A 111,756-nucleotide genomic window follows, 5' to 3' on the forward strand; every position below is an offset into this window, starting at 1 on the left:
ATTTTTCTAGATCGGTTAGCCTTCAGTATTAGGATTGATGGCTTTATTTTTCCATAGTAATATTGTTGGTGCTTAGCTCTCCAAATCCAAAAACAGTTTAGTGTGATAAGTACCCAATATAAAATCGTTCTCTTCTGATGGACTACAGAGTGACTTTCAATTAGTTTTATTTACATATTATTTTTGTATCAGTTGGTGAATATAAATAAACCTTCAATGAGGCTCAGTAGAAATGTTCAAATTTCTGATCTACTCAGTGGTTTTACAAAACTCCAGTCCAGGTTTGTTTGGCTTTAAGTTATTATTAAATTATTATTAGCAGTTTTACTCTGTCAGCAAGCTCACCAACGAGATTGGTAGATAAGGAAAATATCCAAATTGGAGTATAAGAGAGTTGGTACTTTTCCCCTCATGTTAAATTGACCCTGTGTGTTATCTTATATTTGAAACTCGCCACACACCAGACCAGACTGAACCTTTATTTATTTTATTTTTGGTTTTTAGCTTTTTGGGGAGGTGATGGTGAGGGTAATTATCTTATATCGCTCCAAAAAAAGTAAGTTGACTTAAATGTTTAAGGATATTTAGAGCAGAGCTACTCTTATTGTGAAAAAAAAAGTATCATTCAGAAATTAACATTTCTCAAAATGTATTCCTTATTATTCTGAAATGTAAATTCCCTCAAATTGTTTAAAACTTTGAGATGCGTGGAAGAAGCATCGAGACAAGCGGTTGTTGAGCGCCCACTAAGCTTGACTCCACCGGAGTTGCTCCGCTGGGATTCTAGGTGCTGGCCAGGCACACTTTTATCGAGAGGAGCTGTGGAGCTCCATTCAGACTCCGATCCATTTTTCTCCGTGGTAATCCAGTTCGTATTTTACAGCTTCCGTCTGGGAGCCAGTCATATAATGAATTGCCTAGACTCTCGCTTCAATCCACTTTCCTCGCTTAATATGCAGCCCAAAGTTTTGCAGCTCGCTGTCAGATGGCAGTGCTCGACTTTCACACTGCTCCCAAGCCTCCGCCGGAGCTGTTTCTGAACACGGAGTTGCAAACTTTAAGAAACAGACAGCTCCAGACGGAAATCCACGCCAGGCTTTGAGCTCGGCTTCTGGCTTCCGTCAACTGACACAGTTGCCCTTTTGCTCAAACTCGCAGCACCAGTTCGCACTGGAGAAAGCTCCGCTGGGTGTCTGTTGCTTTTGCCGCGGCGGGGACACGTGTGGGGGCCACAACCCGAAGCTCCACTGATTTCCCGCGCCCTAGTTCAGAATCGAGGCAAATCCTTAGTGGTTCCCTTGGGCTTAAAACTTGTGTCCCTCCCCCCCCCCCCCCGGAGTGAGAAAAGGAGGGAGCCAAACCCGAGCTTTTGTTTGTTGAGTTTTGTATTTCTAACACTTAGGGGAAACACTGCGTTTGCCTCCCTGGAAACGTTTCCCTCTCTTGGTAAACTCTCCAGGCCTCGGTTCCACATTTTGCAGTTGACTGCGTGGATTTTAATAGGTTGTTCCCTTGCTCTCGGACCCAATCCATGCAGCCGGATACAATGAGAGCACACCCTCTGCCATTTTCAGTCGGTTTGTCCTGGCAGCCCTGCCTCCCATCTTGGCTGCCGCAGCCGCGGGAGTTAATGCTGCGAGTAGGAAATCCTCCTGATCCTCTAGGTTGGAAATCCAGTCCACGTTTGCCAAGTGCCGTGCGGCCGGGGATGGTGATAAGAACTCTCCTGTGAGGGAGCGAGCGAGACTTTAGTCCGGTTTCCATGTCAACGATTCAGTCCATATTTGCCATCAGGCTGTTGGTGGCAGAGGCGCTTTCGCGAGGGTACGCACTGTCCTAGTCCTAGTTCTCTAATCTGCGCCGGGATTCTGGAGCCGCCTGGTGAGGGGTTAAAAGGCAGCGGCCGCGGGGGAGAAAACTCCACCGGGGAAGACCCACGGCCCCAAACGCGGAGCTCGCAGCCCGGCCAGCCACGTGCCCGGCTCCGCCCCTCCCCCTTCCCCGCTGCCATCGCCCCGAGGGAAAGCTGGTGGGCCAGTTTCTAAGAAAGTTCCTTTCAACTCGGCAGCCCCTGGGATGGTGGTGTGGGGCTCTAAAGATAGGGGTGGAAGAGGGCCCTAAACGTTTGAGATTAAAAAAAAAAAAAAAAAAAAGTGGAAAAGGAGAAATCCCACGTGACCTCCTCCAACCTGGGTGGATAGATTTTTGTGCACTTTTATCTTATTGCTAGATTTAAAAAAATGGTGGTTGTTTTCTAAACAACTTGACCACGAGTAGAAAAGGGATTTTGTCGTTTACTGAATTTTACAGCCATTGAAGAAAGGGGATGAGGGCTTCCTCTGGAGACAAATCCATTCTGGCTTTCAGATTTCCACTGGGCTCCAGGTTTCCCATGACACTCCAGCTCTGAGGAAAATGGCAGGGTAATTGCATGTAAAAAATTCCTCATTTGTGTGCAGGACTTAGGACTGTTTGCCAGCTCAGAGGCAGTTGATTAAATAGCCAAGCACCAAGTATGAGGCAGCTTGTAATTTGGTTTCTAGGACCGAATGCACCAGGAGAATTGTTGTCCCAGAGTACTGTGCGTGGAAAGAGGCCACTGGCCCATTCCCATCCGTCAGGTCCTGGAAGGCTGGTTTGGTTCTTGGCTTGGGGGGCAGGGGAGGGGGAACACACCGCTTCCAGATGAACAGTAAGGTTTGCCTTTTTAGTGTAAGATGCTCTTAAGATTTCTTGAGGGGGTAGGGATGAGTTCAGGGCTTGGGAACTATTCACAGTGACCAGTAAGTGGCACAGCCGGAACTCCAGGGGCTGCAGAACCTGGAAGTTCTAAGATAATGGTTCTGTGGCCTAGAAATCTCCATTTATAAAATCCGAGGGGAGAAGAGACTCTGGTGTTTAGTGACTACCAAGGCCTGGGCTTCTTTCTCCCAAGGCAGCCTTGGGCCTGGTGAGGAACTGGAAACCCCTCTGGCTTTTGTACACTGTCATGTCGGAGCATTCCAAATCCGCCGCCGGCGGAGGAAGAGGCTGCCTATAGATCTGGAGTTTTCTATGTAAGATGTTACTATTACATCTTGGGATGTAATAGTAAAACTTTGAATAATCTTTTCAATGGAGGCTAGAAAACAAATTTGGGTGGCATCATTTTCTAAGCGACCTGTTAGACTGTCCCTTTTCTCTTTTTAAGGAGAAAATGGTTTCCTTCTGGCCATCCCTCTTCTGCAGTGGTTCCTCCACCCCAGGAGCTTCTGTGGTCCGTTTATGGTCTTACAGGCACTGTCTTTGGAGACTGGGGCTATTGGTCATTCTGGGCTCAGTCCTTTTAAGCGGCAAAGATGGGGCTTGGGTTATCCTGCTAGAAGGCTATCATATGCCCCTAGAGTAGCTTCAGTGACCATTTTAAGTCAACGTTGAGATGACCAGCTTTGATCTCAAACCTATTCTGGTATATTCTGATCCCATTGTTATATGACACGACTTCTGCCCTCTAACTTTAATGGGACAGCCCCCTCTCCTCTCTTTCAATTCTGTAAAGTGGGGATAACATGATCTCATGCCCCCAAAGCCTTGTGAGGACCAGCTACTGAGGTCAGGGGAGAGGGAACTCGGGGAGTCCTAACGCTGATCTGCCATTCCATTCGGCTTGAAAAGGGGGTAAAAAGTAAGTCGCCCCTTCCCCCCTCCTCAAGCTGGGTCTTTAGAGTGAGTTTGTAAAGGCTTTGAAGGAAAAAAGTGCCGTAGAGGTGCTAAGTAGCAGCCAAGAGACCAGGCCCGCTGCCAGGGGCTCAGGCCCGGGCCGAGGCGGCCGCGGTCTCGGTCTCAGGCCAGTTCTGCAGCCGCGAGTAAGTTCCCGCTGCCCGCTCCGCTCGGCGCGGCCGGGAGGGGACCAGCCGGGATCGGAGCGCCCGAGAGAGGCGGCGTGGGCTCCGGAGAGGCGCCAGCTCCGGGCCGGGTTTTCCCCGAAGCCTTCGGCGCTGGGGCTGCCGAGCGAAAGCGGCAGAGCGCCTGCCGCCGCGGCCGGTTCCCTCCCCTCCTCCTTTGTGAGGGGAAGGGAGCGAGTCCGTTCCACGGCCTGCGCCCGCTCCGCGCTCCGTTCCGGGTTTGCCAGGCGGCCGCGACGGCGCTGGGTAAAATGGCAGTGCTGAGCCTCGTGTCGGAGTGAGGGGGACTCGGAGGAGAGTGGGGCGCTCCAGCCGCTCAGCCCGGCCGCCCGCCCGCCCGCTCGCCCGCTGCCGCGCAGCAGCCTCGGCCCGCATCGCGGCCGGGGAGGGGAGGCAGGGCGCCGGCTCGCACTCCGACTCTGCCTCCCGGCGCCCGGGCGGCCGCCGCGCGCCCTCCAGCCCGCCCGTCCCGGGTCCCCCTCCCCCCGCTCCCTCCCCGCCCCCTCCCCCTCGCTTCCCTCCTCCCTCCCTCCCTCCTCCTTTCTCCGGCAGCAGAAAGCGGAGAGTCACAGCGGGGCCAGGCCCTGGGGAGCGGAGCCTCCACCGCCCCCCTCATTCCCAGGCAAGGGCTTGGGGGGAATGAGCCGGGTGAGCCGGGTCCCGAGCCGACAGAGCCGGGAGCAGCTGAGCCGCCGGCGCCTCAGCCGCCGCCGCCTCCTCCTCCTCCGCCGCCGCCGCCAGCCCGGAGCCTGAGCCGGCGGGGCGGGGGGGAGAGGAGCGAGCGAGCGAGAGCAGCTCAGCCGCGGAGCCCCGCGAGGCCCGCCCGGCGGGTGGGGAGGGCAGCCCGGGGGACTCGGCCCCGGGGCGGGGTGGGTGGGGGGGAGACGACGAAGACAGGGCCGGTCTCTCCGCGGACGAGACAGCGGGGATCATGGCCGCGCAGGTCGCCCCCGCCGCCGCCAGCAGCCTGGGCAACCCGCCGCCGCCGCCCTCGGAGCTGAAGAAAGCGGAGCAGCAGCAGCGGGAGGAGGCGGGGGGCGAGGCGGCGGCGGCAGCGGCCGAGCGCGGGGAAATGAAGGCAGCCGCCGGCCCGGAGAGCGAAGGCCCCGCCGTGGGGCCGCCGCCGCCGCTGGGAAAGGAGCTGCAGGACGGGGCCGAGAGCAACGGGGGCAGCGGCGGAGCCGGCGGCGGAGGGCCCGGCGCGGAGCCGGACCTGAAGAACTCGAACGGGAACGCGGGCCCGAGGCCCGCCCTGAACAATAACCTCCCGGAGCCGCCCGGCGGCGGCGGCGGCGGCAGCAGCAGCGACGGGGTGGGGGCGCCTCCTCACTCAGCCGCGGCCGCCCTGCCGCCCCCCGCCTACGGCTTCGGGCAGCCCTACGGCCGGAGCCCGTCTGCCGTCGCCGCCGCGGCGGCCGCCGTCTTCCACCAACAACATGGCGGACAACAAAGCCCTGCCCTGGCAGCGCTGCAGAGCGGCGGCGGCGGGGGCCTGGAGCCCTACGCGGGGCCCCAGCAGAACTCGCACGACCACGGCTTCCCCAACCACCAGTACAACTCCTACTACCCCAACCGCAGCGCCTACCCCCCGCCCCCCCAGGCCTACGCGCTGAGCTCCCCGAGAGGTGGCACTCCGGGCTCCGGCGCGGCGGCCGCCGGCTCCAAGCCGCCTCCCTCCTCCAGCGCCTCCGCCTCCTCGTCGTCTTCGTCCTTCGCTCAGCAGCGCTTCGGGGCCATGGGGGGAGGCGGTTCCTCCGCGGCCGGCGGGGGAACCCCCCAGCCCACCGCCACCCCCACCCTCAACCAACTGCTCACGTCGCCCAGCTCGGCCCGGGGCTACCAGGGCTACCCCGGGGGCGACTACGGCGGCGGGCCCCCGGACGGCGGCGCCGGCAAGGGCCCGGCGGACATGGCCTCGCAGTGCTGGGGGGCTGCGGCGGCGGCGGCGGCGGCGGCCGCCTCGGGAGGGGCCCAACAAAGGAGCCACCACGCGCCCATGAGCCCTGGCAGCAGCGGCGGCGGGGGTCAGCCGCTCGCCCGGACCCCGCAGGTACACAGCTGAGTGGGGAGGGGGCTGGCGAGGGGGATCCGGGGGTGGGTGGGTGGGTGGCGGCTGCGGGACCAGGCCTCCGCCGTCGGCTACCCCCAGTCCGGGGCCCCCACTGCTGGGGAGCTGCCATTGTCTGGCTCTTCTCTCTTAAAATGGCTGCCTGTCTGCCTTCCTTTCCTTCCCTCCTTTAGCCTTTGTGTGGGGCTCCCCCTGAGGTGTCTGCTCCCCTTCTCCCCCTCCCCTGGTCCCTTCGAATTCCGGGGGCCTCCAGGGGGGTGCGGGGCAGAATGTGCGGGGAAGGGCCCGGTCGGGGTGAGAGGGCGCTGGGGGCTCAGGTTAGGGTGCCGGCAGTGTGAGGAGCTCGGGAGCTGAGTGAATAGCTCTTGGCTCACCTGCCGCTCCTCTCCGCCACCCCCTGCCTTCCTCCAGGCCGGCCCCCGTCTGTGCTTCCAAGGAGGGGCCCCTCGGGCCGGGGGGACCTCGAGGGAGGGCAGGGGCCTGCTTGATGGCAGCTTGAGGCCGGCGGCGACTCCCCCAGAGCAGCCCGGGCCATGTCCTGTCTGAGCCTCTGTCGGCCCAGCGGCCTGGGCTTCTCCCTGGAAGTGCTGGTAAACAGCTGAGTGATTGGAGTAGTAAGTGCAGATTGCTTTGGTTTGGGATTTGAATTATGGAGGTAAAATCCTTCTGTCAAAGCCAGGAGACAGTTGGTCTTAGGTTGACATCCTATCTGTGATCTGATTGGCTCCCCATCTCCTGCTCTTGGCCATTTATAATTGCCTCTGATGTAATGGTACAACAATCCTGATGAGCTCATAAACTTTTACACTCTGCTTTTCTGCCAGTGATAACCCAAACCATCGCTGCCACTATCTGCCTTTTATTCCACAGCTGAAATTGGCTGTGACCTTGAGGAGGGAGGTTTAAGCGGCAATACTGTATCAGCAGGAGCAGAGCCCCAGACAGGCTGCCCTTGTTACATTGTGCCCGAAACAAAAGAGGAGCCAGTGGCATTTTGCTTGTACCTTGGATTTATTTTGCTTGTTATGTTTTATGCAGCCTGAAATAGTTTCTGTGTTGTTAGAACAGTAGCTGGGTTTTTTCTCTACAATGGGTTTGCTGTTTGTTTTGGTTTTGTGACTTTCCTGATGTTGCATAAATGACTTCTTTGATAGCTCTGAAGATGCATTTGTCTTGAGTAATTTTGACCCCGTTCACTTCAGAATTGAAATTATTTTATTGGCTTTTTATTATGTGACAACTGTGGGGTCTTATGGGAGTGGGTAAGAGAAAACATTTTTTTATTTTTTGAGAACGACGCTTTCTGAGAAAGAATTTCATATTCAAATGTTTTGTTTTAAGACAGGCTGGCCTCATTCTTTGTTTACATGTTGAATTTTGTTAACATTTTTCTTTTGTTGAACTTTAGGAAAGCAGCTCAATTTAAAGGGAAGCTGACATCTTTCATCATCTTGAGAGGGACTTTTTCTAAAGGCCTAGCTTGGTGAAATTTATCATTTGTTCTTGGAATATCAAAAAAGCCAGTTTTTATTTTGTCATCAATCATCTTAGAGCTTTAAGTAGAGATTGACCAGTTTTTTTCTTTGCATTATAAGATATGTTCCACTTTTTGTCTGCCTTCCTAAGGTAATCAATGTAGCAACCTATAATGATACTTAAGATTTGCTTAGAAATGAGAACTTCTAGGTACTTTTTAAAGCATTTTATTTTGCTCTTCTCTCTTCATCATGTTCTGTTTTCAATACTTTGGTCAGAAATATTGGGTATTTTATGGAATCAAGTATCTTTTCAGAGGAATAAAAGCTCCTTCATATCTCCCCCTCTCCCAGCAGTACTCAGTTATACTTTTGTGGTATGAGATTTTGTTCACTTAAGCGACCTTATTAGCCGTATTCCCCTCCCCATTTAGAACTGCTTTTCTACTCTTCCATTGAGCTGGGAATTTTGAAAATAGTTGTGTTCCACGGCCAGTTTAGAGCTTTGACTCCCTGTCTTCCATGATGTTGTACATCTGGGCAAGAAATAGGGGAATTTTCAATTGGAATTCTAGTGTATGGAGGATAAGTTGTTTTTTGTCTTAGAAAAAAGAACATCCTGTTGTTTCTGGGTCATTCTATAGTCTACACTTCTTCCCCTCATTCCTTTCTTTCTTTTTTTTTTTTTTTTTTTGGTAGGGGGTGGTGAGAAATTTACCTTTCTTAAACTATTAGAGGAAATAATTTAGGGTAAGTCAGGGTCATTTAAAAGCAAAAATTAATTCGAATTCTCTTGGTTTGGCAAACATGTTTGTTTTTGGATAAAATCAGGTTTTGTGATTTCTGTTTTTCAGTCAAACAGATATTTGGACATTTTCTATGTACTAAATGCTATGCTCTGTGCTGGGTAAAAAGGTAGGAAAATAGATATAGTCTTTGGTTGGAAGCTTGTCTGTGCTGCCTTTACGTGAATTTTCTGATTCCCCTTTAATATCACCAGACCTGGCACTTCACACAACACAGATTCCTGTTCGATTTTAGTTCAAGTGTCTACTACCCTGAGACCTAAAGAGTGGGCTGGTGACATTCACTTTGTGGGAGATAGTGAAACTTCCAGTTTTGTGGGCTGCTTCAGTTCAGGTGTGTAGTCTAGATGAGGGCTGTAGGTGGATTTTGTTCAGAATTTCTCTTTGATGCTTAAGGATAAACCTCTTGGAGGATCACGATAGGGTCTTGCTCTCTCTTTCTTTCCCTAACTCAGTGTTGGGTTGTAAGTATTTTGCAGAGACTTGATTAATACAGCTAAGGTGGTACTGTTCTCATTTGACTCTGCCTTTTTGAAGTAAAGATTAGGTAAGTGTATGTTGTGGCTATGTCTTTTTTAAATATATTTTTATTGATTTCAGAGAAGAAGGTAGGAGAGAGAGGTAGAAACATCAATGATGAAAAACAATCATTGATTGGCTGCCTCCTGCATGCCCCCCACTGGGGATCCAGCCCACAACCCAGGCATATACCCTTGACCAGAATGGAACCCTGGACCCTTTGGTCTGCAGGCCGATGTTCTATCCACTGAGCCAAACCAGCTAGGGCTGTGGCTATGTCTTTTTCACAGGAGCTGGGGAGATCTCAGCAAACTTTTTCTTTATCCCTTTTTGTAAGTACTGTGTCTCAACCTGTTGAGATACTTTTTAGTCATCCATGTGATTGAACCTGATATAAAGCTTTTATTTTTATTCTTTATTGATTTCAGAGAGGAAAGGAGAGGGGGAGAGAGAGATAGAAACATCAAAGATGAGAGAGAATCATTGATCAGCTACCTTCTACATCAGCCATGGGCAAACTACGGCCCGCGGGCCGGATCCGGCCCGTTTGAAATGAATAAAACTAAAAAAAAAAAGACCGTACCCTTTTATGTAATGATGTTTACTTTGAATTTATATTAGTTCACACAAACACTCCGTCCATGCTTTTGTTCCGGCCCTCCGGTCCAGTTTAAGAACCCATTGTGGCCCTCGAGTCAAAAAGTTTGCCCACCCCTGATCTACATGGTCCCTATTGGGGATTGAGTCCACAACCCTGGGCATGTGCCCTGACTGGGAATGGAACCGTGACCTCCTGATTCATAGGTCGAAGCTCAACCATTGAGCCACACCAGCTGGGCTAAAGCTTTTTACTTGGGATGCTCTTAGCTGTAGTACCTTGAGAATAGTACCAGCTTATCAAACTAAAAAGGGATATAGAATATGTAGTCCAGAATCAAGCTGGACTTGATTGTAGGAGTTTGGCTGTTAGTTCCTGCTACAGAAATACCAAATGATATTTCCGACTACTAGGAAACAAATACAGGAATTCTGGGCATACTATGGGAATGCCTACTGGCAGAAACTCTGGCTGGCTGAAATACAGGACTCTTGGCCTCTCTCAAGTAGGAGGGACCAGGATAACCACACTGAGATGGCGCTTAGTTATGGAGGCTTCATGTTTCTGTACTGTCCACGAGAGAACTGGGGGTGGTGGAGGTTGGAATGGTGGTGAGAGAAAAGAGAAAGCAGCTAGGACCAAGGTTGGTGGCTTTGTATTGGGTCCTGCAAGGACTTTTCTTAGGTTCCTTCATGTATGACACAGAGTAACCATAATAAGTGACACCTACTGTAACAAGATGTCTTGGATTGCATTAAATATTCATATGTTGGATTGACTCCTGTAAGGTGTGATGCCTACAGTAGGGCTTTAGCAAAGAGGTTAATGAAATTTTTTTAAAATATGAAAATAGGAACAATGTTCAGGGCCCCTTCTCATTCCCACCTCCCAAAAGGTTATATTGGTTGGCTTCACATCCCCAATTCTAGAAGCAACTGAAACATGCAGATATGGTTAAAATATGGTATTCAAAATAAATTGGCAGCAAATACTTTTTTCCTGCCAGTGAGCTGAGATACCTTAGTCTTTGATATGGAATCCTGATTTCCATGGCTTTATCTCTGGGTTTTACCTTGTTTAGATTGGTTATTATCATTGCTGATACACATTGAGTTGTGTGGCACAGCAGTGAGGGATAAAGAGCACAGGACTCAGGAGGGAGAGGAGGCTTTGGTTCCACATACAGTTCTGGCTTAAGCTGTGTGACTTTGGGCAAGTCATTTGCCTTTTCTGTTTCATTTTTTCTTTATCAGTAAGGTGAAGTTGGAGAACTGCATGACCTTCTCTCTATACATCTGTCTGTGCCTCTGTATTTGACTCGTTATAAGGTTGTGGCATCTTCCTGTACATTTAGAAGTAGGGCGTCTTGAGACCATCTTTTTTACTCTGGGCTTAAGGAACTCATGGCTGTTTTCTCCTGGGAATTTATAGAAACAAGCTCTGAACAGCTAGCTTGGTGCAATCAATGGTGGTCTGGGGTCCTTTATAGAAAAAACCCTACCAGACTGCCTTGACACTTAACCTAATTGTCATTAGTACCTGACTGTTGGTTTTTAAATAGTAATTGAAAAATTAGGCAGACTTCATTAAAGGAAGACTTGAAAAATAGTTGCTTCAAAATCTCCCAAGAGGGGATTTTGGGGGTATGTTAGGGGTGGGGAATGGATATTCATAAATTCAACATTAACACTGCTTACTTTAGGGGGATAGGAAGGTGGGGATAGGTGGTAATTAAGCTCCAGACTTTCAGGTGTTTGGGCAGGTCTAGGTCTGGTTTGGGCAGTTGGTTGTAATCTGAGTGCCTGAACTTGCCCTGTAAATTTTGCTGAGAGAGGAGCAAAAGTTCCTTAGATTGGAACAGGAAAAGCTAAGAGTCTCAGGGTCAATTTCATAGGTGTATTTCCTTTTTTCATGCCCCTGGTTTTTGAAATTATGTTGATAATGTTTGCAAGTGGTCCTGGAAATGCTGTTATTTCTCTTATTTAGCACATCTGAATTTCCTTTTTTTTTTTTTATCCTCCTCCTGGCTTAGAAGTTTTGAAGTGTAATTTAGGCATATTAGAAGTGTGCTAGAAGGAAGTTTCCCTTTATAAAAGAGGGGAAAAGGTAGCAGGAAAGGTGTTTGATAATTCTCTGCTTGATGCAGCAGCTTCTTCCCCTCTGGAGGAGCCAAATGTTTCAGAGCTTTGTGTAAATACTTGCTGAGCTGTCAATATGTACCCAGGAGGTTTCTATAGTTAGGTGTAAACGACTCTATAGAATGTTTGACAGGCAAATTAATAAACAGTTTTCAAGCAAAGATAATGCTAGTCTCTTCTCATGTGGTGGAATAAAATAACATTGGAGAGAAAGACGAGAATAGGAAAGAGGGTAGGTGGTGCTGGGGGTTGAGGAGAGCATGGAGATGAGAAGAGATGATCTAAAAGAGATCTGAAATTAAGCCTAGCTGGCATGGCTCAATGGTTGAGTGTTGACTTAAGAACCAGGAGGTCACCCAGGAGGTCACCGTTCAATTCCCGGTCAGGATCAGGGTACACACCCGGGTTGCTGGTTTGATCCCCTCAGCATGCAGGTTGCAGCTGATCAATGACTCTCTTGTCATTGATGTTTCTATCCACCTTTCCATTCCTCTCTGAAGTCAATTAAAAATCTATTTTAAAAAATAAAAGAGATTTGAAATGAAAAGATGCAGCCCTGGAAGAGAAGTTCCATAACCCTGGCTCCATGCCCAGTTTCATGGCATGTGGAGCTCTGCTCAAAAACAATTGCAATTTCAGAGTGAAAACAAATAGAGTTTGGAAGGAAGGTCCTAAGTTTCAATAGTGAAGTAAGTGTGTTCCAAAACCTTGGTTTATGAGACTTTGAGTTTTAAAGTCTTGTTCTTTCAGAAAGGTTTTGTAGTTTGGTGAGATGTTTTTAGGGTTGGGTTTGCATTTTTGAAATACCAGAAAATAGAAAAAAGATATTGTAATTTCAGCGTTATCTTCAGCCTCTGTTCTGCTGTGGCTGTCAGGATTATAAGCCCATTCCAAGGGCTGGGTTTATTTATATAGTTTTTACTGGACTCCTGTGTATCACTTATATGTATATTAAAATTAATGCCCCTGGGTTTCTGGGTCAGTGCAAAGTCCAAATGTTTGAGGACTAAGTCCTTCCAGAAGGGTTATGTGGGTAGATTGAATCTGTTTTTTTTGTTTTTGTTTTCAAATTGCCATTTCAGGATTAAAAACATTTCTGGGCCCTAGCCTGTTTGGCTCGCTGGATGGAGCATCAACCTGCGGACTAAAGGGTCCCAGGTTCGATTCTGGTCAAGGGCAGGTTGTGGGCTCGATCCCCATTGGGGAGAGTGCAGGAGGCAGCCGATCAATGACTCTCTCATCATTGAGGTTTCTATCTCTCTCCCCCTCTTCCTTCCTCTCTGAAATTAATAAAATATATTTTTTAAAAAATTTCTGGGTTCCTTCAGTCAAACACTTTTTATGGAGGTATTTTAAAAGTATAGTATCTAAGTTGCCTGCCTGTGGTATACTCAGCTTTGGTAGTCTTTTTTTTTTTTTTAATATATTTTTATCGAGAAGGAGAGAAAGATAGAAACATCAGTGATGAGAGAGAATCATTGATTGGCTGCCTCCTGCACACCCCCTATTGAGCCTACAACCAGGGCATGTGCCCTTCCTTGATCAGAATCGAACTCAGCACCCTTCAGTCCGCAGTCTGACGCTCTATCCACTGAACCAAAGTGGCTAGGGCTGGTAGTGTTTTTTAAATATATTTTTATTGATTTCAAGAGAGGAAAGGAGAGGGAGAGAGAGATGAAAACATTGATGATGAGAGAGAATCATTGATTGGCTGCCTCCTGCATGCCCCCTACTGGGGATCAAGCCTGCAACCCCGGCATGTGCCCTGACCTGAAATGGGAAATCAAACCATGACCTCCTGATTCATAGGTCTACGCTCAACCACTGAGCCATGCCAGCCAGACAGCTTTGGTAGTCTTGTGAGATGACCAGATATACCTCTCAAAGTTTCTTTTTAAACTAATCCCCTGACTCTTGACACCAGTTTTCTTCATATGAAGTGTTTTCTAACCACGGTCCTGGAAGTACCTTTTTTACCTACTGTAGTAGTAGGGAATACTAGTATGAACACAATTATGGCCCTGATAATAATTTTTAGGTTCAGCTAATTTACTAAAAGCTATCAGCTTGTTTAAAACAGCGGTTCTCAACCTGCGGGTCGTGACCCCTTTGGGGGTCGAACGACCCTTTCACAGGGGTCACCTAAGACCATCAGAAAACACATATATAATTACATATTGTTTTTGTGATTAATCACTGTGCTTTAATTATGTTCAATTTGTAGCAATGAAATTGGGGGTCACCACAACATGAGGAACTGTATTAAAGGGTCGTGGCATTAGGAAGGTTGAGAACCACTGTTTAAAAACAAAATGCAAAAACTTGGGTTGAGACTGACATTCGTGACCCAGGCCTTTCCCAGTGTGTTGGTGGTGAGGATATTAGAATGTCAGACTTATTGTTAAGAGCGTGATTTCTAACTCAGGGAGATAAGGAGATTTAAATGGGAAATTGCTCTATGAGAACAATCCAATTAGATACTAAGGAAGAACTTAAAAGATAGAAGCAATCTCTGCTTTGGAGGAGTTTAGTTTTCTTGGGGAAGCTTGCTTATGTGCACACACCTGGAAAACTTGCAAAGTAAGGCTTTATAAATGGATATACCTGGTAGAACAAACTAAGTCTGTTGGCTGAAGGAATCCAAAAATAAGGAGCAATCAGAGTTAGACATATTACCTTAGGACAGTTTTTCAGAGACAATGATTTGCGAAGCTAAATGTTTAAGATGGGGGGAGTTACATTAATTTGCTTTTTCATAACACTACTCTGAGTTCCAAGGGCTCTATAAAATCCAAATTTCACATCCACCCACAGATGGTAGTTGTCTTATTCCAGTGACTTTGAGAATTTGGACTCTATAAAATTCCATGAAAGAGAGTGGTTCCAGGGTCTTAGTGGTTCCTGTGGTTATGTGCAGCCTTTAGTACAAACTGCCAAGTTCTTGGCCAGTTCAGTAATTTGGCCAGTTCAGTTGTAGTAATTTTGGCTTTGGAAGGTCATGTCACCTTCAGAGTTGTGTGCCCTGGACAAGTCTGCATTGACTAGTTCAATTTTTGTTGGAGAGCCAGGGTTTTTTATTTTTTTGGCAGAGTTAATTGACCTTTCTTAAAATGAGCCTTGAAGTACCTGTTCAGACTGCTACTAATTTTGGAGGGCTGGGAGCTGAGCTTGAACTGAGTTGCTTAGGTTAAGCCTTACATTGAGAGTTGATGGGTAGGTAAGCCTGCACAAATGCAGTTTGCCCATCTGTTCACAGAAGTGGCCTTTTAAATGTTTTTTTTATTAGGTTGGCTATGGCCAAGAAGCTCATAAATGCTGCAAATACATGCTTATTCCTTATAGGAGCCTCTGAAATGTAGTGGTTTTGGTTTCTCCTTACTTGCTAATCCATGTATGATTGGACCATACATGGCTTCTGGCACTTTTCAAGGGTTGTAAGTGGATGCTTAACAGCTGAGGATGAATGGAGTGTCCCGTGCCAGCTACAGTGCTTCCACCTGGATGAGAAGGATGAGTTACTCTGTTCCAGAAAAGAAATAGGAGGTCGTGAATACAGATTTTAGTTTAGAAATATTTCTTCTAACTTCTGCCTTATCATTCAGGCATTTTGCAGAAACGAGTTTCCAGTAACTCAGAATTGGGCACCATGATTCATCTGCCATAGACAGGGTGTGTAGGGGCTTGAGATAAATTTTTTTTTTTAATGTATCTTTATTGATTTCAGAGAGGAAGGGAGAGGGAAAGAGAGATGGAAACATCAATGAGAGAGAATCACCGATGGCTGCCTCCTGCATGTCCCCTAATGGGGAACAAGCCCGCAACCTAGGCATGTGCCCTTGACCGGAATCGAACCTTCAGTCCGCAGGCTGACGCTCTATCCAGCCAGGGCGAGATAAACTTCTTCGTCAATCCCAGGTTTTAGAGGAATCCAGGTTAGAGTGAATGTTGACTTAGTGGCCTTGACTATTCTCTGCAGTTGTTCCCCAACCCCCCATTTAAATGGATAGAATTAGTTTTTATTTAATGTGAAGGGACATCTGAGTGAACTTTTATTTGTTTTTGTTAGTCGTTTGTGCATACTGGAAGATGGTCTTGGGACAGATTGAGTCTTTATTTCCCAGTGGCTTCTGCCTTTTCTAAGGGTGTACTGCACTGGGAAGAAGTCTGATGCCAAGAATTCATTCCAACATGCTGCAGAGTAGGAAATTTGATCCCTAAAATGTTGACTTAGTGTTGGTTATGGTACATATTAGAAATCACTCAGTAATCCAGGACAGATTTTTGTCGCCCTCCAGGAAGTTAATGTTGATATGAAATATTAAAGGGCTTTGGGCACTGGGGCTATGTGCTCTGCAGGCCAAGAGTGCTGCTTGAATTGCCACCCATATGAAGAGGAAATGTGCCATGTGCTTTTTTCCCCTCTTGCATTTGGGCTTCCTTATAGCTTCATTCCTTCTGGGTCCCCGAGGCTTCAGTGTTAGATACTAGACTTCCTCCTCCCTTGGCACTGGTACATTCATGATTTTCTGTGGCTCATCACCAGCAGCCAAAATTTTTGTATGCTTTTCCCTCTTAAACTTGTTAGCTTTCAGCTTGCTTATTTATAGACAGCTCTGTTAGAAGGAACTCCCCCCTCAAGATCTGGCCACCAGCATAATGGTGGCAGCAGAGTTTAGGGATTGATGTGATACCTGTTATTTAAAAACCCATTTACTCTGTGCTTGGTGTTTTTTATTTTGCCTCTTGTTTTCCTTGAGGTCTTAACTTGCTTGCCAGGCCTGAGTGCATCTGGGTCCAGCTGTTTACTCTGAACTGACTTGTGCCTGGTGTACTTTGACTTTTAAGAAAAGTGAATTCAGGTGGAGAATTAAAGGCTATGTCATGCTGGGTGTTTCCTTTTAGAGGAAGCAGATATGTCTTTGCGCTCTTCTTGCCCAGTGATTTCCCCTCTCGGGTAGACCTTAGTATGGCTTGCTGTTGTCCACAGAGGGCAAGTCATTTGAGCAGAAATACTGGGATTGTTACTGTTTGTCTTCTCTGGCAAATACGGTAGATGGCTTTCTCTCTTCTCTTTGGACAATACCTGTTCTGCTCCTAAGGTGGTAGAGTTCATGAGTTGGTCCAATATTAGCTTAGGAGTGTGAATCTCTCTCTCTCTCTTTTAAACACACACACACACACACACACACACACACACACACTATCTATCTATCTATCTATCTATCTATATTATTATTTATTTCAGAGAAGAAGGGAGAAGGAGGGATAGAAACATCAGTGATGAGAGAGAATCATTGATTGGCTGCCTCCTGCAGGCAGGCCCCATTCTGGAGTTCTGGCCTGTAACCTGGGCACTCTGACTGGGAAATGAATTGTGAACTCCTGGTTCATAGGTCGATGTTCAACCATTGAGCCACACAGCCGGACACTCTATCTTTTTTAAAGTATTTTTTTTAAAAATTGATTTTGATGCCCTAGCCGGCTTGGCTCAGTGGATCAAAGCATCAGCCTGCGGACGGAAGGGTCCTGGGTTCGATTCCGGCCAGGGGCACATGTCCGGGTTTCGGGCTCAATCCCCAGTGGGAGGCAAGCAGGAGGCAGCCGATCAATGATTCTCTCTCATCATTGATGTTTCTATCTCTCTCTCTTTCTCCCTTTCTCTCTGAAATCAATAAAGAAATATATTTTTAAAAAAATTGATTTTGAGAGAGAGGGAGAGTAACATCGATGTGAGAGTGAAATATCAGTCTTCTGCCCCCTGCATGTCCCCTACTGGGGATTGAGCCCACAACCCAGGCATGTGCCCTGACCAGGAGTCAAACCAGCAACCTTTCAGTGCACAGGATGACACTCAAACAACTGAACCACTCGGCCAGGGCAGGAGTGTGAAACCCTTGATAATTCAGATTTGGATAACCCGTCTTTCACTTTCAGACTTGTAACTTTTTACCTTTTAGGAGTCTGGGCTGCCAAAGATAACTATACTGTAAAGGACTTTGTGAACAATTCTTACTGTAGTTCATCCACGACTTTGTCCTAGGTCAGGGATAGATCAAGAAATTTGCCCTGGGGCAAGTAGCTAGCTAGTAAAAGGTAGAGTTTGGATTCGAATCAGGTTGGTCTGATTTTTTTCAGAACTGTACACTATAGATTACTAAAATTGTTTCTCCAAAATGAAATATTTGAGCACTAAGGCTTATTGGCACATTAGTTTTGCAATACCCTGGAATTCTTAAATGTGGTGAAAGACTGAAAAGCCCTTAGTTTTACAACTTGACATTAAGCCTAGATTTCTGTCCTGCATGCCCCTTTCATTTAGGATTTTATTTAGGTTTCTGATGAATGGCCATGTGATTCCAATGGTGAGAATTGGGAGGGATGTTGGAGAGTGTGGTTGGGGATGAGATTCAGGTTCAAAATAGAGTCCTTCACTTTGCTCTAAGTGAGAGTAACTTGCATTATGAAAACATTTGCAGGGTGATTTTACTTTCTGTAACTTGGAGCGCTCACTGGGGAGGCAGAGATTATTGTCTCAATTTTTCACTTGGGGAAAGTGAATACATAAAGGTTAAGTGCCTGTACATACAAAGTTTCATAGCACAGTCAGCTCTAAAACCAAGGTTTAAAGTTCCCTTAGGTTGTGTGACTTTAGGCAAGTCACTTTTCTGAATCTGTATCCTCAGTTAAATAGTGAGAAACAATTATCTACCTTGTAGGCTGTAGTAAATATCAAACGAGATATGTGAAAATACTATTATCAGATAAAATTAAAACGGCCCAGCTGGTATGGCTTAATCATTGAGCATCAATCTGTGAACCAGGAGGTCACAGTTTGGTTCCGGGTTGCGGGCTCAATCCACAATAGGGAGCATGCAGGAGGCAGTGGATCAATGATTCTCTCTAATCATTGATGTTTCTATTTCTCTCTCCCTCTTCCCTTCCTCTCTGACATCAATAAAAAAATATATTTTCAAATATAGTGTAAAAACAAATAACTTTCTAAAAAAAAAAATAAATCAAACATGACTCATGTTTGGTAGAGGCTCCTGCTTGAGAGTGGGATAGAATTGAGCAGTTAAAGACATTGTTGGTCTTCACTAAATTAAAAGCTCTCCTATAGTTCATTATATTAATGCTTTAAAAAAAACTTTTATTAAGCACCTGTTATAGTTTGAGAGCTAGCGTAGTATAGGGGTTCTCAGTGTAGTCCCTAATCATCAGCATCACCTGGGCCCTGCTTAGAACTGCAAATACTCAGACTTACCAAATCCAGAACTGTTGAAAACTCTGGCCAGTGTTTTATCTATCTATCTAAAGGAACATTTATTTTTATTTTTTAAAACCTCATCCAAGGACATGCTTAGAGAGAGTAAGGGGGAGAGAGAAACATCCACTGGTCAGGCAATGTGTATCCTAACCGGGGACTGAATGGGCAACCTTTCAGTGCACAGGATAACACTCAAACAACTGAGCCACTCTGGCTGGGCACTAGTGTGTTTTAACAAGCCACCTAAACAGTTGTGATGCATGCTCAAGTTTGTGACTGCAGGTTTATACATTTGTGTTAATAACTAGGCTACACAGAGTATATCCACATTACCTCAGGGGCTTCTTTGAAATTATATCATAGGCTAATGTTTCATATGTACCTTCCCCTTCCATGATGTCAAAGTATTATTGAATGGAGGAAAAGTTAAAAGTGCTTGAAGTTGGAAGAGAAAGAAAATATTTTTTTTTTAAAGTGTATTTTTATTGATTTCAGAGAGGAAGGGAGAGGAAGAGAGAGAGAGAGAGAGAGAGAGAGAGAGAGAGAGAGAGAGAGAGAGAGAGAGAGAAACATCAATGATGAGAGAGAATCATTGATCAGCTGCCTCATGCATGCTCCACACTGGGAATCGAGCCTGTAACCTGGGCATGTGCCCTTGACTGGAATTGAGCCCGGGACCCTTCAGTCCGTAGGCTGACATTCTATCCACTGAGCCAAACCAGTTAGGGCAAGAAAATACTTTTGAGATGGATCTTCTACTATGCAATAATGACCAACTAATGACAAAACGTGTCTGTTTATTTATTGGACTTGGGGACTCCCTGCCTTCCATTTTATCTTTTTCTCTTAGCTCTTTGGTGATAGCATGAAGATAATCTGGATCTGTGTTCCTGGTTGTTTGATGAAGATGGAGATCATTTTAGGGTGATTACTTAGGGTATTCTCCATGTATGATCAGTTGCCAAAGAAAGTGATTCTTGAAAAATGCTATTCAAAGGCCAGTATTGTAGCATTAGTTAGATGCTACAATAACCCTTCTGCTTGTGATAATGGCTAACTGATCTGAGAACAGGGCCTTTGGGGATTTGGGAATCTATCAGTAGGCCTCTCTCACCCCTCAATCTCTAGTGGTCACCCTGAGTTTTGCTGTGATTCCTCTCTTTGAGTCCATTGTGAAAGCCTAGCAAATAAATCCTCTAAGTCAGCGGATCTCAACCTGTGGGTTGTGACCCCTTTGGCGGTTGACGACCCTTTCACAGGGGTCGCCTAAGACCATCCTGCATATCAGATATTTACATTACGATTCATAACAGTAGCAACATTACAGTTATGAAGTAGCAATGAATATAATTTTATGGTTGGGTCACAACATGAGGAACTGTATTTAAAGGGCCAGAAGGTTGAGAACCACTGCTCTAAGTAGATTCCTGATAAGTCATCCCATCTCTGAAGTGGATGAGGTGTCTCTGAGGAGTGAACATTTGAGCCATGACCTGTCTCCAGTTTGTGACTTAAATAAGGATTGTGCTTGGCACAGAAATGGAAGTTACAGAAATGGTGAGACAATAAGCATTAACAATACAAAGATCAAGAGGAGAACCAGTATTCCAGTTCACCTGAGTTTTCTGAAAACCCGATGTGGTTTCTGTATCCTTCCCATTAAAAACATATTTCCTTGTACCAGACCTCTTTTCCCTCCTGCCTGAGAAGTGAAGCTGTGATCACTCTGTCCTAGCTATGAGGAAGATAGAGGCTTCTAGGAGACAGTATGCTGACAGTTTGATTGTGATTTGGTACTTGTATGTACAGGCAATTTATACCACTATAGATCAACATCATTCAGTGAAGATTCCTGGTTCTGCTGACCTCTGTTGGACTGGCCTGGCTAACCAGAGGCAGAAAGAAGTGCCTTTGTCTAATTCAGTATTAAACAGAAGTTTCCTAATGATCTCTACTTTTCTCTTTTCCTACTTTATTGTCTTTGATCTGAAGACCGTTTCTTAGTCCCCCCCTTAATTTGTTTTGAGGGTTCTGTTGGCTCAGGACAGATTTGTAACATTCTTGTTTTTCTAATCTGTGATTTGAATCCTTTGCTTTCCTAGTGTAGCTTTGAATTGGCATCTTTAAAACCCCTACATAAAACTTCAAGTGACCAATATGTGGTCTCATTATGGTATTTTGGGTTAAAATAAAATGAGATTGAGATAGCTGGGTTCACCCACCCAGACACATTCACCAAAGAGAACTTCTGTGTGTCTTGCATAGGACAAGCTCAAACGAGTATATGAGCCAAAACAGACGTGAGGGTGGAGTGGGTGGGGGTAGGAGTACATTTTAGCTAGATTTCCATAGGTTAGCATGCCAAGTATCCATCCCAATTTGATTATATTGGCCAGAGATAGCAAATAAAGAGGAGAGACAAAAAATCTTCAGAAAAGACAGCTGGTAACTTTGGTCTGGTCCCATGTGTTTCTGGTATAATGATGAAGCCAGGGTCTCCTATATACACTTGTGTGGACAGTGGTACAGAGAAGGTTGGTACCAATGTACTTTTGGAGCTTTAAAAAGAACTGGAAAATTTTACAGGACTCTAGCTTTTCAGGGTATTGTTAACCTTAAAAAATCCTGAGGATATAAGGGTACCTATAATCTTAATAAGGTTGGCTGTGCCCTGGGCCATTCTTTAACTTATGTAATAGTGCCTGCTATAGTTCAGAGTCAACATTGGGGGATCAGGTGAAAGATTGGCATTTTTGGAAAGTGGTCCAAGGCAGCCCTAGGAATTAATGAAATAAACACAGTGGCAGCATTGCTGCTTCTCAGTGTTTTTATCAAAAGACAGGACTAATGATTGGATTGATGCAATCAATCAAAGCATGATAAATGGAATACCTAACTGCATATAAATTAAGTTCCTACAGCTCATTGATGTGTCATAGATACTTTTTAATATAGAAGAAAAACTGTCATATGTAGAACTGCACTTAAGAGAAATTTAGGACCTTTTACATAACCACTGCAAGACCAGTCCAAGTTTGGAGTTATAGATAAAATAAAAGGAATGGGGAAATGAGAGCTTTTTAAAGAGAAAGCAGATGAGGCTTAAAGTTTTGTGGTGTTATGAGCAGTGTTTGCCTAGCGTTTTTTTGTTTTTGTGCTGTGTCTACAAAGCAGTTTAATAGGGAAGAGAGAGAAGAATATTTTAGAAACTAGATTAGAAGAATTAGGTATGATTTAGAAGTATTGTCTTTATTGAAAAGTTGGTATTGCACTCTGCTGGGTGAAGCTCTGTAAGGTTACATGGACCCTTGCCTCTACATGTATTCCTTAAGGCAGAAAATGTCTTTAAAAATTGTCCTCCTCATTTGGGCTTGTGGTCTATTCGCAGTAAGGTCCTCTCCCTAGTTGAAGCACCCAAGGATGGTTTGTAGGAGGAAGTAGCTTTTTCTGATGTCAACTCATACCACTTCATGTAGTAACAAGGTCTATACATTATTTTTTTAATGAGCATGTACTACTAGATGCAGTATACAAACCTTTCTTTCTTGCATACCATCAAGATTTCCTAGACTTAGGTCAATTCTCAATTGCCTAATCCTGTTGCTCAAATGTCTGATTTAAAGTATACCATACTTGGAACTTGTTAATGTCAGAAGTCTTACTGCAGAACTTTTTAAAAATATATATATTTTATTGATTTTTTACAGAGAGGAAGGGAGAGGGATAGAGAGTTAAAAACATCGATGAGAGAGAAACATCGATCAGCTGCCTCCTGCACACCCCCTACTGGGGATGTGCCTGCAACCAAGGTACATGCCCTTGACCTGAATCGAACCTGGGACCCTTTAGTCCCCAGGCCGACACTCTATCCAGTGAGCCAAACTGGCTAGGGCTACAGCAGAACTCTTTAAAAAAACCTGTGGGTACCTATCAACTATGTGCCAGTTGCTGGTAGTAATGCAACAAATACATATTGAATTTCTATAATATATCAGGCAGGCACTGTGCTGTGAACACTGTAGGCTTCATAATTCCTGTCTCCAATAGAGTACTTTCTAGTGGAGAGAAATGTAAGCAAATAAACACAAATAACTATAATTGTAATAAATGCACTGGAGAAGTATCACCTTCAATAAATTATCTTCCACCCTGGACGGGTAGCTCACTCCTGTGCGCCAAGGTTGTGGGTTTGATCCCTGGTCAGGGCACATACATATAAGAAGCAGCCAATGAATACATCAATAAGTGGAACAACAAATCAATGTTTTTTTCTCTCTCTGAAAAAATTCTATAAAAAATAAATTCTAATTTTTTTAAGTAAATTTTTATTTATGATTACTTTGGTTAGTGGGTGGCTTTGTACTGCTAGACTCTTAGGATGGGTACTGGTCATTTATTTCCTTTAACTGCTCCAAGGTAAAATGTTATGGGAAATTCTCCATCTGAGACTGGTCTTGAGTCCATTAAGTTGGGGGAGAGATAAGCTAGATAGCATCCATTGTTTCTTAGCAAGGTTCTTCTTTGTGTGGCAGTGCATTGCAGGACATTTGACATCCTGCTCCCCAGGTAATAAATGCTAGTAACACCACAATGTGTGTATGATAACCAAAAGAGGAACCTTTCTTATTTCCGAACACTTCCTGAGGGGTTAGTATTGCCTTGGTTGAAAACTATTGGGATTTACTGCCAGAATTCTTAGAAGGAACTATCGAACAAATTCCTTTGGGAGAACAGACTGAAAAGTAGGTAGAGCTTGAGAATTGGGTTGGTCAACCCTTTTGGTATCTTACTTGTGTGTTCTTGTTTTTTAAGTAGGCATTTTGAAACTGCTTTCAATCCCATTCTGCTTTTTCTCCTATTGAGGGTGGAGAGAGGGAAATAATGTCTATTATAAATTGATACTGTAAAAAGCATTTTGCATACTTATCATTTGAACTGCCTCATATCTTACTTAGACTATTTTTAAATTCCCATTTTACAGATGTTCTGGTGCCAAGGGATGAAGTGACTTGCTCAGAGTTGTCGAAGCTTGTGCTTTCTCTCTTAAAGAGCATAACTTTAACTTACTTGATTGGTAATCAACCTCTTATTGACCCCTCTTGAGTTTCTGATTTTGAGTATATGGGACTGGACTTTAACTGTTATGGTTTCTGAGTTTTATTGCTAGAAATTTGGGACTTGTGTAGGATAATAATAGCTAACATTTGGGGTGCTGGAAGATAAAGTAGTCAAACACACACAGACACATACCTACCTCTTGAGGCTTATATATTCTAGACTAGGATATTGACATTAAACAAGATAAATGAATAAACCATATAGTATGCTAGTGATACATGCTCAGGGACCAGGTATAAGAAGTGTGCAGGACCGAAATTTTAAATGGGTTCACCAGGGAAGGCCAAATTGAAGTGCTTGATACGAAAGGGTGAGCTGTATTAAAAACTGGGAAAAGAAAGTATTCCAGGTGGGAGGATCAGTGAATACAAAAGTTCTGAAGCCAGAGCATGTCCAGCTGGATTGAGGAAACAGTGTTTTGTTTTACTGTATGAAAACATTTCATTCAACCCTGACGGTACTACAGCTATTGTCTTTTCTATTGATGTGGAAACTGAGGGACAGAGAAGTTGAAGGCATTGCTAGGGCAGAGCTCTTAACCACTGCCTAGGGACTGGGCATGTAGTCCTGGCCATTTTTTCAGGACTTGTAAGGTCTCTAGAATTACACCATCTCTTCCATAGTCCCTTTTCCTTTTCTACTTTTAAGGTAGGAAAGTTTGTTTTACACACAATTTTCTACTTTCCTGGAGCTTATATTCTAGTCTAGGAGACAGATAGTGAACAAGATAAGTAAATACAGCATATAATATGTCAGTGATATGTTCTCAGGTGAACAAGATTATCAGGTACTAGGTATAGGAATTTGGGAAAGCTTGGCTTTGACTGAGAATGCTGTTTATTTGGGAATCTGAGGTGCATTCCTGGTTTTTCTCTTGGCCATGCACTACCCTCTTCAGACATATCATTGTTTGGCTAAGGAAACTGAATGTTCATCTGTGTTCTAGAATCACTCTGTGCTGGAGATGTGAGGAGCTTTGGAGGGAAGGCCATGTAGCCCAAATGTTCTCAGACTGAACATGAGAATTGCCTGAGTAAATTCCTTGCCCCATTCTAGAGTTGTTGATTCAGAATCGGTAGGGCAGGGTTCAATTATATAGCTGGGAAAGTTAAGGTAAAACCTGGTTAGTTCCTCCTGTGGAGGTGGGGGTGGGGGGTGGTCAGAGAACTGGAATTGGAATTCAGGTGTTCTCTCAGTCTAGTACTCTTTCCACCATGATGTACTTCTGCCTTATTATTGAGATTAAAAAGTTGTACAGAAGAAGACGTTTAATTATATCAAATGGTATTTCAGTTCCTGTTTGATTATCTTTCTTGGAGCCTTACTATTTTTATAACCCTGGATTTAAGAAGTACCTAAAGGAATTTTTTTCTCTAGTTGTGTGATTTCCTTAGAGGCTGTTGTAATTTGTTGGAAATTGGGAGAGATTTGTTAGCTAAGTTTGGTCTTTAAAAAAGTTATCTTTATTTTTGAAAGAGCATTTTCACTGTTGAAAGGTGGCTAATGAAAGTGTTCTGGTTGAGGAGAAGGACTCTATCATTTGTTGGGGAATTCATTAGTTTGGTGCTCTGTTTTATTTGAAGGGTTCTCTTTGGAAAGGGGGGGGGGGGGGGGCGGGGCAACTAGCCACCTGGTTGTGGTTTTTCTCACATGCCTCTTTTGGGTGGACAGCTGTGAAGTAGTTATTACAGTTGGCTCTCATAATCTGAGTTTTGCTAGGTGATTCAATTACTCTTCCCCCTTTGGTTTCTCTTTTCTACCCTTGGTGAGTTTTCTCAGATCTTCTGATCTGTAAGGATGGAGCACAGTGACTTAAATATCTCTGAGCCTGGGAGAGAGCCAGGCTTCTTGTCTTGTTCTCTATTACTTTAGAGGCAGAGTCGGGGTTGAAAGGTCCTGAGTCTGATGTCTGGTTACATACAGCCCCCCCTAAGGTGTTTGGTCAGTTTGGCTGGTGCTTTGGGTGATGTCTTTGAAATTGGCTCTTACTTAGTCTATAAAGGGAAGAATGTGCTCTAACCTTGTAGAATCATTTTTGTAAGCAGAATGGGGTAGCTAGAACTTTTCATTAACTTTGAAGTTTTTAATTATTAGTCAACTTGGACACTTACGAAGCTTTATTATTTTTATTTATTTATAAAAAATATTTTTATTGATTTCAGAGAGGAAGGGAGAGGGAGAGAGAGATGGAAACATCAATGATGAGAGAGAATCGTGGATCGGCTGCCTCCTGCACGTCCCCTACTGGGGATCAAGCCTGCAACCCAGGCATGTGCCCTTGACCGGAATCAGACCTGGGACCCCTCAGTCCACAGGCCGACGCTCCATCCACGGAGCCAAACTAGCTAGGGCAGAAGTTTTTTTATTTTTAAAAATATTTTAGAGAGAGAGGAAGGGAGGGAGAGAGAGAGAGAGAGAGAGAGAAAGAGAGAGAAACATCGATGTGGTTGATTGGCTGCCTCCTGCAGGACCCCAATTAGGGATCAAGCCTACAACCTGGGCATATGCCAGAATCAAACAGCAACCTTTCGGTGCATGGGACATCACCTAACCAACTGAGCCACACTGGCCAGGGCTGAAAGAATTTCTAAAAAATCTGTCTCTTTGATCTGGTAGTTGCAAACTAGTTGGTGATATCTCCCTCACCGTAAGCAGATGACCAGTTTATTTAGACAGGGAATGTCTAGCCTGCGATCCTTATAAGGCCCAAGAAATCATTTGGTCTGATCCTGTCAAGGTAACCACAGGCAGGACTCGGAAGTCAATAAATCTAGGAGCTTTTTTCATAGTAACATAAATGTATATTAAGTGAATGGTGTTATAAATATCCAGATGGTCCTTGGCAGAATAAAGGTTTCCCAACTAGAATGAAATAATTGTTTTTTATCTCTTGTGAAGGAGAAAACTTGAGGGGGGGGGTGGTGATTCTCCTGTTATGAATAAGAATCATAGTCTGAGTGGGTTTGATTTCTTGGGTCTGGTGTTGTATATCTGATGAGAGATTTTTATTTTAATAATCAATTTAATTTCAGGAAATCTTTAATGATATCTCTAGTGAGTCCAAAATAGAAGGTTAAGAATCTCTTATTGTTCTAGGTGGGGAAACATGTCAGCTTAAATGCAAAGCAAAAGGAAGGGAGTCTCCTTATTTTAGGAAGCTGGGTCTGGGGCTAGACTCGCTAGAACTAAACAAGCGGTTTATCCTCAATTGTGGTAGGAGTCCTAGATCAGTCTTCAGAGCCATTAAATACTGGAGGAATGAAAAAAGACAGGATGAGGAGACATTGACTACAGATTTTGGGGGGGTGGGGGGACACTGAGAATGATTTACACTGGTCAGCTCATGTGTTCAGGTATAAAGAGTGGTTCTTTATGGAATTCTCTTCTGTCCATCCTAAGATCTGAGTAGAGCCACGTGGAACTGGCACGTTAATTGGGTGAGGCCTTAACTTTTACATTTGTCCCTGCCTGGAATGCACCTCCACATGGGAGGGTCCAGTAAGGGCACTGAATCAGCAGCTGCTGCCTGTCCCTGTCATCACAGGAAGCTGAGGCCGAGCGTCTTTGTATGGGAGCTCCCCAGCCAGACAATAGTTTGTGCTGGCAGGGCCATGTGGCGAGTCACGTGACCCGGGGCTGTTTTCTGCCGGGGTCCTCACCCATCTGTTCTCTCGGCTTTTTCTGGGTTATCAGGCGCCAGTCCAAGTCCTCCCCGGCAGCCAGCTTCATGGCCAGAGATTACGAGCACTAACCTTCCTGGCAGGGGCGGTGTGGCTTCGCGTTTATGCAGATTAGCCATGTGTTTCTCACTTCAAGGCGTTCCACAGGAAAAGCCTTTTCCTGTGTTTGGCTCTCAGTGGGCGGTTCCCAGCTTACTGTACTGGGACTCGGCAAGCTGCAGGCCTGCACGAGAGGGATCACAGTACACTGGCCCCCTCCCATTCCACCTCCAGTGCTACGTCACCACAACACAACCGCTCGTGCTCTCATACTGTTGGTGTCATTCATTCGGTGCCAAGATTGCTTTAAAAAATTCCCTTGGCCCCAGTTCAAACAGGAGTACAGCTGGGATGTGTTAGATTTTAGGCAGTCTGCCCTCAATTTGAGATGAGTTATAAATAGCAGTGCCGACTTCCTTAACTACCGCTCTCTGAGGTAAAATGCAGGTTAATTACTGTGGGAATCAATTAGGGGGTTCTTTCGATTAAAGAGCCAGGGATGCTTTTTAAAATTGTTATTATTAAAAGTCATACAACAAATCTAGCCAGGAATAAATTGAAAGCACAAGGAGTAAGAAGTAATATATAATTGTCCCAAATCCAAGATTAGGGCTCTTGGTTTATACTGGCCCCAACTAATTGGCATTTAGGGAGACAGAACAAATGGTAGTCAAGACTTCTTTCTGATGGACACCTTTTGGCGACCCCGGCCCATTCCTCTCTTCAGTCAGTATTCTTGCCAGTCCAAATCTGGCTCCATAGGGTTACTGCTGTTCACTTCCTTTCTGCATCTTTGGATTGGAACTTAGGTCTGGAGCTTTCCTTAGTTGGACGTTTATTTCAAGAAAATTAAGAAGTTTCTCTTTTCCTAACGCACTGCCACTTGGTGTGGTGCATTTTGGTGGTTTCTGCTACTGTCTTCTTGGCTCTCTTCTCAGTCATTCAGGGGCAGAGGTTGGAAAATTTGAAGTCCTAGTCTGTTACATCTCACCAACTCCTGTGGGTCAATAGGCTTTCCTTGGGGCAATAAGAAGTAAGGGATTCCATTAGCCCACTGGTCTGGAGGGGTTGTAATTCCATTTACTTGGAACTGGGGAACTCTCTACGCAAGTGGTTAGTCTGCAAGCTGTTTGTTCTGAATATATTCAGAGGGACCAGCCTGCTAAGCATCCTTGCTTTTGATGCCCCTAAACTGCATCTTTTGATGCATTTTATTTGGCAGGCAGTTTGTAACACAGCCAGTGATCTGGAAAGAGATAAGTGGTAGATGGAGATGGGCGGGGGGTTCTTATGGCTCTTTTCCCCCCTTTTATTTTTTATGAATGCAGTGGGGTATATAGCAGGGGGCCTGACTTCGCTGACCTAGGGGGCAGCATTTTCTTCTCAATTATGTGTCTTTATGGCAGAGCTTTTGCTTTTGAAGTGTAATCACAGTAATCTACTCCTGTGGTTTCCCATTGAAAGGATTTCCTCTCTGTCTTTCCCAGAGAGCAATCTCTTGCTCTTTGCAGCCAGGGTTTGGTGTTTCCCTTCCATTGCCTTTTCCTTGGTGCCTGCGGACTGCTGATACTGGCTTTTCTAGCTTGCATGTAGTAGGGATTTTTCTGGTCTGAAATTGCTACTTATGGGATAAATGATTAGTGAAGATGTAAGCCCCCATCTCTGTTTTGAGAGACTGAAAGATGGCATTTCATCTATAACTACAAATCACACCTCTTTCACAGTGGTTTTAAATATCAGAAGTGTGAGTTAGGTCCCTGCCCACCTCCCCTTCTGATATGAGCAGATGTTTAACTTTGACTTGAGAACAGAGTTATCTGATGGTTAGAGCTGGATATATTTTAGTTTGCTAAGCGGCATATTCTTTTATTTTATTTTATTTTAAGAGAGAGAGAGAGAGAGAGAGAGAGAGATATCAATTTGTTATTCTACTTATTTATGCATTCATTGGTTGATTCTTGTATGTGCCCTGACTGGGGATCATCCTTGGCTTATCAGGACAAAGCACAAATCAATTGATCTACCCAGCCAGGACGCTAAGCTGCATATTCTGTTGATTATAACGCTTTGGTGAAGGGAGGGGGTCAGAAATCTGATGTCCAGGAAAGGGAAATGTCTAAATTTTACTTTTAGAATAAGAATTTTTTTGATTTGTATTTATTTTTAGTCTGCAAAGATTTCCTAAAAATGATGAAAGAATCCTTAAACCTTTTATTAACGAAACCCCAGGTAAGTAGCTGTCCTCTGTAGGGGAGTACAGTGCCCCTGTGAGAGAAGAAAAGGTAACTTGCCTTTAGCCTTTTGTTTTCAAGCAGGATATTGGGGAATGCCTGTATAGTTTGAGACCTTTCTGGTATATGATGGCACATAAGATTCTTCTCAAAAGTGTGCTTGTTCTCCCTTGGCTGTTTATTCCATCCTCACCTATTTCAGTGCTATTCACTTTTTTTCTACTCTCAAAGTCATATCCTGGTTTAGGGAGTGCCCCTGGCCCTATGGATAGATGGTTTGATCTGGGCTTTCTCACCATAGTATCACCTACCCACTTCTTGCAGTGGGGCAGCCTGGCATTGAAGTTACTGAGCCCTAGCTCTGCAGGTGGGGTCTTTGAAAAGAAAATGTCTGATTTCTGGCTTTCTAGAACTTAGTCTTGAGAGATTCAGTCAGTTAGCTGGACAACTAAAAGATAAACCTTACAATTCTAACTGAATCTACAATAGGAGATTGAGAAATGTGAGAGATCAGAGTGTGTTGAAGAAGTAGGAAGGACCTTCCTGTTGAAGGGTTGGGTTTCTGCTAGTGGAAGCCATCATGGAAAGGAGTGCAGGGCAAGAGGGTACCATTGCATAGAGCTGGGCATGCTCCATTATGTGGGGGACTTTGGTGTGAGACTAAAAAAAATGTGTAGAATTGGGGCTTTAGAGTCACACAGAAGTGCACTATTTACCATCATAATTTTTAATCTTTATCCGAGAATGTGGCTTCTTTATTTTTTTTTAATTGATTTAAGAGAGAAAAACATTGTTATGAAAAACACCAATTGTTTAATCAGTGCCTCCTGTACACACTCTGACCAGGGATTGAACCCGAAACCTAGGTGTGTGCCCTGACTGGGAATCGAACCTGCAACCTTTTTGGTGTACCGGACAATGCTCCAACTAACTGAGCTACTAGCCAGGATAATTAGATGAAAGACTGATGTGTTCAAGGTCAGACAGTGATAGAGTTAGAATCTGAACTCATGTCTATGGATTTATTACACTCTTTGCTCTTACCATGCGATACTGAACAGGATGTAGATAGGAAGAATGGAGCTGTTGTGAATCAAGGAGAGATAAAAATGATTTGTGAGCATTGCTCTAGGTCCAGTATGATAGCCACTAGCTACATATATGATTATTTGAATGTAATTAAAAGTAAATAAAATAAGTTAGTTTCTCAGTTGCACTAGCTATATTTTAAGTACTTAATAGTCACACATCCCAGAAAAATTTATTGAGTAGTGTTTCTCTAATTCACTAGTTCTCAGCTAGTATACAGTCATCCAAGGATCTTTAGGGGTGGGGTGGGGGGAGCCCAAGCCCTTTTGACCCACTAAATTGGAATCTCTATGGAGAGGCCCAGGCATTTGTAAAAATTCCCCCATCTGTAGCCCTGGTTAATAGCTACTGCTCTAGAAGCTCCATAGTAACCATGATAATGACTGCCCCTCAAGTGTTGTGGGGAGACCTGGACTGGCAGAGATACCCGGAGTGGGCTTGTCTCTGTTCAGTAAATATAGTCTTCCCTGGGGCCACAAGGACAGCAGCTGCAGTGAGGGATGAGAAGAGGATCTCCTTGGTATGTGTGTATGATGTGGCTGTGTAAGCCCCTGAGCTTACACAGGAGAGAATGATGATGTTTTGGCTCCAGGTGTACCGGTGAAGACCACATGCTGTTCATTACTTATTAGTCCAGTTGTAGTTAAGTTTGAACTTCCTAAAGAATCCAAAAAAAACATGTGTAGCTCCAAAATTATGATAGGGAACATTATTAGAGCTTCTGATACAGAGGCAGGACTTGGCAAAATTGTTTTAGTTATATTGGAAACAACACTTTAATATTGACATGTAGTAATGATTTGGGACATGGTTTTACTTTGATTGTAGTTTAGATGAGGCTACATCATCACTGTTACCTTTTTAGCTGAGATTTCAGCTGCAGCTTAAGAGAGAACTTCACTTTTTTCCTCTTGGTATTTAGAATAGTCCCTGTGGCTTTTTGTCTTATCTATTTTCCTCATGACAGCTTGACTTAAACACTTAGATGTACTCTGTCCCCACCCCCAAAGACATGTACAGAGAACCAATTATTTAAATGCCCCTTTTCCTTTTTTATGTGTATGTGTTAATTCCTACCAAGGATATTCTTTCCATTGATTTTTTGAGATAGTGCAGGAGAGGGAGAGGGAGAGGGAGGGAGAGAGAGAGAGAGAGAGAGAGAAGGAGAGAGAGAACATGGATGTGAGAGGGACACATCAATTGGTTGCCCCCCGCACTTACCCCAACAGGGGCCAGGAATCAAACCTGCAATCCAGGTACGTGCCCTTGACCTGTGATTGAGCCTGCAACCCTGCATTGCTAGGGCCAACACTCTAATCACTGAACAACGTCGACCAGAGTTACCCCCCTTATTTTGGAGGGGTTTTCGTTGTTATTTTTAAGGTCTTACCTTAAATTGTAATTTATTAATTATAGAATAACAGAACTAGAAGGGACCCTACATATCATCTAGACCTGTGGTTCTTTTTCTTTTTTTAAAAATTTTTTTATTGATTATTAGAAAGAGAGGAAGGGGGAGAGAGAGAAACATGATGTGAGAGCAAAACATTGATTGGCTGTCTCCTGCACACCCCTAACTGGGAATCGAACCCAAAACCTTTATTTGTACGGGACTGACGCCCAACCAACTGAGCCACATCAACCAGGGCTAGACCTGTGGTTAAAGTGTGGTCCCTCAACCAGCAGCATCAGCATCACCTGGGAACTGTTAACAAATGCATATCCTAAGCCTGACATGAAACTACATAATTAGAGGCTGTGGGGGTGGGTTCCAGCAGTGTGTGGTTTATTAAGCCACCCAGGTGATATCTATATTCCTCACTCCAAATTTAAGATTTAATTTTCTGTTCTTTTTAAATATATTTTTATTGATTTCAGGGAGGAAGGGAGAGGGAGAAAGAAACATCAATGGTGAGAGAAACTATTGATTGACTGCCTTCTGTACGCCCCACACTGGGGATCAAGCCTGAAACCCAGGTGCCTGGACTGGGAATCGAACCGTGACCTCCTGGTTCATAGGTCAATACTCAACCACTAAGCCACATCGGCTGGGCAAGATTTAATTTTCAAGTTTTATGTCAGGCCCAAGCTTACTCTCCAACCTGGGTGTATCTGTTTGTAAGGTGCTTAGGGAAACTTTACAAACTTCCCCCTCCACACCACCAGTAAATATAGGTAGGCATCTCTGGCAGGGGAAAGTATTCTGGCGCTCTGTCCTCTATAGCTCCAAAAGGATAAAATTACGTCAGTAAGTGAATGAGCTGATTGAAACTATTGCCCCACAATGGGCTGAGAGAAAACTATGTTTGTAGCCAGACACCTGTGACTTGAACTTTGAGCTTTCATTATTGGTACTTTGCTATACCTTCATGTCTTGTTCTCTGAAGAGAGAAGAAAAGTTCTACTCTCCCTATACCCTCAAACTCTTGAAGATTAAAGGAGATGAACTTTTCAGATAAGATGCACAAGGCTGTAAATTCAAAGTAACAGTTCCCTCAACAACTGTAACTTAACCATGTTACTCATTTGGAAGAAAGCATAAATTTAAGTGTGCCATAGTACAAACAGGTTACAGATATGCAAGGAAAAAAGATATCACTGTTTAAAAGAACAGAAATGTGTAGATGCTTGTGTATTCGAATTCCCAACCACAGTGTTGAAGCATCAGTTTTGGTGTTGAACAAGATCATGGCAGAATATAGCAGCACTATTGGCTCTCAATTGCAGGGCTTTTGTTCTGGTTGTTTCAACATAGAGTACATATATTCATTGCTCCACACTTGGTCTGTCCCTTGGATCTCAAGTAATACCACCTTTACAAAGCAGTAGTATATAGCTTACAAGATGCTGTCACAGACTGGGGTATTTTCATTTCATATATGATAATTCAAGATTCTGAGAAAGGTTAAATGATTTGCCCAAGGGTTACTGGATCTGTACCATTATTTTTTCATAACTATTTTTCTATGTGGAATGCAGACCTATTTGTTTGGTTTGTGTTCATATTGGCCAGAGGCCATGAAAGCTTCAGGTTAATGAAATGTTCTTTATTTTGTAGCCATCCAGTCCGATGGATCAGATGGGCAAGATGAGACCTCAGCCATATGGTGGAACTAACCCATACTCACAACAACAGGGACCTCCGTCAGGACCGCAGCAAGGACATGGGTACCCAGGGCAGCCATATGGGACCCAAACCCCACAGCGGTACCCGATGACCATGCAGGGCCGGGCGCAGAATACCATGGGCGGCCTCTCTTATGCACAGCAGGTAGATGGTGACTCCTATTACCTTAACCCTTAATCTGTCCAGGACCTGGTCTTGAGCTATAGAATCAGAACATATCTTCGGCCTTCCAGCTGGAACCACCATCTTCCATTAATTAGCCAAAATGAGTAACACAAAGGGAAAGAGGAGAGGCACCTGCTATATGTTCTCTAGGCTTTTTAGGAAACACGGAGTTCTTCCTTTGCCACATACATGCAAATCTACTAGAAAGGTGATATTGTAGACATCAAGGGAATGCCCCACAAATGTTACCATAGCAAAACTAGAGGAGTCTACAGTGTCACCCAGCATGTAGTGGACGTTGTTGTAACAAACAAATTAAGGGCAAGATTCTTGCCAAGAGGATTAATGTACATATTGAGGATATTAAACACTGTAAGAACTGAGATAGCTTTTTGAACCGTGTGAAAGAACATGATCAGAAAAAAGAAGGAAGCCAAAGAGAGAGGTATTTGGGTTCAGCTGAAACTTCAGCCTGCTCCACTTTATGAGAACCAATGGAAAAGAGCCTGAGCTGCTAAAACCCATTCATTCCCTATGAATTCATGGCATGATAAGTGTAAAAAGACAAACAAAAAACATACAAACCCTGTACTGTTTTAAAAAAAGAACATGTCTTTGGCTTCCAAACCCCCCTTGTAAGCATAGGCCAATTGGCTGTTAGTTACAGTGTGCTACTTACAAGGCCATGGTTTTATGCACCATTCCATGTGTGCTGGAGGGAAAACTGCTCCCTAGCCACAGGCTGTACATATCTGTTTTCTTCTTTGACCTTCTGAATGAGGTTTCGGGAAGAAAGAAAGGCAGTCGCTGAGCACCTATCCACTGCTACCTAGAAAAACCACTCGTAATGTGTCCTGTCTGGTTCACAATGATGAATTAGTTTAGAAGGGCCTGGAGGTAGAAGAAAAAGGGAAGAGTGAACAATAAGGATGCTAACAGTGCTTTATAAATATAAAGATTCCCTCATCTTTTGTCTGGTCACCCACATCATTTTTTAAAAATATATTTTTTATCTCAGAGAGGGAGAGAGAGATAGAAACATCAATGATAAGAATCATTGATCGTCTGCCTTCTGCACACTCCCTACTGGGGATCAAGGCCGAAACCTGAGCATGTGCCCTTGACCGAAATCGAACTCGGGACCTTTCAGCCCACAGGCCGATGAATGCTGCTCTATCCACTGAGCCAAACAAGCTAGGGCTGCATCATTATCTTTTTATAGTCACTTTGTTTTGACAGCTTTTTCTATCATTTACATTTGAGTGATACTCAATGAAAATGGTGAGGGACAGAATCTAAAACCTAACTTTACTCCTTAAACTTTAAAGCAAAGTATAAAAAATAGGGTACAGTCACTTTTGTTTCAATGAGAAAATGGAGGAGAGATGGGATAGATATCGTTGGTGTGTTTTTTGTGTGTGTGTTTTGGTAGGGGGTTAGTGCTTGCCCATTTACCAAATGTATTCCCAGTGTATAGAATTAGAGCCTGGTACAAGTAAGCAGGTAGGCTCTCAAATATTTTTTGAATGAAGGTTAAATGAAATAGAGAACCAGAGTAACATAGGGATTTGCACACTGTCTGGATTATTAAATCCTAGGTTTTCAGTCGGCTGAGCCAGGCTGCTGTTGACTATTCATTGTGGCTAAGATACGGATTCCTAGTGCTTATAAAAAGTCTAGGCCAGCCGTGGGCAAACTGCGGCCCGCGGGCCGGATCCGGCCCGTTTGAAATGAATAAAACTAAAAAAAAAAAAGACCGTACCCTTTTATGTAATGATGTTTACTTTGAATTTATATTAGTTCACACAAACACTCAATCCATGCTTTTGTTCCGGCCCTCCGGTCCAGTTTAAGAACCCATTGTGGCCCTCGAGTCAAAAAGTTTGCCCACTCCTGGTCTAGGCCATGATAAAAAGAGTAGGCCCATGGTGAAAACAGCTGCTCTTGAACTCTTGTAAATGTCCCAAATATTAAATAGTGTAAATTTCCTGTGGATGAATGCGGTCCACTTGTAAATAAACCAACTGGTAATCCAGCTTGGCCATCCTTCCTGACTCATTAAACAGGGATGGTAGACAAACTCTGGGCCATTTAAGCTAAGTGTGAGGCTTGGCTTGCTGCTTTCTATACCCATTCATAGGGCATATCTCACTTCTCCTTTTCTTTTTAATCCTCTCCCAAGGACATGCTTTTATTGATTTGAGAGAAAACCATTGATGTGAAAGTGAAACATCGATTGGTTGCCTCCTGCATGTGCCTTGACAGTGATTGAACACACAATCTGGATATGTGCCTTGAATAGGGATCAAACCCGAAACCTTTCAATGTACTGAAAAACACTCCAATCAACTGAGCCACACCGGCCAGGGCTACCTTATCTTTCTTCATCCAGAAGAGTCAGTGCTAAAAAATGTGTCCTTTCCTTTCCTACAGATTCCTCCTTATGGACAACAAGGCCCCGGTGGATATGGTCAACAGGGCCAGACTCCATATTATAACCAGCAAAGTCCTCACCCCCAGCAGCAGCAGCAGCCACCCTACTCCCAGCAACCACCATCCCAGACACCTCATGCCCAACCTTCATATCAGCAGCAGCCACAGTCTCAGCCACCACAGCTCCAGTCCGCTCAGCCTCCATATTCCCAGCAGCCATCCCAGCCTCCACATCAGCAGTCTCCAACTCCATACCCCTCCCAACAGTCTACAACCCAGCAGCAGCCCCCCTACTCACAGCCACAGGCACAGTCTCCCTACCAGCAGCAGCAACCTCAGCAGCCAGCATCCTCGACACTCTCCCAGCAGGCTGCATACCCTCAGCCCCAGTCTCAGCAGTCACAGCAAACTGCCTACTCCCAGCAGCGCTTCCCTCCACCACAGGTAAGATGCCCCTTCCTCTTTCTCTTCTTTACATGTAACCACCGATAGCTTGGGGATTGATATCATGAGAACTTTGCTATACAGATTGGTTCTCTAAAGTGCACTTAAAAGCCAATTAAATTCTGGATAAACATGCTAACTGGATTGATTGAACTAATAAAGGCATAACCTTCTTAACTGCATAAAAACCTTTACCTCTCATTGATGAAAAAAATAGGGCAATCGAAAGTTGCATAGAAAGATAAGTTGAAGATAGTGGGACTGATTTTTTGGTCTTCTTTTAAAACAATAACTTTGGGATGCTGTACTGTACATTCATTCTAACTGCTATTCCATTCTGCTATTGCTCAAAATATTTTTAGACTCCTTCATATGAAATTTCCATCAAAGCTGACAGCACACTGTAGAATATTCTCAGTGGTGGTAAATCCTTTTATTTTTTTGAGGATGGATTTGATTTTGGGAAATAGCTAAAATTTATTTGTAGCCATGTCTGTGAACAAGATAGGTGATGAAGCTGCCTTGGGTTTTATTCTTTAAAGAGCAGAAAGAGGAGAAATGATTGTGTGATGATAGGTACGTTAAAAATGTTGTGCATTGTTGGCATTGTTGGAAAACTATCGCATCCCACAGTGATGACTTTGAAGGAAGTAGTAGTCATTTTAATGCAGAGGTTTATGAGTTTTTTCTTGTCATTTTAAAATTAATTAGTCTCATTCCTTGATAAATATAACATGTAGTTAGCTAGACTTTAGAATTTAATCCCAAGGAACAGCTCTCTCTGTGAGTGGCGATAAATGATGAACAGTGCCATCAAAAAGAGTCTTATATTCACTGTTGACATTTTACCTGAAAGACACATGTTCTGTTTTCTGCCTTTGGATGACATTGTGTGCATTGGGTAGTGTCCCCCACCCAATTTCCCCTGTGTGAGAGTCCCATAGTCCTTTCATCATAAAGCAAGCTTGTTTGGTTTGTCAGTGCCAGGCTATAACACAGCTTTTGTTTTTCTTGTTTTAGGAGTTATCTCAAGATTCATTTGGGTCTCAGGCATCCTCAACCCCCTCAATGACCTCCAGTAAGGGAGGGCAAGAAGATATGAACTTGAGTCTTCAGTCAAGACCCTCAAGCTTGCCTGTGAGTATGCCTGCCACCCTCTAAAAGATGACGGGGGACAGAGAGGAAAGCAATGAAAACTGGTTTCTGGTTGGATGTTTTGGTGGTATTAAGCTAAATGAACAATGAGCTATTTCTTGATTACAGGTTCAAAATTCTGTATAGGGATTTATGGACTGACCTTGTAGATTATCTGCCCAGGGAATAGGTTTATGATCTCTGTTTAGAGTTTTCTGTTTTTAAATTTTGGCCTCTTAGGCATGGGCCATATGAGAAACAGAGCAAGATGGAGATGTTGGAAGCACTATCTGCTCTCCATCAAAGTTCAGAGAAGTTTCAATGGATGTTTTGTGTGTGTGTAGTTTTTTTTACCTTACTTTTGAGGTCTTAATTTTTAGGTTTTTGTCTTAGCATTTAGCTAAGAGGTAGGATTTGGAATGCATTTAGCATAAGTTGTCACATTGAACATGAGCAGAGTAAAAGCAGTTTTTCTGGTTTGTGTTTTGTGTGAATAGGTGTTTTTGTCTAGTAGGATGCTTGGTGCCCAAATGCTTGATTAGTGTTTATGGAATGGGCTGGCTGTATCCTGAGAAAGGCAGTGTAGTCTGCTGATTAAGAGTTTAGGCTTTAGAACCAGAGTTCCTGGGTCTGCATTTTTACTCTGCCACTAACTCTTTACCCTTGGGCAAGTCACTTAACCTGTCCATGCCTTCATTTTCACATATGTAAAGTGAATCTAAAAATATCCACTTCATAGGAGGTGGTCATTAACATTAAAGAGATTAATATAGAGAGAGTGTTGGTACATTTTAGGCATCCATAAATGTTATTGTCATCATCCCAGAGGGCATGGTGGGGGGACTGTGCTTTTTACCTGAAAGGCAGTTTGCACCAACCGTTGAATAGTAGGCTGGTTCTGGAAACACTTGTGCAAGTTGCTTAGGTTCTGAAAATTGATCTCAGGAATGAAATGGGCTACTCTAAAATCTAGTAAGACGGTAGGTAGCAAACCTTCCATTACAATTCTGTTTCAGTTAGGAAATGGAAATTCAGCCACACATGCCCAGACAAGAATCTTTTGAAATGTTGATTCAACTTAGAATTGAAGCCTATCTCTTCAATTAGTCTGACTTGGGGGAAAAAATGGTTTCTGGATCTTTGAGGAATAGGTAGGAGGCAGGAACTCTCTTTATCATTAAGCCTTCCCTGGTTTCCCCTGAAGATCTCTGAGCCATAACCTTAGTAGGATGAGGTCTGTGGAATCCCTCAGCACCTGTCATTCTGGCTTCTCAGGCCAAGATGAAGAGCCACTGTCAGATGGGACTTCTAAGACTTTCTGAACTGAGGATTTGGGGGAAGAAGTATCTGAATAAGGCAATCCCTCTTTGTTCCTTTCTCATTAATGTCTATTGCAATTCTTTTCTGCATCCTAAACTTTATTTGGAATATGCTTTTCAGCCTGATTTAGTCAGTCATGTGTAACCACTCCCTCACCATCTATGGTCTGTGGCTAAATCTGGGTGTGAGGTACTATTATAGCAAGAATCCAAATTGGTGGATTTCTGCCAGTGTTGTAAAGTTGCTCCTTACCCCATCAAAAAGTTTCTGCTTGCTTCTAGTGATCTTTTAACAGAACTGTAGTTGGTACTTTTTTAGTCTTGAGAAGCCTAGCATATAATTATATTGCATGTCTTCTAAGGGTTGAGAACCCTGTACTATTGAGACCAAGAGCTTTTGATTTGACCTACTGAAGTGAAGGTGCTGGCAGCTTCTTGGGCCCAAGAGAGAGTTGTTCCTGGGCAGCCAATCACAAGGAGCATTCCCAAATCCAGGCATCTACTATAGATTAATCCAAATGGGTCATTTGCTCTGTGGTAGAAACTCCATGTGGGAGGTGAGCTGGCTGGGTTATTGGCATCTTGTTTGTTGACTTGCTTTTTATCCCTCTGCTACTTGAAGCAAGAAACAAAAGAAGGTTTTTCTTTAAAATTTTGGTTTGATGCCAGATTTGCCTTACCAGGCTGGGAAACAGTCACATCTGAAGAAAGGAGAAGTCGGGATTCCCTACAAAGGGCCCTCTCCTTTCTTAAGCAGCTGTGTTAAGGGATTCTGAAGGTTTACCAGTTTCAGGCAGCCCCTCCACTTTCCACATCACCCTCTTCATTCACCTTACTACTTAGCCCTAAAGGCAATATGATTGTGACCCTAGAGCAGTGGTCGGCAAACTCATTAGTCAAAAGAGCCAAATATCAACAGTACAACGATTGAAATTTCTTTTGAGAGCCAAATTTTTTAAACTTAAACTATACAGGTAGGTACATTGTTATTAACTTAATTAGGGTACTCCTAAGCTGGCCTTTGCTAAAAACGTCCTCAATCTGATTGAGGTACATTCGCTGAGGTCAACCCCTTCCAACTCTCCCATCCACACTCGTCTTGTACACTTGTTTCGTCTATCTCCTTTCGTTCATCCTCTCTATATGTCCAAACCATCTCAGCATACCTTTCTCAATCCTCGAGACTACATCTTCTTTCACTCCACAACGTTCCCTGTACGTGCGCCCGCACGTGGTATTTTGTGGAAGAGCCACACTCAAGGGGCCAAAGAGCCGCATGTGGCTCGAGAGCCGCGGTTTGCCGACCACTGCCCTAGAGTTAAACACTCAGTATGGTTTTTGATCCTGATTATTACAAAAATTAGATTTTGAGTTTTTGTTCAGCTATTAATGCAAACCATTTAGCCGCTATTCTTCTGATTATGTTATCCCTCTATTTAAAGTTATTTTTTATTAATCATAGAATAAAATCCCAAATCCTTAATATTACCTAGGCTGTTTGTCGTGTGTCCACCCCCCATCCCTCACTCCCCTGGCTGTCCCACTTTCCGATTCAGTAAGCCTGGTGAGTGGCCTGAGAATTCGCATTTCTGACATTCTTCGATGGTGCTGATGCTGCTTGTCCAGGGATGGCACTTTGAGAAGCTTGTTGACATAGGTAAAAGCACCTTATATGCCCTCTGGAATCACTTCCACATCCTTCTACACAGAGAAGCACCATCTTGTATATGAAGTTGCTTTGCTCCATGATGCCAAGGGTATTTTCCTGATACATCTACTTACTTGGGTCTTTCTCACCAGATCAACGGTTCTCAACCTGTGGGTCGCAACCCCTGTGGAGGTCGAACGACCCTTTCACAGGGGTCGCCTAAGACCATCAGAAAACACATATTGAATATATAATTACATATTGTTTTTGTGATTAATCACTATGCTTTAATTATGTTCAATTTGTAACAATGAAAATACATCCTGCATATCAGGTATTTACATTACGATTCATAACAAGTAGCAAAATTACAGTTATGAAGTAGCAACGAAAATAATTTTATGGTTGGGGGGTCACCACAACATGAGGAACTGTATTAAAGGGTTGCGGCATTAGGAAGGTTGAGAACCACTGCACTAGATGGTAAGCTCCTGAAAGGCAGGAACTGTATTATTGACCTCTGTGCCCCCAACACCTATCGTGTGACTCCCAAGACTGGTGGTTCTCTGTCTTGGCTGCATGTTTGAATTACCTGGGGAGTGAGTGATTTTTAAAATCACTGGCCAGGGTTCACAGAGTTCTGATTTGTTTGATTTGGGGTTGGGCTTGGGCTTGGGCTTGGGCTTTGGTATGGTTAGAAGCTGTATTGGGTGATTCTGATTTGTAGCCCTGATAGAGAGCTACTAGTTTAAACTGTCAGGTTTCTTTGCTGTAATATACTCTTAGCACCCATGCTTCTTGTCAGTGCTTATCTCAATATTAATTTCAATAACTTAATGCAAACTCAGTCAGGGCCTGACTTGCTGTGTCTAGCTCATTGTCATCATAGTACCTGGCATATAGTAGGCTCCAACTCATTGAACGAAGGAACCTGAGCAGTATCCATTACGTTGCTCATCCAGAAAATGTGTGTCTGACAGGGGACATCTTGACCATATTATCAGATTGTTGTTTTCACTGCTAGGGCAAGGCAGGTATCACAGACTGCTATGCGACGGCCCAAACTCTATTTTGGAGAATTAATTTATTTGTGATTCCTGGCAGTGGCTTAGGAAGAATTTGGGGTTAGGGTTTGTCATTTATCTTGTAAAATAGCTACCACTTCACCTTATGTTAAAGGGATGGATGAGCAAATATTCAGGTGTTTCATTAAGTCTTTAATTTTCTTTATTTTGGGGAAAACCTTTAAGGGACTCTGAAAATTGGTAACTGACTTTTGATTATAGTCATTTCTTTAGAATGACTTGCATCTTTAAAAGCTTCTATTTTAGTGATTCATCCAAGTGTATGTGGCTTCCCTAGAATAATGAATGCTTCCCAAATTTTTCTTACTGAGGCACATTTGTAAATTTACATTTTAGTCTTGTAAGTTTACTTGGGATAGGGTTTCTATTTAGTGATGGAAAATGGATATAGGATTGAAAGCCCTGAAGGTTAAGCTAGATTAGTGCTTCTCAAACTTTGGCATGCAGTAAGAATCACTTGGGGATAATTAAAACACAGATTACTGACCTCTACTAGAAAGATTCTGACTCAGAAGATGTGGTGTGGGACTCAGGTGTTTGCATTTCTAGCAAGCTCCAGGTAGTGCTGACGTTGCCCGTGCCATAGCTGAACCATGAGCTTAGGTAGTCCTTTCAAAGGGGAAGAAAAAAATTATTAGACTAGGAAGCCAGTCTAGAAATAATGGTGACTTACAGTATAGTTTTACTCATGATGATCTAGAGCAGTGGTTCTCAACCTTCCTAATGCCGTGACCCTTTAATACAGTTCCTCATGTGGTGACCCCCAACCATAAAATGATTTTTGTTGCTACTTCATAACTGTAATTTTGCTACTGTTATGAATCGTAATGTAAATGTCTGATATGCAGGATGTATTTAGGCGACCCCTGTGAAAGGGTCGTTCGACCCCCCTCTCCCCCTGCCAAAGGGGTCTCGACCCACAGGTTGAGAACCGCTGATCTAGAGGTAAGACTGTCAGTAGTGGTAGTCAATAGTGGTAGAAAAGAGACTTGGGAGAGAGAGGCTACCTGCAGCTGTGGCCTCTGTGCAGTTTATCCGTGGGTTAAGACAGCCCTTGCACTGCTAGACCTCCACTCGAGCCCCCAGCACTATATCCCTTCCATAAACTGGTCATCAAATCCTAGTTTACCTCAGAAATGGTTTTTCCTCACTGTTCTTCCCCACTGCCTTTTTTTAGGCCTCCGTTATCCCTCTCCTGGTATCTTGCCTCCTGATGGTTCATTTTCTTTTCCTTCCAAGTCAGTCCTCAACCTAATTACCAGAATGATCACCTTAAAAAATCAAACCTGGCAAGTAACATTACTGCTTTAAAACCTCTGACTACGCGTTGCCTATAGGTTTAAGCCAAAATGTGACATACAAGTTCCTTTGTAATCTGGAGGATGAGGATTTTTTTTTTTTTAATTTTTAAGTAGGTAAGTTTCCTGTCCTTGGAGTAAAACCTGGTGTACTGTTTGTTGTGGGTGTTATATTGAAGGCAGGTAAGCAGTAGACATGGGTTGAACTTGAATGACTTCTGAGGTAAACTGAACTCTTAAATCTGTACTTATGAATGTGACATGGTTGTTACCCTTAAGAATCCTCCTCTGAATATAGTAGGCATTTAATAAATTTTGAATTAGCCTTTTGAAAAAATAAAATAAAAAGAATCCTCCTCTATTTCATTAGTGATATAGATAAAGAATATGTGCCTGAATGTTTTAGTGAGTGCTGTCAGAATTTGGTGAAGTCAGTGATCCATGTATGTCTAAATAGTTGAGGGAAGACATCAATGGCAGAAGTTTAGAATGAAGGAGATAATGGATGTACTTAGGTGGTTGGAAAGGAAAAGTACAGCTTGCCCAGAGGCCTAGTGGGGGTGGGGTGCAGTATAGTTGACATTTGGGAGGCTGGTCAGAATCAGGCTTCTTGGGGTGGGGCATTACAGACAGGAAAGCTAGATCACAGGGGTTGGGGCCCTGCTGGGCTAATAAGTAAGGCATTTGGTTCTGATCTTACAGGCCTGGTGATATGTAATTAGGGCAATAACATGATAGAACTAATGTTTTACAAAATGATCCATTGGTGTATAGTTTAAAAGGGGAAGAGTCTGGAAAGGGGATAAATTGAAATATTTTTGGCAAAAAGTGTGGAGTTCTATGTGTGTGTCTCTTCCCCCTCTTCTCTCTCTCTCTCTCTCTCTCTCTCTCTCTCTCTCACTCTCACTCTCTCCCTCTCTCTCTCATTTGCATAGCTACCTAGTCCCAGTTATGAGATGTAGCAGGAAAGAATCTATAGAACTGAGAATAAGTAGATTCTTGTGGGTGAAAAATGTAATTAGCTTGATTGACTAGGGGAGATGAGGCGGGGAGAAAAAGAGAAATCTCATTGACAAGAATAGAAAGGTTAATAGGAAAGCCCATTTTTTAGGGTAAGTTTTCTATAGTGAGATGTGTTAAAAACAAATGCTTAGTGACTGTTTGGAGATAAGAGACTGAAACTTGATAAAAGCTGAGTCTGAATAGATTTGAGAGTTGTCTGTGTCGTGGTTAATAGTTAAACCATGGAATGAAGTAGGCCTTCCAGGCCATGAAATCTGAAGAGAGGAGCCAGATAGAGGCCTAGACAATGTCTCTGGTCATTGTGTAGAAACACCCAACATATAGCTGGAGAGATTGGAGGGAGGACCAGGATTGTGTCATATTTCTGGAAGCCATGGGAGGGAGGAAGATGATTCCCACCAAATTTACATTTCAAGGAGTATAAAGTTGGATTTGTCATAAAGAGGTTATTGGGATCCATTTTAGGTAGGAGAGCACCTGGTTTCTGAGGACTGGAGGAAAGGAAAGGAGCAAGGGAAAGGTGTCAAGGTAAAGAGCACTCTTGAAAGTCATTGAAGGAGAAGTCATTTCAAATGCCTCAGCTTCATCTCAAGACCATGGGTATAAGGCAGGGTGAAGATTGGCAGAATATTAGGAGAGTGTAAATGCGTACATCTTTTGGGAGTCATGAGAGAAAGGAACAAGGGCGCTCACTAAGTGATTGAAAAAATCCTAGAGGCTGCTGTTGAATATCTAAATCATACTTGTTTCCTGTACCCAGGCAGGTGTGGAGGTTATTGATGGTAGAAAACAGGATTAGGACTTTTAATGCCTGTTAAATTTATATTCTTTTATCATTTTGGTTTCCAAGTCCTTTAGATTCCACTTAACAACGTAACAACTATTACCATTCATATTTTACTACTGTGATGCTCTCAGGCTCTGAGAGTTTGGGTTACAGAGAAAGAGGAAATGTAAGAAACGATGTTGTTCCTGTAGAATCTGAATCTTAGAGGGCAGGAGTAAGGCCAGGAAAGGAGCTACAGCTTATACCAATCCTCCTAGAAGGGCAGGAATTGAAATGTACCGAATAATCACTCCTGTTTTACATCATAAGAAACTAAGGGTCAGGCTTAGGGCTTAAATCCAGCTCTCCCTATATTTCAGATGAAATACTTTCTGTAGCATCCTACCCAGCAGAGGAAAGACACGGACAATTGGAATTCTCTCTCATTTAGCCAAAAGCTTCAACCTCTTCGCCATTTAACCTTTACTAGACTTGTCCTAACCTAAAATAAAGAGCGTAAATGGATTTCCATCACACTTTTGTCTTCCCAGGCCTTGTGATGGAGACACAGATGAGTTGTAAAAAGGGCAGCTGAGGGACAGGAAGGGATAAGAAAGGGAAGATGGGCAAATCCATAGGGCAGGCCTGCTGGAGGAACTAGGCAACTAGGGAATCACCTCAAACAGTGGAAAGCTGAGTAGAGTTTGGTTCTTTGGCTTCCCTGTGTTGGATGGGGCAAACCCTGTTCTGTGCCTTTCTTCTTAGAACACAGTGTCCTGCTTAATGCTAACTAATTGGTTATATCCTCATTACTAAAAACTGTGGTTCATTAGCTAGCAGCATAGACATCACCTGTAAATGCAGATCCTTGGGCCTCGCCCAAGCTTTATAGAACCCCAATACTGTTAACAAAATCCCTAGGCGATTTATTTGTCTAATGGTTTAGAAGCAAGGAGTTATATTCTGAGAGCTGAGAGTAAAGTTTTCAAATATGGGGACTTCGGAATAAAGTTTGCTGTATCTGGTAAAATTTAAAAAGTCTCAGTCTGGTGGGTGAGAGTGGGAGACCACAACTAATGGTTTTGTGGGTGCTTTAGGGGCCCTTGCACCCCATGTCTATAGTCCAGACCCTATTGTTTGACCATTCACAGCTCCCAGCATACCTCTACAGCCTCATCTCTGGCTACTCAGGTATACGTTAAGCTCCTTACAACTCTGGGTCCTTCCATCCTTCCTGCCATTTTCCTTTTGTTTAAGATGTCGTGTGCACCCCCACCCCCCACTTCTCTTTTGTTAATGCTCAGCAAACCTAGCTAAAATACCCTTTCTTGGGAATTCTTCCCCATTTTCTTTAAGCATTTTCTTCATGTTCACAAAGATTATGTTGGTACCTCTGCTTGAATACTTAGGTCTATATCTGACCTCCTGAATCAGGCAGATACTCAGTAATAAACCTTTGTTGTTGTTTTAATATATTTTTATTGATTTCAGAGAGGAAGAAAGAGGGAGAGAAAGATAGAAACATGAATGAGGGGAGAGAATCATTGATTGGCTGTCTCCTGCACGCCCCCTACTGGGGATTGAGCCCGAAACCCAGGCATGTGCCCTTAACCAGAATCAAACCCGGGACCCTTCAGTCCACAGGCTGATGCTCTATCCACTGAGCCAAATCAGCTAGAGCTGTTGTTGTTTTTTAAAATATATTTTTATTGATTTTAGAGAGGAAGGGAGAGTGAGAGAGAGATAGAAACATCAATGATGAGAGAGAATCATTGATTGGCTGCCTTCTGCATGCGCCCCCCCCCCCCCCCCTCAGGTATGTAACTCACAACCTGGGTTTGTGCCCCGACGGGGAATTAATCTGTGACTTCCTGGTTCATAGGTTGATGTTCAACCACTGAACCACACCAGCCGGGCAATCTTTGTTGAATAGCCCCTAGGTTCTTGCTGCCTACCTGAGCTTGAGAGCCAGTTTTTTGTCATCTGGGTTTATTGAAGGGGGTTGGGGGGAGGGGGGGTGAAAGAAATCTTCTAAAAGCTTAGAAAATTGGAATGTTTGAAGGATTTTAATTTTATACTGTTTGTGTTCCCTTTTGTCACTTACCATGGTAAAAGAAGGCAGGGCCAATGGTTTTTGGCAGCTTATTTTCAAAGGGGTAGCAGAAATACCACTAGTAATTTTGGTACCCAGAAGAGCTAGGCTGTCCTGTTTTCTTAATATCTGACTGTGTATCTGTGCTTATTCCCCTTGAATTATAGCCCAGGTACTCTCACAAAGTCTGAAAAAGGAAATCCCTACCCACCCTGTCATATCTGCCCAGAATGTTCAGAGCAGCATGTACCCTATGCAAGTAGCCATCCCTTCTCTAGAAAGCTAGTTCTCTGGCAGGGCTAGCCAGTCCGATTCTCTATCTTAATTACGCTGCTCCAGCCCCGATACTGCCTGGTGCCTGCTTGAACTTGTGGTGCTTGCCGCAGATTTCTGTATGCTCGTTCCTGGGCCCATTTCCTGTTTCTATTCTAGTCACTGGTGGCTCAGCTCAGCTTCCTGCTTGTGTGTCTCACATAGATTCCTCTTGCTGGAACCCTTTGTTTTCTTTAGAACAACTTCAGTCTGAATACTAACTGCATCTTACCTCTAGTATGATGGCTTCTGGGGTCAGTTATCTACTGAGGACTGGTAGGAAGTTACACAGACAACCCATCCCCCACCACGCATACCACTTGGATTTGACATTGTTTTTTAGTTTGTCCCAGCCCTGCTATAGGGAGCTGGTGGTTGCCAAAAATTTATATAAGAAGATAAACTCGGATCTTGTGTAGGCCAACCTTGTCTTTACTCATTAGGGCTCTTAGGAAGGTGTGCCCTGATTCTTTTGCACCTGGAACTAATAAACATATTTCCTGCTGCTGAGGAAGACACTTGGTACCCTTTCTAGCCCAAGCCTCCCTGAAGAGCCCAGAGAATACTTACTTTGGGTTGGGCAGGTAATACCATCTCAGCAGAGTAAAAGCATTATAGAGAATATAGGGATGAAAAGGAAAGCATGTGCTGACTCAATCTTCATCTTATGTGAGCAATTCAATCCTCCCAGTGCGTAGACTAGAGGGATAAGGTGCAGGGAGGTTGTATAAAGAAAGAAGTGAAGGTGAATGTCCTGGACAAACGTATTTTAAAGTTCTAAGACTCCTCTATCTTGCCTATTTTCCCCAAAAGATGCTAGCTTAGCAGAAAATATGTTTGTGGATAATTCTCTTCTCTCTGCAACTTCTCAAATTATCATTTGGTAATTCTGTGTCACATACAGTGGTTTCTACCCTGAACCCTAGGCCAGGGTATGTTTAATAGGCATTTAATATTGGGAGTTGGTCTTACAAAATTGTTAGAAAGGAGCAACCTCTAGGCTTGTCCTTCAGGAACAGAACCTAGACCTAGATTTGACCCATCGAGGGAACTCCTGCTTGTGAGCCATTATCAGATTGATTGCTCTAAATCTGCTATCCGGGGATCAGTAAACTGGAATCAAGAAGTAGCAGCAGTTGCTGCCACCAGAACCAACACCCAGTTACCCGGAAGATGAAATGGAAATGCTCCAGCAGAAACAAGTGAAGGAGACAGAAACATGATCTCTGCCATACTTTAATCGAATCTTGAATCTGCTTCTAATTAGTAGAGCCTGAATTGTGTCAGAAACTCATCTGCAAGGATTCTGGGATATGTAGTTTTCAGCTTTTTAAACCTCTACAATTATTAAAAGAGTAGAACGAGGGCAGCATCAGTTAGTCCACAGAATATTTACCACACTAATGCAAACACCACCATTCCTCCTTACCCCCCACTGTACATATGAGGGAGGGGTAAAGGACTTGCCCAAGGCCAATTCAGTAAATGAGAATATTGGGTACCCTGACTTTCATTCCAGTGCTGTCGCTATTAGGACCAACTCCCTAAAGGATCAGCAAAAAGCTCGTTAAGACAAGGAAGAATGCTATATTCAGAAACCAGACTTTGTCTTACATATTCTCTTCTCTTTGGAGAGAGGGAAAGGAGATATGGAGAGATGTGAGGTTGAGATTTCTTGGCAAAAGTAGTGATACTATAGTTTCTGGATTTGGGTCTACTCTCCAGAAAGATGTAGGAAGCATTTACTCTGGAAGGAAGAAACCCCCAAAACTAGAATTTCCTGAAATTCCCGAGTCAACATATGGATTAACTCAGTTGCCTTGGTGACAGTGGCTTTCTTCCACCCATCCCCCTTTCCTTCCTATTGGTGCTGTCTACAAAGCTGCCATTGTTCTTCTCCAAAAAGACCAACCGAAATCAGAAAGCCAGTCTAACAGATGTGTGAATGCTAAGCTGTTTCTTATCCTGGGGTTGGGTGCGGGAGGGGGGCGAGAGGAGGATCTTGAGCTTTTTGAACAAGATATAAACCAAGACACCCCTCCCCCAGCCCCCTATAAATACTATCCTTACAGAAACCACTAGGGCTCTCTACACCAGAATAAGAATTTGTTCCTCTAAACTTGGTCGAGATGGGAGGACCCTTAGGCGTGGAACTATGTTAACATACCTGATAAATCAAGCATAGAATTAACTATTATCTTTTTCCCATGTTTCTAAAATATTTGGTGCTCTGTCTAAAAGCTGTGCTGACGCTGGTATGTGATCTAGTGTTGTCCGTTTTGGAGGCCAGTGCTTGATCTTTTGCTTTATTCACTTCCGTGGCCTGAACCTATTCCATCCTCCCCACCTGGTGTTGGCATGGAATTGGCTTGTATTATGACATAATCACTGATTGCCATGCGGCAGAACTCACCTCCAAGCTGCTAGTTCACTTCCTTCCCATTTGACCTTTCCTAAGGAAGCTATAAGAAGCCATGCCTTGTTGAAGATGGGAACTAGGGGTTGAAGGCTCAAGCTGAGAATCAGCAAACCTGTCCCTTAAGGCCAGCTTTGATGTGGGAGGAATATTACATATTGTCTACTGAGATAAGTGAAGGCAATTTCCTGACATTTGGGGGAAGGTAAGAGAAACCAAGTTCCAAATAAAAGGGATCAGTGTTCAGATGAACTGTTATCAAGAATATTCATATCCCCTTGCCCCTCCATTTTCTACTTTTAGAATTTGACTGTGTCTCTCCCTATGTTCAGTATTGTTCTCTTTGGTTTAAGGTCATTGGCTATCTTTTCTGATTTAAGATCTATTCCTCACTCTCAGGTCTGTTTGTTCCACTCCCTCCCCCCAAATATTTAGATTTTTATCTAGACCAGTAGGCATATGGTAAAAAAGACCACTGGCAAATATAAATTTAGGGCTTTATTTTTTTTATTAATCCTCACCCGAGGATATTTTTCCATTGGTATTTTTAGAGAGAGTGGAAGAGAGGGGGAAAGAGAGAGAGAAACATTGTGAGAGAGTCACATCGATTGGTTGCCTCCCACATGTGCCCCGATTGGGACCAGGGATCAAGCCTGCAACCCAGGTCTGTGGCCTTGACTGGAATTGAACCTGGAACCCTTAAGTCTGCAGGCCAATGCTCTATCCACTGAGCCAAACTGGCTAGGGCTATTCTTTAATTTTTAAGTTTTTAATTTATTGATTTAAAGAGAAACATCAATTTGTTATTCCACTTACTTAGGTATTCATTGGCTGGTTCTTGTATGTACCCTGACTGGGAATCGAGCCCGAGACCTTGGCGTATCAGGACAATACTCTAACCCAGTGGTAGGCAAACCACGGCTCCCGAGCCACATGCGGCTCTTTGGCCCCTTGGGTGTGACTCTTCCACAAAATACCACGTGCGTGTGCACACATACAGTGCGATTGAAACTTCGTGGCCCATGCGCAGAAGTCGGTTTTTGGCCTGAGCGAGTCTATTTTGAAGAAGTGGCATTAGAAGAAGTGGGGGGTGTCGGTCGGGCTGAGGGATATGAAGCGCGGGGGAGGTGCCAAATATCAACAGTACTTAAACTGTATAGGTAGGCTAATAACACTGTACCTACCTTTATAGTTTAAGTTTAAAACATTTGGCTCTCAAAAGAAATTTCAATTGTTGTACTGTTGATATTTGGCTCTGTTGACTAATGAGTTTGCCGACCACTACTCTAACCAACTGAGCTACTGGGTCAGGGCTAAAAATTAGGGCTTTAAATACCAAACCAAGGAGGCCATGCAGCCCCCTAGACCAGTGATGGCAAACCTTTTGAGCTCGGCGTGTCAGCCTTTTGAAAAACCCTAACTTAACTCTGATGCCGTGTCACATATAGAAATTTTTTGATATTTGCAACCATAGTAAAACAAAGATGTATATTTTTGATATTTATTTTATATATTTAAATGCCATTTAACAAAGAAAAATCAACCAAAAAAATGAGTTCACGTGTCACCTCTGACACGCGTGTCATAGGTTTGCCATCACTGCCCTAGACCTTGATCTTAGCTATGTTGAGCACAGTGCCAACTTTGTCTTCCTCAAGTTGTACACATTTTTACATCTTTGCTTGCTTCTGGTTGCTATAATTTTGAGGGGCAGCCAGGTGAGGTGAAAGCATAAGGCAATGCCCCCTCCCCGTTATACTTGTCATATCTAGAATTCTGCCTTTTTTTTTTTTCTGTGTTAATTTTTTGTCCCCTTTTTCCTGCCCTCCTTGCTCAAGTTCTAGGATTCAAGTTGATGGTGGAACAAGGTTGATGTGGTTGGCCTTCCTAAAGGGAAATGCTTGGTTTGGAGAAAGTAGGAAGTTCTTTACCTTCTCTAGCTTTATCATGCTCATTTCCTGCTATGATTAGAACAGCCCAATTCCATTAATATGCACTGTTCTTGACTACTATAACTCAGGCCTGCTCTGACCCAGTTTTATTTTTTTCATATCTGGAATGAAGAGTCTGTTAGCTAGTGACCCTTGAAACACTACATTTTTGGCCAAATTTCTTGTGCAAATGAGAAGCCTTTGCAGAATGAGGAGTGTGTTGGAAGGCTGGTCAGGTTGGTAACATGGTATTATGTAGGCCTGGTGGGGACTGCCAAATTGGAAAGCAAGGTTTCAACTGGTTAGTGCCCTGTGGAAGTTCTAGGATTTTTTTTTTAAGTTGGGAACCTGGATTATTTATTTCTTGATTTTTAGAGAAAGAAACATTGATTTATGGTTCCACTTATTTATGCATTCATTGGTTCACTCTTACATGTGCCTTGATTGGGGGTCGAACCCACAACCTTGTCGTATTGGGATGACACCAACCAACTGAGCTACCTGGCTAGGACTTGACTTTTTTAATGCAAAATCTTGGAATTATTAAAAGGGTCTTGTAGAACTGTTGGGCAAGGGGTTAAAGTGTTCTCTGGGGCTTGTGGATCTATCCCTGCAGCTTCTTGCGGACTACCCATGTAGCTTTGGCTCCTTTGGAGCTGGTGCTTAGAATTTCTCTGGTGGGGGCACCAGCTGTGGATAGCACCATCTATCCATGGCCAATTCTCATTGTGTTTGGTGTTTGTTTTATTGGTTTGGGGAGGGGGAAGTGCAGGGGAGATGTTGAGCAGAAAGAAGCACTCAATGTGATTAAACCTGTAGCAGAGCAGATCTGTGGTAGCAGAATATCGACCCCTGGAAAATCAATGGCTGCTGCAGTGGCCAAACTGCTGTTTGCAGGGGCTCCCACCACAGGAATGCAGGCAGCACAACAGTCTTTCTTCTTCCCTTTTTACACCTCAGCAACACCCTCAGCCTCCAAGAGTCAGACCCACCTCTAAGATTTTGCTGGGGTGGATTAGAACAGTAGGTTCTTGTATTTTTGTACTTAGATTGAAATTGTTCCAGTGACACAGCTCTGCCTCCTAACAGCCTCCTTTCCATATGGTTCTTCCCTGCACTGCAATTTTATCAAGAGCGCTTACCCAAGTGGCCAAGGCCCATTCAGGGTTGTATTTTACAGTTTTAGACAGCATTTGGTTCCCTTGATGCCACCCAAGAGGGCCTTCCTGAATATGGAGGTTCACAGTTAAGGTATAGGGTTAAGGTGGGGGAAGGATGATTAAAGGAAAAGAGAGGACTAATTGAAATTGGGTCCAAAGAAGATGCTTTTGAGTAGCTTATAGGTTAGCAACATTTATCAGGCTTTTTGTCTTTTGTGTGCCTGACATTTTTCTGGTCAATAACAGGAGAATAGCCCTGGCTGGTTTGGCTCAGTGGATAGAGCGTCAGCTTGCAGACCAAAGGGTCCGAGGTTTGATTTGGTCAAGGGCACATGCCTGGGTTGCGAGCTCGGTCCAACATGCAGGAGGCAGCCAATCAATGATTCCCTCTCACCATTGATGTTTATATCTCTCTCTTCCTCTCTGAAATCACTAAAAATATATTTTAAAAAATAATAGCAGCAGGAGAATATAGCCTGGTCCTGCTTTGGTGCCACAGGCTAGTGGGAGAAAGGGCAAATTCAGCATAGTACTCTTAGTCCTGTTACACGAGGTATAGAGGAACCTTGAAGGGACTCTGGGTCCTGCCTGTGGGGTTAGGGGCAAGGGAAATTGTACTATGACTATGGAGGCTTTGTCCCCCACAAAGCTATTCTCGTCTTTGAAGTTTCCAAGGCAAAAAAAGATTTTATTTTTTATTATATTTTATCTTTATTGTTGAAAGTATTACAGATGCCCCCTTTTTGCTCCCATTAACTCCCCTCCATCCTGCCCCCACCCACCACAAAAAAACAACGATTTAGTCTATAGTTGCTGTACCTAATGTGCGAGTTCAAGCAATTGTTTTTCCCACTAATTTCTCCTCTGGGTGGGTAATGGGTCACCCTACCATGTTAGAGGAGAGTTCTGTTGCCCATTGTTGGAGCATGGCTATGGGCAGGGGATTAAAGCGTGTTTGGCTTTTGCCCCCACAGAGGAGCTTTCCCATCTTGTAGTTTGGGGAATAGGGTCCCTAAAAAAGCCCAATTGTCCTCCAGTTTGGAAGGGTGGCTACAGGGCTGGGTGAGGAGGAAAGTGTGAGGTTTTGAAATTGCCTGAGATGAGGCCACCCGGAGGCCAGATATGTTTGACTTTTCTTTTTGGGTCATACCCTTGTGCTTGACAATTTTCAGTATGAAAACCAGTAGATGCCTACCTTCATGGGACTTAATTTCTTGCTTGTCTCCTTAGATTCTAAGTCATTCTCTCCTCTCTTTCCCCCTGGTACATTAAGTACCCTTCTAAAGACCCAGAGGTGGAAAAAAGTATTATACTCTTTAGGTAAAAAAGGTAGGTTTAACTTTAAGAGACTTAAGGTGAAACAGCTGATTTGAAGTAAACCATGAAAGAAGGTTTAGAAAGCAAGAGTGGTTTATAGGAAGAGTAGCTAAGAAAGAGGGGAACATCATAGCACTGTTTTAGTCTTTCCTTCTACAAAAGATCTAAGTGAGGCGGGCTAATCATTCAGCATGTTGGAGAAGAGTTGTTGCCTGACCTTGTTTGGAACATGGAGGCTTTGATAGTGGCCAGCTTCTACCTTACGATGGAAAGGTAAGGAATCAGGCTTTGGAATCAGGAATATGGGTTTGAACCCCAGTTCTTATGTTTAATAGTTCTCTGTTCTTGGGCATGTCATTTAACTTCTGAGCTTCCTGCTTCTTTGTTAAAATAGATTTGATACCTATATCAGAAGATGATTGTGAGAACAAAATGTGAGTTCATCACATATACCTTAGGGTTGAACACACAATAGTCACAGATTTATATCAGTTCTGTCTCCCTTTGAGAGGGAAACACAAAGAGACTTGCTTTATTCCTCTTTTCAATATTCTTTGAATTCGGAGATTTGGTCTCCCAGAGCTTTATTTATGCATTCTGATGTGTATATAAAGGGGATTTTCTCCTAGAAGTGGGCCCCTAAAAAAAAAAAACATTCTGAAGACAAGAAGAGTCTGACCCTTTATCTATTGTGCCATCCTCACCAGGCAGCTGGAAGGTACCAGGAAGAAATGATCCATCATCCCCAGAACAATAACCAATTGTAGAAAAAGAGAAGAGGGAGTTTGGTGAGGGGTTTTGGAAACTTGGGGTAAGGGGCTAGGAAGTGGAATTCTCGGAGCCTTTCCTGGAGCAATTTCTATTCCAAACACTGAATGTAGTTGAGGCAGGAGATGGTGCTTAATCTTAAGCTAAAAGGGATGGTGTCAGCCTGTCACCCTTTGCATCTTTTCTTCCCCCTTCCTTACCACCTGCTTAGCCCTGATGTGGAAGTACTGCCACTAGCAAGAGGCAGCCTTTTCTGTGTCTTGATTTGTTCTTAGCATTTCAGCCAGCACCAGCCAATCTGCTTTCTAGGCAGGGATAGCAGTTAATCTGTTGGACTGAGACCACTCATTCGAACAACAGGGCAGCAGTTCTATACTCTGGAACCCCTACCAGTCTAGGGTGAGTCAGATATTCCTTCCTTCCATTTAGCAAAGACTGAGGGGGGAAAACAACAGAGAGGTAGCATCTTCTCCTCCTTACCCTTGACAATATGTTGCTTAAGCAAGGCTTTATGGAAAAACCAGTCTTCCAAAAACTTATGTGCCTTAAGTAATTCCTATGTAGTTAAGTGTGTTTTGTTTTAAAGTTTGTCAAAGCTGTTGCCTCCTTTCCTACCACCTGCCCTTCTTCAAGGGTTAGATTTCCCAGCCTTTTCTATGTTCTTCAGGATTTCCTCCCATTCTCCAGCATGGGAGCAGCCTCCTGTCAGGCTAGGAAAATAATTGACAAATTACTAGTACAGATTTGCTCACTTCAAGGATTGTCATTTACATGAGTATGGTTGAGTTGCAAGGTTCCCATCACACAAACCCGCACAAACTTACTATAAGTATGTGTGTAGGATTTACCTGGCTCTCTTGGTGGATGGTTTCCCTGCCAGTAGTTAGCACAACTTGGCAAAAGCTCTTCACAACTGAAAGAATACAAGAACCTCATGTAGCGGTTAACAAAAGCTCCATTTCTCAAAGATTCAGCCACATTTATGATAGAAACCTGAATCTGATTATTGTCATGACCCTGTTAGATTTGCCTGTTGACATTACTTAATTTGCCCAGCAAAGAACTGATATCCTCATGAGACTCTGTTAAACCCCCCTCATCTAACCCTGAGATGATATCTTCCTGCTTGATTATATTCTTCATCGGGCAGCCAATTCATGTTAGAACTTGCAGCCCTTCCTATGAGAGTACTAGCAAACCCCCACCCCCAGCCCCCACCCCCCACGCACACACACTGAGGTATGGACTGTGTAATTTTGGGCATGGTTTTGTTGTGGTGTGAAGAGAAGGTGTTAGCTGCTGAGTTCTGTTTGTCAGCAGAGCCTAACAAACCCATGCTGGCACTTGCTGGGACTGGGCAACCAATCACAGCTGGAACAGTTATCGTCATGGAGTCCCTATGGGCTTTCTCTATCAGGTCACATCCCAAAATAACATTGGGCAGTGTTTCAAGTGAAGAAACGAAGGCTTTCAGGGCTGTAGCCAGCCTGGAGTGTGAGATTCTGTGTGAAATAGTTGGACCTGCTCCAGTGTTTTTGATCTGCATGGTAGATGAGCAATAAAATTCATGAAACACTTTGGAAACACATGAGAAAATTCTCCCTAGCCCTGCTGCTTCCTTGGAACTGGCAGGGCACTGAGTGGGCTGATCTCACCTCCCATCTCTTAGCAGGATTGTTCTTGGAGGAGACAAAATCCAGGAAAACCTCTTTCCATTTAAGAGGCAGTGCTGTAATTCTTACAGCGGTCCTCCTAGAACAGTGATGGCGAACCTATGACACCTCTGACACGCGAACTCATTTTTTTGGTTGACTTTTCTTTGTTAAATGGCATTTAAATATATAAAATAAATATTAAAAATATGTCTTGGTTTTACTGTGGTTGTAAATATCTTAAAAGTTCTATATGTGACACGGCACCAGAGTTAAGTTAGGGTTTTTCAAAATGCTGACACGCCGAGCTCAAAAGGTTCGCCATCACTGGCCTAGAAGGTACTTGTTAGGTGAGCCCTTTGGGAAGACTAAGAATCTGAGTCCTGAAATTCTAAAGGCAGCTCCCACTATGGAGAATTGGGGCTGGGATTGATTGAATTTTGTCTGTGAAAAGTATGTTGTGGAAAGCCAGACGAGTTAAGCACATTGAGGTCTGACTCAACAGCCATATATCCGGCTTTTTGTGGAACAAAAGACTTGAAAAACTGGCTTTTTGTAGGGTAGAAAGCAGAGGTGTGTCCTGTGCAATAAAAGGACATGGAGTTCAGAGCAGTATCTGTTCATGTAGATAAAGGTGGGGGAGACCTCTTTTTTTTTTTTTAATTGTTTTATTGCTTAAAGTATTACAAAGAGTATTACATATGTCTCCTTTTTTTCCCTGCCCTTGACAATCCCCTGGCCTCCCCTACCCCCCAGTGTCTTATGTCCATTGGTTATGCTTATATGCATGCATACAAGTCCTTCGGTTGATCTCTTACCCCACCCCCACCCCGAGGGGGGAGGCTTCTTTTGGAGTCTGCCCTTACAACTCCCTCTCATTTCCCAATAAAAACACTTACTTGTGATTAGCCACCAGGACTGAAGGGTATGTCTTATGACTTACTAGCGGCCCGTTGCACAAAATTTGTGCACCTGGGGGGGGGGGTGTCCCCTCAGCCCAACCTGCGCCCTCTTGTAGTCTAGGAGCCCTCAGGGGATATCCGACTGACGGCTTAGGCCCACTCCCCCCAGGGACATCCTTAGTGCTGCTGCGGAGGCAGGAGAGGCTCCCACCACCGCTGCTACACTCGCCAGCCATGAGCCTGGCTTCTGGCTGAGTGGTGCTCCCCTGTGGGAGTGCACTGCCCACCAGGGGGCAGCTCCTGCGTTGAGCATCTGCCCCCTGGTAGTCAGTGTGCATCATAGCGACCAGTCATTCCGCTGTTCGGTTGATTTGCATATTAGCCTTTTATTATATAGGATACTTGCTTGTGTGTTGTCATATCTCTCATTCCAAGGTATTGCATATTTCATATGATCCTGACCATATTGTGCCAGTGGTGTTTCATGCATAAGCCCCATGGGTGTCACAAACTCAGATTTATCCAGTCCCCTCATTATATAATTGAGGGAAACCAAAGCCTGGTTTTGTTGCCAGCTTACCCAAGGTCACAACTGATAAGTACTAAGAGTTGGGCCTTAGTCTCCTAACTCAAGGGTGTGGTACTTTTTCCTCAGTCCATATAATACCAGCTTAATGGAGAGCTCTGGGGTTCAGCAGACCTGGAATCAAAACCTAATTTCTGCCATTTACTTGCTGGATGACTTGGGCATGTAACCCAGTCTCTCTGAGCATCAGCTTCCTCATCTTCATCATGTTAGTGGTAGAAGTATCTATTTCTAAGAATTAACTCCATAAGGTGCCTGGCATGTTGTAGATGCTCAAATGGTAGTTATTATTTATATTAATGTAAATGGTCTTCCCTTCTTGTGCTGTATTTTGGTTCTTTATTTTTTTAATCACCTACTCTCATGCTGACCAGTTGCCATCTGATGAAAATGACAGTTTGAGAGACGGGCTTCAAATCAACCAAATCTGAGAAATAGGAATATTAATGCTGCTGCTTTCCACACTATTGTTTATGCCTAGGTACCCCAGACCATGTGGGGCTGCTGTTGACAGTGGTTTATTTAGCACTTTTTCTCCAAGGATCTCAGAGCACTTTACCAAAACTGGCAGATCTCCTTAAAGTGCCTTTGTGAAGGAAGCCACCATCTTGTCACCACACGTGTCTCCAGGGTCCTGAGAACCCAGCCTCGGGGGCTGCCAGTATTTCCTTCAAGCGACTGGGATTCCCTCAGCTGGACTGGGACATTCACTTGTGGAGAGCCTGGGTTTGCACAGAAGTGTGGCTGAAGGAGCATCCTCAAGCCCTGCCCTGACTCTGTAGTAATGGTTGGTGGGTTGTGGTTGGGTTTTTTCTTTCCCCTCCTCTGATCCTCAGGTCTCCAAGAATACACACCAAATTGAACAGGGTTCCTCTGTAGAAGGCAGCAGAAAGAGAGCAAAGGGGGACTTTGGCTTTACCTATACTCTGAACTACTTTTAGCATGAGAATGTTAATGTTTTACTTAAAAGACACCTAATTTTTTAAAGCCATTTGAACAGAGCCAAGTTCTTGTCTTATGGATGGACCTTTGATTCCTATTGTGTTCCAAAATACACTGATTTCTTTTTCATGTTAGCAAGTAACTTTTATTAGCAAAAGCTGGTTGTTTGATAAGGAATAGAGACAGTAGGAAGGAATACTGAAGGAACTTACTGGTCCCTAAAACAGAGCATTGGGCTGTGGTTTCTGTTACAGACCAGAGATTACCAAGTGGCTTTTGAGGCCTTTCCTGGCATACATGGTTGGCTTCTCTCATCATCTTGCTGTCTCTCTGAGTTTACTCTCCTTAGCTCAGATAGCTTAGCCCTCAACATGGAAATGGAATCTTCCTCTCTTGGGGTGAACCCAGGGCTCTTCATAGTTCAGGTACTTTAGTCCTTTGAGGGGAAGAGGCTCTTTGATGTTACCCGGAAGAAGTGCTGCTTTTTTTTTAACATTGATTTCAGAGAGGAAGGGAGAGGGAAAGAGAGATAGAAACATCAGTGATGAGAGAGAATCATTGATTGGCTGCCTCTTGCCTGCCCCCTACTAGGGATCGAGCCCACAACCTGGGCCTGTGCCCTTGACAGGAATCAAACCTGGGACCCTTCAGTCCACAGGCCAATCTATCCACTGAGCCAAACAGGCTAGGGCTGGAGAAGGACTTCTTGAATTCCTTTCTATGCTGGGACTAATTCTAATTGCATTTTTAAAGCATGCTATGGTGTACTAGTTCTACTTTTTTAAAAAATATATTTTATTGATTTTTCACAGAGTGGGAGGGAGAGGGATAGAGAGTTAGAAACATCGATGAGAGAGAAACATCGATCAGCTGCCTCCTGCACATTCCCTACTGGGGATGTGCCCGCAACCAAGGTACATGCCCTTGACCGGAATCGAACCTGGGACCCTTCAGTCCGCAGGCCGACGCTCTATTCACTGAGCCAAACCAGTTAGGGCTAGTTCTACTTCTTACAGGAAAGTTAGGATTTTCTGACTTCTCAGCTAACACTGAAAGCTGGACATAGACACAACTACACACCCACCTACCTACCTACCTGCCTTGCCTTCCGGGCAAGCTTTGTTTCCATAGAACTCAGCAGAAATGCTTCCAGCCTAGTAAAGTAACCAACCTGGGTACTTGGAAGAGAGCCTAAAGGTGCCCTCTGACCTCCAATATTATTCTGAGAGTCATCTTGAACTGATATTTCCACGGTGAGCTTGTTGTGGGAATAGGAATAAACTCAAATCAGGCCTCTTCAGGTGTGTCTCTTTAAGATAACTCTTTAACTCAGACCTGACCCCTTATCCAAAGCGCTCATCCTTTCTTCAAGGTACAATTAGTTTCTAGTCTGAAATTAATGTGTGGTGGTGAGCTAGAGAATGAACATGGGGCAGGGAGTAGAGTTGAGGGTGCATTTCCTGGGGTGAATTTTTTTCATATTGAGCTCCTTATTGCTAATTTTGAAGTTTATCTAACCAAAGTTGAACTCTACTGATTATTTCAAGACAAGCAAAGCCCCCAAGTAAATACCAACTGTTCATTTTACAACTTAAAACTAGGAAGAAAACTGAATTTGTTCAGTCGATAAACATATGTTAGGAATATAGTCCCAGACCTTTTTGTTCCTTTTCACCCCCTACCCCTTATACTAGTATATTAAAATATAGTAACTTGGAGAAAGTGAGTCCTTAGTAAATTCTATATAATAAAAGGCTAATATGCAAATCAGTTGAACTCAGAGCGACCTGCTGCTATGATGCACGCTTACCACCAGGGGGCAGGCGCTCAATGCAGGAGCTGCCCCCTGGTGGTCAGTGCACTCCCACAAGGGGAGCGCTGCTTAGCCAGAAGCCGGGCTCACGGCTGGTGAGTGCAGCTGCGGGGCGGGAGAGGGGCAGCGCATGTCCAACTATCGGCTTAGGCCCACTCCCCATGGGCTCCTGGACTGCAAGAGGGTGCAGGCTGGGCTGAGGGAACACCACCCCCATCCACCACCCACAGCCACCTCCCCCTTCCCGTGCAGGAATTTCATGCACCAGGCCTCTAGTACAGGTTATAATAATCTGAGGGGTGGGGATCTGTGATTACTGCCCAAACTTGTTAACATTCTCTTGTGGCTCCTGGTACTCTCCTGGCAGTGTTTTATAAAGCTTCCTCAATGGAAAAGAATTAAAGGCTCACTGAAATTGCTGCACTCTTAAAACTCTGGAAGTTGAGGCTGGAAAGAAGAGAAAAGTACTAGATCTGCTTCTGATGGATAGGCCAGAGGTCAGCAAATTACAGATTGTAGGCCATTTACTTGTTTTTATAAATAATCAAATGGATGTGGCTGTTTCAATAAAACTTTATTATCTGTGACTGCTCTTTTGTACTACGATGGCAGAGTTGAGTAATTATACTTGAAGAAGACTATCTGGTTCACAGTCTAAAATATTTTTCTATCTGGCCCTTAATAGTTTGCCATACGTAAGCTATAGTATCACAACAACATAATGTGTGGTGTGCTTGTCCTTGGTTGTTTAAGGGAAATGTTAATCATGAAGTAGAATTGTTGAAAGAAGAGTCTTTCTGCCTAATATTGCTAATTGAGAATTGTGGTATGTTTCAGGATCTGTCTGGTTCAATAGATGATCTCCCCATGGGGACAGAAGGAGCTCTGAGCCCTGGAGTGAGCACATCAGGGATTTCCAGCAGCCAAGGAGAGCAGAGTAATCCAGCTCAGTCTCCTTTTTCTCCTCATACCTCCCCTCACCTGCCTGGCATCCGAGGCCCATCCCCGTCCCCTGTTGGCTCTCCCGCCAGTGTTGCTCAATCTCGCTCAGGACCACTCTCGCCTGCTGCAGTGCCAGGTACCCTCAAGTGCTGGGTTTGAGGGAGAGGGGGACAGGGACTGGCTTACACCAATATCAGGGAGCCCCAGCCTTCACTGGCAGAGAAAGAATCTCTGGTCATGTCTCCAAAGTTTCTCTTCAGCATTTGAAGAAGGGAGATGGGAGCCCCTTTGTTGTAGCTCTCTGTGTATGTGATACTGGGAGGTGCTCAATCCTCTCAGGAGCCATTTCCAGGTCTGAATTGATCTCCTAGCTAGAATTCCAGGCTTAGCCATGATTGGCTTACTTTCTCGAGCAGGCAACCAGATGCCACCTCGACCACCCAGTGGCCAGTCGGACAGCATCATGCATCCTTCCATGAACCAATCAAGCATTGCCCAAGATCGAGGTAATGGGCTTGGGAGTGGAGGGATGGGCGTGGGGGAGAGACTAAGGCTGAAACTGTTTTTTAATATATTTTTATTGATTTCAGAGAGGAAGGGAGAAGGAGAGAGAGATAGAAACATCAATGAGAATCATTGATTGGCTGCCTCTTGCATGCTCCCTACTGGAGATGGAGCCCGCAACCCGGGCATGTGCCCTTGACCGGAATCGAACCTGGGACCCTTCAGTCCACAGGCCGACGCTCTATCCACTGAGCCAAACTGGCTAGGGCATAAGGATGAAACTTAACACATTGCAGACCAGTAGTTTTATTGCTAGCTTTATCCAGTGGCCAGATAGGTTTCTATTGAACAAGTACAAAAAACGTTTTACATAAATGTTAAAGGCACGCTTTAAAATTAAATACCCATTGCATTTTGAAGTTATTTATTACATGTTCTTACAAGCTAATATCTTTTTAAAGTATGATACTTTGTAAAACACTGTGTAATATGAAGCGAGAATTCTTGTGATCCGTCCACAATGTGTTAATTATCCTGTGCAAAATAGCTTTTGGAGAACTGTATGGCTATGAAGTATAGGACACTTGCAACAATAATTGTGAAGTTAAGAGTAGGCTAGCCATGCAGTTACTCCAGAACTGTGTTCTCCCACCACCATTTTTTGTTTCTCAGTGTTTGTGTTTTGATGTGTTCCCCATTACATACATTGTGCCCAATTTGGTCAGCAAATGCTAAAACTTAGCATCGAATCTTTACTCTTTAAATCCTGCGCCATTTTAGTTTTTCTGTAATTGCTATTTGTCTTTTCAACCCCCCATTTAGTAGAAAGAGTTGGTGTAATCTGGTTAATGGCTGTCATTTTGGAGGACACCTAAAATGGCACACAGTTATATAGCAAATAAGGTAGATACGTCATTCAATTAGTTGCTAAATAAAACGGAGATGGTGAAGTCCTAGGATAAGGGAAAGCATTTCTTCCCATTATACAGAGGTAATAACTAATATATATGGGCACTACCCACAAATAGGTTACATGCAGAGGAACCCCCAGATGCCCCAGTACAGTTCCCCCCAGCCCGGCTCGGCCTTATCTCCGCGTCAGCCTTCTGGAGGACAGATGCACACAGGCATGGGCTCCTACCAGCAGAACTCCATGGGGAGCTATGGTCCTCAGGGGAGTCAGTATGGCCCACAAGGTGAGTATACTACCCAGTTAGGAGTACATAGAGATGAGACAAGAAAACAGTTCCTTGTCTGATATGCTTCTGTCTGGGTATAAAGAGTAGAACTGTTGTTGCCCTTAATTCACCAAAGCCAGGCCCTAAAGTAGGGCAGGACTGTCATCATGGGAAAATCCTTGAATGGGGATAAGGTGTTTAGCTCAAGACTGAGTACAGACACTCAATAAATGGTAATTATCCATTATTATACTTGTTTTTAGTATATTAGTCCTAATAGAATGGATCTTTCTTCAAAATTAGCCCTAGACAGACAAAAGATGAATGTCTTTCATATTGCATGGGAAAGAAGGTAAGAATGTAGAAAGGAAACAATTCCTGGGTAGCAGCAAAGCCAGCCTTGCCTGCCAGTCCATCTTGCTCTGTGCTATCTTTAAGATGAGGGGACAACTGAGGCCCATCTTTATATGTTTCTACCCTCCCCTTAATCTTTTTTTTAATGGGGTAAAATTGGGCTCTCTAAACCAAATCTCAAATGATTCCTATTATTTTTCATCTTTGGAATTTTAGAGTTTGAGCATTAGTGAGTTGCTAATGAATCACTAATCAAGTCTCTGTGTCTTCTTTCCTTCTTCTTCTCCCAGGAGGCTACCCCAGGCAACCAAACTATAATGCCTTGCCCAATGCTAACTACCCCAGTGCAGGCATGGCTGGAAACATGAACCCTATGGGTGCTGGAGGTCAGATGCATGGGCAGCCTGGTATCCCGCCTTATGGCACACTCCCTCCAGGAAGAATGAGTCATGCCTCCATGGGCAACCGGCCTTATGGCCCTAACATGGCCAATATGCCACCTCAGGTTGGGTCAGGGATGTGTCCCCCACCAGGGGGCATGAACCGGAAAACACAAGAAACTGCTGTCGCCATGCATGTTGCTGCCAACTCTATCCAAAACAGGTAAGGCCTGGGAAGTGAAGAGGGCGTTAGCGTAAGGATATAAATTGTAGAATCATTCAGGTCATTGAGATACTTCTGGACCTAAATCATGTCATTATGGTAAATATGCATTTTATTAAGAGCTCTTTAAAAACTAGCCTTTCTTATAGTAAAAACACAACAAAAGTTCTGATTGTTAAATATCATAAATTGGTATCAAATTTCACATGACCAGATATCATATGTAAAGAACTTTATAAAGCACAGGTTATTTTGATTCATAAAAATTAAGTCTTCAGAGTTTCTTCATTTCTTCTGTCAATGTAGTTTCTTAGTTTCCAAAATAATACATATGACTTGAATCTGTGGTATGAGAAATAAAGGATGGTAGGGTTGTGATTTGTCATTTTTCCTACTGTTCTGTGTGGTCCTGTGCAGTTGACTCTAGTGCTAAAGTGCAGAAGGCTCATGTGATTTGGTTTAATGACTTGGATATTCATCTCTTCTTCCTTGGCCATGGGCTTCAGTGAATATGATTCCTCTTTGTTTTTTGTTGTTGTTGTTTTTAATATATTTTTATTGGTTTCAGGGAGAGGGAGATAGAAACATCAATGATGACAGAGAATCATTGATCAGCTGCCCCCTGCACACCCCCTATTGAGGATTGAACCCACAACCTGGGCATGTGCCCTGACCAGGAACCAAACCATGACCTCCTGGTTCATAGGTCAACACTCAACCACTGAACCACACCGGCCTGGCTAATTCCTCTATTTTGAAGGCACTGTCCTTATACTCCATTATTGGTGCCTATAGTTCTTAAAGTGATTGGTCTTATTAGGATATTAATGAGCCAAGGTAGAATAGGGTGATTGACTGTAACTGTAAAGAGGTGGGTTTAGTTAGTACTTGAGAATGATGAAAGCACTAAGTGTGTAGTGGGCCCATCAAAAAAGAATGCCACGCCTTCCCCGCTTCCGCCAAGTGCTTCTGCTGAGGGCTCCAGTTTGGTTGAGGTTGAATGTGACAAAGAGGGTAAAATTGAGCAATACAGGCCTTTTGGCATAGAGAGGGCTCTCTAAATGGAAACACTCTTGACTTTGAAGGTGCCTTAGAAGCTGGTAGTACTTAAGAGACAGGGTAGGACTTCATCCTTCAAGGAGTGTTCCCTTTAAATTGAGCTATGGTTTCCCATTTGGGGCTTGAGCCCTTTTAGAAGCTTTTGTGGGAAGTGGAAGATAAAAATATCTAGGTCAGAGAGTGCGTGATTGTGGTTTGGGGGACCCATACACTTTTTCTTTGTTAGCCTAACTAGATGATCTTGACTCACACAACCCTATGTAGCGCAAGTCCAAATCTGAAAGATTAGTGTCCCTAACTCTGGTCTTTCTCGTGCTCTTTCTCTCTCGCTCTTTCTCTCTCTCTTCTCATCTTCTTTCTCAGGCCACCAGGCTACCCCAATATGAATCAAGGGGGTATAATGGGAACTGGACCTCCCTATGGACAAGGGATTAATAGTATGGCTGGCATGATCAACCCTCAGGGACCTCCATATCCAATGGGTGGAACCATGGCCAACAATTCAGCAGGTAAGTCCTAGTCATTGTTCAGCCCAGGAATTTCTTCCAGAGTGATCTTCATGGCACAAACCTATTGAAGAATATTTTTCTTTTTTATAGGGATGGCAGCCAGCCCAGAGATGATGGGCCTTGGAGATGTCAAGTTAACTCCAGCCACCAAAATGAACAACAAGGCTGATGGGACACCCAAGACAGAATCCAAGTCTAAAGTAATGATTTATATCTTGACTCTTCTCAACTTTTCTGTCCATCCTTTCCAGTGATAGGAAGAGGGTGATTAGACTTTAGCCTATTATGACACCAAATAGATAGTCTCAGATAAGGTTGTTTCCCCTTCTTATAAGGGTCCCAGGATAAAAGCTCAGTAAATTAGGTTTGAGTTAGTCTATAATGATCTCACAGCTGTTATAGAGGAAATGCCAGATCTGCAGTGTAGATTCTCTGTGAAACTGTGCCCAGTCTTTGTGCATTGTTAGATGGTATATAACATGGGCAACAAGTTGCTCTTGTCTTCCTGTACAGTACTAAGAGCAGCAGGAATGGTTGGTGTCCTGTATTCTATAAAATGGGAAATGAGGCAGGTGGGGTTTGGTCCTTGGCCTCCCTGTAGGCTGGTACTGAGTGTGCTGGCTGTTGGGTCATGTGGCAACCTGGGGACCTGTTCAGTGTTTGAGTCATTTAAAACATTTCTGCCCTTTGTCATACCTCATTTTTCCTATTTTATAAAGTAGGGGAAATTAAATATCATAGCAGACACCTTCTATGGACTTTCACCTCTGGCTTCCAGACCCTATTAGCCATCCTGTCTTAGACAGGATGCCATCCAAAGCCTTTCAAGCAGTTGAGAGTCCCTTTCTTGAGAGTAGGTAAAGTTTATTTTTTATTTTAGTCCATCCCATTGTCTCAAGATCATTATTTGAGTTTCTTGAGTTCTCTGAAACAGTCTATAAAAGTGTGTCTAGCCCAGGGGTGGGCAAACTTTTTGACTCAAGGGCCACAATGGGTTCTTAAACTGGACCGGAGGGCCGGAACAAAAGCATGGATGGAGTGTTTGTGTGAACTAATACAAATTCAAAGTAAACATCATTACATAAAAGGGTACAGTCTTTTTTTTCAATAGTTTTTTCATTTCAAACAGGCTGGATCCGGCCCGCGGGCCGTAGTTTGCCCACGGCTGGTCTAGCCCCTGCCAGGGGCTCAGTTAGTTGGATCATCATCCTGTACACCAAAATGGTTGTGGGTTCGATCCCCAGTCAGGGTGCATACAGGAGGCAGCTGATCAATGTTTCTCTCTCTCTCTCTCCCTCTCCCTCCACTTCCTACCCTCCCCCTCCCCCCTTTCTCCTCTCCCTTCCTCTCTCTCTGTGAAAATCAATAAAAACATCCTTGGGTGAGGATTTATTTAAAAAGAGTGTGGCCCTAGCCGGTTTGGCTCAGTGGATAGAGCGTCGGCCTGCAGACTCAAGGGTCCCAGGTTCGATTCCGGTCAAGGGCATGTACCTTGGTTGCGGGCACATCCCCAGTAGGGAATGTGCAGGAGGCAGCTGATCGATGTTTCTCTCTCATCGATGTTTCTAACTATCCCTCTCCCTTCCTCTCTGTAAAAAAATCAATAAAATAGATAAAAAATAAAATAAAATAAAAAGAGTGTGTACAGGCCCTGAGTAAGTAGTGTGGGTAGTGGTAGTGATATTGATGTCAGCTGGACAAGGATTTGACACTCAGCCCTTCTACTTAAAAGCTATGAGATCGTAGACATGGCCTTCTTGTGCCTGCTTTTTTACCTTTTAAGAGGAAGATAATTTACAATGCCTAATATGTAAAGGCATCTAGCACAGCACCTAAAGCAGTGGTTCTCAACCTTCTGGCCCTTGAAATACAGTTCCTCATGTTGTGACCCAACCATAAAATTATTTTCATTGCTACTTCATAACTGTAATGTCGCTACTGTTATGAATCGTAATGTAAATATCTGATATGCAGGATGGTCTTAGGCGACCCCTGTGAAAGGGTTGTTCAGCCGCCAAAAGGGTCGCGACCCACAGGTTGAGAACTGCTGACCTAAAGGGTAATATATATAGTCAGTATTTTCCTTCCTTTACAGGAAGAAGGTCTACCTATATATCTTTTGGCCTTTCCGCCTTACAAAAGCAGGGCAGGTGATAGTAACCATCCCAGAATAAGAAGCTTTATCAGTGCCCTAATTAAGGAACTTCTAAGACCCTTAGCATAGTCTTTGAATCTAACAAGTTCCTAAGAATCTTGACCTGCCCCTTCCAGAAATCCAGTTCTTCTACTACAACCAATGAGAAGATCACCAAGTTGTATGAGCTGGGTGGTGAGCCTGAGAGGAAGATGTGGGTGGACCGTTATCTGGCCTTCACGGAGGAGAAGGCCATGGGCATGACAAATCTGCCTGCTGTGGGTAGGAAACCTCTGGACCTCTATCGCCTGTATGTGTCTGTGAAGGAGATTGGTGGACTGACTCAGGTGAGTGCCTAGGGCTTGGCTTCCCCTGTGTTTTCAACAAGCCTCTCAAGATACTCAGTGGTTTTACCTGGCTTTACCCTCTCCTGCTCTCTGAGTCACATACTGACAGACCTGGGAGCAAGGGCTTCTAGAAAATAAGGCTTCCAAAAGGCTGAGACTTCCCTGGGTAGGATGAAGTATTAGCATTACATTTACTATATGTCTGGGGTCCCACTGGGTTACAAAGATGGGGAAAGTCTGTGGGCAATTCTGATTCCATGGGAGGCAGTCTGGCATAGTAGACAATAGCAAGATTCAGAAAGATAGGCCTGGTTTTGAAACCTGTCTTAACCACTTATATGTGACCTCAATAAAGGTTCATAACCACTCAGCCCTAACATTTCTTATTTACAAAATAGTGACAGTGTACCCTGCTAGACTGTCTAAAGCTAGAAGTAATAAAGCTTTCAGCAAGATTTCTGCCACATAAATTGGTCTGCAAGATGGTACAGGGGCAGCCAGAGTAGTTGCCGACCCTTTTCAGGAAACTTTGCAGTAAAGATGAGATTTCAGGAGCTATTTAATAGAAATTGTTTATGAAGGGGGAAGTAGGTGGGAAATTGTGTTTAATTAGTTACTCTGCATGGGTGACTGAAGAGAATGAATTCATCTCTGCTACAAACATCTGAACTGAATACCACCCTGAGCCTTGCCTCTGCCCTGATACCTTACAGCTAGCTTTGTTTTACTCTCAGCCCAAGAGGCAAACAGGTGAGGCAATGCTGACAGCACACTGTGGCTTGCAAACTTTTCCTCCAGTGTGTGTTCTGTAGTCATCAGACCAGGAGCCTGCTGTTGGTCCTGAGTTTGTGGCTGAGCTCAGGGGAGTTGTGGCTGGGAGGGATGTATTCCAAACCTTCTAAATCAGAAGAGGAAAACAGCTGTCACCAGCAGAAAAGAAAGTGATTGGAATGAAGCCAACCAACAGTCAGTTATGAATTCCTTCTCCCTTCAGGCTTAATTTCCCTCCCCCACAAAGGAAAACAAAACAAAACAAGACACGTGTGCACCGCCACATAAGTGGCGTGGGAAGCAAAGCCACAGAGGCTTCTGAAGTGACCCTGAGCTTATTCCTGCCGTTCTCCTTGGTGCTAGTTCTCACACACAGGCCTCTCCTGCCTGTAAAGAAAGGAGGGAGTTTGGGGTTAGGTTTGGCATACTTTTAATTGTGTGGGCGTCTGAATTTAAGATGAGTTAGTACAGAGAGAATCCCAAAGCCTAGGCCTGTGTTAGTTTACAAAAGGATGCCAACCTTTTAGATGCTATGTTGTAATTGAACTCTAAAGACAGTGCAGAGGAGAAACAGTGCTGTTAGAAGTTAGTTTGTGAAGGCTCCAGAAAGGCAAAAGATAAGTTCTGAGCTTTTCTGCAACATTTGTAAGTAGGGTTTAGGTAGAGGGAGGAGCCATTCCAGTTGACTGGCCCAGGTGGCCTGGAGATGGGAAGTCTGGGATGTACGCTACCAGCACCATCTCCAACCTTCAAAGCTCAGCTCAGCTCAGTTGTTACCTTCTCTAGGAAGTTTTCCTGGTCACCTTCCCTCCATCTAGGTCAGTGATGGCGAACCTTTTGAGCTCGGCATGTCAGCATTTTGAAAAACCCTAACTTAACTTTGGTGCCGTGTCACATATAGAAATTTTTTGATATTTGCAACCATAGTAAAACAAAGATTTATATTTTTGATATTTATTTTATATATTTAAATGCCATTTAACAAAGAAAAGTCAACCAAAAAAATGAGTTCGTGTGTCACCTCTGACACGCGTGTCATAGGTTTGCCATCACTGATCTAGATGGTTCTTCTCTTTGCTTCCTTATCACTCTTCTCTCTGGTATCATTAGTACCAGGTCAACAGGTATCACAACATACTGAATTTCCTTTGTGGATTGGGACTGGAAAGCCAGTGTTCCCCACCCTTGAGAGGCAAATAAGCATCTATGATAATAAAAGCAGAATATGCTAATTAGACTGGACATCCTTCTGGACAAAGCCGGGGCTGTGAGGGAAGCCTGGGTCCCGGGTGCCTGCCTGCGGCCGGAGGGAAGCCCAGGTGCCGGGTGCTTGAGGGAATCCACTGCCAGCAGCCGGGGGAAGGAAGGCCTACTCTTGCATGAATTTTGTGCATCGGGCCTCTAGTAGAATACATGAAGAAGGAGACCTGCCTGGCTAGAGCAGAAAGGGTAACTAAAGGGATTGGAAATAGTGTGTCCTAAAGCTGAGGAAAGGAGACAGGACTAGGCTGGCTTCTGGGAAGGCACAAAAGAAGTTACAGGGTCCCCAGCATCTGGGTAATCAGGACAGTGACTGGTGAGGGAAAGGGGCTTGTAGTTACACGTCACTGAGATGCAGGGGAGTAGAGAGGCACAAGAATGTCAAATTTACAAGGAGCCTCACACTGAAAAAAAAAATCAAATTTGAAAAGCCCCAGTTTGACAAAGTAAGTCAAGCAGGGTGATCTTGATTACTACGCATCCCCATTTTATAAAATGTTCATTTTTATTGGTACATTTAAAATAGGATTCGGATTTGATGGTGATTGCACATACTTTTTCAGCAGTACACGTGTACAGACCATACCTTCTTAATTCTGTTTTCTAATAGTGATGTGAAATTTGCCCTGATAGTTGCAGTGACCTGTGGGATAGAGCCTACTGAGAGTAGAGGAAAGCCAGCACGAATTTAATGTTTATTGTGGATTGTCCACCAAGTGGGGTTAATAACTTTTGTGGTTAACTGAGAATTGTGATTCTACAAAAGATGGGTACCTAGTAGTCTGATGGGGGTTGGGACTTGTGGGCAGGAAGATGTACCCTGGCTTTTCTGGTTGCTTGTGCAGGTCAACAAGAACAAAAAATGGCGGGAACTTGCGACCAACCTCAATGTCGGCACCTCAAGCAGTGCTGCCAGCTCCTTGAAAAAGCAGTACATCCAGTGTCTCTATGCCTTTGAGTGTAAGATTGAACGTGGAGAAGACCCTCCCCCAGACATCTTTGCAGCTGCTGATTCCAAGAAGTCCCAGCCCAAGATCCAGCCTCCCTCTCCAGGTAGGGGTTGGGTGAGCTCCACCAAGGCTCACCCTTCAAAGGTAGTATTCAAGTGTCCAGTCTCCTTGTTCACCAGCACCTGCCACCAGGGTGTATGCTCTGCTCTGCCCTATCACACAGGACGTAATAGGTTGGCAGACTAAAGAACAGGCTGTGGCGACTCCCTTGGGAAGTAGTCTGCAGCAACCCTTAAGTTTTAATTTTCATTGTGTACCTGGCATCTTGCCAAGTGTTTGTAAACTAGAGAGTGGGAGGGATATTAGAGGAGTGGGAAAACTGACAATAGCAGTGAGGCAAGACCATCTGGGAGCTTTGGCCCGTTGATGTCAGTGCCTTAGAATGCAGCTCAGACTAGAGCCCTGAATTCCCCGAAGAGCTGAGATGGTAATGAATGGGAAGGAAATGGTGGAGAGAGGATATGAATGGACCTCTGATGGGAGTGCCTCTGCCAGTGCTCCTTTCTGAGAGGAGTCTGGGCCCTGGGCAAGCATGGGAAAGCCAGAGCTCCTAGAAGATTGCTGTAAACACATGTGCTCTGGTGTTGACCTCCGAGGGTGTAATGAGTGCCTGAGATGACTCATCAGCCGGAGAGGCCCAAGCAGTGGGATATCTGCTTCTGGGAATGGTAACTAATAGAAACATTAATTACTGGTGATTCTGTGCTCTTCAGCTTAGAGGAACATTTGAACCTGAGTGATGACACTGCTAGATGCTTCAGAATAGGAGCTCCTAGGCTCCTAATGTGCACTGCTGGTTTGGGTCTCCCCTACCCACGATTCCAGGGGCTTTGGGAGCTTATCCGCCAGCATTACATGGTGCGACCCGGTCCTTGGAGGGAAGTAGAGTAGGGAAGCTGGCAGAGACTCAAGGAGTCAACAGCACGGTGATGGCTTCATCACACCACTCCTATTCTCCAAATGTGAAACAGCAAGTACCATGATAGAGCCCTCAAATTCCCTGACCTGGTCTTGAGATTCCCTGTGGAGAAAGGTGATTTAGGCTTTAAAGACCCTAACTTTAGCCTTATAACAATGTTTTCTGAAGAGATCCCTGGGTGTATATTTCTGTGAGAGAGAAACACTTTCCTGCTCACCCTTCATCTCTGTTCACAGCTGGATCAGGGTCTATGCAGGGGCCACAGACACCTCAGTCAACCAGCAGTTCCATGGCAGAAGGGGGAGACCTGAAGCCACCAACTCCAGCATCTACACCACATAGTCAGATCCCTCCCTTGCCAGGCATGAGGTAAGGCTACAAGCAGAGCAGGTGGTTTGGGGAACCCTAGGCAGAAGTCCATGAGCTCCTATGCAGCCTGGTGACTCTGCTGTCCAGCCAGTGACTCTCATGTGTCCTGTGTTATCAGAAGAATTGCTTTATTTGGGATTTAATTGACTTTTCTTATTCTGGAGCAGGAGCAATTCAGTCGGGATCCAGGATGCTTTTCCTGATGGAAGTGACCCCACATTCCAGAAACGGAATTCCATGACTCCAAACCCTGGGTACCAGCCCAGTATGAATACCTCTGACATGATGGGTCGCATGTCCTATGAGCCAAATAAGGATCCTTATGGCAGCATGAGGAAAGGTGACCAGTTGCTGTTGGCCTTGTACTTTTGAGGACAGAGCCAGGGAAGTGGGATGATAGCTTGAGAGTAGTTCAGGGTTCTGGTCGAGCCATCCTCTGAGATAAGGCATTTTTAAACCTAACTATCCCTCTTTATCCCCGCCTCCTTGTCTTCCTCTCCCTGGTCTCATCATCTTATCCCTTAACAAGTGTGTGTTCTTTGCTGGATAAGGCCTCTTTAGATCTCTGTTTTAAACCTGTCAGGGAAACAAAAGGATCAACCTTGAGCTCTGAAGAGGGCATAGGTCTTTGGGGCAAGCAAAGTGTAGACTGCTAGGCTTGCTCACCTACCAGTTTGCTCACTGCCTGCCTTTCTACACCCAGCTCCAGGGAGCGATCCCTTCATGTCCTCAGGGCAGGGCCCCAACGGCGGGATGGGGGACCCCTACAGCCGAGCTGCCGGCCCTGGGCTGGCAAATGTGGCAATGGGACCACGACAGCACTATCCTTATGGAGGTCCTTATGACAGAGTGAGGTAAGCATGACCCCCACTCCTGTCTCACCCCAGAACCCCACGGCTATAGTGGGCTCCACATGCTTCTTTGTTTTTGTTTAGGACGGAGCCTGGAATAGGACCTGATGGAAACATGGGGAGCACTGGAGCCCCACAGCCGAATCTCATGCCTTCCAACCCAGACTCGGGGATGTATTCTCCTAGCCGCTACCCCCAACAGCAGCAGCAGCAGCAGCAACGGTGAGTAAAGCCTGGTCTCAGTGCCCCTGTGCCTCTGGCTTTGCCATTTCCTACACTGATCCTGTTTTTCTCTCTCCTGCAGACATGATTCCTATGGCAATCAGTTCTCCACGCAAGGCACCCCTTCCGGCAGCCCCTTCCCCAGCCAGCAGACCACAATGTATCAGCAGCAGCAGCAGGTGAGGAGGGTGGACTGACACACAGAGAGCCAGTTAGAAAACTGAGGTGGAAAGTCTAAGCAGCTCCCTAGATACTTTGGTGGTCTTCTCCCACCCAAATAGCCAGCTCTGCCTAAAGAGCCAAGTCCACAATCTCTTCTCTATTTGGAGTCCAGTCCAATTTCTAGTTCTTCAATGGGGCTAGAAACAGGCCTTATTTTGATTTTTGAACTTTTCTTTGTTTTTCTGCTTACAGTAAGGGAGAGCCGGAAGGGAATAGAAAATGACTTTTGCTTTCAGAGATAATTTGTAAACATTATTCCTTTGTTCTCTTGGAGTCTGTGTCTTCTCGAGGAGCAGAAGCAAGTCCAGTGTCTAGTATCGCCAGCCATCTTGGCAGCTGTGGTTCTTGAGTCCCTGAGTGCAAAGTATTAACTTCCCCTCTGATTGTTCCTGTTTTAGAATTACAAGCGGCCAATAGATAGCACGTACGGCCCTACTGCCAAGCGGCACGAAGGGGAGATGTACAGTGTGCCATACAGCACTGGGCAGGGGCAGCCCCAGCAGCAGCAGTTGCCGCCAGCCCAGCCCCAGCCCGCCAGCCAACAACAAGCTGCCCAGCCTTCCCCTCAGCAAGATGTGTACAACCAGTATGGCAATGCATATCCTACCACTGCCACCGCTGCTACTGAGCGCCGGCCAGCAAGTGGCCCCCAGAACCAGTTTCCATTCCAGTTTGGCCGAGACCGTGTCTCAGCACCCCCTGGCTCCAGTGCCCAGCAGAACATACCACCACAGATGATGGGTGGCCCCATACAGGCATCTGCTGAGGTTGCTCAGCAAAGCACCATGTGGCAAGGGCGTAATGACATGACCTACAATTACACCAACAGGCAGAGCACGGGCTCTGCCCCACAGGGCCCTGCCTATCATGGTGTGAACCGAACAGATGAAATGCTGCATACAGATCAGAGGGCCAACCATGAAGGCTCATGGCCTTCCCATGGCACACGCCAGCCTCCATATGGTCCCTCTGCTCCCGTGCCCGCCATGACAAGGCCCCCTCCTTCCAACTACCAGCCCCCACCAAGCATGCAGAATCACATTCCTCAGGTATCCAGCCCTGCTCCCCTGCCCCGGCCAATGGAGAACCGCACCTCTCCTAGCAAGTCTCCATTCCTGCACTCTGGGATGAAGATGCAAAAGGCAGGCCCCCCCGTACCTGCCTCTCACATAGCACCTGCCCCTGTGCAGCCCCCCATGATTCGGCGGGACATCACCTTCCCACCTGGCTCTGTTGAAGCCACACAGCCTGTTTTGAAGCAGAGGAGGCGACTCACCATGAAAGACATCGGTAAGGAAACCTCTCTGGGTTGTGTAATCTGCCCCTTTCCATGTTATCCATTGCTCTCTCTCTCTCCTGATATTCTGGATGAGGTTAAATCTGGTTGTATTGACTAAAACAGAACCAAAGAAATTTGAGTAAGGAAGAAATCAGCTGACTTCGGGCTTTTACTTGAAGGAATTGCTATGCAGTGATGTCCTAAGAGGGCCTAGAAGCCATGAGGAGCAGATGTGTGTCATCTTTCAGATAGGAACTGCCTACATTTGCTACCTTCATAGTAGCCTGACTGATGGGCCAGCACTGGGATTGACCACCTCCAGCCAACCTAGGCTTGGTGGATGGATGACATAGTGGTTTTGTTTCAGGAACTCCAGAGGCATGGCGGGTAATGATGTCTCTCAAGTCTGGGCTGCTGGCAGAGAGCACATGGGCATTAGACACCATTAACATCCTGCTGTATGATGACAACAGCATCATGACCTTCAACCTCAGTCAGGTGAGTACAGGTGCCTGGGGAAGGTTGGCGGTCTGGGAGGGCCTAGGCCAGTGATGGCGAACCTATGACACGCGTGTCAGAGGTGACACACGAACTCATTTTTTTGGTTGATTTTTCTTTGTTAAATGGCATTTAAATATATAAAATAAATATCAAAAATATAAATCTTTGTTTTACTACAGTTGCAAATATCAAAAGATTTCTATATGTGACACGGCACCAGAGTTAAGTAAGTGTTTTTCAAAATGCTGACAAACCAAGCTCAAAAAGTTTGCCATCACTAGCCTAGGCCCTAGGATCTTATTTAAGCCGATGATGCTAAGTGACACAGGGAATTAAGCTATCCCCAGCCAATATGGTCACCTCTATCTTGCTCCCTCTCTGATATCTTCCATGCCAATACGTTGCCACTGGCCATTGACTCAGAATACTGAGAACAATAATAATTTGTATGAGGTATCAGGATTGAAAGAGAATTTGAGAGAAACTCTTTGGTATCGGTAAGAAATGCAGATTCTGTTGTCAGCGAGGACACCCATGTTTTCTAGACTACCAGGAAGAAGCTGTGGTCTTCATCAATGAGCAGAATAGTTTCTTTTCCCTTTTTTAATTTCATCCACTCTGAATAGAAGAGATCTTTGTTGATCCCGTTTTCCTAATGTGTAGAATGGGAAGTGCTGGGGGCCAGGGAGCAGTGAAGGTAAATGATGTTCTTGCAGAGGTGATTCTCCAGGCCCTCTCTCAACAGGACATGAATCTTGAGTTTTCCCAGTAACTCTTTCTTTTGATCATTCTTAGTACCTACCAACCAACCCATCTATCAAGGAGCTGACTAAGGGGGAATTGTTATTAATAGTTACTGTTCCAAAAAAATAATAGTTACTGTTTCTTGTGCCACCACTTTGTGCCAGGTTTTTCATATTTTCTTTCATGTCATACAACAGTCTTCTGAGGCAGATGTCGCCACTTAGAGATGAGTACATAGGCTCAAAGTCTTATCTTTGCCTAGGTTCACACTGCTGTTAACCGAGTCTTTCTGATTCTAAAACCTGACTTTATGTCTTGCATAATTTTGCCTCCCATGAGAAAGTAAAAGAATATTGATTGAGCAATTTCCATATTCCAGGCATTTGATATATTCCATTTAGACCTCAGAACAATCCTGTAAAGTTTAGAAATTTCTGGAAAGATGGAAAAACTACAGTTTAGAAAGTTAAGTCACCGAGCTAGTTCCTGGAAAAGCCAGAATTCAGACCTAGATCTTTCTAATTCTAAAGTCCTTATTTTTTCCATTCTGTTAAACCGTTCGACCAGAAATTGATCTGAGTGGAAATTAGTGTTTTCTTCTAGAGATAAATGGCCTGCTGATACAGGATCCAAGCTGGAATTTGGGTCCCCCTAGTACCAGCTTGCAGCAATGTTTGGTGAACCAAAGCCTCATCCTACTCATTATGTTGCATGATCTATGTAGTACTGCATTCCCTCTCTCTGCTCATGTTGTGAAGGTCATCCCACCATGCCTAGATTTGGGCTCCACTTTTCTCTCTTAATTTATTTCCTGCTCTTTCTCTTTTAGCTCCCAGGGTTGCTAGAGCTCCTTGTGGAATATTTCCGGCGTTGCCTGATTGAGATCTTTGGCATTTTAAAGGAATATGAGGTGGGTGACCCAGGGCAGAGAACACTACTGGACCCTGGGAGATGCAGCAAGGTGTCTAGTCCAGCCCCTGTGGAGGGGGAGGATGAGGAAGACCTTCTAGGTCCTAAACTAGAAGAGAAAGAAGAAGAAGAAGTAGTTGAAAATGATGAGGAGATGGCCTTTTCAAACAAAGACAAGGCAGCCTCAGAGAATAGTGAGGAGAAACTTATTAGTAAGTTTGACAAGCTTCCAGTAAAGATCGTGCAGAAGAATGACCCGTTTGTGGTGGACTGCTCAGATAAGCTTGGGCGTGTGCAGGAGTTTGACAGTGGCCTGCTGCACTGGCGGATTGGTGGGGGGGACACCACTGAGCATATCCAGACCCACTTTGAGAGCAAGACAGAGCTGCTGCCGACCCGGCCTCATGTGCCCTACCTACCAGTCACCCGGAAGCATGTCACAGCAGCAGAGGGTACATCAGGGACAACAGAACAGAAGGGCCCCCCACCTGATGGCCCTCCAGAAAAACGGATCACAGCCACTATGGATGATATGTTGTCCACCCGATCTAGCACGTTGACTGAGGAGGGAGCTAAAAGTGCAGAGGCTCCCAAGGAGAGCAGCAAGTTTCCATTTGGCATCAGCCCAGCACAGAGCCACCGGAACATCAAGATCCTAGAGGACGAACCCCACAGTAAAGATGAGACCCCACTGTGTACCCTTCTGGACTGGCAGGATTCCCTTGCCAAGCGCTGCGTCTGTGTCTCCAATACCATCCGAAGCCTGTCATTTGTGCCAGGTAACGACTTTGAGATGTCCAAACACCCAGGGCTGCTGCTGATCCTGGGCAAGCTGATCCTTCTACACCATAAGCATCCAGAACGGAAGCAGGCACCACTAACTTATGAGAAGGAGGAGGAGCAGGACCAAGGGGTGAGCTGCAACAAAGTGGAGTGGTGGTGGGACTGCTTGGAGATGCTCCGGGAAAACACCTTGGTCACACTAGCCAACATCTCGGGGCAGTTGGACCTCTCCCCGTACCCTGAGAGCATTTGTCTGCCTGTCCTGGATGGACTCCTACACTGGGCAGTCTGCCCCTCAGCTGAAGCCCAGGACCCCTTCTCCACCCTGGGCCCCAATGCCGTCCTCTCTCCCCAGAGACTGGTCTTGGAAACCCTCAGCAAACTCAGCATCCAGGACAACAATGTGGACCTGATCCTGGCCACGCCCCCCTTCAGCCGCCTGGAGAAGTTGTATAGCACCATGGTGCGCTTCCTCAGTGACCGAAAGAACCCAGTGTGCCGGGAGATGGCCGTGGTACTGCTGGCCAACCTGGCGCAGGGAGACAGCCTGGCAGCCCGTGCCATCGCCGTGCAGAAGGGCAGCATCGGCAACCTCCTGGGCTTCCTGGAGGACAGCCTTGCTGCCACGCAGTTCCAGCAGAGCCAGGCGAGCCTGCTCCACATGCAGAACCCCCCCTTTGAGCCAACTAGTGTGGACATGATGCGGCGGGCTGCCCGTGCGCTGCTGGCCCTGGCCAAGGTGGATGAGAACCACTCAGAGTTCACGCTGTATGAGTCACGGCTGTTGGACATCTCGGTCTCACCATTGATGAACTCATTGGTTTCACAAGTCATTTGTGATGTACTGTTTTTGATTGGCCAGTCATGACAGCCGTGGGACACCTCCCTCCCTGTGTGCGTGTGCGTGTGTGGAGAACTTAGAAACTGACTGTTGCCCTTTATTTATGCAAAACCACCTCAGAATCCAGTTTACCCTGTGCTGTCCAGCTTCTCCCTTGGGAAAAAAGTCTCCTATTTCTCTTTCTTCCCAGTTCCCCTCACCTTTCTACCTTTCTGTTCCTTGTCCTCACTCCCTCAGGACCCTACCCTATTTGAAAAGACAAAGCTCTGCCTACATAGAAGACTTTTTTATTTTAACCAAAGTTACTGTTGTTTACAGTGAGTTTGGGGAAAAAAAATAAAATAAAAATGGCTTTCCCGGTCCTTGCATCAACGGGATGCCACATTTCATAACTGTTTTTAATGGTTAAAAAAAAAAAGGAAAAAAAATACAAAAAAAACCCTCTGAAGGACAAAAAAGGTGACTGCTGAACTGTGTGTGGTTTATTGTTGTACATTCACAATCTTGCAGAAGCCAAGAAGTTCGAAGTTGTGGACAGACCCTGTTCACTGGAGAGGCCTGTGCAGTAGAGTGTAGAACCTTTCATGTACTGTACTGTACACCTGATACTGTAAACATACTGTAATAATAATGTCTCACATGGAAAAAGAGAAAAAACCGCTGGGTCAGCAGCAAGCTGTAGTTTTTAAAAATGTTTTTAGTTAAACGTTGAGGAGAAAAAAAAAAAAGGCTTTTCCCCCAAAGTATCATGTGTGAACCTACAACACCCTGACCTCTTTCTCTCCTCCTTGATTGTATGAATAACCCTGAGATCACCTCTTAGAACTGGTTTTAACCTTTAGCTGCAGCCACTGTGCTGCCACGTGTGTATATATATGACGTTGTACATTGCACATACCCTTGGGTCCCCACAGTTTGGTCCCCCTCCCAGCTACCCCTTTATAGTATGACGAGTTAACAAGTTGGTGACCTGCACAAAGCGAGACACAGCTATTTAATCTCTTGCCAGACATCGCCCCTCCTGGCGCGATGCTGTACAGGTCTCTGTAAAAAGTCCTTGCTGTCTCAGCAGCCAATCAACTTATAGTTTATTTTTTTTCTGGGTTTTTGTTCTGTTTTGTTTTCTTTCTAATCGAGGTGTGAAAAAGTTCTAGGTTCAGTCAAAGTTCCTGATGAAGAAACACAATTGAGATTTTTTCAGTGATAAAATCTGCATATTTGTATTTCAAACAATGTAGCTAAAACTTGATGTAAATTCCTCCTTTTTTCCTTTTTTGGCTTAATGAATATCATTTATTCAGTATGAAATCTTTATACTATATGTTCCACGTGTTAAGAATAAATGTACATTAAATCTTGGTAAGACGTTTGTGAGGCTTTTTGTTGTTTTCAAACTATTTAAAAGTTTGACCCTTTGGGGGTGTGGTTCCTGATCTTGCAAATTCTCCCTTGTTGTGCGCTCTCTAAAAGGTAGCATCCTGGACCCTGTCATTTCTGCATCATATTTTACTTTACTTTCCATGGTGTAAGTTTAAATTTAAGAAAGCTGAGATTTCACCTGCAAGAGGAAGTTTTAGGCATTAAAAGCATGTTAGCTTCTTGAAATAAAGTGAGTTTAAATAGCCAAAGAAACTGGTGGCCTGGCCGGTGTAGCTCAGTGCTTGAGCATTGACCCAGGAACCAAGAGGTCACTGGTTCGATTCCTAGTCAGGGCACTTTAAAAAGAAAAAACGAGTCCTCCAAAGAAATTGATGATACTCTAGAACAGCGATTTTCAACCTTTCTCATCTCATGACACAAACTAATACTAAAATTCTGCAGCACACCAAAAAACATACATTTTATGCTGATCAAAAATAGGTATACTTCTTTTGTGTGTTAATCCTTACCTGTGGATATTTTTTCCATTGACTTTTAGACGGGGAGAGAGAGAGACATCATTGTGAGAGGGACACATCAATTGGTTGCCTTCCACACATGGACCTGAGCTGGGAATGAACCTGCAACCCAGATACGTGCTCTTGACCAGGAATGAAGCCCTCAACCCTTTGGTGCCCAGGCCAATGCTCTGCCACTGAGCCATATTGGCCAGGGCAAAAAATAGGTAAACTTTTGATTCATACCTAGTGATTATTCTGTTGGCTGTTGTCATTTTTATTTAACAATCTAAGGGAAAAGGAAGTCAGTACCCTGTATTGTGTGTTTTAAAAATTCTTGGCACACCTCCCTAACCGGTTTGGCTCAGTGGATAGAGCGTCAGCCTGTGGACTCAAAGGTCCCAGGTTTGATTCCGGTCGAGGGCATGTACCTCGGTTGCGGGCACATCCCCAGTAGGGAGTGTGCAGGAGGTAGCTGATCGATGTTTCTCTCATCGATGTTTCTGGCTCTCTATCCCTCTCCCTTCCTCTCTGTAGAAAACCAATAAAATATATTTTTAAAAAAAAATTCTTGGCACACCAGTGTTCCATGGCACACCAGTTGAAAATCTGCTCTAGAAAGAAACTTTTGGAAATAGTTGCTTAAGGGAATGATCTCTATTTTTCTTAGAAATTGTTAACAATAAGACAACCATTTATCTGGAAGCAGCCTCCAACTTAACCATTAATTTCTCCAGACTGGCTCTCTCCCCTGATTCCAAATGAGAACATTCAGCTCCTTTCTTGCTGTCTCTGAAAGTTTAGTTTGAACATACCCTAACTAAAATGCCACCTTCCCCTAGAAATCTGCCTTTCCCATAGTTTCCTCAGAAAATGGCAACTCCATCACTTGGCCAAAAAAATACTTTTAATTTCCACTGCCAGTCTGTTAGCAGTCTTCAAAAAACGATCCTCAGTCCAGTCACTAACGCTGTAGTTTAAGACATTATCATACTTCTTGAAGATTCTTGAAATACCCTCCAGCCCTGGCTGGTTTGGCTCAGTGGATAGAGCATCAGCCTGTGGACTAAAGTAAAGGATCCCATGTTTGATTCTGGTCAAGGGCACATGCCCGGGCTGTGGGCTTGGTCCCCAGTAGGGGGCATGCAGGAGGCAGCCGATCAGTGATTCTCATCATTGATGTTTCTATCTCCCTCTCCCTCTCCAAAATCAATAAAAATATATTTTTAAAAAAGAAGGAAATATCCTCCAAACTGTCCTTTCTGCTTCTGCTTGGCCTGGTAGAACCTATTCTCAATATGTCAACCAGAATGTTCCTTTTAAAGCCAAGTCAGATCAAAATCCTTTAATGCTTCTCACTCTAAGTAAAAGTCCAGATCGTTATAATGACCTACCAGGCCCTCAGTTGTCTAGCATGCTGTCACCTCTCTTGTTTCCTCTCTTCCCATTGCTCACTGTACTATACCGGGCTGTTTCCACCTTGGGGCCTTTGCACTTAACTGTTCCCTCTGTCCAGAATACTGGCACCAGATAACTGCATGGTTCAAGTCCTCATCTCCTTCAAGTCTCTGTTCAAATACATCAGTGAATCTTTCCCTGGCCACCTTGTTTAAAATAGCCATCTGCTCCCCTGTCTTACTTTCCTTCTCTGCCTAAATTTTCTTTGTAGTACTTGTAGTTACCATCTGGTCTATTGTACATTGTACATATCTGTAGCCTTACGCTAGAACATCAGCTCTCTGAGGACAGGGGGGCTTCTTCTATTCACTGCTATATCCCTGTCCTATATCCCTAGCACAGTCTGGCACAAAGTTAATGAAATGTAGATGTTGGCCAGATGCAGTTACTTTTACAGGCTAATGTTACAATATATAGCTTCTCTGTTCATCTACTCCTTAGGGAAACAGTGGAAAAACCAAAAGCAACTACAGAGAAATACTATTATTGTGGACACTTAGAAGTGGAATTTGAAAAAACAGGTTTCTCTTACCTACTTGGGTACCAGGCATAGTACATCAAATAATCCTACAACAGTCCCATGCCTGTGAGGTCAGGGTTCTGGCTCACATTTCATAGTTGAGGAAAGTGGCTTGTATGAGCTCACACCAACCAAGGTCTCTCTGACTCTAAGGTCCATAGTCTTCCTAATTCACCAGACACTACCGTCTTCCTGGGTTGAAGGACAACCAGAGCTCTCGGCAGGTAAGATTTCCTTTTTGTTTTAGCATGAGGTAAAATGGTCCCAAGAATTTCAAACAAGTGTTTATCAAACTAAATATGGTTGTTAATATTTGGGTCAGAAACAAGAATGAATAATTATTTCTCTATTGAGAGAAGAAATAGAGATAATTAGCGAACCTTCATCAACCAAGATACCTTCCTAGGACTCTTCTGGAAAAAAACTAAATGGGGAGCTTTTCATATCTATATTTTGATGAACAATATTGCTAATGGCTATTTTTGCTCTGGGCCTCTTGAACTCCACTTTCTAGTGTAGAAAGTGCATTTCTGGGCTGTGTGTGGAGCATTGCCTAGGAGTTTGGTTTCCTGGGTTCCTTTCATCTGCTCTCCTGCAATGCAGGGGGAGCCGAGCCTAGTCTCCAGTTTCTGACTGGAGTTAGCACAGGCCAAGAGCTGCTAGCCACTGAGCTGTGAGTAATTTGCTTTTGAGAAGTAAATAGAACCTTGCCTGTAGAGAGCCCAGGGGTGTGGCCAGTAGTTCTTTTCCCAGGCTCCTCCCTCCCCACCCCCCAAATGACCTTAACCTTCTTTCATAGCTGGAGAGCATCCAAGTCTGGCCTAAACAATACTCTGAACCTCATTGGCTCTTTTGCTTTGCAGCCAGTGCCACCCCTAAGTGGCTAAGGCCCTTCCCACTAGGCCTCTCAGTGGGGTCAAGGTTTTCTAACTACGGAAAGGCAAACAACAAAGAAAGAGTGAAAAAATAACCTAGTGTCCATGGCCTTTAAAGGATCAGTGTTTGGGTTCTGCAATTGGGAGGAGGGCAGGACCTTTGTCCTGGAGTGGATGGGCATCTTCAAGAGATACAGCAGAAACCCAAAATGTATGCTTTTGGCCACCCCAGGTTTCAGGATGGATGCAAATGTCACCTAGCATTCTTGGAAACTGCCAATTAATGCCTTTTAATCCATAGTGAAAGGAAGTAGCATAAAGTTCTGATAAGGTACAGCTGCTTGTCATCAGTCATTAGCACTGCCTACTAACAGCTGGCAATGACAGGTATCAGAGGCGAATGTCCCAGAACAAAGCTTCTCCAATATTCAAATAGGACTGGGGTCATGGAAAGTTTAGTGTCTGGAAACTGAGCTAATACACAGCACTGTTTCTCTGCCCAGCCTGAGGCCAAGGTGATCTCCAGATGTGGCCAGAGGAAGGCACAGAGAAATGAGTTGTCAGGTTGCTTCAGGGAGGGGAATGGTCCAGAGAACTTCCTCCACACTTTCAGCAGAAAAATCACTTCTTTCATTCAGGAGGGTCTAACAGCCCATCCTTCCTGAGCACTTTATGCCACCCATATGAAATCCATGAGGTAGATATTATTTCCATGAGGACAAGAACTGTCTGCCTTACTCAGTATTCACCCTCTTAGAGTAGGCACTCCCATTTTGTTGAATAAATCAAACAGGTAAGAGAGGAATTTAGTGGAGGAAAGAGTAGTTAGGAGTTGGTGTGCCCTATGTGGTATTCTTGGTATATCCCATACAGACTTAGTGGAGTGGGAAAAAAAAGGAGAGGAAAAGAGGTAAACCTGAGAAAAATGTAAATAGTATAGAATGTTAGAAAAAAAACAAGAACCTGGGAAGCTAGAGACCGAAATTTAAGTCTCACCTCTGCCACTAGCTGTGTAACCAGGCTAGTCACTTCCCCCGAGTCTTTGTTCCTGCATCCATAAACTATAGGTATCAGGTTAAACAAATTGATTTGTCCACCATATCTTTATTGAGTACATACAATGTGCAAAGAAAGTACTGTTCTAAGTGCTGGTAATACTTTGAACAAGGCCCCCACTCTCACAAAGCTTACTTTCCATAACAGGAAAACAGATGGTGAGTAAAATTCATGGACAGGACCATCAGGTGGTGATAAGTACTATGAAGAATACAGAACACACCCTAGCTGGTTTGGCTCAGTGGTTAGAGTGCCAGCCTGCAGACTAAAGGGTTGTGGGTTTGATTCCCAGCAAGAGCACATACCTCGGTTGCGGGCTCTTGGGGTGCATGTGGGAGGCAATTAATTGATGTGTCTCTCTCACATCTCTCTCCCTCCCTCTCTCTCTAAAAAATCAATGGGAAAAAAATATCCTCAGGTGAGGATTAACAAGCAAAACAAGAAAACAGAACAGGGTGATGGGCTAGTACAGGGTGGTGATTGTGGCTGGATCGTCAGGGAAGGCCTCTGTGAGGAGGTGACATTCAGCTGACATCTGAATGCAGTGGGTTTGCCAAAGGGTAGTCTGGCAGGGAAGGGTTTCAGGCAGGGGAAACGGCATGAGCAGAGCCAGGCAAGTTCAAAAAACAGAAATGTCACTTCCATCCTAGGATTCCAGAAGCAGTGATGTATTGTTTAGGTCAGGGGTGTGTATTATGAAGTTGTTTCTTGGTGGTGTAGGATCTCTGCTTCTTCATGGAAGTGGCTGGGTGGTGGTGTCATTCTGTAGCCCTGGGATCCACCTCTGTCTCCCTGGCTCCCACAGTGCCGCTCGCTCAGCTGGTTCAGTGCAGATGCAGGCTCCATTTTAGCTGCTGACTCTGAAAGCAGACTAGATAGAGTTGCCTCTTCCACTACGTACTCACAGCCTTGGAGGCTGAGAACCCCCTCCCATCCCACCTAGTCTTCTATTCTGACAAGCCAGGGCTTTGAGAGCACGAGATTCCGCTTCCTCGTTTTCCTGTCGGAGCAGGAGCCAGAAAATGAAACAGGAAACAGAGCGGAAGAGGAGGGGGGTGGGTAGCAGAGAAGGAAAAGGAGGAGAAATTGCAGGGAAGTAGAAGATCTGGACAAAGTTCTACCTCTAAAGGGTGACAGATGAGTTTTTAGAACATTCTGACTTGTCACAAGAGACTCCTGCCCTTTTAAAAAAACAACAACATATTTTCATTGATTTCAGAGGAGGGTGAGGGAGAGAGAGAGAGACAGAAACATCAATGACGGGAGAGAATGCTGAAGGGCTGCCTCCTGCACACCCCATCCTGGGGATAGGGCCTGCGACCCGGACATGTGCCCTGACCGGGAATCAAACCTTGACCATCTGGTTCATAGGTTGACCATCAGCCACTGAGCCACACCGGTCAGGCCAAAGATTTTATTTATTTTTTTTTTTACTTCTCTCCTTGCTCTTATGAACATCACTTGAATCATTCATAGCCCCAGGGGATCCAGAGAGGTTGTGTGACAGGCCTGGGGTCCCACGGCCACTTCAAAACAGAGCTGGGGCTGGGCTCCTTGACTTGGGAACCTGTCTTCCACCCAAGACTCCGACCTCCAGCTCTTCGCGTCCTTCTCCGCTGGGAGGAGGTGGACACCCTGAAGTGCCCTGACCGAACCCAGCTGTGACCTCCTGGTTCTTAGGTCGATGCTCACCACGGAGCCACCCAGGCCAGGGCAACCACGCTCCTTTTCACACGTAGATTTTTGAGGGAATTTGGTGTGGGCAGAGGGAAGCTTGGAATGCATTTCCTTTCCCCACGTGAATTCACAGAGCAAGGACAGTTCGCTTCTGTTGTCTTTGCAAGCAGCGTGCTGCTTGGAGGCCCACAGGCTTGTAGAGTCCCCAGCTGCCCCCCGGCTTCGCCCGTCCACCTCCGGGGCGAGAACCCGCGTCTGTCGCTGAAGAGCCGGGGGTGGGGAAGAGTCTTCTCCACTCCACTTCCCACCCGTCCTCTAACCAACAACTAAAGCGGGTTTTATGTTTTATCCACCTTCACACAACGAATGCCGAAAGGGCAGTGTAGGTCTCCGGGCCTGGAGTGACCCATAAAGAATCAGAAGAGGCCGGCCTGGGCTAGTCGGCCTGGGACGCAGCCCTCGCCTTTGTTCCGCCCGCGGAGCGGCTGTTGCTGCAGATAAACCCCCGCGGCTCCGAGGGCAGATAACTGAAACCGCAGGGCCTGGGCTCCTGAGAAACGAGGCGGCGACCCGCGGAGAAGGATTTATTATCGCTTCCTTTAAGCGGGGTGCAAAGTTGTTCTAACAGTTTCCGTTACAGGGACCAACCGGCCGCTCCTCCCCAACAGACGGTTGTGTCGAGTCGGCTTTTTTCCTTCTCCTTTTTCGGCCCCACTTCCTACGAGGGAAGCGGCTCGAAGGAGGAAGGAGAAGGGCGGCCTGGGGGGTTCTCGGAAGCGCCCTGCTCCGTCCTCACTGGCCGCCCGTGGGGCTGAGGGCTGGCCGGACAGAAGGCCCCCGGGAGCTGGACGAGTTGAAAGTCAAGGGGATCCCCCACGCTCTTCACACCCAAGACGCAGGGTGCCGCTCAGGCCACAGACACCCCAAGAAAGCGTGTCTTCCTATTCGGAGAACATCTCCTGTGCGCCGGGCCCCGTGCTGAGCTGGCGCCCCAGACAGCAGGGAAAGTGCGGCTCGGGCTTCTGTGAAGAGAGGCCGCGGGCAGCGCGACTCCGAGAGCCTTGCGCACACCGGGGACTCGATGTCGGCGGGATGGAACCGGGGCAAGAACCCCAACTCTGAGACAGCTGCCCGGGGACCAAGTGAAGGCGGGGGAGGGGGCCGAGGGCAGGGTAGTGCGGGGGGGGGGAGTCTCCAGGGGTCATGAGGGCGGGAAGGTGCCAGGCGGAGGGCGCAGTGCGGAGGGGCTCGGCCGCCCCCGCCCCGCAGGCCCGGAGTCATCATGGCCGCCGCGGAGGGGGCGGAGCAGCTCCGAGTCGGGCGGGGCCGCGGCCGGTGGAGCCAGTGCGCAGGCGCGGCCGTTCGGGTCCCCGGATGGAGGAGCTGAGGTTCGGACCCCGTCTGGGAGGTCGAGACGGGCAGATGCTGGGGACTCGGCGCCAGCGTGGGAGCCCGAACGTTCTTGGGGGAGGGAAGTTGTCAAACGGAGGCGGAGGGAAATGAGCGGAGGCCGCCGAGAAGCGGAAGCCCCGCCCCCCCGCCATCGCGGCCTCGGGGTGCCGCCTCTTCCTCTCCCGTCTCCCGCCCTCCCCTGCCTTCCGGCCCTGCGGCCGGGCCTTGCCCCGCCGACCCCCTCGAAACTATCCCCGGGCCCTTTGGGGAGAGGAGATGCCCGGTGACAGCTCGGGGCTGTGTCTGAAAGAAGCGGGCTAGACGCGGCTCGCGCCGGCCAGCGGGGCCTCTGGCCTTGAGGACCCTTGTTTCAGCGATTTCCCCACCCACAGGGGATGACAGTCTCCCCAGAGTCCAGGGCTGCCGTTCAGGCTTCCCTGCATTCTCAGATCCTCCCTGCCCTCAGCACACCCGTCGTCGGACAAGACCGGGCTGGGGTAGGGAGACCTGGGTTGTAATCCTGTGTTAGAAAGAGCGCATCCCCTTTGGCCGGTGTGAGGCCTGCTAGGAAGAGCATGAGGTTTCAGAATTTTAAAATGGACGAGAGAAAATGACGTTCTCTTCAAATACAGACTTGAGTGTGCCGCTTGACCCCAGTGAGCCTCAGTTTCCACATCTATAAAAATGGCGATGGTAATTATACTGGCCTCACAGGGTTTAATGAGATCTCTGATGCAAAAACTAGGGAGATTTTTTATTACTCACCTCAGGGGCCTATTTATCTCATGGGAAAATGGAGTACAACTAGTATAGCTTTGTGTCCTGACAGTTCAGAGAGAGTGATTTGGCAAAGGGGTTGTTGGGAATGAGGATGGCAATTAGCTGAGAGGGAGGACTCACTGGCTTTATTTTGTTTTTACTTGGTTTACCTGTAAATTAGGGCTACAAGTCTCCTGTGGTCGCTGGGGCTAGAGCTTGACTCTGGAGAGAGGAAGGAAGAATGGCAGCCTGGTGAAGAGGCAGAGGTGGGTTAAGTGCTTTTCTGTTCCTGACTTCTCTTCTGCATGTGGGTGGGAACTGAAGAAGGGCAGAAAGGGAAGGGTAGAGAACCAGTGACCGGGTGAGGTTTGGTGGTGCCTGTTTCTATGATTCCTCTTGATTCAGCAAGTCAAATGTTGGAAATGTTGGATAGATTCACAAACTGCCTCTTTGGGGTTTTCCGAAGCTTGCCTTTGAACTGAATTTTGATGAGCAAACCGGTGTGCTGTTGGTGGCCCCTCCCTTCCTCTTGGCTTCCTGGTGATGGAGTAAGCAGCAGGCGCCCCCTTGTGCTGAGGATAGGTACTGTTGCTATTGGCCAATCTTGCTTCCTTTATGGAGAAATTTTATTTTTCTACTAGAGGCCCAGTGCACGAAATTTGTGCACCGGAGGGAGGGTCCCCTCAGTCCGGGAGCCCTCGGGGGATGTCTGACTGACGGAGAGCAGGCCTGAGCCGGCAGTCGGATGTCCTTACTGTTGCAGTGGAGGCGGGAGAGGTTTGCTCGCCATCCGTGAGCCCGGCTCAGGGCTTCTGGCTGAGCGGTGCTCCCCCTGTGGGAGCACACTGACCACCAGGGTGCAGCTCCTGCATTGAGCGTCTTCCCCCTGGTGGTTACTGAGCATCATAGCAGCCAGTCGTTCTGCCCTTTGGTCGATTTGCATATTACCCTTTTATTATATAGGACTAGAGACCTGGTGCACAGATTCATGCACTGGTGGGGTCCCTCAGCCTGGCCTGCGCCCTCTCACAATCTGGGACCCCCTCAGGGGATGTCAGACTGCCATTTTTGGCCTGATCCCCACAGGCCAGGCCAAGGAACCCTACCAGTGGATGAATCTGTGCACCGGGCTTCTTTTATGCATATGAGGTCTTTAGTTAATCTCTTCCTGCCCTCTCCCCTACCCCCTTTCCTCTGAGATTCATCAGTCTGTTCCATGTTTCCATGCCTATGCATTGAGTGTCTGCCCCCTTGTGGTCAGTGTGCATCATAGCTACTGGTCCAACAGTCACTTAGGCTTTTAGATATATAGATGGCTTCTTGTGACTTTGTAGTCTTGCTCTTAACAGGAGTATGGTGAGAGGAATACTTTGAGCAGTGATTTTATACCCAGAGCCAATGAACTAGTAATGACACATCCTGTTCTTACCACTTACACTCAATCAGAACACAGGCTTAAAATAGTCTGTTTGTATGCTAGGCCCTGGGGATATAGTTGTGAACCCTTAAGGAAGACAAAGCCCCTGCCCTCCCAGGCAACTTACTTAAGCAATAGCACTAAGACCACATGTCAGAGTACAATGAGAACACATAGTTTAGTGAAGGTCAGACAAGAATTTCAGACAAGTGATACCTAAAGGCTTGGTAGGTATTAGCCAGATCAGAGAAGAAAGAAAAATATTCCAGCCCTCCCTGTTAATTTCTCAATTTTATTTATTTATTTTTTTTTTTAGGGATAGAACCCTGACATACATCAGGAACTCAGTGGATGTTTGTGGGGTGGAACTGGGGCAAGAACACCAAATCAGGGAGTTATATCTGATGTTCTTGCCCTTCTTTCTGATTTCCCAGACTGGTTTTGTAAGAGCCATTGCTACTTCTTTTAGCCCAAGAGACTGTGTGGTGTGTTGTTTTTTGTTTTTTGTTTTTTTAATAATAAAAAGCCTTGAAGTGCATTCCTTGCCTCAAAATGGCTTTACAGTTGTTTATATGTTACTGCCATTCCAACAAAGAAATGCGAAATACATTTTCTCTGTCTCTAGTAGTCAACTCTGTCTTCCCCCTAAGTTTGTTTTAGCAATGTAAGCTGGTTTAAGTCCTGCCGAGTGGTGGTTTTCTTTTCCTTCTCCACTTAATTTAACAGACCAGCTGAACACACATCAGAGAGCTAAGCTGAAGTGTGTAGTCATTATGGTCTTTCCAGTTCAGTTCTATGCCCCATTTTGGGGACTCTGGTTTGGGACCTAGTTTATTATTCTGGGCAAGAGGAAAAGGGCACACACCAAATAACACCAACCACAATATAGATGTAGTAGTACTTCTTCACACTTTAGTCCATTTCACCGTCATGACAGTTTTGTGAGATGGGCAAAATAATCTGATCTCATTGTATACATAAAGAACTGAGGTTCAGAAGGACTAAATGAGAACTTGTGAGTGACAGAGCCAGGGCCTGAACTTAGGTCTTTAGTTCCTGCATACTGGAGGGCGGGGGGGAGGGCGTACGCAACAAGCTTTTTAAAGATTTGCTGAGACACTTTAACCAGTGAGCCAAACAAAGGCCGGGAATGAGTGCGAGGCAACCAATCGATGTGTCTCTTTCACATCTATGTTTCTCCATTTCTTTCCCTCCTCCTCTCTCTTAAAAAAAAAAATCAATGGAAAACATATCCTTGGGTGAGGATTAACAAAAAAAAAAAGATTTGCTGTGAATTTAGCTTTCCGATTTCATGCCTATATGTGTGGAATTTTCCCAACAAGAATATAGTGCTTCAGAGTGACACCAAATGACATCTGCCTTCAAGATGCTTTTCCCTCATTTGGGAAGTTAAGTGGTTAAATTTGCCTAGTAATGCTGAAGGGGGAGGGTCCTGTGGAGAATGCTTTCAGGAATTTACTTTCAGCCCATGTGTGACATTTCCTTCTTGGGTTTTGGAGTTTAGAAACCTGAGGGAGCTCAGTCCTGGCAGCAACACCCCTGAATTCCTGTGGTGAGAGGATGTGGCCCCTGGACCCATCCCGGAAAGAGGTGCTGAGGTTTGCGGTCAGCTGCCGGGTCCTGACTCTGGTGCTACAGGTCAGTCTCTGATCTTTTGTCCTGAACATGCCGTTGCCACATGACTGGGCTAGACACTAAGAATAGTCCTCATCTTCTTTCCACCTCCGAGGTGTGCCCCCCCCCCCCAGGTGGTTGGAACCATAGACACTTAGGCTTCATAGCTGGAAAATGGGCAAGACTCTTAGGAATGGTCTTTAATCCCTTGTTTTACACATGAACAGCAGAGGCCCAGAAGGTTTAAAGAACTTCCCTAAAGTCATTACGCTGCTGTCAAAAAAGAAGGAATTCTTTTTTTTTTTTTTAAATAGTCGTGTTCTTTTTATTTATTTATTTATTTATTTGGTTTTTTACAGAGAGGAAGGGAGAGGGATAGAGAGTTAGAAACATCGATGAGAGAGACACATCGATCAGCTGCCTCCTGCACACTCCCCACTGGGGATGTGCCCGCAACCAAGGTACATGCCCTTGACCGGAATCAAACCCGGGACCCTTCAGTCTGCAGGCCGATGCTCTATCCACTGAGCCAAACTGGTCAGGGCAAGAAGGAATTCTTACCATTTGCAACAGCATGGATGGAACTGGAGAGCATTATGCTAAGTGAAATAAGCTAGTCAGTGAAAGAAAAATACCTCATGATTTCACTCATTTGTGGAATATAAAGAACATTATAAACTGATGAACAAAAATAGATACAGAGGCAAAGCAGCATCGAACAGACTGTCAAACTACAGCGGGAAGGCTGGGGAGGGTTGGGGGTGGGGGTAAGAGAGCAACCAAAGGACTTGTATGCATGCATATAAGCATAACCAATGGACGCAAGACACTGGACGGGGGGCGGGAAGGGCATGTGCTGGGTGGTAGGGGAGGCTGGGGAAAAGTCAATGGGGAAAAAAGGAGACATATGTACTACTATTTGTAATACTTTAAACAATAAGATTTTTAAAAAGAAAAGAGAAGGGCCAGAATCAGAACCCAGGTTTCCTAACTCCTGAGCCAGCGGTCTTTCCAACGGGCCATGATGTTCTGTAACCAGAGATGACATCAGGGTGTGACACCTCAAAGCATTAGCCTGGATCCCCTACGCAGGAGACTGAGCACTGTGTCAGTCAGCTGAATGGGAAAGAGGTGGCAATGTCCTGAGACCATCTGTGTGTATTTGTTTAGTCAGTAGAGCAGTGGTTCTCAACCTTGGCTGCACATTAGAATCACCTGGGAATCTTTTTAAAATCCTGATTTCTGGGCCTTATCCTCCGGAAATTCTGGTTCTTTGTTATGGGGTGGGGCCACAACATTAGTAACAAAGAAACAGAATTTCCGGAGGATGAGGCCCAGAAATCAGGATTTTAAAAAGATTCCCAGGTGATTCTAATGTGCAGCCAAGGTTGAGAGCCGCTGCAGTGTCTCCTGCTCTTCTCCCAGGTGTCTCCCCTTGCTGCCTCACCCACACACAGCCCTCAGAATCCATTCACTATTGCAAAACTCCCTTTCTCCTCCAAGGCTGTCCTTATACATATTTTAATTAAACTTCATGTATGTATGAGTTAAATGCAGTGCCTAGCACAATGCCCAATGTTTAGTAGGTCCTTAGTACGTGTTGGTAAATGTAGTCAACATTCTAGGTATGTTGTTTTATTAGCATAATTATGTGTATCTTTTATCATAAGCTTTATTCTCTCTAAGGCTCATAGCTGGTTCCTTTGTGGAAATCCCCTTTTCTCTTTTCTCCCTTACTATAGGAGGCATAGCAGGCTCTGCTGGCTCCCAAGTTTAGTTAAAAGTGTCTTCAACATGGAGACTAAAGCTGTTTTCACTATTTGAAGTGGCCTGATTACCAAAGAAACTGACCAAAAAGAGAAAGAGCCTTAAAAATGGGGTTGTACTGTGGTGCCAGGCTGGAGAAACTAACTCAGTGATAGCTTGGAACCAGTATCAGCTGAGTGATTGGCAGAGCCAAGGGAGCAGTACTATGAATCGGCATCTGGGATAGGAAACCAGTACAGCTGGGTTCTAATTCAGTTGATTTGGAAACAGGATGTTTTGTAGACTGTTCACTCAATCACCAAAAGTTTATTAAGTACCTACTCTGTTCCACGAACTGTGCTAGGTGGTAAGTATAAAAGTAATGGTGTCTTGCCTAACTGGTTTGGCTCAGTGGATAGAGCATCGGCCTGCGGACTCAAGGGTCCCAGGTTCGATTCCGGTCAAGGGCATGTACCTTGGTTGCGGGCACATCCCCAGTGGGGAGTGTGCAGGAGGCAGCTGATTGATGTTTCTCTCTCATCAATGTTTCTAACTCTCTATCCCTCTCCCTTCCTCTCTGTAAAAAATCAATAAAATATATATATATATTAAAAAAAAAGTAATGGTGTCTTTTCCCTTAAGTAACTCACAATCTAATCTGGCAAAAAGATATTTAACAATATGCTATTTTGTTATTTCTCCCAGTGCCAACCCTTCTAGTTTTAAAGGTAATGCCATCAGAATATATTGCCAGTTACTCTTCATTGTTGCTGTCACTGTGGTGTGTTTTTTTAAAATATATTTTTATTGATTTCAGAAAGGAAGGGAGAGGGAGAGATAGAAACATCAATAATGAGAGAGAATCATTGATCGGCTCCCTCCTGCACACCCCCCGCTGGGGATTGAGCCCACAACCCAGGCATGTGCCATTGACTGAATTGAAACTGGGACCTTTCAGTTTGCAGGCCGTGGCTCTATCCACTGAGCCAAACCAGCTATAGCTGTCATCTGTGTTAATGGCAGCTCATTCCTCCTCATTCCTTGAAAGTTTTAGCTTCTGATTCAGTTACTCTTTCCAGCACAACTGTTGATTTCTTGGTGGTTTGAATATTAATAAGGCTGATACACCTGACCATTATCTCTTATCATTTCAGCTCACTTTCTCTAGTATCCCAGCTCTAATGATTCTTTTAACCCTTCAGGATTTATAATCCATTGATCCTACCACTTTCCGCTGACTCTCACCAACCTCAAGCCTTCAGCTCCACTTTTTACCTAGCTTGGATTCCATGCTCCATCATGCATACACACACAGCTCACTTACGCCCTTCTCCCTATGTCCAACCTTGGTTAAATTCAGTTCTCTGTCATTCCATGCTTGCATCTGCCCAGAGTAAAACACACAACTGTAGTAACTAGTTTCCTTTTATTCAATATCATTAATCCAATTGAGTCTTTAATACTACCTGGCAATGTTAGTGTATTTCTCTTGTCCATGCACCCACCCCACCTCCATTTTTGGCACATTCGAATCACTGGGGAGAGTTTTAAAAAAACTCAATGCCCAGGCTGTAACCCATAACAGTTAAATCATTAACTCTGGAGAAGGAACCCAGGCATTGGTATTTCTAAAACTACCTGGGTGATTCCTTGTTTTGAGAACTGAGATTATAGATGACATATTTTACATGTGTTAGTCTTTAATCAAGTCTGTAATGTCTTTTCCCCAAATTGCTTTTCTGAGTAAAAAATAGAAGCAACCAGAAGAGACTTTTTTTTTTTAAATATATTTTTATTGATTTCAGAGAGGAAGGGAGAGGAAGAGAAAGATAGAAACACCAATGATGAGAGAGAATCATGGATCGGCTGCCTCCTGCACGCCGCCTACTGGGGATCGAGCCCACAACCCTGGCATGTGCCCTTGACTGGAATCAAACCCGGGACCCTTCAGTCCACAGGCTGATGCTCTATCCACTGAGCCAAACCAGCTAGGGCCAGAAGCGACCTTCTGCATGCTCACACCACATCCATCAGCGTACCTACATCTTCACCTCTGTGCCTTCACTGTGGAAGGCTGGGTGAGCTGTCTGTCTTGCTCTCCAAGGCTGGCTCTCCACCTATGCAGCAGATTCCATCCCCTGTCGCCTGCTCCAGCGGTTCTCCATTCTCTTTCTTGTGTACTCGTTTCCTTTCCACGGATTTATTCCCACTGGGAAACACTTATCTCCCACCTTAAATATATATTTTTTTTTATTGATTTCAGAGAGGAAGGGAGAGGGAAAGATAGAAACATCAATGATGAGAGAGAATCATTGATCAGCTGCCTCCTGCATGCCCCCTGCTGGGAATTGAACCCATAACCTGGACATGTGACCTGACTGGGAATTGAACTGTGACCTCAACCACAGAGCCACACCAGCTGGGCTATCTCCCACCTTAAAAAAAAAGATTTATCTTTACCCAAATTGTCATTCTCCTATTACCCCATTTCTCTGCTTGCCTTTACAGCAAACCTCCTCCAAATAATTGTCTTATGCACTATCTCCCTCTTCCCTTCGCTGTTGAACCCAGTCTAGGCAATCTTCTCTTTCCTCCACCCCACTGAAATAGCTCTTCTCAAAGTCACCAGTGACCTTCACATTGCTAAATCTAGTGATCAGTTTTCAGTCCCCATCTTACTTGACTTATTGGTAGCACTTAACAGAACTGATCACTCCCTTGCTTCACTTGGATCTAAGACACCATACTCGCCTGTTTTTCCCCTACCTCACTGACTGTTTCTTCTTTTTTTGTGTGATTTTGAAAGCACATTTATTAAAGCTGGGGACAGTTAAACAAGGAAGGGCTTAGAATAGAAGAAGCAACTTTTCTATCCTAGGCAGGGCTGCTTAGCTCTCTAGACATGTTATAGAAAAGAAATGAGTCTAGCGGAACTGCTTTGGCTCACTGAGAAATCAGAGAAAAGGGGACACTGGAAACAATGAGGGTTAGCCCAGGACGAGCTGCCCGCTGCCCATTGCTCCCCTGGTTGCAAGTCTCCTGGGGTCCCCTAGAGTTTAGGAGATCCATGCCTGAAAGGGAAGAAGGGAAAGGAAAAGCTGCAGGGGTGCTCTCGGAGGAGGAGTGTGCCTGACTGTTCTTCATCTTCACTGCTGGATCCTCACCCCCTTTCAAGTCACTAAATGTTGATGGGAACAGGGCCCAGTCTGCGGAGCTCTATCTGTATGTCCTAGTGCTCGCATTCAGTCCCATACCTTTAAATACTGCCCATTACTTATGCCTCCCAAATTTATATCTCTAGCCCTGATCATTCTTCTGACCTTCAGACTTATATATCTCACTGCCTCATTGACCTCTGCACTGGAATGTCCAACTCAAATTTAAACAGTCCAAAACTGACTGATTCCCCCCAAACAAATCTGTTCTTAATTTTATTAAATAGTAATTATTTTCTTCTAGTTGTTCAACCAAACTCCTGGTTCTTCTTCATCCCCACAGGCTCTCTTCAATGCCTTCATTCCAGATCACCATGCAGAAGCCTTCTCTCCTCCTCGCCTTGCCCCCTCGGGCTCTGTGGACCAACTCGTGGAAGGTCTTCTGGGTGGCCTGTCTCACTGGGATGCTGAACACTTTCTGTTCATTGCTGAGCATGGCTACCTGTATGAGCACAACTTTGCCTTCTTCCCTGGTTTCCCCCTGGCCCTGTTGGTGGGGACTGAATTGCTGAGACCCCTGCAGGGGTTACTGAGCCTACGGAGTTGCCTATTAATCTCAGTAGCATTGCTCAATTCCTTGTTCTCTATCCTGGCTGCAGTTGCACTTCACGACCTGGGCTGTCTGGTTTTGCACTGTCCCCGCCAGGCCTTTTACGGAGCACTGCTTTTCTGCCTCAGCCCTGCCAATGTCTTCCTGGCTGCTGGTTACTCAGAAGCTTTGTTTGCCCTCCTGACATTCACCGCCATGGGGCAGCTGGAAAGGGGCCGAAGCTGGACTAGTGGACTCCTCTTTGCCCTTGCTACTGGTGTACGCTCCAACGGGCTGGTCAGCATTGGCTTCCTTGTACATTCTCAGTGCCAAGGCTTTTTCTCTTCTCTCCTGGTGCTGAATCCTCTGAGACAGCTCTTGAAGCTGATGGGCTCTGTGTTCCTGTCTGTGCTCACACTTGGTCTTCCCTTTGCCCTCTTTCAGTATTATGCCTACACCCAGTTCTGTCTGCCAGGCTCAGCCCGCTCCATCCCTAAGCCCTTGGTGCAGTTAGCTGTGGACAAGGGCTACCGGATTGCAGAGGGAAATGAACCACCTTGGTGCTCCTGGGAACTTCCGCTAATATACAGCTATATCCAGGATGTCTACTGGAATGTTGGCTTTTTGAGATACTATGAGCTTAAGCAGGTGCCCAATTTTCTGCTGGCTGCACCAGTGGCTATACTGGTTACCTGGGGAACGTGGACATATGTGACCACCCACCCGTGGCTCTGCCTTACACTTGGGATGCGAAGGAACAAGAGCGATGAGACTCTAGAGAAGCCTGATCCTGGATTCCTCAGTCCTCGGGTGTTTGTGTACCTGGTTCACGCTGCAGCGCTGCTGCTATTTGGCAGTTTGTGCATGCACGTTCAGGTGAGGTGGATTCCTGGCTGGGAAAAGGATGTGAATACAGACAGAATCCCTGGACCAGGAATGGGGAAGACGACTAACTTCTCCCATTTGAGTGAACTGTGCCTAGTTTGTTTAGTCAACAACTATGTGAGGGCTTTATTTGTGCTAGACCCTGGGTCAGACCACAGAAGATGGAACATGAGTAAGATAAGATTGCTGCCCTAATGCGTCTCATGGTAGAAATGGGAGATAGACATTGAACAGGTAAAATTATAGGACAGTGGGATGGGAGAGAATTTGCTGTTTTGAGATAAAGTATTGTTGGAAGCACAGAGGAACAAAATAGCTGACTGAAGGAGGGTGTCATATTTAGGCCAGGTCATAAAGAATACGAAGAAATTCCATTTAAGAAGCAAAGGAAGGGTGTGTGCAAATATATGAGAATTGTAAGAAGACCTGATTTGACTGAGATAGAGGAATGGACACAGAGAATACCTCTGGGACCTTCCCCTAATACACAGTTATACCCAGAATGTCAACTTGATAGTTGGCTCTCTGAGATACTCAGCGGGTGCTCAGTTTTCAGAGGAGACATCTTGTGCAATGTTTGGGGTGGTGGTGTAATATAAAGGGATGGAAAGGTTTGATCATTAATTCCATCTTTTGTTGTTGTTGTTAATCCTCACTCAAGGATATTTTTCCATTGATTTTTAGAGAGAGTGGAAGGGAGAGGGAGAGACAGAGAAACATCGATGTGAGAGAGACATATTGCTTGGTTGCCTCCAGCATGTACCCCCACCAGGGCCGGGGAACCTGCAACCAAGGTACGTGCCCTTGACTGGAATCGAACCCGGGACGCTTCAGTCTGTGGGCTGATGCTCCATCTACTGAGCCAAAATGGCTAAGGCAATTTCATCTTTTTTGTTTCTGGCTGTGGCTCCAGTTTCATCTTAACTCTGAGGAGGTCTTTTTGTCTCCATACTGTCTCTCCTTAGCAGTTTCAGGCACACATGGGCTGTTTGTAAAGTTCTCTGCACTGTGTGAATAAGAGGCATAGGGGAAACAGAAAATAGCATTCTGTGTTTGTAGCTGGATTCGCTAGTAGAGGGAATGCCAGCAAAGGTTAGCATTTCCAGGTAGGTGAGGGAGGCCATTTGGCTCTGAACTCCCCTAGAAGGGAGAATGTTAAACCATAGTATCGTCTGCTCCCTTTCCCTCTGCTTTGTATCCCCCTGGGATGAGGGAACCACCTTACATTCCCAAAGCCCCACATCACAACCTAGAGTTTAGAGTCCAAGCCCTAGGGTATAATTGGACCCCGCAAAGGGATTTTTTATTGATTAACTCATCATTGTGGTAATTAGTCTAGCTATTTTTATTTGTAACATTGAGGTCACTGGCTGATATGCACAGCTTTATAAGGCATATCCTAAGCTATACTAAATTTTATGTCCAGCGTAATACATTTCCAGTCATGGGATTATAGTTCACCCAGCAGCAGGCAAGCCCCAGGCTGGTCCAATTTGAGGCAGTGACATTCCAATAAATGTGTGGGTTTCCCCCTATTATGATTTCCAGGTTCTCACCAGGTTTTTGGGTTCCTCCACTCCTATTGTGTACTGGTTTCCAGCTTACTTGCTTCAGCATCAAGAGCCACTGCTGAGATCTCTAGAGACTGTGCCTTGGAAGCCTCTTGCAGAAGACTCCCCACCAGGACAAAAGGTCCCCAGAAACTCTATCATGGGACTTTTGTACAACTGGAAAACCTGTTCTCGAGTCACACGATGCATTCTAGGCTACTTCCTGACTTACTGGCTCCTGGGACTACTCCTGCATTGCAACTTCCTGCCTTGGACATGACCTGGAGTCTCAGGGGACAGACTTGAAGCCAACTTAACCAGGAATCTGAAAGTACAAATATATAAAAACACTGCCTGCACTGCCTTGGGATCCTTGCTCTGTCCATTAGAACCTCTCTCTCTATTTGAAGGTTGGTTAGGAGTGGGAACGGTATGAGCCACTGGAGATCCCCTATGGTCCTGGCTATGGAAAATTTTAGAATAGTAACTATTTTTACAGAAAGTGAAAAAATCATATTCCACTTCTGAAGTATACCTGGATCTGTCTCTTCAACCAAGCACAGCAGAGATCGTTTTAAACTTACCACTGACCCACATGTAATTTTGTTGTTGTTAATCCTCACCCGAGGATATTTTCCATAATATATATTATTGATTTCAGAGAGGAAGGGAGAGGGAGAAAGAGATAGAAACATCAATGATGAGAGAGAACCATTGATTGGCTGCCTCCTGCACACCCTGTACTGGGGATCGAGCCCAGGACCCTTCAGTCTCCAGGCTAATGTTCTGTCCACTGAACCAAAATGGCTAGGGTTCCATTGATTTTTATAGAGTGGAAGGCAGAGGAAGAGAGAGAGAAGGATCCTTGTGAGAGAAACACATTGATCAGTTTCCTGCATACGCCCCAACTGGGGCCAGGGATCAAACCTGCAACCCAGGTGTTCGAACCTGCTACCCTTTGGTGTTGAGGGGCAGGGGGGCGGGGGAGGGAGGGCAATGCTATAACCATTTAGCAAACTGGCCAGAACCCACATGTAAATGTAAATGTAAATTTCATCAGCCCTGGCTGGGTAGCTCAGTTAGGAACATCGCCCCAATGCACCAAGGTTACAGGTTCAATCCCCAGTCAGAGCACATGCAAGAATCAATGAGCCCTAACTGGTTTGGCTCCGTGGATAGAGCGTTGGCCCGTGCACTGAAGGGTCCCAGGTTCAATTCTGGTCAAGGGCATGTACCTTGGTTGCAGACTCAATCCCCAGTAGGGGGTGTGCAGCAGGAGGCAGCTGCTTGATGTTTCTCTCTCATCCATGTTTCTATCTCTTCCTCTGTAAAAATCAATAAAAAAATTTTTAAAAAATCAACGAGTGCATAGATAGGTGGAATAACAAATCGGTGTTTCTCTTTCTCAAAATAAATAAATGTAAATTTCATCAAAGGCTCTAGCTAATAGGCTGTTAATAGTCCACACATGATGGCAGAGGCCTGAACAGTGTCATGGCAACAGTAAGTAAAGTAGAACCTTCTTTTCTAATTGGGGCATTGTTTCTCATGATTTTTTTCCATTTATTTATATGAAAAGTCTTACAAAGATAATGCAAATTAAACACCTTTTGGTTAAAGGAGCAATCAGTTACCTTTTTAAAAAAAATACAAATTTTGGGGGGGAAAAGTCATAGTAAGAAGAGCATTGCACAAGGAAGCAGCAGACCTCTCAATAAAACCCACTTATCAGCTATGTGACCTTGGGAGAGTTTTCAGAGCCTTAGCATCTCTTGAAACTAGAGGAAATGATATTATCCCATAGGGGAAGTTGGGGGTGGGAGAGTGGTATATAATCTCTTGTACGTCCCTTTCTGTAAGATCTTAAGAGCTGCCTTAAACAATGGAATCATCCCAGTCTAAACACTTATATGGAGGCTCAAAAATGATTTTAAGAGAAAATAGCTCTGCTTTCAGCACTTAGAAGAAACTCCCTCTCCTTGGGTACAACTCTGAGGAGTAACTTAAGTGACCTTTTCTTTGAATGAGGGAAAGCAGTGGTACCTGGCAAATAGGCTCCTTGTCCTGCATAGGTAAACCAGTGCCAGGCAATTAAGTGGTCAAAGTGGTGACTGGTTTGCCTGCCGTGCCCAAGTGCCTGTGCTTGCTTGATTGGTAGACATGGGTCAGAGGAGCCAGCAAGGCAGCATGAACTGATAATTTGTAGGTAAGTCCAGGGTTGAATGAAATGGCATCTGGCTGGTCCCATTTGGTTATGAGCCCGTCACTTTAATGGAAGTAAGACCATTGACCCCTGTGGAGCAATTTTTGCCCGTTCTTTGAGCTAAAGAAGAGGCTCTGCATCATCACCGTTCCCCATTGGAGTGAAAAATTCCAACAAGCAGAAACTTCAAAATAAATGCTTAATCATAAGCAGCTCTGGAGAGCCCTGAGAATTGGAATTTTGACACGCTCCCTTTGACCATGACAGAAAGCTAAACTTGCCAGCTGAAGGGAAGCTCCTGGCTGAGCCCCAGCACCCTCTGTTGGAGCTTCTAGTCAGCCTGGCCAATAAGCATTTCCCATCCATTACCCCAGCTTCAGCACAGCTGAGAGAACTTGGTCCAGAGTCAAATGCTTCTGAAAATGTACACACAGATTGGGGCAGCCCTCTGCCTTCTGCCAAGACACCCGAGTGCCCTTCTTGGCAAAAGATCATCCCTGCCCGCGTGTCCTTCCAGTTGGCAGAAATTGTTCCCTCCATCAACAGCTGCAAATCCAGGGACTTCCACTCGGTGCAGGAAGAACTGAGGTCCTGTTTCAGTTCATTGCAGAGGCAGGAGCACTCTGCTCTCATGCATTCTCCTCTTTGCCTCTTCTTGGGGGATAATCAGGACTGATTGGTCCCCTACTGGGAGAGGTGACTCAGGCTCCACAGGGTGGGGAGTGATTTCACTGCTCTGGCAGTCTCAGCTTAACCTTTACACTAGATCTCATCACCCCCAGAACCAAGTGATTCCAAGGATCAGAGACCTTATAAATGGGAATCCCATCTTCTCAATTAAACCACTCTGGTATTCAGCAAAGACCAACATGGTTACAGTTGATCATCGAGGACCCCAGCCAGGTGGACAAACCTGTGTGACCTGGAGACAGCAGTGTTCTCTTTGACCTTGGAGGGATGGAGTTGCTCTTCTCTAAGGATCTAAGGAATGGGCTGATTTTATGGCCAGCAGCTGTCCTTTTACCATCCTAATAACAGTCTTTTAATAGTCTGGGAGAGGGACATGAAGGGCCCAGGGCAGGAAGCTTCCTGTTTACCCTGAGGTCTAACAATGCTGCAGCTGGGTTGGGCGTCTACGATTTCAGAGAAAAGTAATTTCCTCCTGAGACCTTGCTAAAACAGAAGCCAGAGCTTCTTGTACCTAGAAATCGGTGCTTTTTTGTTCTTTAATGAAGGTGGGAGGAGAGGGAATGTTTGACATGTCTTCACCAGTCCCCCAAGGCGGGTGGGGTGGGGGGAAGAGACTACTTTTCTTGAACAGACTCTCTCATCTTCATCTAAAAATGTAATGTGTGCAGGCTCAAGGGATTGGAAGTTGATCAATTCTTTCAGAAATTGTTTATTACAATTTTAGGGGAATAAAGATGACTTGCTATACCTCCCATTCTCATATTACTGTCTCATAGAGTTGCTAGCAGATACATAGAAACATTAATCAAGATAGAAACTGATTGCCCTAGCTGGTTTGGCTCAGTGGATAGAGCATGGGCCTGCGGACTGAAAGATCCCGGGTTCGTTTCAGCCAAGGGCACTTGCCTGGGTTGTGGGCTCCATCCCCAGTGGGGGGCGTGCAGGAGGCAGCCAATCAGTGATTCTCTCATCATTGATGTTTCTATCTCTCTCTTCCTCTCCCTTCCTCTCCGAAGTCAATAAAAATATGTGTTTTTTTTTTAAAGAAACTGATCAATTCTGGGGAATGAAGGGATACTTAAATGTCTCACTCTGTATCTCTGTACTTGAACTTTTTATGATGAGGATGAATTAAAGCTTTGCTCCCATGCTTAGGAAAAGGTAAGTGAGGTACAGAGTAAGTACTTTGTAAATTCACATAAGGAGGAGATCCCTTCCAGCTTGGAATACCTGAAAAGGCTTCCTAGAGAAATGGCCTTCGAGCTGGACTTTGAAAGTTAAGGGCAGAGAGTAAGCATATGTGGAATCTAATCAACAAAATAAATTGATGAATAGAAAAAAAGGGAGAGCAGAGAGTGAGTATAGGAAGCAGGAAATGGAATAATACAGGAAGAGCTTACCAGTTTGAGTGGAACTGAGGTCTTGTCATTTTTGAGATCTAGGCCTTTAAATCAGGCCCAAGCCCAGCTCTACTATGTACTAGTAGTGTAAACAGAGCCAAATACTGAGTCCTAACACTCAGTTTGTTCATCTGTAAAATGTGGGTAACACTTTAGCTCATAGATGTGAATGACATCTATCTCATAGGCTTGTTGTGGGAATTAAGTAAAAAGTGTTCAGAACAGTAATAACAAGGGAATAGCTGCATTTGGATGTGTTAAGTTTACAATGTCATCAGCACATTCATACTAGTATGCCAGGAAATGTGGAACTGGAGACAAGGAGAGGGGACAGGGAGCCATCCAACCAGACATGATCATTACAGCAGCCCTGAGATTGGATTTGATTGTCAAAGGAAAAATGTAGATGCCCAGCCAGTGTGGCTCAGTGGTTGAGCATCGACCTATGAATCAGGAGGTTGCAGTTCGAGTCCTGGTCAGGGCACATGCCCAGGTTGTGGGCTTGATCCCCGGTGGTGGTACGCGCAGGAGGCAGCCAATCAATGATTCTATCAATGATGTTTCTATCTCTCCCTCTCCCTCTATAAGACCTTGGACAAATGATTCAACTTCTCTAACCCTATTTTCTCATTTCTAAAATAGGGGTGATAGCATCTATCACACACAGTAGTTATGAGGATTAAATGAGACACTAGATAAAGCATTAGCATGGTGCCTGACACATAGAACTTCATGAAAATAAAAAACTTCATGAATGGTAGCTGACATTACTATCATTATCATCATAAAGGACTAGAAACAAATGGTTTCAGAGGAAGAGAGAGTTTCAAGAAGAAAGAAATGATTACCAGGTTCCTGTACTGTTAAGATTAAGGATGCCGAGCCGGTTTGGCTCAGTGGATGGAGCGTCGGCCTGCGGACTCAAGGGTCCCGGGTTCGATTCCGGTCGGGGGCGTGTGCCTTGGTTGCGGGCACGTCCCTACTGGGGGGGGGGCGTGCAGGAGGCAGCTGATCGATCTCTCTCATCGATGTTTCTGACTTTCTGTCCCTCTCCCTTCTTCTCTGTGGAAAATCAATAAAATATATTAAAAAAAAAAAAAGATTAAGGAAAGGATGAGAAAAGTAGACTAACTGCTGTAACTAACAACTCCCAAAACTTAGTGATTTTTTAAAATGTATTTTTATTGATTTCAGAGAGGGAGCGATAGAAGCATCAATGATGAGAGAGAATCATCGATCAGCTGCCTCCTGCATGCCCCCTACTGGGAATCAAGCCTGAAACCCAGGCATGTGCCCTTGACCAGAATCAAACTTGGGACCCTTCAGTCCACAGGCCGACGCTCTATCCACTGAACCAAACCAGCTAGGATGCTGTCTTAAATATAAAAGTTTCTTTCTTATTTTATCCTCACTGGAGGATATGCTTTTAGTGATTTTTAAGAGAGAGGGAGAGAGGGAGAGAGAAACATCAACCAGTTGCTTCCTTCACTGGCCCCAACTAGGGATCCAACCCATAACCTAGGTATGTGTCCTGATTGGGAATTAAATCTGTAATCTTTTGGTGTGTGGGATGACGCTCCAACAGAGCCATCAGCCAGAGCAAAAGTTTCTTTCTTTGTGTGTGTGTGTTTAATTTAAAAGTTTCTTTCTTGTTTACACTATAGCAGTGGTTGGCAAACTCATTAGTCAACAGAGCCAAATATCAACAGTACAACGATTGAAATTTCTTTTGAGAGCCAAATTTTTTAAACTTAAACTATATAGGTAGGTTCATTGTTATTAACTTAATTAGGGTACTCCTAAGGCTTAGGAAGAGCCACACCCAAGGGGCCAAATAGCCGCATGTGGCTTGTGAGCCGCGATTTGCCATCCACTGCACTATAGTATAATGCAGGTTTGGGGAGGGAGGCTTGTTCTACTCAGTAACTTGGGACCCAGGCTTCTTCCATTTTGTGACTCTGCCCTCTGAGAGAGAAAGAGATTTTAAAGAATTGGTTCATGATTGTGGAGCCTGACAAGTCTAAAATCTGCAAGGTAGGCCAGCAACTAGAGACCCATGAAAGAGTTGATGTTAGGAAAAAGAAAAGAAAAAAAGAGTTGATGTTGCAATTTGAGTCCAAAAGCAATCCGCTGGTAGAATTCCCTCTCTCTCAGGGGAAGTCTGTCTTTTTTCTATTAAAGCTTTCAACTGATTGATTGAGGTCCACCCACTTTATGGAAGACGATCTGCTTTACTCAAAGTCTACTGATGTAAATGTCAATCTCATCTAAAAAAAAATCCCTTCACGCCGAAACCGGTTTGGCTCAGTGGATAGAGCGTCGGCCTGCGGACTGAAAGGTCCCAGGTTCGATTCCGGTCAAGGGCATGTACCTGGGTTGTGGACACATCCCTAGTGGGAGATGTGCAGGAGGCAGCTGATCGATGTTTCTCTCTCGTCGATGTTTCTAACTCTCTATCTCTCTCCCTTCCTCTCTGTAAAAAATCAATAAAATATTTTAAAAAAAAATCCCTTCACAAAAACATCCTATATAATAAAAGGCTAATATGGAAATCAACCGAACAGCAGAATGACCAGTTGCTATGATGTGCACTGACCACCAGGGAGAAGAAGCTCAATGCAGGAGCTGCCCCCTGGTGGTCAGTGTGCTCCCACAAGGGGAGCACCGCTCAGCCAGAAGCTGGGCTCACAGCTGGTGAGTGCAGCCGTGGTGGCAGGAGCTTCTTCCGCCTCCATGGCAGCGCTAAGGATGTCAATCAGACATCCCCCAAGGGCTCCTGGACTGTGAGAGGGCGCAGGCCAGGTTGAGGGGACCCCCCCCCCCCGAGTGCACAAATTTCATGCACCAGTCCTCCAGTCTAGAATAATATTTGACCAAATATCTGCATACGGCAGCTAGCCAAGTTGACATACACAATTAACACAACAGGTTTCTGCTCTATTTGCTTGTAGTCATATTCATGTGAGACTAACCACACTCAAGTTCTTTCCTAGATATAATTCTCAACCTAATATATTTATTTGCTTCTTCACCCCCTTGCCTGACTCTCAGTGTAATGATGGCTACATTAAAGCTGTGTGAAATAAGCGGGAAGGCCATGCTCTTCACCAGGTAATTGCCTTAGAGGTGATCACATCTTTCAATTTCTGTAGTTCAAGACATTTTCTATTTTTTTAAAAAGGATTTTTTTATTGATTTTTTAGAGAGAGAAGAAGGGATGGGGAGAGAGAGAGAAACATCAGTGTGAGAGGGAAACTGATTGTCTGCATGCCCCCTACCAGGAATTGAGTCTGAAACCCGGGTATGTGCCCTGATTGGGAACCGAACAGGTAACCTTTTGGTGCATGGGACGACACCCAACCAACTGAGCCACATCAGCCAGGGCTAAGACCTTTTTTCAATCTTATATTATTGGTTATCCAGAATCAGTCAGCTTTTCCCATCCTGAAAGGCCCATCACCTCTAGATTTTCTCTACAGGGTGGAGCAAAAGTAGGTTTACAGTTATTCATATGGAAAATAATACAATAATTAATAAACAATAATAATACAAGGATAAACTGTGGATCCATGTATTTACAACTGTAAACCTACTTTTGCCCCACACTGTATTTCCCTTCCATGTTTGCTTGAATTCCAGCTAATTATCACCTAAATCCACCTCTTCTTTAATATACTTCATAAAGGAACCTGTGCTAGTTATTCAGCTATTGTCTTTCAGCTCCAAACCCACCGTCCTACTTTCTGCTATGAGTTACTGGAGCTGGGATTCTGCAAATCACATTTCTGCTTTGTCAGCTGGCTCTGCCAATGATGGCCACGAGAGGGAGATAGTGAGGTGGGAGGCGGAAGAAAGGACTCCTGTTTGCTTCCTGTCCTGTGAAGTAACCCTAGCAATGCTCCTTCACCCTGACCGTGGCAGTTCCTTCCTGTAGCGGGCGCTGATTCCACTTTGCAGATTTCCTCCCAACAATTGCAGAACAAGCTTCATAGTGTCACACTCAGAGACACCAGCATCAACCGGGTAGCACCCCTTTCCTCAGAGGTGTCGGTCCCTCTTCCAAGTTCAGAGACACCAGCGTCAGACTTGGAAGTCCGACTTTCAGCTCTGTAGAGCCCCTTTTCTAAGTGTCTAAGTTTTAGTAATTCCAAACTCTTTCCTTTGCTCTCCTAGTTCTAGAAATCATAGATGCTTCTAGAGTTTTCTTTTTACCCTTTCAGTTATCTAGTTAACAACTCTATTTAGTTAACCATTCTAATCACTCTTTATAGTAAATTCTCTCTGTCCAGTGAATGGTGTGATTACTGTCTCATTGGCTGGACCCTGACTGCTATAAAAATTGGGCTCTTGCCCTGGCGGATTTGGCTCAGTGGATAGAGCATCAGCCTGCGGACAGAAGGGTCCCAGGTTTGATTCTGGCCAAGGGCACATGCCTGGGTTGCAGGAGGCAGCCGATCAGTGATTCTCTCTCATCATTAATGTTTCTATCCCTCTATCCTCTCCCTTCCTCTCTGAAATCAATACAAATGTAAAAAAATAATAAATGCATCACTAGGGACATTTAAGGTAGAAGTTTTAATATATTTTATTGAGTTTTTACAGAGAGGAAGAGAGAGGGATAGAGAGTTAGAAACATCGATCAGCTGTCTCCTGCACACTCCCCACTGGAGATGTGCCCGCAACCAAGGTACATGCCCTTTACCGGAATCGAACCTGGGACCCTCGAGTCCGCAGGCTGATGCTCTATCCACTGAGCCAAACCGGTTAGGGTAAAGGTGGAAGTTTTAGGAGAGTGATGTAGACAGGCCAAATTATAAGAGGTTAAGGAATGAATAGGTGACCAGGATGTGGTAGTTGCTCTTTAATGTGACTCTAATGAGAGAGAAAAAGATAAACCTGAAGCTAGAGTAAGGAGGTAGCCAAACATGGGAAGCTGTTTCTGTCATTGTTTTTTAAAATATGTTTTTATTGATTTTATTGAGAGAGGAAGGGAGAGGGAGAGAGAGATAGAAACATCTATGCATTAACATCGATTGGCTGTCTCCTGCATGTCTTCTGCTGGGAATCCAGCCCCGGAGCATGTGCCCTGACCAGAAATCAAACTGGTGACCTCTTGGTGCATGGGTTAACGCTCAACCACTGAGACACACCAGCCAGGCTGTTGTTGGTTTTTTAGTTTTGCTTTTTAATTGATAGAAGAGAACTGAGTATGTGTTTGCAGTCTCAATGAACAGGAAGAGATAAGACATGAGTGGAGGGTTGGCCACAGGCAGAGGGAGGTCCACATATTTAAGATAAGAGGAAAGGATAGATTCAAACAGAAATGATGAGGTAGAGAGGAGGGAAGCTGAAAATCAAGTTGGTTTGTACAAAGTGACAAGGAACAAGAAAAGATTTAGAGTTTAAAGAGAACCCACTTGAGGTGGGACAGCAGGAATGTATACTGGAACCAGTATGTCCAGTTTTGTAACTTTGTTCCGTAGCCAACAAGTGAGAGGGGAGGAAGCCCACTATTTGGTTCACTCCAAGGTAGGGTTCATCAAATTGAGAATCTTTGGAACCAAGGGCATCCCTGGGTGGCCTTGGGCACGTGTACCAATTAGTGTTCCTTGAGGTTATTGTTGTTGCCTTTCTACCCCTTCCCATCGTGTAATTTGACTTCCTTTCTTACTCTTTCCTACCCTAGTTCCAGCCCTCATCCTATACTTTTCCTTAGGTTTTCCAATAACCCCAGTCTGGTGGACAGACCCTAAGATGACCCCTAGTGATCCCTGCCTCCTCATAGTCACACCTCTGTGTAATCCTCTCCTCGTGTGTTAAAGTGAGACCTGTGACTTTCTTCTAACCTAAAGAATATGGCAAAAGTGATGGGATGTTGCTCCCGTTACATATATAGTTGAATCTTGAACAATGCAGGGGTTGAAGGTACCGACCCCCGTGCAGCCAAAAATCCATGTTTAACTTTTAACTCTCTCGGTTCCATGGGGAAGTGGTTCCAGGACCCAGGCAGATACCAAAATCCGAAGATGCTCAAGTCCCCTATAGAAATGGTTCACAGCCCTATCCGGTTTGGCTCACTGGATAGGGCCAAATTGAACCCGGGAAAGGTCCCAGGTTCAATTCTGGTCAAGGGCATGTACCTTGGTTGCAGGCACATCCCCAGTAGGAGCCGTGCAGGAGGCAGCTGATCAATGTTTCTCTCTCATCAATGTTTCTAACTCTCTATCCCTCTCCCTTCCTCTCTGTAAAAAATCAATAAAATATGTTTAAAAAAGAAAAAGAAAAAAGAAACGGTGCACATCAATCATCAATGCATATAGTCAGTCCTCCCATCATAGACTCCCAATTGTAGAAGAAAAAAAATACAGGTACTTATTGAAAAAAAATCTGTGTATAAACAGACCAAGGTAGTTCAAACCCATGGTGTTCAAGGGTCAACTGTATAATAAACTGTATAATAGAATACGTTGCATTATATAAAACTCTGTCTTGGCACCTAGAGCTAAGACTTTCCTTGTGGGCTTGATGAAGTAAGTAAGCGCCATGCTGGAGAGGCCTACATGGCAAGGAACTGTGCAACCTCCAGCAACTGCAGATGGCTGAGGGGCGCCTCCAATTGACAGCCAGCAAAAATCACAGGCCCTCAGTCATACATTCGCAAGGAAATCAGTTTTGCCAACAACCTGAATGGGCTTGCGAGTGGATTCTTCCCCAGTTGAGTCTCCAGGGGAGAATGCAGCCTGGCTGACACCGTACCTCGATTGTAACCTTCTGGGACTCTAAGGACTCAGCTAAGCTGTGCGGAAGCTCCTAACCTAGAACCTGTGAGATGTGTTGTTGTAAGCTGCTAAATTTGTGGTCATTTGTTACACACCAATCGAAAATGAAAATACCCAGAATTCCTGAAAGACACCGGGCCCTGAAGCATGAATCTTCCTCTTGTGTTAAAGTGGGATCTGTGACATGAGGTGACACTTGGAAACTCTGGGTCTGGGTCCAGATCACAGAGCTGGGTAAGGAAGGCCAGAGCATGTGCCACACACAACTCTTGGGCACTTTGAACTGCAAGACAGTGGTTAACAGGCCCCTGGCTTTCAAATAAGATTGTTCCCCACTCCCACCCCCGCTTGCCCCGCAAAATGCCTTTGCAGTCAGTCCTCAAGCCTGGCCCTGGGATTACAGCTGAGAAGTCCATCACCGAATCTCGGCGCTTGGCACGGCGCGCGGCACCCAGGGGCCGCCCAACAAATGGTTTGCTTGAAAAGGAACGGAAAGCCCTCGAGTGCGCATCTGCTGCCCAGTCATTGTGCAGAAAG

The 111,756-nt window shown here is 44.9% G+C and overlaps 2 protein-coding genes across 10 annotated transcripts; both read left to right on the forward strand.

Annotated features, from left to right (window-relative positions):
* The first annotated feature begins 4,771 nt into the window (after nucleotides 1–4,771).
* On the forward strand, nucleotides 4,772–80,925 carry ARID1A (AT-rich interaction domain 1A). Of its 4 annotated transcripts, none has more exons than XM_036347143.1 (20): nucleotides 4,816–5,934; nucleotides 33,971–34,183; nucleotides 36,638–37,081; nucleotides 38,102–38,218; nucleotides 62,083–62,323; nucleotides 62,604–62,693; nucleotides 63,720–63,887; nucleotides 64,514–64,826; nucleotides 66,249–66,394; nucleotides 66,485–66,594; nucleotides 68,666–68,875; nucleotides 71,752–71,959; nucleotides 73,072–73,204; nucleotides 73,369–73,544; nucleotides 73,908–74,058; nucleotides 74,140–74,277; nucleotides 74,360–74,456; nucleotides 74,898–75,789; nucleotides 76,146–76,276; nucleotides 77,853–80,925. In XM_036347143.1, exons 1-20 carry the CDS (start codon nucleotides 4,816–4,818, stop codon nucleotides 79,581–79,583), a joined length of 6,828 nt encoding a protein of 2,275 aa, XP_036203036.1. In that variant the 3' UTR covers nucleotides 79,584–80,925. The 4 variants fall into 4 exon arrangements, with proteins under 4 accessions (XP_036203038.1, XP_036203040.1, XP_036203036.1 ...); XM_036347144.1 differs by having other exon boundaries at nucleotides 73,372–73,544; nucleotides 77,853–79,583; XM_036347145.1 differs by lacking the exon at nucleotides 68,666–68,875 and having other exon boundaries at nucleotides 4,772–5,934; nucleotides 77,853–79,583.
* A 7,335-nt stretch (nucleotides 80,926–88,260) lies between these two features.
* PIGV (phosphatidylinositol glycan anchor biosynthesis class V) lies at nucleotides 88,261–100,868 on the forward strand. 6 transcript variants are annotated; one of them, XM_036350661.1, is made up of 6 exons: nucleotides 88,414–89,104; nucleotides 89,352–89,436; nucleotides 92,113–92,246; nucleotides 97,467–97,560; nucleotides 98,188–98,588; nucleotides 100,146–100,868. In XM_036350661.1, the coding sequence occupies exons 3-6, from the start codon at nucleotides 92,169–92,171 to the stop codon at nucleotides 100,425–100,427; spliced, it is 855 nt and encodes a 284-aa protein (XP_036206554.1). In that variant the 5' UTR covers nucleotides 88,414–89,104; nucleotides 89,352–89,436; nucleotides 92,113–92,168; the 3' UTR covers nucleotides 100,428–100,868. The 6 variants fall into 6 exon arrangements, with proteins under 6 accessions (XP_036206556.1, XP_036206552.1, XP_036206554.1 ...); XM_036350659.1 differs by lacking the exon at nucleotides 88,414–89,104 and adding an exon at nucleotides 88,266–88,407 and having other exon boundaries at nucleotides 97,467–98,588; XM_036350658.1 differs by having other exon boundaries at nucleotides 97,467–98,588.
* Nucleotides 100,869–111,756: the final 10,888 nt, after the last annotated feature.

This window comes from Myotis myotis, unplaced genomic scaffold (assembly GCF_014108235.1).
Source record: "Myotis myotis isolate mMyoMyo1 unplaced genomic scaffold, mMyoMyo1.p scaffold_m19_p_2, whole genome shotgun sequence".
Taxonomy (NCBI): domain Eukaryota; kingdom Metazoa; phylum Chordata; class Mammalia; order Chiroptera; family Vespertilionidae; genus Myotis; species Myotis myotis.

Bases quoted from the DNA above. Each gene is read 5' to 3' on its own strand.
- ARID1A (XM_036347143.1), top strand. From the start codon at position 4,816: ATGGCCGCGCAGGTCGCCCCCGCCGCCGCCAGCAGCCTGGGCAACCCG. The intron at 38,219-62,082 runs GTGAGTATGCCT...GGTATGTTTCAG, and splicing joins CAAGACCCTCAAGCTTGCCT to GATCTGTCTGGTTCAATAGA. The intron at 63,888-64,513 runs GTGAGTATACTA...TTCTTCTCCCAG, and splicing joins GAGTCAGTATGGCCCACAAG to GAGGCTACCCCAGGCAACCA.
- PIGV (XM_036350663.1), top strand. The intron at 89,437-97,466 runs GTGGGTTAAGTG...TCATCCCCACAG, and splicing joins AGCCTGGTGAAGAGGCAGAG to GCTCTCTTCAATGCCTTCAT. The intron at 98,589-100,145 runs GTGAGGTGGATT...TATGATTTCCAG, and splicing joins GTTTGTGCATGCACGTTCAG to GTTCTCACCAGGTTTTTGGG.